Genomic DNA, 121,159 nt, shown 5'->3' with positions numbered 1-121,159 from the left:
GAGTTGGCAGGATGACTAGAGCGGATGAAGTTTTAAAGATAACGTGGCAAAACTATATCCATTGCCGGAATGTGTCCAGAGACCCCAGCAGAGATAGCCAGCAGACAAGCAACTCGATTTGGGGACATGGCCACCGCACAGTGACTCACGGGCAGCTGTTGCTGGACATGGTAATGGTGAATGGCCACCACCACTAGATGGATGCAGTAGGAGGAGGGGTCAGTGTCATATAAGAGCCTGATAAATTGCCGATTGAGGAGCGTGAGAGCCTCTGAGAGGCATGTGTGTTATTAAATATAACAGTATAAACTGTCTCACGACTTATGCTCCTGCAAACTTACTTTCAGACACTGCACATGTACTATCTACCGGTACAGTTTGCATAGCATGCTTAGAGTTCTTTCTGGACTCTGCACAGCTATACTTGCGTCTTGGATAAAACGCTGCACGATGACAGACAAGTTTCATTGAACTTTGGCACTTATACCAGGTAACACCACCGCATGTCAGCGCTTGATATACATGGTGTCACAACCACTGCAACTCGGCTGCATTTAAATTGCACCTGAATACTGACATTTATTGCTTTGCCTGCTACTGACCAGAAGCTCTGCACTTACAAGTGATTGCTCTATTGAAGCTTGCATTAAATATCCATACCCTCTGCATGAACTTTGCATTTAATCAGGCCTATAAGGGATTGACTTGCTCATATGCTCTTTGAACTGCTGCAACATGATCACAAAGCAGGTCATTTCGACATACGCTCTTCCCCGTGTTGGGCGCCGCCATATACATAATATTATGTGTATAGCCGCGAAGCAGTGTAGTTTGGGTGCCGGCAATTGTCAGACCTTTCAAGTTACTAAGACTTGGAGGGGGGATAGTAATTAACGCCACGCCGGAATGTGTGCAGCAGCAGGGTGAGCTGTCATTCAGCTCACCCTGCGCCAAAATGGCGAGTATCCACGTACACACATGATCATGTGTTGGCATTGTCTCCTTCATCCAGCAGTGGCTGGATAGTGTACTGGTTAAGGGCTCTGCCTTTAACATGGGGGACCAGGGTTCAAATCCTAGCTAGGGTCAGTACCTATTCAGTAAGGAGTTCAAGGCAAGACTCCCTAACACTGCAGGGTGGCCTCTTGAGCGCGTCCCAGTGGCTGCAGCTCTTGAGAGCTTTGAGTCAGACAGGAGAAAAGCGCTATACAAATGTTCGGATTATTATAATTCATGAATGGTTATCTCTGCATTTTATGCATTGGACATCCATAATCCTTGCATGAACTTTGCATTCATCCAAATCCATCTAGGAGTGTGCTTATCAGTGATGGGCTCACGAGTACTTACGAGTGGCTGAGCACTCGAATTCGTGATTTAAATGAGGCTTAATTTCCTCACGTGTGCGGCGGGGAAATAAGGGGTTATTTACCCATAAGTCCGTGGTATATCGTGCGCTCCAAATAGCTTGCACGCGTCCTGTTGGACGAGTTGCAAACCTCACTATGCACACTTCCACCTTCAAGCCGGAAGGAGGAAGTGCGCAGTGGTGAGGCTTGCAAACGGACGCGTGCAAGCTGTTTGGAGCACACGATATACCACGGACTTATGGGTAAATAACTCCTTATTTCCCCGCCGCACACCTGAGGCAATTAAGCCTCATTTACATCAAGATATTCGAAGTGCTTAGCCACTCGGAAGTACTCAAGAGCCCATGCCTGGTGCTTATTTGCATGGACTTTTCTCCTCCACAGTTTATTAGCCTTGGACTTTGACTGATTTTTATGCTACACGAACATGTGAACTGTGTATGCACATTGATAAACTCCAGCTTAAATTCAACTACAGTGATTTGATTGCCAGCAAACTGGATCTATGGTTGCAGAGAACAGGACAACTTAATCTGCATGGGAAGGCTGCTCACCTCATTAGGGACCAAAGGCTCTGGCCCCTTTAAAGCAGAGTTCACCAACCTTGTCCTCAAGGGGGGGAGGGGGGGTAATTAGTGTCTCAGCAGAGCTGATTAACTACCTCTGTGGATTTCCACAAAACATGCACTGTTGGTGGGCCCTGAGCATAGGGTTGCGGAACACTGCTTTAACCACTTGCCGACCGCGCACTCATACCGCGCGTCGGCAAAGTGGCAGCTGCAGGACCAGCGACGCAGTATTGCGTCGCCAGCTGCAGGCTGATTAATCAGGAAGCAGCCGCTCGCGCGAGCGGCTGCTTCCTGTCAATTCACAGCGGGGGGCTCCGTGAATAGCCTGCGGGCCGCCGATCGCGGCTCGCAGGCTAAATGTAAACACAAGCGGAAATAATCCGCTTTGTTTACATTGTACGGCGCTGCTGCGCAGCAGCGCCGTAAGTCAGATCGGCGATCCCCGGCCAATCAGCGGCCGGGGATCGCCGCCATGTGACAGGGGACAGCCTGTCACTGGCTGCACAGGACGGATAGCATCCTGTGCAGCCCCGATCACCGGGGATGAGCAGATAGGAGAGGGAAGGGGGAATTTCGCCGCGGAGGGGGGCTTTGAGGTGCCCTCCCCCCCCCGCAACAAGCCTGCCCACCAGAGCGATCAGACCCCCCCTGCACATCATCCCCATAGGGGGGAAAAAAGGGGGGGCGATCTGATCGCTCTGTGTGCCAGCTGATCTGTGCTGGGGGCTGCAGAGCCCACCCAGCACAGATCACAAAAAATAATGCTGGTCCTTAAGGGGGGGTAAAGGGTGGGTCCTCAAGTGGTTAAAGGGAACCCGAGGTGAGAGGGGTATAGAGGCTGCCATATTTATTTCCTTTTAAAGGGGAACTGAAGTAAGAGGTATACAGAGGCTGCCATATTTATTTCCTTTTAATCAATACCAGTTGCCTGGCAGCCCTGCTGATCCTCTGCCTCTAATACTATTAGCCATAGCCCCTGAACAAGCATGCAGCAGATCAGGCGTTTCCGACTTTAAAGTCAGATCTGACAAGACTAGCTGCATGCTTGTTTCTGGTGTTATTCAGATACTACTGCAGAGAAAAAGACCAGCAGGGCTGCCAGGCAACTGGTATTGATTAAAAGTAAATAAATATGGCAGCCTCCGTATACCTCTTACTTCAGTTCCCCTTTAAGCCTCTTTACACTACTGTACGCTGATAAACTGATGCATTTTAACTTTTTATGGCAGTGCATTGTGAAAAAGCATTCAGTTAAAATGTGTATAATATGAACGGAGCCATAGGGAGACATGGACATTACTTGTGACATCAGTTGTCCGTTCATTTATGACTGTCAGCCACTGATTTTGTGTAAAAGGACTCCCATACTTCTACCCCCACATCTAGCACAAGTGACCAACAAAGGTATATACAGTGGTTTGCAGAAGTATTCGGCTCCCTTGAATTTTTCCACATTTTGTCACATTACTGCCACAAACATGAATCAACTTTATTGGAGTTCCATGTGAAAGACCAATACAAAGTGGTGTACACGTGAGAAGCGGAACGAAAATCATACAGGATTCCAAACATTTTTTACAAATCAATAACTGCAAAGTGGTGTGTGCGTAATTATTCAGCCCCCTGAGTCAATACTTTGTAGAACCACCTTTTGCTGCAATTACAGCTGCCATTCTTTTAGGGTATGTCTCTACCAGCTTTGCACATCTACAGACTGAAATCCTTGCCCATTCTTCTTTGAAAACCAGCTCCAGCTAAGATGTGTTTTGATTTAAACCATTCCATTGTTGCCCTGGCTTTATGTTTAGGGTCATTGTCCTGCTGGAAGTTGAACCTCCGCCCCAGTCTCAAGTCTTTTGCAGACTCCAAGAGGTTTTCTTCCAAGATTGCCCTGTATTTGGCTCCATCCATCTTCCCATCAACTCTGACCAGCTTCCCTGGTCCCTGCTGAAGAGAAGCACCCCCCGAGCATGATGCTGCCACCACATTTGACAGTGGGGATGGTGTGTTCTGAGTGATGTGCAGTGTTAGTTTTCCACTACACATAGCATTTTGGCCAAAAAGTTCCATTTTGGTCTCATCTGACCAGAGCACCTTCTTCCACGTTTGCTGTGTCCCCCACATGGCTTGTGGCAAATTGCAAACGGGACTTCTTATGCTTTTCTGTTAATGGCTTTCTTCTTGCCACTCTTCCATAAAGGCCAACTTTGTGCAGTGCACGACTAATAGTTGTCCTATGGACAGATTCCCCCACCTGAGCTGTAGATCTCTGCAGCTCATCCAGAGTCACCATGGGCCTCTTGACTGCATTTCTGATCAGCGCTCTCCTTGTTCGGCCTGTGAGTTTAGGTGGACGGCCTTGTCTTGGTAGCTTTACAATTGTGCCATACTCCTTCCATTTCTGAATGATCGCTTGAACAGTGCTCCGTGGGATGTTCAAGGCTTTGGAAATCTTTTTGTAGCCTAATCCTGCTTTAAATTTCTCAATAACTTTATCCCTGACCTGTCTGGTGTGTTCTTTTGACTTCATGGTGTTGTTGCTCCCAATATTCTCATTGGCCTAGTGCACACCAAAAACCGCTAGCAGATCCGCAAAATGCTAGCAGATTTTGAAACGCTTTTTCTTATTTTTCTGTAGCGTTTCAGCTAGCATTTTGCGGTTTTGTGAAGCGTTTTTGGTGTAGTAGATTTCATGTACTGTTACAGTAAAGCTGTTACTGAACAGCTACTGTAACAAAAAACGCCTGGCAAACCGCTCTGAAGTGTCGTTTTTCAGAGCGGTTTCCGTTTTTCCTATACTTAACATTGAGGCAGAAACGCCTCCGCAATCCAAAATCTGCAGCAGCCCGGGAGTATGCGTTTCTGCAAAACGCCTCCCGCTCTGGTGTGCACCAGCCCATTGAAATACATTACCCAAGCGTATCCGCAGCCGCAAGCGAATCGCAAAATGCAGCCGAACCGCTATGGTGTGCACTAGGCCTCATGCTACGTACACACATGCGACAACGATCGTTCGTTGTCAACGACGAACGATCTTTTAATTGACGAAAGAACGACCGAAGTAAAGTTAGTTGTAAAAAGTATGTAACGATCACATCGTTAGAACGAACGTTACACCACGTAAAAGCACTTAATGCGCCTGCGCATAAAATTGTAAAGTTCCTTGGAGAAAAAGTGAAATGCGCATGTCCAGCCTGGTACGAACGATCGTTTCCAACGATGTGCCACTTTTGCTAACGATCGTCGGTGGTAAAAATCCGCCAAGACAGAACTTTGTTTTGTAGCGATTTGCCTCGTTCGTCGTTTGCCTTAATAGTCGTTGGTTCGTTTTTTGTAACGATCGTCGTTGGTAAAGATCGGGGAACGATCGTTACAAACGACTATAGTCGCATGTGTGTACGCACCTTTAGACAACCTCTGAGGCCGTCACAGAGCAGCTGTATTTGTACTGACATTAGATTACATGCAGGTGCACTCTATTAAGTCATTAGCACTCATCAGACAAGGTCTATGGGCAACTGACTGCACTCAGACCAAAGGGGGCTGAATCATTATGCACACCCCACTTTGCAGTTATTGTTTTGTAAAAAATGTTTGGAATCGTATGATTTTCGTTCCACTTCTCACGTGTACACCACTTTGTACTGGTCTTTCACGTGGAACTCCAATAAAATTGATGCATGTTTGTGGCAGTAATATGACAAAATGTGGAAAATTTCAATACTTTTGCAGACCACTGTATGTATGTAAAAATCTATTAACCCTTCGCACACTCACATGCAAATGTTCACACAATTGCATTCACAGATTCACTCATCCAGGCACAACTGTTATCCCTACAGCTAAATTAAAAGCCAGGGTTTTAGTTCACAGAAGAATGCATTCTTATGCTTAATCACCTATACTGCGCAGAAGTACCCAGGTAAACATAGGTGTCCTAACTCTGGCCCTGTAACATGCATAGTGCAGACATGCAAACACATTCATTGCATCAAACCTATCAATGGATTAGGAGCACACATCCTAACTTCCTCTCCTGGGAAAGACAGTGCATCTTACCAATCGCACAAGGGAGCTAATGTTATGTGTCCATGTGCACAATGCGCATACACCAGCATAAGCTGTCTGCATGCTGACAAACATACAGGGGAAGGGGGAGTGCACCGAATTGGACCCTAGCCACAGGGGTCAATGATAAGAATAAACATACATATATCCAGGCACATCGCCTCTAGTTAGGACATTAAATAAATTATTAGGGAAAGGGAGGTGCTGAAGGGGGTGTGGCTAGAAAACAGCAAAAATCTATTAACCCTTCGCACACTCACATGCAAATGTTCACACAATTGCATTCACAGATTCACTCATCCAGGCACAACTGTTATCCCTACAGCTAAATTAAAAGCCAGGGTTTTAGTTCACAGAAGAATGCATTCTTATGCTTAATCACCTATACTGCGCAGAAGTACCCAGGTAAACATAGGTGTCCTAACTCTGGCCCTGTAACATGCATAGTGCAGACATGCAAACACATTCATTGCATCAAACCTATCAATGGATTAGGAGCACACATCCTAACTTCCTCTCCTGGGAAAGACAGTGCATCTTACCAATCGCACAAGGGAGCTAATGTTATGTGTCCATGTGCACAATGCGCATACACCAGCATAAGCTGTCTGCATGCTGACAAACATACAGGGGAAGGGGGAGTGCACCGAATTGGACCCTAGCCACAGGGGTCAATGATAAGAATAAACATACATATATCCAGGCACATCGCCTCTAGTTAGGACATTAAATAAATTATTAGGGAAAGGGAGGTGCTGAAGGGGGTGTGGCTAGAAAACAGCAAAAATCTATTAACCCTTTGCACACTCATTTATTTAATGTCCTAACTAGAGGCGATGTGCCTGGATATATGTATGTTTATTCTTATCATTGACCCCTGTGGCTAGGGTCCAATTCGGTGCACTCCCCCTTCCCCTGTATGTTTGTCAGCATGCAGACAGCTTATGCTGGTGTATGCGCATTGTGCACATGGACACATAACATTAGCTCCCTTGTGCGATTGGTAAGATGCACTGTCTTTCCCAGGAGAGGAAGTTAGGATGTGTGCTCCTAATCCATTGATAGGTTTGATGCAATGAATGTGTTTGCATGTCTGCACTATGCATGTTACAGGGCCAGAGTTAGGACACCTATGTTTACCTGGGTACTTCTGCGCAGTATAGGTGATTAAGCATAAGAATGCATTCTTCTGTGAACTAAAACCCTGGCTTTTAATTTAGCTGTAGGGATAACAGTTGTGCCTGGATGAGTGAATCTGTGAATGCAATTGTGTGAACATTTGCATGTGAGTGTGCGAAGGGTTAATAGATTTTTGCTGTTTTCTAGCCACACCCCCTTCAGCACCTCCCTTTCCCTAATAATTTATTTAATGTCCTAACTAGAGGCGATGTGCCTGGATATATGTATGTTTATTCTTATCATTGACCCCTGTGGCTAGGGTCCAATTCGGTGCACTCCCCCTTCCCCTGTATGTTTGTCAGCATGCAGACAGCTTATGCTGGTGTATGCGCATTGTGCACATGGACACATAACATTAGCTCCCTTGTGCGATTGGTAAGATGCACTGTCTTTCCCAGGAGAGGAAGTTAGGATGTGTGCTCCTAATCCATTGATAGGTTTGATGCAATGAATGTGTTTGCATGTCTGCACTATGCATGTTACAGGGCCAGAGTTAGGACACCTATGTTTACCTGGGTACTTCTGCGCAGTATAGGTGATTAAGCATAAGAATGCATTCTTCTGTGAACTAAAACCCTGGCTTTTAATTTAGCTGTAGGGATAACAGTTGTGCCTGGATGAGTGAATCTGTGAATGCAATTGTGTGAACATTTGCATGTGAGTGTGCGAAGGGTTAATAGATTTTTGCTGTTTTCTAGCCACACCCCCTTCAGCACCTCCCTTTCCCTAATAATTTATTTAATGTCCTAACTAGAGGCGATGTGCCTGGATATATGTATGTTTATTCTTATCATTGACCCCTGTGGCTAGGGTCCAATTCGGTGCACTCCCCCTTCCCCTGTATGTTTGTCAGCATGCAGACAGCTTATGCTGGTGTATGCGCATTGTGCACATGGACACATAACATTAGCTCCCTTGTGCGATTGGTAAGATGCACTGTCTTTCCCAGGAGAGGAAGTTAGGATGTGTGCTCCTAATCCATTGATAGGTTTGATGCAATGAATGTGTTTGCATGTCTGCACTATGCATGTTACAGGGCCAGAGTTAGGACACCTATGTTTACCTGGGTACTTCTGCGCAGTATAGGTGATTAAGCATAAGAATGCATTCTTCTGTGAACTAAAACCCTGGCTTTTAATTTAGCTGTAGGGATAACAGTTGTGCCTGGATGAGTGAATCTGTGAATGCAATTGTGTGAACATTTGCATGTGAGTGTGCGAAGGGTTAATAGATTTTTGCTGTTTTCTAGCCACACCCCCTTCAGCACCTCCCTTTCCCTAATAATTTATTTAATGTCCTAACTAGAGGCGATGTGCCTGGATATATGTATGTTTATTCTTATCATTGACCCCTGTGGCTAGGGTCCAATTCGGTGCACTCCCCCTTCCCCTGTATGTTTGTCAGCATGCAGACAGCTTATGCTGGTGTATGCGCATTGTGCACATGGACACATAACATTAGCTCCCTTGTGCGATTGGTAAGATGCACTGTCTTTCCCAGGAGAGGAAGTTAGGATGTGTGCTCCTAATCCATTGATAGGTTTGATGCAATGAATGTGTTTGCATGTCTGCACTATGCATGTTACAGGGCCAGAGTTAGGACACCTATGTTTACCTGGGTACTTCTGCGCAGTATAGGTGATTAAGCATAAGAATGCATTCTTCTGTGAACTAAAACCCTGGCTTTTAATTTAGCTGTAGGGATAACAGTTGTGCCTGGATGAGTGAATCTGTGAATGCAATTGTGTGAACATTTGCATGTGAGTGTGCGAAGGGTTAATAGATTTTTGCTGTTTTCTAGCCACACCCCCTTCAGCACCTCCCTTTCCCTAATAATTTATTTAATGTCCTAACTAGAGGCGATGTGCCTGGATATATGTATGTTTACTGTATGTATGTATGTACAATTTTTTTCATACATACACCCCATTCATTCATACTTAAATATAATATTGTATGGCGGAGCTAATCATTGATGAAACCATTCATTAAATATTGTAAATCAACAAAAAATAATGTAAATAAATGGGTGAATTTATGAATTAAAATAAGTAAATTGATAAATGCATAAATTCAGTTGATGGGGTTTTGAAAAATAGGGTACATATGTGCAAGTAACAATAACATTTAATTAGTTTATCTAAGTGATTATACTACAGGTCTAATTGTTGTTATAGTACCATATCAGAAAATGTATACTTTGAAAATTTTCTATACACATACCTCCCAACTTTTAGAGATAAGAAAGGACACTAAAGCCACACCCCTAATCACGCCCTTGGCACACCCCTAGTGCACATTACCATGAAGATTTCATAAGAAAAGTATGTTTTCTAATTTAAATCACACTGGGCTTTTCTTCTCTGGTTCATTATCCTTCAAATTAACATTTGAAAATAAGAAATATATTGATTTAAAGGATGGGAATAGCATTTAGAGTGAATTAAATATATTTTACATGAGAAAAATACATATATTTACACAGATCTGTACAAAGAAAGACTGGGTTCCCAAAGAGGGACTGTCCCTCCAAAAGAGGGACAGCTGGGAGCTATGGCTATACATAGTCAAAGTAGAACTTGAGAAACAATTGCGTCTCTTAATTGGTGTATTGACACCTGTTATTTTGTGGTGCATGTGTATATAAAATTGGTATGGAGTGCGACCTGGGCTGGATGTACAATCTGTGGAGGGATGGGAAATAGGCGTGGTAAAGTAGCCATACATCTAGTGATGTATGGGCAGATTCGACCGAGAGACAAATCTCTCTTATTGGCCCTGTGCGCCCCCGTGCCCCTCTAATGTAATCTCCCCTGTTCCAAAGTGTATACATTACTTCTCTGTGGCCTCCGCTTGTCCCCGCCGACTTCCGGGATTCCTCTTCCACATAAACGTGCGACCCACGTGGTTTCCTAGTAAGGGCACGCATGTGTGACGTCAAACGCCGCACCCTTACCAGGAAACCACATGGGGCGTGCGTGTATGCGGAAGAGGAGAATGCGCCTGGAGCAGCAGGGAACAAGCAGAGGCCGCTGACAGGTAATGTATACCTTACACGGGGCACCGAGGGGACATTGACATTAGGGGGGCACAGCGGCAAGGCGACGGATGGTTTTGTGATCATCGGGAAATTGCACACCATTCCTGCCGCGCACCTAACCAACTTTGGCCCGACATCTTGCAGCATGCGCTATTGACAATGCGACCAATTTCTGTCCCGAAATTGGTTGCTTTGTCGGTCCAGCATGCACTTGGCGGCACCGATTTTCATCCAATAATCAAATTGGTCGATCAGCCGCCAAGTCGCCTGATGTATGACCACCTTAAAGGAAACCTTAACTGAGAAGGATGTGCATTTTTTCCCTTTAAAATAATACCAGTTGCCTGACTCTCCGGCTGATCCTGTGCCTCTAATAGTTTTAGCCACAGCCCGTCAACAAGCATGCAGATCAGGTGCTCTGACTGAAGTCAGACTGGATTAGCTGCATGCTTGTTTCAAGTGTGATTCAGCCATTACTGCAACCAAAGATCAGCAGGACTGCCAAGCAACTGGTATTGTTTAAAAGGAAACATTCAAAGCCATCTCGGTTAAGGTATCCTTTAAAAGAAACAAAGCATGCATACCACAACAAAAAAACTCAAACAATAACAATCATATACCGTTACAGATTAAAAATGATGCAAATATATAAAAACTAGCAAGTTGTATACTCTATATTGAAATTAAAAGAGGCAACTGACAAAAGTGTGAGATCAAATACACAAAAAGGCATAAAATATCTGTAGAACAGAGACAACCTGAATAACTAATTCAGTAAAGCTTTTGTCCATGTTGTAATACTGCTGGGGAAAAATAGTTGAGCATCTGCACAATTGCTGTTGGGAGTGAAAAAATACTTCTGTTTCAGAGTTACCAGTTTAGGGAACTGAAGTAAGAGGTATACGGAGGCTGCCATATTTATTTACTTTTAATCAATACCAGTTGCCTGGCAGCCCTGCTGGTCTATTTATCTGCAGTAGCATCTGAATAACACCAGAAACAAGCATGCAGCTAGTCTTGTCAGATCTGACTTTAAAGTCGGAAACACCTGATCTGCTGCATTCTTGTTCAGGGGCTATGGCTAATAGCATTAGAGGCAGAGGATCAGCAGGACTGCCAGGCAACTGGTATTGATTAAAAGGAAATAAATATGGCAGCCTCTGTATACCTCTTACTTCAGTTCCCCTTTAAAGGTGTGAGGGTGGAAATGTGGAGGTGAGTTCAAAGGGATGGAAAAAACAAAAGTGTGGGGTGAAAGCATGGAGGAGAAATAAAAGGGTGGGGTGCAAGTATGGAAAGGAGATTGATACTTCATACTTTTCCCCAACACCTTGAATCTCCTCCTCCCCTCCAGGTTTGCACACCTAGACACCAGAAGTGTGAGGGACATGGAGGCTGCCTGGCTGTCCTGCTTTTGCCTGTAATACATGCAGCCATAGACCCTGAACGAGCGCATGCAGATCAGAGGTTTCTGACTGGACTTAGATGCATGCTTGTTTCAGGTGTGTGATTCGCAGACTACTGATACCTAAAGGTATCAGCAGAACACCAGGTAACTGGTATTAATATGACAGCCTCCACATTGCTTTCACTTCCGGTGTCCTTTAACCTCTTCAGGACCCTAGGCTTAAACCCCCCTAGTGACGGGCCATTTTTTTTTTTACAAAAAAGGCCACTGCAGCTTTAAGGTCCGCACAACTCAGCACACAAGTGATTCCCCCCTTTTCTTCCCACCTCTGTTGGTGGGGTCTGATCGCTCCTCCAATGTTTTTTTTTATCTCATTATAAATATTTATTTTATAATTTTATAAATACATTTTGCAGTTTTTTGTTTTTTTATACTATTTATTCCCCAGCCCTCCCTCCCCCCGCCAATCACAGTGATCAGCTGTCATAGACTTCAGCCTATGACAGGCGATCACTGCAGTGCCTTCCAGGGGGACAGCTGTGTCACACGGCTGTCCCTAGTGCAGTACTTCCTTAGATTGCAGCGCTGTACTAAGTAAATAGACGTCTAACAGTCTCCAAGTGGCGATCGCCGCTGGGAGGCTGATGGCGGAGCGGAGCTCCTTCATTCATGCAGCATGCGGGATCTCTTTCAAATCCACGCCCCAGGACTTGACGCCAATTGGTGTTAGGCGGTCCTGGGGCTGTCGTGCGGTCGTAGGGGGGTTAACCTCCCTGGCGGTAACCCCAAGCTACGCTCGGGCTAGCCGCTGGGTGCTCAATGCAGAGCAATGGCATGCAGCAGGCGTTTTTACTCCCCTCCCGGGGGATCCAGACTCTGGTAACCATTCTTCTTCTTGTCCTCAGAGGCTCTGAATCACTCTGGTGAGATCGCCGTCTGTGATCTCACTACCGAGTTACAGTGCCACCCAGAGGACGGAGGGAAAATTGCAGCGTTGGATTCCAGGGAGGTAAGTGCTGGGGCCGCTGCAGGCATTCCGGCAGCATGACTTTTTCCTGATTTTGGGATCTGTAACGACCCTAAAATCTGGAAATAATCATACCGCCAGGGAAATTAAACTCCTCTCACCTCCATACCTAAATCTCCACACCTTTTATCTCCCCTGCATACTATCACCCTCAAACCTTTAATCATTAGCCCGAATTCAGGAATTCCAACGATCCCCAATACTCACTATGCATGACTCTGATATGTGTATTAGTCTACATATACTTAATTCTGATGCAACTGTACTGTCTTGATGTTGATGAATGAAAGATTGGTTTTCAACCCCAAAAAGAAAACAGATACATACTATGTGTTTTTATGCAGCTGAGTGCGAGGTGAGAAGGCATGAGAAGGTATGGACTGGTGTTACCAGCTAAAATAGTTTACAGAGTGATCTCTGACCTGACAGTTTGTTTTATAGATAGAACTATTGGGACTTGCTGCAACATTTTTTCCTGGCATCTTTCCACTTATTTATATATAAAGAAATGATACATAAATACGGTACATGCTTGGAGTGCTTGGATGACAGTTAAAGCGGACCTGAACTCAAAACTTCCTCTGTGCTCTAAAGATAAGCAACAGCATAATAACATTTAGGTCGCATTCACAGTAGGACGTTGCGGTTTAATGCAACGTTAAAGTCGCAACATGTCTGCGTTAAGAGGTAGCGCACTGCAAGTTTCCACAACGCAACATTTTTCAACGCGACTTTAACGGCGCACTGTGAACGGCCCATAGGATTAACATTGCAGTGCTGTAAGCTGCGTTATAAGACTTCATAACGCAGCTCCGCAATGTGGCACTGTAAATGCGACCTTAAACAAAAACATTTCTTTTGTTACAGCTTACAGAACTCCTGAACTAAATCTGTAGTGTGTCTACTCCCTGCTTTCATGGAAGCAGACAAAGGGTTAACATCCTGTGTTTACATATACATATTAGCTATGTTTTCTGAGGACTGATGAATTTCTGTGCTGACAGATCAAATTACACTTGTGATTACTTATGGATGAGGGGGAATTAGACAGGCTTTTTTCTCTAAAAACCCATAGGGTGCATTTCTCTTTGCTTTCCGTGTGTCCTGTGCAAAAGTTCAGGTCCACTTTAAAGTGAACCTGAAGGGGAAAAAAAGTGCCCCTTGGGGGTACTTACCTCAGGAGTGGGAAGCCTCTGGAACCTTAAGAGGCTTTTACTCGTCCTCAGCAGAGGTGATCCAGCAATGGGACTCCAAGAAAGTCCACTTGTTGGTGCTCATCACTATTGTATATAGGCGGACTAGTGGTTTACCATTTGGGCTCCGGCGTAAATAGCCAGGCTTGCGAATACGCTGTAGAGTGGACCTGAATGGACTCTGCTATTTCCAGCAGAGCCTGGGCGGAAAGCCACTATAGTGCGCCTGCATGCAGTGGTGATTAGTACCAACAAGCGGACTTTCGAGGGTCCCTGCACATTGTGTGGTTATAACATACACGCCCCAGTATGAAATCAGTGGCTACAGATTTCTACACAACAGTTTTTAAAAAGAAAAATGTGCACGCAGTCATCTCATGTATGGACAGTTTTGTCTTTTATTTTTTTAATGAAATAATAAAAATGAAGGCACCCACCCCCATGTCTTCCTGGTACGGGAAGGTGGGGCAGTACTTATTGCCTGCTCCCCAGCTGTAAAATAATATCATATATTTTATCTGTATTTATAAACTTGTGCATATCATGTTCCTTCTCCACTGAAATAAAAAAGAACAATTATATAAAACATTAAAAAAAAAAAAAAAGAAAAAAAAAAAGATTTCACCCCAATTTCCACGCAAAAGGAAAAAAAAAATCTGACTGAAAACCAATCACCAGCTTTAAATAGAATGGAAGTTGTAATATTCCCTGGAACCTGTATACATAATATAGCACACCACCAACTACCTGAAGGCGATGGAAGAGTCAGGAAATGAAGTTAGATTACCGTTAACGGATAAAAGACAGATGGCGCTCTGTAAAAACACAAAGTTTTTTTGGGAGACTTGAGGTCCTTTTTCTGCCATATAAAACAACATGTGACTTAAAAAAAAAAAAATGTTGGTGTGGTTTTTAAAACCATATAAAAAGTAGAGTGAAGCAGAACCCCACAGCCTGGGTACTGGAGGACACAGGAGAGCATCCAAATTGGCAGTCGACGAGTCTGATGCTGATAATGGGTCATGTGGACCATCTATGGGTCCAAAAGTTCTAGTTTCTCTCTTTTTCATACAGATATTTCATATGTAGTTCCTCCAACACCTGACACAGTTTTTACCCCACCTGGGCGTGAAGGACTAACTGGAGGAGAGACAGTTGTTTGGCCATTGCTGCGAGAATGTGCCGACTTGGAAGAGTCATCCCTGCAAAGACAAAAAAACAGCACAAGATACATGATATGTTTATTGTTCATGAATGAAAGAGAGAGTCCGTGGCTTAGAGGCTCCACCACAAAATATCTTTCAACATGGTTAGTGCTAATGCTTAACATTGTCTACACACACAGGATGATGGTTTATGACCCAGTTTTTAATGTTCAGACTGGAGGACAGTCTAGATTTGGCATATCTAGGCTCTGCCTACCTAATACATTGTGGATTTTCACAAGCTAATCACTAATGTATTTCCCTGTGATGAGTTGCCATCAGAAATGTTCTGCCTATCGGTCCCTCTGCCCTTCCCCGATCGTACAGGGAACATGCTAAGTGACTGATAGTTCCTGTCTGTACAAAGCTACTGCTTAGGAGAAGAAACTATGGCTAGGATCACCTATGCATCCCCCACCTTCACCTCTTATCTCTAGTGGTTTAAAATGTAAGGACAGTTTCATGCGTCCATCTTTGTTGTGTGAAAGCACAAAGACGGAAAGGGGGCCACTGAGGTTATGGGGGCACCAAAGAACCCTCAGGTATGGCCAGCTCTTATAGTCATTCATTTTTCAGAAAACTTGAATTTAGGAGTTCCCTGCAGTCTCCAATCCTTCAGATATTTGATTGTTTATAAAGGCATAGCTCCCAACTGTCCCTCTTTCGGAGGAACCGTCCCTTTTTGGGAGCCCTGTCCCTCTGTCCTTCATATTTGTCCCTCTTTCAGGACTTTGTCCCTCTTTCTCTTTAAATATATATATTTCTATGCTAAAAATGTGTTTGAGTGACTCTAAACTTTATTCCTATCCTTTAGAGGGATATATTACTAATTTTAAAATGTTACTATGAAGGAAAATGAGCCAGGATAGAAAGGACCAGTGTGGTTTGAATTATAAAACAACATAGATTTCTTCTGAAATTTTTATGGTATGCGTGACTAGAGGTGTGACAGGGGTGTGGTGGGGATGTGACCAGGGGTGTGCCATGGGCGTGGCTTCAGTGCCCCTTTTTCTCATCTCAAAAAGTTGGGAGGTAAGAGAAAGGTCTATCCACAAACACTTAGCTTACACCCTAAGGTCTTACACCCTACAGCGCTCACAGCAAAGATTTGTGTTTTCTGGTAATCGCCTGCAAACCAAAAGCTCTTCACCAATGTAAAAAAACCTTTGGTGGCAATTCCAAAAGAGCTATTTTTGGAGTGATTTGAATCAAGGAATGTAAGGCCCTAAATCATTCCGGGGTTGTTGTTTTTTTTTTTTTTTTTTTTTAGTGTTAAAGGGTTACTGTAATGGGCAAAGGGGCAAAAGAGAAAAAAAAAAAGAGTTGAACTTACCTGGGGCTTTTAATGGTCCCCCGCAGATGTTCTGTGCCCGCGCAGCCACTTGCTGATGCTCTGGTCCCCGCCACCAGTTACTTTACTTTAAAGTCGCAAAACCACTGCACCTTACTGTGCAGCCTTCTCTTCCCTCCCCCAGACACCACCGGGAGCGTACTACACAGACGCTCCCGTGACGTCAGCAGGAGTGAGGATTAGCGGCACCCAGGCTATGCATATATATTGGTTAGAATTTAGTTAGTGTTAGGCCCCTCCCATGGAGGATTGACTTCTTCGCAGTGGGAGGGACGAGTACTTAATAGGTTGCATGCAAGCTGTTAAAGGAAACCAACATCCTCCTCTAGTGGTAGACAGGTCATGTGTATGCTCGGTGTGTGTTCGACCCCACGAGTGGGGCTTGCACTCTTTTGCAGGTAGGCACTAGTCTGTTTTTAAGTAGCGCTGCTCATTTCCTTGCTATGTACTAATGTAATTAGTTTTTGGTCAGCTGCTCCCACTTAACAGCCATGCTTTTGGTGTATATGCAGAGCTTCTGTTTGGGTTCAAGGTGCGTTTGTAGTTCCTGGGGGGGCTCAGCGCATCTCTGATGGAGGCCATTCGGAGGCGGCCTGGTGTTGCGCTGATCCACCTTTTGCGCAATTTTCAATTTTATTTGATTAGCCGCACCCAGGCTATGCATATACATAGGTTAGGATTTAGTTAGTGTTAGGCCCCTCCCATGGAGGATTGACTTCTTCGCAGTGGGAGGGACGAGTACTTAATAGGTTGCATGCAAGCTGTTAATGGAAACCAACATCCTCCTCTAGTGGTAGACAGGTCATGTGTATGCTCGGTGTGTATTCGACCCCACAAGTGGGGCTTGCACTCTTTTGCAGGTAGGCACTAATCTGTTTTTAAGTAGCGCTGCTCATTTGCTTGCTATGTAGGAGTGAGGAGAAGGCCACGCGGGCGCAGTGGCAAACTTCGAAAGTGAACCAGCGGCAGAGACTGGAGCATCAGCGAGTAGCTGCACGGGCACAGGATGTCTGCGGGGGACCATTAGAAGCCCCAGGTATGTTCAACTCTTTTTTCCCCCTACCCCCTACAGTAATCATTTAAGATTGCTCTCAAAGCAAACTGCAATTTCTAATAGGTCCCAGCCCTAACATGCACACTACTGGTATGCATGAACACATATACAAACTATACAGAATATTTATCCTCACCTCTAACAAATACTTGAAATACTTTTAGTGCCATTAGTTTAACATAAACTAACATAACCTCAAACAGGATTTAGTAAAGGGTACACGGTGTGCGATGTAACGTGATGAGACTAAAGTGAATGGGAAGTCCCAATCCTGTTTAAAATACCATTTATTGTGCTGTGTTAACCATCAGTAAAAACAAGTTTTGAATCATGATGATACCATTTCTTGTCGAAATTAAAGTAAACCTGTGAAAATGAAGAACTCATACATACCTGGGGTTTCCTCCAGCCCCCTTCGGCCTGATTATTCCCTCACCGCCGTCCTCCGCTGCGGCTCCTGGTAACTTCGAGAGTCAAGGCTTACTACGCATGCGTTGCCCATCGTGCTCCCGTAGCTTAAAGTGCATGCGCAGAACACTCCTGGCCACGGAACCAGACGCAGTGCGGCCACGCGCGCTCCCCCGCCTTTGCCGACTGGCCAGAGTTACTGGGAGGATTGCGGATCACCCAAGAGGTGGAGGACAGCGGTGAGGGAGCAATCAGGACGAAGGGGGCTGGAGGAAGCCCCAGGTATTAATTAATTTTTCCTCTTATTTCATCTCAGGTACACTTTAAAAGAAAAAGAGTAAACTTTCAGCTAATAAGCCTTATTCAGACTATATTACCGTATGCTGACTAGATTTTAGAATAGACCGCTGATATACATCTAACATCAGGAGGTACAGAGACTTTTTTTTTTGCAAATCTAAATAAATGTCAAATGCCCTAATTACAAAATCAGAAGGGTCTTGGAAGGAACAAATTTATAACAAAAAGTTTTTCTGCCAGAATACAACTTCTGAGCTCAGAGGAGAGAGATAGAAAGGTCAATAGTTTATGTATTTCTAAGTCTGGGACACTAAGGGCTCGTTTCCACTATCGCGAATCCGCATGCGTCCAACGCATGCGGATTCGCACATGGTATGCAAGTGGATGGGCCTGTTTCCACTGTAGCGTTGGTGATGTGCGTTTTTTTGAGCGGTGAAAAAACGCACAAAAGAGCCAATGAATTCGCCTGAGAGTGGAATGCATGCGAATCGCATGCGTTTTCCCCATGCGGTTTTTGCCGCAAATTCGCATAGGTCCCGATGTAAATTCACACAGGCAGTGACATGGTTAAAATCGCATATACCCTCACCTATGCGAATTCACGGCAAAAAACGCATGGGGAATCGCATCCGCATGCGATTTCATCAGCGGTGGAATCCAGGCGATTCCGCACCGCAACAGTGGAAACAAGCCCTTAATAGGTTGTCACTGATTAGAAACAGTAAAGGGCCCATTCACACTAGAGCGTTTTGCCGGCGATTTCGGCAAAACGCTCAAGCGCTAGCGCTTTTGAAAGCGCTAGTGCTATAATACCCTATGGGTACGTTCTTACTTGGGCGATTTGCGTTAATCACCAGTGATTTGCGCAAATCGCTAAAAGCAAACGTGTAGCCTGCACCATTTTTAGGCGATTGCGTTTCAGTGCTATAGAAGCGCTAAACGTGATCGCGGGAAAATCGCTGCAGTGTCCAGTGATTTTTTTCCACATGAAATCACGGAAAAATCCCGCATTTGTGCTTTTAATTGTGAATGGGGCCTTAAGGCGCGTACACACGGCTGATTCCTTCAAACAACAGGTTGTCAGATCTGCCCATGGGGCGGCCATTCTGGCGACAGTATCCTCGTGTGTACAGTCTGTCGGCAGGCTGATCAGGCTGGTTTTGACCGATCCGCCGAGCCTCATCAGCCTGCCGACGGATTGTACATACGAGGATACTGTCGTCAGAACGACCGCCCCGCGGGCAGGTCTGACGACCCGTCGTTTGAAGGAATCAGGCATGTGTATGCGCCTTTAAACATTCAACCTACTTTGTAATTGTTTACATATAAAAGTAAACCCTGGGATAACATCTTGTCAGCACACAGGAATACAGTCTGAAGGTTTATTAGCCGAAAGCTTACTCTTTTTAGTAATTATCCACATTCAAAACGTCTTGTTGAGCCAATCACGTAAATCATGGTTTTTAAAAGGCAAGGAAGGCTCTGGTACAGAGCAATTCTTTTTACTGTCATATAACTGTGAATATTAACAGCTTTGTAAACTGTTTTTAACTTAAGATACAAATTAAGACTAGGAATCCAAGAAAGTCCAATTTAGTGTTAAGGTGGCCATACACTGATAGATTTGCAGCAGATTTGACCATCAGATAGATTTGTCACTTGCCTGTCAAGTCGAATCTGACAGGAATCTATCTGATGTGTGCCACACACTAGGAACAGATTTCCAATAGATTTCAGAATGAAATCTAATGGAAATTGACCTAAATGCATTATTGGACAATTAGATCCAATGCAACTCTATGGGCCATCGATCTGCTCGACCTAGATTTTCCATTCTGTCAGATCAAATCCATCGAAATTGGCTGCAAATCGATTGATAGATTTGACAGAATAGATTTCTGATCTATTCTATAGACTCGATTGATGGCTTAAATCCACCAGTGTATGGGCCCCTTATGACTATAGATACAATTGTTTATCTCATCAGTTTATTTGCACTTTACATCTGCCTTGAACATCCTGGAAGAAAAGTATTGCAATGGAGGGGGAAAGTTGCATTGTGCGTCCTGTGTGCAATCTAACACACACAGTACATAAAAATATGCTTACACCACAACTGTAAAAAACGCATGTTGTCTGGTAATGTTGTATGTATGCCTACAAATTCTGCCACTCTGCACAGCTAATGTACAGAAGAAGGCTCTGGGTCCTAATGAGCCTTCCCTCTCCTCTCCCGGAGCCCTCGGTGCAGCGCTGGCTCCCCAGTTTGAATCCCCCACTGCGGGGGACTTCAGAAGTCTTCGGGAGCCGAGTCCTCCCAAAGACAGGCGGCTCCACACTGCGCACGCGGGAGTGCGCGAGAGAGGGCACTCGTACATGCGCAGTATGGAGTAGCCCATCTTTGGGAGGACTCGGCTCCAGCAAACTCCCTTTAGTGGTGGAGAGAGGAGTATTTAACTAATTTAGTCAAATACTGCTACGGGGGAGCCAGTGCTGGAACGGGCACCTGGAGAGGAGAGGGAAGGCTCTATAGCAGGGGTGCCCAGTAGATTGCAAAGGACTTCATGGTAGATCCCGACCTCACTACATTTTCCATTCTGTATATATAAGTGTGCTCCTAAAATTGCACATAGGTAGATCATTTTGACTTGCTAATTTTTTAAAATAGCTCACAATCCAAAAAAGTGTGGACACCTCTGCTCTATAGTAACCAGAGCCTTCCCTCTCCCTAGGTAAGTATCTGTCTTTTTTTTTTTTTAGGTTTCCATTGACTTTAACCATGGTCTCACAATTTGAACTCTGTGGGAATTCAAAAAATGTCATGGTTCTTTAAGCATCAGGGCATTTTTTTTCTGGAAATACCAGTCCTACTGGATAGCGTACAGGAAAGGCTAAACTGAACAGGCAGATTACAGGCTAAATTGAAGGGAAAAAAAACGAGTTCAACTTACCTGGGGCTTCTACCAGCCCCCTGCAGCCGCACAGTGCCTGCGCAGTCACTGAGCGATCTTCCAGTCCCCCGCTGTGACCCTCTTCCAGCCAGCCGACTCTGCAAGTCGACTGCCACGTCGCATGCCCGACCGTGGCCGCGCGTCCTTGAGCATGCTCCCGTCACTGGGAGCGTCCTGCACATGCGCAGTAGAGATTTTTTCATACTGCAACATGCACAAATCGCTATTGTCCACGGGAGCGCAATCAAGGGGCATGTGGACCAGGGCCGCGCATCCAAGTGACAGAGGGTTGCTGTGGATGACCAGAGGGTCGCTTTGTCAGGGCGGGGGCACAGGGTGGCTGGTAGAGGCCCCAGGTAAGTAAAACTCTTTTTCCCCCTTCAGTTTAGGTTCATTTTACAATTTTCATCCTATAATTGCTGTAAACATGTTTTGTCTTCCACAGTAGATTCACCTAATCTTTGAAAATGAAATGAAAGTTTTTAAACTTACTTTAGTGTCAACAAAGGTAAAGCCGCAGCATCTGACTCTCCTGTGGCTCGGTGGTGAGAGATTCGTGGTTTGCCATATCGAGGAGCAATCGGAGGAGGACAGGCTGGTCGGAGTCTCTCCCTAGCTGATAGATAGGGTGAGGAGTAGCCAGCTGTTTCTGGTTCTGTCTCATCAGAGGGGCTCAACAGGCTCTGGTAAGAGAGACTTCCATTCTGTGTCTGGTTTAGGCTTTTGTAAGAGGTTGAGGTTGTTCCTTCAGACGGGAGTGAAGGGAGTGGGGCGGGAGTCAATGTGGCAGAGCGTAAGCTGCAGGAACGAGCTGGTGGTGCATGACAAGACTCCGCTTCTAGGCTGGGCTCTGAGCGAGAACTGGGAGGGCGAGACAGGTCTGAGGTTGGCATCGGTGAATCCTGGAGACTGTCCACACGAGAAAGCTGTATGGCATAGGACAAAAGCAAACTAAGTTGACATGCTAAAAAACACAATGGATTGTTTAAAGTGTTCTAGCCACTTATTGTGGAATTTACTCAAACCACACTGACTGTACAGCAAACAGTTCCAGAATCATCATATTGTTAAGTACTTGTTACAGCAAAATTCCAACTTAAGCAGAACTGGTGAAACATTTCTCTCCCATTCAGATGTATGTAAGCAGCTGACACCCTGATTCAATCTCCCTCTAAAAATGATATTTTGCCATGAGTAACTCATCAATGTGTTTATGCAGGGTCTTTTTTCCACAGTTATATTAACTGGGCCACTGTGGGTAGTGTTGATCTTTCTGGTATCAGAAGTGTCCAATTCACACCCCTGAAACAAGCATGCTGCAAATCTAGTCAGACTTGAGTCAGAGAAGCAGATCTTGTTTAGGGTAAAAGTATTAAGGTGGCCATACACCTATAGATTTGCAGCAGATTCGACCATCAGATAGATTTCTGGCAGATGTCTGTCAAGTCCAATCAGACAGGAATCTATCTGATGTGTGCCACACACTAGGAACAGATTTCCAATAGATTTCAGAATTAAATCTATTGGAAATCGATCTAAATGCATTATTAGACCATTAGATCCAATGCAACTCTATGGGCCATCGATCGGCTGGCAGCCACAGATCGACCTAGATTTTCCATCCTGTCCGATAGATCAAATCGATTGAAATCGGCCGCAAATCGATTGAATAGGGAATTTGATAGAGTCGATTTCCGATCGATCAATCGATTCAATAGAATCGATCAATCGATCGATGGCTGAAATTGACCAGTGTATGGGCCCCTTTAGAGACACACTGGATCAGGTCAGCCAGGCAATTTGCATTGTTTAAAAGGAAATAAATAGATCAGCCTCCATATCGCTCTCCCCTCAAGTTCATTTTAGAGAACAAATGTAGTGAGGAGAAGGGCAGCTGAAGGGTAATGATAACAGTTCCCAGGTAGGGACTGCCATATACTTATTTGCCAAAGGCCAAAAATAACTTTGTATAAGCAGTTCAACTGATAACTGGACTTTGTCCAATTAAAGAACTACTATTGCAAAAAAAAAAAAAAAAAACAATTGTTAAATATAAAATACATGTGTACACATACTTATAAGGACTACATTTATCTTAGTTTCAAATGCACTACAAATTACTTTTCTCCTATGTTGCTGTTGCTTACTGTATTGTACTGTAATCAAAAATTGGTCCACCTTCGGGTACATGATGCAAACATTAAATGTATTAACCTCTTGCCGACCGCGTCATGCCGATGGGCGTGGTCGTGGCGGCAGCCCCTGGACCGCCTAACGCCAATTGGCGTAAAGTCCTGGGGCTCTGTTTTGCAGGAGCATCTCCTGCTTGGGGGGCAGAGCTCCGTCCCGCCTTCAGTCTCCGTGCGGCTATTGCCGCTCGGGAGACTGTTAGACGGCGATTACGCCGTCTATTTACATGTAAAGCGCTGCGACCAGCAGCAGCGCTGCACTGGGGATAGCCGTGTGACACGGCTGTCCCCCTGGGGGACAAGAGAGCGATCGGCTCTCATAGGGTGAAGCCTATGAAAGCTGATCGCCATGATTGGCTGGCTGGGGGGAGGGAGGGTATTTAAAGAAACAGAGGTTTTTGAAAAGAAAAAAAAACAACACTAATATTTATTTTAAAAAAAAGAAACATGGGGGGAGCGATCAGACCCCGCCAACAGAGAGCTCTGTTGGTGGGGAGAAAGGGGGGGGGGGTGTCACTTGTGTGCTGTGTTGTGTGGCCCTGCAGCTTGGTCTTAAAGCTGCAGTGGCCTATTTTGCTAAAAATGGCCTGGTCACTAGGGGGGTTTAGCCCTGCAGTCCTAAAGAGGTTAATCTGTATATAGGATGTTCAAAAACTATGCCAAAGTCATCAATCCAGTGTTAGCATTGACAAGAAACAAACCACTTCAAATAAGTCAAGTTGCGACGCTGCGGGTCACTGTGACCCTTAGTCAAGCGAATACATTAATTATAACAATAATGAGGTGGCACTCTTGAAGAAGGCACCAACATGAATCTCAACTTTGTTGCTCACTGTAGGCAGTAAATATCTGACAGATTTTGGACTAGATTCAACACACACAAGCAATAGAACACAGCAGTACATGCATCCAGCTACATTTAAAAGTGGTCAGCAGGTGCTCGTCAGCCAATCAGGATGCACTGTCATACACCCTTTACCTGCCATACCACGGGGGTTCCGCTACCTCGTCGAATTTTAAAGTAGCTTGTGAGCCAAAAAAGTGTGGGCACCCCTGCTTTAGATGGTAAAGGAAACCCAGAGATTCCGCTATGATGAGATGGACTAGTCCATAACCTGTCAGTTCTGTCAGATTTCTACCACCTAGGGTAAGTGACAGCAAAAACAATTTATAATTTATTTTATTCTGGAACAAATGTACATTTTGCACATCATACATTTGTAGACAATTTTTCATGTTGTGTCGCTTACATACTGGTAAGTTACCTTTGAATTGGGTGGTGGACCGCCACTCCCACTACTAAAGCCTGGTCGATATCTGTACATAGTTGGTGTAGGAGGACTTTCTATGTTCAGTAATGAATCATCTGATTAAAAAAAAAACATTTTGTGTAAGAAAAAAAAAGACAGAAACACTTAACATTTACTTAACATTTAGCCATATGCGATATAAATTTCGTAAGTAGGATACCTACCATTATATGAAATATTTGAAAGATAATTTTACTTTTATGATGCCATGTGAACACAACTGTGTGGATGCAAAATCTGAAGTCTGTGATTAACAACTATGCTATGGCCAAAGCCAGAAATTGGCCAAAGCAGGAACTGGCCGGCCATTTCATTAAATGGTCAATTTAGTTGTACTATCACCAGCCAAAGTTCAACATTGTCCGCCAATGAGCAAAATGGCTTTCCTGTCATTTAACCATTTGCCTGGTGTGGTGCCACTTTCTTGGACATGACAGAATCTGTAAAGGTGGAACAGTTAGGGTTAGGCGGAATAGAGGAGCAGGGTTAGAGCTAGGCACAGAAGAGTGGAGGTTAATGTTAGGCACAGGGGAGGAGAGTAAAGATGTTAACACTGCAGGACAATAACTCGACTTAGATGGTAACTGAACCAACCAGGAGAAACAATCTGCTTGATTTGGTCTTTTATAATAGATTAGATATTGTGTTTAATGTGCATGTTAAAGGGACACTTGGTAAAGAGAGATGTCAATATGGTAACTTTTCACCTGGTACTTAACAGAATATTGAGCAGAGACAACGAAAAGGTAGTAATTTAGAAAAGCCAAGTTTAAAGTGAACCTCCAGTGTCTATCACACATTCAATTGTTCCTCTTTTCCTATCAAGTTGTAATCACCTGTCGGGTCTTCTACTAGTGAATCAGTCCCAGGGCTCCCTGTCCGTGGCCTGACAAAGGGATTCAGGTCTACCCTTAAAAAGGGTATGGATACTATAGATACTTTCTCAACTTTGAAGGGCATCCAAAGCTAGGAAGAGGATTTATGAGGTTGAACTTGATGGACAAGTCATTCTACAAACTAGATAACCATGTATGAAACCTGCAGTAAATGGGTAAGGGGTCTGATAAAATACCTTTTCACTCACTTGCTGGGTAACGATCTGCTTGCTTCAGAACTAGAGCATATAAAACCCTCACTCACCCTTTCTTCATTCCTCAACATGTCCAATGGGCCAGCTTGAGAGAGGAGCGCAGAGCCCCATACTAATCAGTATTGGGTGTGGTGATATCCAAAGAGGAAGGAGCTAGTTGAAGCTGGAGGGCAAATTCCCAAAATATCAGACCTCTTCCTGCTCACCACCATTACCCATTACTGGGGCAGGGCTAGTTGTGTATGTAATGGAGAGGTGGAAGTATATATCTTCTTTAAACATTTCCATTAAACAAAGTATTTCTGTGTGCTGAACATATGCTGCCAGGGTCATCACAAGTTCAGTATTATGGAGGGCCCCTGCTATGCAATACCTTATTAAGCTCCGATTACCACATTTATTTGCAATAAGAAAACTTTTGCTAGCAATCAATGAACTCAAACAGAATTAAGTGATTCCAGGTGTTATTTGGAAAGGAAGCAATAGGAGGAGAGTTAAATATACGTCAACCAATCTCCAAAGTCTGTAGATGAAACAGAGCAAACCATCTTACCCTCCCTCTTCCCCAGGCTCATCTGGCCCCTCAGCCCTGGGTAGCGGCTCAGATCAGGCTTTGGTGGGGGTGGAGGTTCTGCATCTGCTGACTGAGATTCTGTTAGCTCCAAACTGCTGTGAGACTGCAAAACAAAAACATCATTAACATGTAGAACTGCTGTAAAAGAAAGACTGTCTACAAGCAATTGGTACATTTACTAGAAGACAGGATAACAATAATCTGTAAATGCCCCCAAAACAAAAAATATATTTGAGAATCAAATCCAAAAGCAGTTGTGCCAAATTATCCTCAAAGGGGGAATTCCAAAAAAAGTCTGCTACTAACATTTATAACATAGCACACTAAAGGCTGGTACACACATACAATTTTGATTGGCTAATGACTGGCCAGTTTTACGAACGTCATGTAATAAGAGAGCGTACCTACATAATCTGTTCATCGTATTTAAAATTATGTTGGCCATCATACTACATGGAGGTGGTAAAATTGGCCAATCAAAATTGAATGTGTATGCCAGGCTTAATAAGAGATTCAGTAGTTTGACGGCTGCCACTCTGGTATTTGAGGAATACACACACACACACACACACACACACACACACACACACACACACACACACACACACACACACACACACACACACACACACACACACACACACACACACACACACACACACACACACGTATGAGTGCTTGTGTGTGCAATGCACAGTGCCTAGCAGTGTACAGGGTGTGAGAGTAAAAAGAAACAAACGGTGCAAAGCTGAAAATATGGTGAAAACTAAAAAGTTTAAACTACCTTCCACTTAACTAGAAATGTAAGGTTTCTGGAGTACATTATGCATATTTCCTACTGAGGTCACACGACTTGTTTCCACCCCACCGATTCCTCAACCCCAGTACTTCAGCATGTCTTGGATGTTAAAATCAACTTACCTGATAGTGTTGAAGTGGACTCTGAATACCATTATCAAGTATTTTAAGAGCTATTTCACTATCCGAAATCTCAGGACGTAAAAATGGAGGGTTTACTGACAGAACCTGTTGATTATGACTGCGCTTTAAATACCTGAGAAAATAAAAAAAAAACAGAAAAAAGGTTAAATTTTCACTATCAAGTTATATTGCCTTAATAATAGTCAGAAAAAAATCTACAGTAACTAAAATTCATCCTCCAACAGCCAAAAGCACAATCAAACCCCCCAAAAAAACAAATTTACCAGGTTAGCCAAGAGGAAATATCTGGGTATAAAATCATGCAATACAATGAAACTATAATAGCTTGTAATGTTTGTCTAAAATGTTGTATGGTGCTAGCACTGCTGGGTAGATCTTCAGCAATATTTGCATGAAAGCTAAAGTAAAATGGAGCTTACCATATATCCTCGAATAGAAGTCGACCTCATGTATAAGTCGACTCCAATATTTGACCCTCTTAAAGGGGTTCTGTGTGTGTGTGTGCAGTAAGCTCCTGATGAAACTCATAGAAATGGAATGGTGAAGAGTACTGTAGCCATCTTTGCAGATGATACAAAATTATGCAGAATTATCAACACTAAGATGCCTAGTGACATATTACAACAGGATCTTGATAACATAGCCATAGGGGCAGGCACATGGCAGATGAAATTTAATGTTGATAAATGTAAAGCCTTGTACTTTGGAGGTTCCAAGGGTAAAGCGCCACAATTGTGTAAGAAAGAGTTTAATAGTGTCAATTTGCCTAAAGGTATCAGGGCAGTCTTCCACTACAAAAACTCAAATTACAAATGTAGGCATTTGCTTCCTGGTCTGGTTCTATGCGTTTTGGCCTTTCATTTGCTGACCCCACAAAAATACACTAATGCAAATGCACGAAAATGCAGAATGCAGTACTTGCAGAAAAGCGGATCACACTAGTGGTAATTGAGCACTGTGATGTACATTGTAAAATAAGTGTCTTTGCGATTTGCAAAACGCATGCGTTCTGAAAACTGGATCATGTAGTAGAAATAACAACACACTAGGGTGAGCAAAACAGGCGGGGTCCCAGGTGCTCTCACCCACGATCTGCAAACTACACCGCCAAATGGGTGTAATAGCAACGCAGAAAGCTCTCCAAGATGCTCTCACCCCCTGGGGGATTATCCATTACCACCACCACCATCTAGTGGAAATAGGTCACAAGTCACAACTTGGCAAATACTGTAGCAAACCATACTAATAACATACCTGGGTGGGGGTGAGCTACACAACACATGGCTCACATTTTGACAGCATCCATTACTAAATGGATTCACTCCACCGCGGAACTTCCCAGTGACCTTTGGGAGGTAAAATAAATACAAATGAATCACGGCCATTCCAAAGCTAATACATAAACATTAAAGGACAGTGGGCAGAAAGTTGCAAATAGTTCCTTTACATCCTATGGTTAGCTGCACTACCCAGAAGCACTGGAAAATAGCAGAAGAGGAAGCTTTCATTTTACAAAACAATGAAATACAACTTGCACGGGAGTAAAAAAAAAATTAAAAAGGCGTGGTATTGCCCAGTGTTCCTTGATTTATTATTTTATTTTTTTTTGGTGGGAGTAGTTACATAGAAATATAATACTTTGTAGTAAGCTTAGTAGAGAGTTTTTGGCTCCTTTAACTGAATCTTATTGGTTCTACCACATGCTGCTTGGTATGGTATATACATTGCCCACTATTACCTCATAGAAAACCTGTCAGAAGCAGAAATATGGGCGTTGTATTTTTAGATTTTTTTTTTAAAGATACTATCCACAGAGTGGATGCAGCCCAGAAGCTCTTTGAGTCTGCCAGGACAAACATGCAATATACATTTTCTATGTCCTGTCTCATTTTTTGTCAAGTAACCACTCCCTCTTTGTACACCTCTAGTGGAGAAAGTTTTGTTTTATTTATACTAGCAAGCATCCAAACTGTATTGTCCTGCCACAGTATTAAACCATATTGATGTAACATAACCAAATGGCCACGGCTATTGTATGAATGACTGTGGCCGAGTCTGCTGACAAAGCTTCTCAAGGACAATGATTGAACAAGCTGATTTCTATGGAGTGTGCTGACAAATTCTAAACCATCACTATCAAGCTACATAAATCAGAAACAAATAAATCATACAACAGAACAGTTTGCAATGATAGACAGACCTGCTCATTTGTAGTGCGGCCTCGAGAGACTAGAACAATGTGAAATCCAGTGAGTCCTGCCACAGGAAAGAAAAACAGCCCTGCTACGCACATCACCGAAATACTGAGGCACAGTTAAGGTAAACAAATGGTAGATCTGAATTCACACTTTTCTGTAGAAAGAAGATACTTGCTCAGTTTTGCATTTACTAGTGAGATGCCCAAATCTACTTTCCCCTCGCATTATATCAACATTTCACTGAATTACCATTTATCTTCTCTGGTAAACAGACTCTCTTAGCACAAGATCATTGTTAACATAGTAAATTCAACACTTAAATACATAATGTATAAAAACATATAAGACACACATTAAAAGACAAAGATTAAAATACGCTATAAATCACATCTTAAGTACAGGTAGTTCCGGGTTACGAACAAGATAAAGACTGTAGGCTCGTTCTTAAGTCAGAACACTGGTTCCATCTCTGACCACTGTGCCTCCTTTGTGTCCCCCTTCACCTCTAGTGCCCCCCATGCCTCTATGACCCCCTCTGTGCCTTTTTGTCCCCCCCTGTGCGGTCTGTCCCTACTTGTCAGTGCCGCATTGTCCCCCAGTCTTGTAGAGATTCCACCGCAGCAGTGCTTAACTCACCTTCCAGCCGGAGTCAAGTGCAGGCAGCCCTGGACAATAGAGGGAGCAGAAGGCGGAGTGGATAGATGGACAGTCTATCCACTCCGCCTCCTGCTACCTCTAGTGTACGGCACTGTGTCCTGTATGTCACGTGACATATAGATAGAAATGCCATGCACAAGAGCAAACAGGTGGCAAAGAGAGGAGGACAGACGGCAACGGACTTGGTTCGGAGGTAAGTTCAGCACTACTGCAATACGTGATGAGCGCTGTACACAGGGGAAGTTTGGAGCTGCACCTTAAACCGCTCCCCCACGTGGAAAAGACTTCATCGCGGCAGATCTGGGCCAATCGTATGTAAAGCTTTTGTAACACAAATTGGTGCTACTGGGTGGGAAATAGAGCAGCACTGTGAAATGACATACAGTGGCTTGCAAAAGTATTCGGCCCCCTTGCCGTTTTCCACATTTTGTCACATTACTGCCACAAACATGAATCAATTTTATTGGAATTCCATGTGAAAGACCAATACAAAGTGGTGTACACGTGAGAAGTGGAACGAAAATCATACATGATTCCAAACATTTTTTACAAATAAATAACTGCAAAGTGGGGTGTGCGTATTCAGCCCCCTTTGGTCTGAGTGCAGTCAGTTGCCCATAGACATTGCCTGATGAGTGCTAATGACTAAATAGAGTGCACCTGTGTGTAATTTAATGTCAGTACAAATACAGGTGCTCTGTGACGCTCTCAGAGGTTGGGGGTCTGGAACGAGCTCAGCGCCTCAGTCGGTGCTGAGCTCGTTCCAGACCCCCAACTGCTTGTGCTCCTGTTTGATTGCCTGAGGAAGCGGGATAATCCCGTGAAACGCGTAGCACCTGGGAGTACCAATAAATTGCTGATTTTTTTGACCAAACGTGTTTTATATTGGTTCTTGGTCTGTTGGATGGGTGGTGAGTACGTCTCCCCCCAATTTTTAATCTTATCATTGTTTTTACTCTTTTTGGCGCCTCTGGTCCTTATCCTTATCACCACTTTGTATTGGTCTTTCCCGTGGAATTCCAATAAAATTGATGCATGTTTGTGGCAGTAATGTGACAAAATGTGGAAAACTTCAAGGGGGCCGAATACTTTTGCAAGCCACTGTATCCTTTTTAAAGCCCAATGAACTGCAAATACTTTAAATATACATTCTCTGCTTTCTAACAATTCTGTATCCTTATTATTATTAATTGTAAATAATAGCTGATTAATCCAATGTTCAATCGGTTGTATTACACATATAACCAAACACACCATTCATATCACAGAAGGGCCCTCCTGAAAACTGACTTGCCAGCAAAAAGATGTTTTCCACTCCACAGTAAAGATTTAAAAACAATTAAAAAGTAATTGATAGATAGATATGGATAGAATCTCCTTCTTAATGTCTCTTTTGTCTGGTACACACCATGCAATTTTCCATCAGATTGCCGGGTCGAATAGATAATTTACGACAGTCCGATCTGATTTTAGATCGTTTTTCTGATCGATTTTCCAATCACTTCTTTACAAAATCGATCAGAAAGAGTATGATCGGACCTGTCGAGAATTATCTATACAACCATTTATCTGACTGGAAATTGCATGGTGTGTACCAAGCATAACACTGTACTTTATATTTCCTTATTAGGAGATACAACTTTCCACCCATGGTGTCAGCATGGATCCAGACCTTCTCTGCCTGAATAGCTCTTCTTAATCGACCAGACTCTGTACCAGGCTTAGAGGATAACTGAAGCAAAGGCAAGAAGCTCTGTTTAACCTACCTGGGGCTGCCCCTGCAGTCTATCCTCGATTGTACCTCCATGGCCCAGAGCGTTCTACGCATGCGCAGTTTACATTTTTTCGAACTTCACATGCACAGAATGTTCCAGCCCATGGGGATGCAATTGAGGAGGCAGCTGGCCTAGGCAGCACATGCTGCGCAACTTGCAGATCTATCGGAGGGGGGCAGCAGCACACTGAAGTGGATCAAAACTACAGGGACAGACGTGATAAGACTAGGGGGAGCTGGAAGAAGCCTCAGGTATGTTAAACAGAACTTCTTGCCCTTGCCTCGGGTAGTCTTTAAAAGTATGAACAGACATTTGTGATTACACTACACATATAGTACACAGAATGTATGGTGCTTTGTCACATTAACATTAGTAACAAAAAAATGGTGAATCACAACAAAGGATACGTAGCAATGGCTGGGATGTCTCGGAGCTGATCAGGATGCCCTAGTGTGTAAAAAAGGCCACAGATGAACACACTCTTTATGTGCAACGTCAAGGACACCAGGAACAGGAAGAAGTAGCGGTAATTTCTGCGTCCAATGCAGTTATTCACCCAAGGACAGTGATGATCAAACTCCTGTACAGAGCAGAAAATAAACAGTGGTTAAGAAATTGTCAAAAGAATTAAAAAGGAAGTTACCACCAAAGCTGAAGTATTTTTAACAAATGTTGACAGACTAAATCATCCAATAGTGAATTCTAAAGGTGAGTTCTCCTGATCAAATGTCATGACTTCGGTCTTACATACATACATACATACATACATATCGTATATAGTTCAAGTAAAAGAAAAGGTTTGGGGATAAAAAAAATAGGCCCAAAAGGGGTGGGTTTCGGCTTACACTCGTGTCATAACACCCCCACTGACCTGCCACATGTAAAGTGCAGCAATGACATCTATGACACTCCCCCCCCCCTCCCCCCAAGCAAAGCAGTACATGTATTTTCCATCTGTGTGTCCCACAACACTGCGCACTTAAATTCCACCAGCACCATAGTTATACCGGCATATGGCAGAGGTGGCACTTAGGGGGGGGGGGGCAATCAGTAACACCAGTGGAAGTATGACTCCCCTCCCCACCGCCAAAAAAACCCCACACACCTGTCTAAAAGTTTCACACAAAGTGATGTGCAGAACGTGACAGGGTGGTGCTGATGATCCTAAGCGTTTTTTTCCTGACAAGCTGGCTCTGGAACTCTGTGAATTTGTATACATGCACATCAGAAAGGAGCTTGGAGGTGTAAAAGATCCGAAATTGGAGATGTACAAAGCATAGCTGCTGGATTTCCTACTACCCCACAACCCCCCTGCCCCCCCATACTCGGGTCAATCATTTTTTCCTGTTGGTTTTTTTTTTTAAAGTAAAGTTGGGAGGACAGCCTATACGCCAGTATATACGGTACTACTTGCCAAATACAGTAATACCCCAGTAACTCCTCTAGTCCAGCATGAATAATTACTGTATCTGCAGAAACTGGAAGCGTGGCATGTCTGGATTAATCAACAAACCAACACACTCATCAGTCATTGCACTGACCTGAAGTTTCTAGAGTGGAGGGTATTTTTTTTATCTCTTCTCATAAATAAACATAAGGAATATGGAATAAGTCTTGACAAAATCCTCTAACAACAAAAGTAGACTATAACTACTAAAATTCTAAAGGCCCCTTCACATATATTTGTTGTGCTAGTGCACAAGTTTAGTTCAACTACATACTAGTCTCTGTTGTGGGTCTGGTGTGTAGGCATGAAGTCATTTGATTCATGGCAACACATTCCACTGTCAGAAAAAAATGTGCATTCCTGCATTGTAATCGCAGAAGACAATAATACCGCATGCATCAGAAAATTCACATAGGCAAGTACTGTGTATCAGTTTCAGTTATCTGCTGCATTTTAACACAATGCACCAGAAACAGTGTGAAGGCGCCCTTAAAGGTGAACATTTTGTGGCCCGATCGACCATCAGATTTGATCATTTAATCAAATCGGATAAAAATCAGTGTGGCAACAAGCATGCCTATTCACTGATATCTCTGATTGCAACAAGCATGTCCATTTAAAGGGACTCCGAGCAGTGCAGAAACTATGGAAAGATGCATATCATTTTAAAGCTCTCTTTCTCCTCTTTCCAATGATATATAAACCGCCGCCCTACGCCTTTTAGTTTTCCGATTGAAATTGCCGCGGCCGCGATTTCAATCGCGAAAATAGAGAAAACTAAAAGGCGTAGGGCGACGATTTAGGTGTCGCCAGAAAGAGGGGAAAGAGAGCTTTAAAATGATATCCATCTTTCCATAGTTACATTGTATTACACAGGGCGACTTTTTCCTAAAGTCAGCAGCTTCATTCTGCTGAATGGAGCTGCTGACACTGGGGAAAGTGTTGTCCTGTGTTAAAGGTGGCCATACACTGGTCGATGTGCCATTAGATCGACCAGCTGACAGATCCCTATCTGATCGAATCTGATCAGAGAGGGATCGTATGGCTGCCTTTACTGCAAACAGATTGTGAATCGATTTCAGCCTGAAACCGATTCACCATCTGCTGAGCTGCTCCTGCCGCCTGTCCCCCCCCCGTATACATTACCTGATGCTGGCTCCCGGGCATCTTCTCCGCATTGCACGGCTCTGTTCCGGCTCCATCCCGGCGCTTCCTGTGTTACTCCGTGACCAGGAAGTTCAAATAGAGGGCGAGAGCGCCCTCTATTTGAACTTCCTGGTCACTGCAGTGACACAGGAAGCGCAGGGATGGATGGAGCCGGAACAGAGCCGTGCAGCGCGGAGAAGACGCCCGGGAGCCAGCCTCAGGTAATGTATACTTGATCGGATCGGCCGCCGCTAGCGACACGCACTTTACCCGCGGGCGATCGAGGGTAATTTCCCGCACGGCGCGATCGACGGACCGATCCGATTTTGGGAGGAAATCGGATCGGCGGCTGCGTTTACCGCGAACGATTGGCAGCAGATTCGATCCCAGGATCGAATCTGCTGTCGAAACGGCCGCGAATCGAGCCAGTGTATGGCCTGCTTAATACAAGTAACTATGGAAAGATGGATATCATTTTAAAGCTCTCTTTCTCCTCTTTCTGCCGACACCTAAATCGTCGCCCTACGCCTTTTTCATTTTCTCTATTTTCGCGATTGAAATCGCGGCCGTGGCAATTTCAATCACGAAAATAGCGAAAGCTAAAAGGCGTAGGGCGGCGGTTTATATATCATTGGAAAGAGGAGAAAGAGAGCTTTAAAATGATATGCATCTTTCCATAGTTTCTGCACTGCTCGGAGTCCCTTTAATGATATGACCGATGTAGTTAATTGGTGTGCAGTGTAAACAGCGTCCAATATCGGGATGAGCGTATGTGAAAAGTGTGACATAGCACAGGTGCTACACCCAGAAGTTACGTGGGGCACAGCAGCTTAACATAGCTTACCGCTCGGACTCCGCCAAAAATAGCCAAGGCCAATCAGGTCTGCTCTTCAGTACATGCGCAGCAACTGCGCAGTAGAGTGGACTCGATCCGGCTCAGTTATTTCCGGTGGAGTTTGAGCTGGAAGCCGCTAGTGCGCCTGCATGACGCGCCACTGGATTATTATTGTTCTGAAACCAGAAGACTACTGCGCCTGCAGAAGACGCCGACAAGCCCTTGTTGACGGACTTTCGGGGTCCCAACGCTGGAACAGGGCTGCAAAGGAGGATGAAGGAAGCATCTTAAGGAACTAGAGGCTTCTCACTCTCAAGGTACAGCTGTGCTCATAAGTTTTCACACTCTTGCAGAATTTATGATTTCTTAACCATTTTTCATAGAATATGAATGATAACACAAAAAAACCTTTATGTCACTCATGGTTAGTGGTTGGCTGAAGCCATTTATTGCCAAACAACGGTGTTTACTCTTTTTAAATTCTAACAACTTAACGAAATGACTTGATCAAAAGTTCACATACCCTGGTTATTTGACCTGATAACATGCACACACATGGGTTTTAATAGCTAATAAAGGTAATAATTTTCACCTGTGTGTTTTGCTTTAAATTAGTGGGTGTGTATAAAAGGTCAATGAGTATCTGGACTCCTGACAAACCCTTGCATCTTTCATCCAGTGCTGCACTGGTGTTTTTGGATTCTAAGTCATGGGGAAAGCAAAAGAAATGTCAAAGGATCAGCGGGAAAAGGTAATTGAACTCTATAAAGCAAGAAAGGGATATAAGAAAATATTCAAGGAATTGAGAATGCCAATGAGCAGTGTTCAAACTCTGTTGAAATCAACCCACGATCACGTAGAGCAACTGAAACTTCAGCAACAACCGGCAGAAAAATTGTTTGGGATGCAAGGAAAAACCCACAAATAACTTCAGACAATATAAAGGACTGAAAAAATCTGATGTGGCAGTTTCAAGATGATCATTAAGAACGCACTTGAAGAAAGATGGGCTGCATGGTAGAGTTGCCAGAAGAAAGCCATTACTACGTAAATGTCACAAAGTGTCCTGCTTACAGCACAGAGACAAGTCTCAAACCTTCTGGCACACATTAATTCGGAGTGATGAGACTAAAATCGATATTTTTCTGGCCACAATCATAAAAGTTACATTTGGAGAGGAGCCAACAAAGCCTATGAAGAAAGCTACATTCATTAAGTTAATTAAACGTGGTGGATTGCCGATGTTTTGGAGATGTGTGCGCTACAAAGGCACAGGAAATGTGGTTAGAATTGATGGTAATATGGATGCAGTGAGTTATCAAAAATACTGTAGGAAAATTTGCACTCTTCAGCCAGAAAGCAGAGCATGAGAAGTACTTGCACATTCCAACATGACAATGAGCCAAACACAAGGCCCTGTCGAACTGGCTACAGCAACATAAAGTGAAGGTTCTGGAGTGGCCACCTCAGTCTCCTGACCTCAGTATCATTGAGCCACTCTGGGGAGACCTCAAACGTGCAGTTCATGTAAGAGAGTCCAATAATTTATAGGAACTGGAGGCTTTTTGCCATGATGAATTGCCCGCTTTACCATCTGAGAAGATAAAGAGCCTCACCCACACCTACCACAAAAGACTTCAGACTGTCATTAATGTTAAAGGGGGAGATACACGGTATTAAGAACTGGGGTATGCAAACTTTTGATCAGGGTCACTTGGGTAGTTTGTGTAGCGATTATGATTTAAAAAGCGTAAACACCGTTATTTGACAATAAATGGCTTCAGCCAACCACTAACCATGAGTAAAAGAAAAGTTTTTGTGCCATCATTCATATTCTATGACAAATGGTTAAGAAATTACTAATTCTGCCAAGGCGTGTAAACTTATGAGCACAACTGTAAGTCCCCCATAGGGGCACTTTTATGTCTTCAGGTATTCTGTAACGACTTAACGACCGTCTAATGCTGATAGGCGGTGGCTGGTCGCAGTGGTGTTTCCATGGAACAGCCTGGTCTCCGTGAACAGCCTGCGAGCCTCCAATCGCGGCTCGCAGGCGAAATGTAAACATGCGGGGAAGAAATCCCCTGTATTTACATCGTACAGCGCTGCTGGTACAGAAGCGCCGTAAAGGAGATTGGCGATCCCCGGCCTCTGATTGGGAGAAGGGGAGGGAGGGGGGAATAGCGCTGCGGAGGGGGGCTTCGAGGAGCCCCCCCCCGCTAGGCACACGTGAGCGGCGGCGATCAGACCCCACCAGCAGGACATCCCCCTAGTGGGGAAAAAAGGGGGGGGGTCTGATTGCCCTGCCTGCTGATCTGTGCTGGGGGATGAAGAGCCCAGCCAGCACAGATCCTCCAAAACTCATGCGGTCCTTATGTGGTTAAAATTAGTGGATTTCCTATCCTCTTTGCTCCTATGAAAGCAACAAGCACTGTGCATAAATGACCTGATCACTAGCTGTGATCATATATGACATCCTATAGGTCTGGGGTGCCCAATAGGTCGATCCCACACTACCGGTAGATCGCGACCGCCTATTTGGTAGATCAAATTCTTCTGCAAGCCACTGGCCAATCGGCCAGGCAGGGGAGGAGAGAGGAGGCGTGGCTGAAGCAGAGAGGCAGTGACATCATCCAATGCATCCACACACGCTGCCTGCCGAAGCGTCCCTCAGTCGTCGCCGGCTCATCTGTCCTCCAGCCAGCCACGGCTGAAGGAGGGGAGACCAGGACGAGCCCCAGACATCGCCGCTGGAGGGAGGTAAGTGGCACCTACACCTAGCTATCTATACTGAAGGCACCTATACCTAACTATACTATACCTGGCTACCTATATTGAAGGTCCCTATACCTAGCTATCTATAGTGAAGGTACTTATACCTAGCTATACTATGCCTGGCTACCTATATCGAAGGCCACTATCCCTACTTTTACCAGTGATCTGCAAACTTGGCTCTCCAGCTGCTAAGGAACTTAGCACAATGCATTTGCCTTTAGCAATCATAACACTGGCTGACAAACTCCTGCAATGCATTGTGGGACTTTTAGTTCCTTAACAGCTGGAGAACCAAGTTTGCAGATCACTGACCTATACTGTAGGCACATATATCTGGCTACGTACACTGAAGGCACCTATTCCTAGCTACCTATACAGTAAATGTTGTTACAACTCCTGGACTCTGCAAATTTCAAAGTAGCTCACGAGCTGAAAAAGTGTGGGCACCGCTGCTGTAGGTGTTCAGCTATACTGCAAGAACTCACAGCAAACCCTGCAGCCTCACAATGGTAATTAAAGGAGGGCACTGCAGGTAAAAGGTCATCATAAAGATTTATCATAAGCTGTAAAGTTTAGCTCTAATCTTCAGCTAAACAGTTAAAACACACAATATAACTACAGCATACCTAAAGTATCCTAACTGCCAAATGATTTATAATTCTCTCCGGCTAGTCTTGTGCTTTTTATGGCAGATGACAGCACCTTCAGCGCTCATACCGACAGCGATGTCTCCTTATGTTAGGCTCCTATGCCTCACCACGGCAGCCCATCAAATCAACACCTGCAGTCACCAAGTGCTCAGAGACACATCACAGGTGACCACCACCACAAATAGGCAATAGAGTAGTGAGTGTACAAGAAGTAGATACAATATTTATTGGTAAAAGCAAGATGAGCAAAAGAAACGCGATACGCACATTGCGGGTCCATAAAAACAGTTATGCATATACTAGCACTAAAGAGAAATAGGCATGGTCAGAGTAAAGCCCACTCTTCCATTTGCTTGGCCCTTGTACAGACCATATACTGCACTCCAGTCATTGCAGATGGGTCAGAACATACTAATGAGCCTATGTACAGTGGCCAGGGCTGGGCTGAGGCAGAGGTTTAAGAGACACCAGCCTCTGTGTGAAGCATGAATCCCTTCCCACTCCCCTCAGTGCTCACTGTCCCCCTCCACCCATATTTGCAGTAATGGCAGAGTCCTGTCTGGGTAGGGGAGTGTGATAGAGTTTACTTGCCTTCTGGCACTGGGATATCTCTTCAGTAGAGATGTTGGCGAACGGTTCGGGAACCGTTCACCGGCGAACACCTCACCCTGTACTACTCCCGGGTCGCTATGACCCGGAGTAGTATGGCTGCTCTGGGCCGGAGGTGCGCGTCCTTGATCATACGCCTGTTGCCGGACACTTTCTGCGCATGTGCGTGATGTCAGAGTGACGTCACGCTCATGCGCAGAGAGTAGCCGGCAACAGGAGCGCAATCAAAGACACGCACCGCAGGCCCAGTGCAGCCGTACTACTCCGGGTCATAGCGACCCGGTAGTAGCGGCCCATAGGGGTTCGCCGGTGAACGGTTCGCCTACATCCCTACTCAGCTATGTTGCAGCATCCCCTTTTTATGAATATTCCAGTGGCATATCTCATTACATTGCATTGCTGGAGGAGTCAGAGAGAGGATGCTGCAATGTGGCTAAAATGAGATCCCAGTGCCAAGAGGTGAGTAAACTCTCTATCACATGCCACTTGGGAATCTACGTACGGGGGCATGTATTACTGGGGGCACACCTGTGATCACCTAACACTGAGTGCACTGTGCAAAGCTCAAAAGTCGGACAAGCACCATCAATAGCACTAAATAACATAAGGCTAATAAATATATCAATCAATACATGTGTGCAGAAAGGCCAAACAAATAGGAACACACAACCAAAAAGACAAGCGTATAGCCCTGCATAAACCGCACCACAATATGTAGAAAAGTACTAAAATAGCCTTTATTGAACCATACAAATAACAATAAAACCATTAAAACAAGCACAGTATAAATAATGCCCTCAAAATTGCACTGTATGTGCTAATGTCAATCATATGGATACATATGTGGAATGTAACCTGAACACAGCTACACACACCGGGAACAAAGAGGGAGGGGATGTGAATAGAGCAGGCCTGAGCATGCAAATGAGTGGCCTCTACTGATGAGGTGTATATCTAGTGAGAAAAAGAAAGATAGTGGAAGGTAATTCCATATGCTGAGGCCAGTGGGTGAAAAGTGTTGGCCAAAAGGACGAAAGGGGCAGTGAAAGCCCTGGTGAGAGAAAAGTCAAAGTGACTGGAGGCGTGCGTGCCGGGTGAAGGGCTTACCGAAGTGGAGCTGATGCCCGGAAGAAGCCGCTGTTTGCGGCGAATTGCGATGGCTTCCCGCACGCCTGCCCTCTGGTCCAGCTCCACTCCGGTATGCCCTTCACCCGGCACGCACGCCTCCAGTCACTTTGACTTTTCTCTCACCAGGGCTTTCACTGCCCCTTTCGTCCTTTTGGCCAACACTCTTCACCCACTGGCCTCAGCATATGGAATTACCTTCCACTATCTTTCTTTTTCTCACTAGATATACACCTCATCAGTAGAGGCCACTCATTTGCATGCTCAGGCCTGCTCTATTCACATCCCCTCCCTCTTTGTTCCCGGTGTGTGTAGCTGTGTTTAGGTTACATTCCACATATGTATCCATATGATTGACATTAGCACATACTGTGCAATTTTGAGGGCATTATTTATACTGTGCTTGTTTTTATGGTTTTATTTTTATTTGTATGGTTCAATAAAGGCTATTTTTGTACTTTCTACATATTGTGGTGCGGTTTATGCAGGGCTATACGCTTGTCTTTTTGGTTGTGTAACATTGAGTGCACATCTATCTATACGGAGGAGAGGGGGCTACATAATACTGGGGGAACATCTGGCTACCTATACAGGGATGGGGCAACTTATTTAATACTGGGAATCAGATCTGCTACCTATACTGGGGCAGGTACAATCCAGATGCCTGTCTCTGGTGCTGGAGAACCTTGCACTGGCAGTGACTTTATGTGCATTATGAGTATAAATGGAAAACAATTAGGGTGCCTGCATGCTGTACATTAAAAATTGAAAGTGGTCCTAAACTGTAAAGGTGCACCACGCCTCTTGATTATGTTGCCCGTCTGGGATCGGAAGCCAATCCCCTAGGGTGACATTACTAGCCGGACTGTACAGATGCGTGTCAGCTATGTAGGTGACAACACATTCTGTTGCTATGTGGGGTTTGTGTGCCGTCACACCATGGGCAGGGGAGCGGATCAGACAATGCAATTGGCGGTCCCGGGGGCGAGTTGATCCAGCGGGCAGATTGCTCGCAAGTTGGAGCTGCTGTACACACTCCTGACTATCGGCTGAGGTGGCCTTGTAATATGATGCCACAAATCCCATAGGCTTATCTCCTGAAGCTGACACAGCAAACGCACAAGCATGAGGTTTAAACATACAAAATGCCTAATGACTGCAAAAGCCAATGCATTATCTTGTTTCCTAACCTTTTTACTACAAACTGTCCATAGGATTTTTTACAACTTAGCTAAATGCTTCAATAAACTGTTTTACTGCACATTAACCTTAGTGCACAGTGTAAAAAAATCAGAAACCTAACGCATAATCAATGAACTTACCTCCACACAGTTGTCACAAACACTACAATGAGAACAGCGAGGTGGCCTATAAAAGCGACAAGTAGAACACCACTTCATTCGCACCTGGACACCTCTCACTTCCACTGTCTTATATAAGGGAGCCCGTAAATCATCATCTTTGTCTTCATCTTCTTCCGCTGGAGAAGGGAAAGGAAGAGAGATAAGTGAAGTCTAACATTTCTTTTTAATGAAAACCTGAGCTAAACTTTCTCAGGCCAGAGCCCATCTCTTGTCATATTCTATGAACCAAACATTTTTTTTTAAATAATTTAACTTCACTGTGCCCAACCACCTTACTCAGATATGCTGGAGCAGAACATCACGTGTAGTAAACTAAATGTCGAGGACCCTGCCAAGCACCATTGTAAGTATATGGAAGTAATTCCTGGTATAGTATATCTGGATATAATAGAACTTTGGTTGTAGTGCACCTGTTTTTTGGCCTCTGTGGTATTTTGTGTCCATAGAAATGCAAAACCTAGAGTTGTGCCAATAGTATAACGCAGCTGCCTATGGAGTACTGTAAAACTATAAAGTTAAATATATATGAAAAAAACTCCAGGCGAAATAAATTCAAATTTATTGAAGGACTTGAAACAGTAATTAGCCCATTATCATGCAAACAATACAACTTAATTGTATCTGTACACACACACACACACACACACACACACACACACACACACACACAAAATTCATTCTCTCACAGCAGTAAGTGCTGGTGAATAAGGGCTGGTTCACATTGGGGAGATTTTTCAGCGCTTTGCTAATCGCCCGCGATCAGCAAAACAATGCTACATGGATACATTCACACTGCAGCGGTAGCGATTTCAATTAATTGCAAACGAGCTGCATGCAGCGTTTTGAGGACGATTGCTATGTGATTCTCATTCTATTGAACGGGAATCACAAGCGCAAATCGCGGCAAATCACGAGATTTGGGCTGCTGAATCACGATAGCGGATGTAAACGCGATCGCGGTAAAGTATATATATAATATATTGCTCCCGCTGATGACACCAGGAGCATACCATACCCAGTATGGTCTGTGCCTGCGCAGTATGCTCCTGGTGACATTAGCGGGAGCGAGGACACGGCAATGAAGGCGCAGTGGTTTTCAGACTTTAAAGTCTGAAATTCCAGAAGTGAACCGGAGGCGGGGCCGGAGCATCGGTGAGTGGCTGTGCAGGCACAGGATGTCTGCGGGGACCATTAGAAGCCCCAGGTAAGTTCAACTCATTTTCCCCCGACCCCCTACAGTATTCCTTTAATAAAGAATTTGTCCCACAACTTTAGATTTTGGCTCCTTATGTTATTGAGTTTGACACCACTCCTTTAAGGTTTGGTAGTAGCAGTAGAGCATTGTACCATGTTAGCAGTCAGTGAAAGCAGGAATCACACTAATTTTAAACTTCTTGCTTTTGAAAGAAAGGGCAGCCTCATGCTAGAATTGCCTTTAACAACTACTTAGCTTCTACTGTACATGTTCCAGACTACATAAGAAATAGAGGAAAATCAGTTTGAAGTGGCACTATAGAGAGAGTTCAGCTTTCTATCAATCAGGAACATACAGTCGTACCTCGAGGGAAAATTCCAGGATCCATAAATGTGGCCATGCTGAAATTGGCCAACACAAATAGAAACATGACAGCGTTATAAGCTGGAAGCGCCGGAGATACCTCCACACTGAGCCATGGACATCTGTGGAGACACAAGGCAGACAGCAGTTAATAAAAATTCCATACAAGTACAATCAATAAGTGAGTTGCTATAGCTCATCCTTGCAAATTAAGTCAGAAGCTCTCCTTCAACCACATTCCTGTAAGATGTATATGGAGTACTGGAGCACATTACCATAACCACACCTTTGTGTAAAAACCCAGCTACCTGCACCTAACATCACCTTCGCCTTCCTAACCTCAAACCACTTTTAAACAGAACTAATGATAAAATATCCTCTCCTATAAATAACCAAACTATTACAATTGGCAAAAGAAAATCATTTTTAAAAAGTGCCTGAAAAGGTCAATTGTTTTACTTTCACTTTGTCCTGTGAACCCTATGGCCTGGAACCCACTGAAAACCGCAAACGCAAAACGCAACCGCTAGCGTTTTGTCTGAGCGGTTTGCAAGCGGATTCATGCGCGTTTTTGGTCGTGTTTTGCAACATTGTATTTTTTCCCCAACGGGTGCCTAGCGTTTTGCGTTTTGCGGTTTTATCCTGATTGGTCCTGTGAATTATTTTTCATTTTGTTACAGTGTGCTGAACCGCAAAACGCTAGCAAAACCGCTCAGTTTAGGTTTTGCTGAGCGTTTCTGCTAGCGTTTCAATACTTTACATTGAAGCGCTAACGCTCCCAAAATGCTGCAGGTCCTGCGTTTGCGTTTCTGGGAAACGCAAACGCTCCTGTGGAAGTTGCCCCATCCATTAACATTAGCCCAGCGTTTTGGCAAACTGCTAGCGTATCGCAGTGCTGCCAAAACGCTGCCAAAAGCGCTCCTGTGGGTTCCAGCCCTATGAGTGTGTACTGAGCTTTTTAGGCTGCTAGAGACCTTTCCTTTATTTCAAAGGCTGTCACGGACAACACATGATTTAAGGCAGAAAGCTTCTATATGCTAGCTACTCTAGAGTTAAAGGCAACCTAAACTGAGAAGGATATGGATTTTTCCTTTTAAAATAATACCAGTTGCCTGACTCTCCTGCTGATCCTGTGTCTCTAATACTTTCAGCCACAGCCCCTCAACAAGCATGCAGATCAGGTGCTCTGACTTAAGTCAGACTGGATTAGCGGCATGCTTGTTTAAGGTGTGTGATTCAGCCACTACTGCAGCCAAAGAGATCAGTAGGACTGCCAAGCAACTGGTATTGTTTAAAAGGAAAAATCCATATCCATCTCAGTTACGGTTCCCTTTCACTGTATTTTCTGGACTAAAAAGCTTACTGACCAAAACTTTCATATTATTATGCAAAACGGCTTTTTACAGTTTGCTAAGGCCTGGTTCACATTGGCGTTCGCCGTCAGGATTTTACGGACCGGATCCGGACCGTATACTGTACAAGCGGAACGGACGTTCGGCGATCCAATGTAACTCTATGGATCCGTACACATTCGTCCGTTCCTCACTGACCGGATCCGGACTCTGGGATACGGTCCGGATTTTTCCAACCTGCTCTATTTTTGCCGTACGCTTCATCCGGCCGCCGCACCCGGACCGGATCCTGACTACACCATCCGCACAGCAGAAACCAATTAGAAACTGAAATGACACAACACACTGGCTATAAAACCCGGCCTATGTACCCCACTTCCATAGCATTTTCTCTGGTGATAGCGGCCATTTTGGATGGTGACACATGGGCCCAGCATTTGAGGAGTGGAGCAGTAGTGAGTTCTTGCTGGAGCCATTTGGGACCATGTCATAAGAAGAGGTCAGGACTTTCACACCTGAAGACCTGATTCTACAGGTGCAGCAGCTACCTGCCCTGTGGGACAAGGGGCACCAAGACCACAGCAATGTCAGGCTGTGCAAAAGACTGTGGGAGCAGATAGCCAAGTCCTACGTCGAGGGGTTTCACGACCTGCCCGGCAAAGAGAAAACGGCACAGGGTATGTTGACTACAAGTGTTGTTTGGGGGAGGGGGGGGGGCTTGTGGCTTTTAATTTGTGTTTTGTTTGACCTCCCAGACCCCAGGAATTTATATAGTCTGTTATCTCTTTAAAAAATGGATCCGGATAGCAACCGGATCCGTAACGGATAAAAATCCGGATGCAAACGCACCAGATCCTGACCGAATCCGGACCGGATCCGGACATCTGGTCCGTTTTGGTAAAAAACGCAAATGTGAACCGGGTCTAACTGACTGGGGAGAGAAGTGAATTATGATTTTTACGAAGAGGACAGAGTTGAGTCAAAGGCAGGCAGAGTGTGTTCACTCTGATAAGGTCTTCTCTTGATTGTTGACTTTGACAAAAGCAGCAGGATGAATTCAGAAGTGTTTCGGGCAATATTATCTGCTCATACTCAGCCAAATGCTTCAGAACTCATTGGAAGGCGCTTCACAGTGCAGACAGACAATGACCTAAAGCATACTGCAAAAGCAACCAAAGAATTTTTGAAGGGAAAGAAGTGGAATGTTATGCAATGACCAAGTCAATCACCTGACCTGAATCCGATTGAGCATGCATTTCACCTGCTGAAGACAAAACTGAAGGGAAAATGCCTCAAGAACAAGCAGGGACAGTTGCAGTAGAGGTCTGGCAGAGCATCACCAGAGATGAAACCATCTGGTGATGAATATGTGTTCCAGACTTTAGGCTGTCATTGACTGCAAAGTATTGGTAACCAAGTATTAAAAAGTGGCTGTGTATAGAGTCAAAAATTGTGTCAATGTCCCAATATTTATGGACTTGACTGTACCTTTTGCTCATTCATACAACCAGTCTGTGATAACTGTGACTGGCTTACAGTGATCACCTGGTAATGAGCCAATGAAACGGGCTCCATACCGATAGGAAGAAGCGTGGCTGTCATATGACAGCTGAGCCCGCAGTCGTGGCTAGCAGCATCACGGGAAGCTTATATATACTAAGTAACATCTATGCAGTAAGAATAAAGCCTGATGTGTAGCTGTGTCACTAATAGAGATGGTCAATGAGATGGAAATAATTCTGCATAGATGCTGGTTTATGCAAATGTATGCACTCCCTTTGCTCATGAAATCAAAAAATTTTATGTTGTTAAAATTTGGTTTGGTGACTACAAATTAAAGGGTACCTGAGACGGATGAAAAGAAAAGTTTTATACTTACCTGGGGCTTCCTCCAGCCCCCTTCAGGCTAATCCAGTCCCTCGCTGTCCTCCTCCGCCACATGGATCTTCTGCTAGGAGTCCCGGTAATTCAGCCAGTCAGCGCAGTCCGGCCGTGTGCCGCTTCCACAGCCAGGAGCGTTCTTCATCTGTGCAATAGTGCTGCGCAGGTGTAGTATGCTCCCGGCAGCGGAGGGTGTGCATGCGCACTACGCCGGACTGGCTCAAGTACCTGGACTCATAGCAGAAGATCCAGGTGGCGGAGGAGGACAGCAAGGGACTGATTAGCCTGCAGGAGGCTGGAGGAAGCCCCAGGTATGTATAAAACTTTAATTTCATCCGTCTCAGGTTTACTTTGTTACACAGTAGTACTATATTCTACATATGCACTTCCCACAGAGCTGAAAGTAATCCACTGAGAATGTGGTGCACATTGAACACAGAGGTGTTGTCTATCACCCATAAACCTGGTTGTTAAGCTTGGAGGTGTAATCTCCACAGTCAGCATACAACACATAAGCTGACGTGAAGGAGGTACACACACCAGCACAAGGGATCAGGATATCCCCAGTTTAGTGGAGGAGAGGACTGACTCCAATAGGAGATTGTGGCGCACAGAGCCGGTGCAGATCCGAACAGCCACAAACAACACTTTCGTAATAACGTCTCAGCGCAAAGTAGCGCTGAGCGCAAAAACCAGGACTGAGGAGATCAGAATAAGTAGACAGAATGAACGCTTGCTAGCTAGCGGCTACTTAGCGACAGCAAGCGTCCAAAACCAGACAGACTGGAATGAGGCAGCCAATGCGTTGCGGCGATGGCGTGCCTCACAAAGACAGGACAGGATAGTCAGAAAATAGCAGGATCGAGACAGATGAACGTAACACAGATAAAATACACAATAAGTATGTTTTCCTAGCGTATTACAATTACAGCTATCAATGAAACTATTCGTAACGTCTGACTAACATATGTATATATCGGCAATGAACCGATATATGACATAAGCAGGAACTCTGACTAAGACTGGAGTAATACAGGGAACAGGACTCAGAAGGATTCGTTATCTCTTCGCAGAGATGAACGCAATCCACAAACAGGACCAGGAACAGGATAACTAGCTCAGCACGGGTGTTCACGGTACGCGCAAACTACCAAAACGTGCTGGAAAACTGACTAACTGAACACAGGAAATAAACAGTTCGTGTACGTATATATCAGCGACACTGATATATCAACGTAACACAAATACAAGGAAAATAACAAAATGCGCAAGTATGCGTATATATTGGCGATGAACCAATATATGACACAAGACAAGCAAGTAGCAACTTCTAGAACAAGAGCAGAACTAGGAGGACTCGCTGACCCCTTCGCAGGAGTCAGCGCAGTCCACACGGACCAGGAACGAGGTGGGGCACGAGCAGAGTAACAGATAGAGTCTGAAACTATGGTAGCCCATGAGACATTGCAGGAAGCAGTTCTTTATACTGAGGTCATCCAATGGGAGCAGACCTGCAGATTCCCACACAAGTGAATGGTAATTAATCACAGGCTGATAGCAGGAAAAGGCAGACAATGATATGCAGCCTGCAGGAAAGGGACTGCCCCTCCACTGCAGCAGACAATGTTTGTTTACACAAGAGCATGTCAAACTGTCATTAATTTCAGAGTGACTGCAGATGGAATCAGCAACTAGTTCAAGTGCAAACCAAACTATGCAAGAAAATGCATGTAATGACATCAGAACTGCTTGGATTACAATACCACTGCAGCCAGCAATAAACGCTGCAGACATGATCATAACATTACCCCCCCCCTTAAAAGCGGATACCAGACGCTTTTTGAAACTGAAATTCCCAACAAAACAATCTGACTGATAATTCATGATGACCGGGACAGCCCGGCAAGACCAAATTCCAGAATCAGTCCCCACAAGACTGGACCCGTCAGAACCAGAACCTACAGAACCATGCCCGTCAGCACCACAAGCCTCAGTGTGATACCCATCAGAAACACGACTTCCAGAGAAAAGCCCCCAGAAACTCTCTGAGCGATACCCACCGCCTTCTCGGGACTGTCCAAAAACGCCAAAGCCTTTGCAATGCCCACCGGAACTGTCCCCACCAACACAAAACCCACCGTTGAACCAGTCCAAGGTACCAGGACAAGTTTCCTCAGAGATCTCCCAGAACACTTGGAAGCTCCAAAGAGATCCCCACAGGTCAGAACGCCCCTTAGGTTCACATGGAGAACCATCAAGAACCCCTATGGAACCCAGGGCAACTCTAGAGTCAGGGTCACAAGGACAAACATCAAGATCAGGGTTTTTAGGGACCAGAACCATCTCCGGGCATGCAGGCCAACCGGCAACATCAGAACATGTCTCCACTAGGGAAGCGTGTGAGCACGCCAACACAGACACACTTGGGCACTCTGGCATACGAAGCACATCTGGGCACACTGGCACAAGAGAGACTTCTGGGCATGTCAAGGAACTGCAAACCTCAAAGTCAGTCAAGGTAGGACCGAAACCAGGACTGGGCAAAAAAAAATCATCATGACTAGACTTCACAGTTACTGGATTGTCACTAAAAAATGCAGGATTAGACTTAGATGTCTCTGATTCCAGCAAAGTTATTAACAAATCATGTTCAGGGGCATTTACAAGACAGGACAAATCTTCTGATGTATGCACCGAACTAGACAGGGTTCCCATAACTTCTTCTGGACTAGACAGAGACTCATTAAATACACTGGATTGGAGCTCATGAAGGGCTGCAAAACAAGTCAGTAGTGCAGCAATCCCCACTGAACTAGGCAAAACTGAGTAACTCACTGGACAGGAAGGGGACTCAGGAACTTCTGCCACACCGGCCAGAGAACCAGAATTTTCCAGGATACAGGGCTGGGTTTCAGAAACACTCATTAACCCGGACTGAAATTCTGAGATTTCTATTATTTTTTCCAGCGAGTCAGAATTATCCATGTTACAGGGCAAGACTTTTGAAACATTCAGAGGACAGGGCTGGAGTTCCTCGGCTGTTACAACACTGGAGAGGGACTCAACAACATTGGTTAAATCAGACTGTGTACAGGGCAAGGTATCTGACACACTTGCTGACGAGGACAATATTTCAATGGCTTCTGCTTCGCTGGGCAGAAATTCATCAAGTTTTATTAGAGCCGACTGTAATTCCAAAACAGCTGCTAGACAAGTGAATATTACTGTAACACCAACTGAGGTAAGCAGTGCCTCAGACTGTTCTGCTAGAGGGTTTGAAGTATCCCAAGTACTGGGTGAAGCATAAGACTCTGTGACCACAGCTTCACTGGACAGGATCACCGAACAGTCCACACTGCAGGGCAAAACCATGGAAGCACCTGCTGGACAGCATAATGATTCTGTGACCTGAGTTTCATTGGAGAGATCTACTGCACAATTCATGGTACAGGGCAAGTTCACTGGAACATTTTCTGAACACGGTAATAATTCTGCGATTTCGGATTCACATAGCAGACGCTGTGAGTTATTCATGAGACTAGAGTGAGGTGTAGAAACAGGAAGATCAAAACACAATGTTTGCGCATCTAAATCACCATTCAATTGTGAAATTGGAAAATTCAGATGCTGGGGTTCTGAGATTTCTGGACAGGATTGCTGGGACTCAGAAACTGATGTAGTGCATCTATTGGCATCTGCTGGATCAGACAGGAGTTGAACTTTATTAACACAGGTAATTTCTGCAGAAGTGTTTGCAGAGACAGGCAAGATTTTTCTGGTGTCTGTTTCACTGAACAAAGACTCATGAGTACTGGCTAAGCTGGACTCAGAAGTCAGCAGGACCTCTGGGTCCTCTGCTGAGAAATTTGTGCATGGCAAGATTAAGGAAGTATTAGTAATTTCTGTCTTACTGGGAAGTAACACTGAGTTATCCATGGTACAGGGTGGAATTACAGGAACTTCAATTTTACACAAAAGGAGCTCTGAATCACTCGCTGAATCAGCCAAAGGTGCTGAAGCAGGCGAGTCCTCAGGAACTGAGGAAGTGGAACAATCTCCACTAGACAGTGTGTCTTCCCTGGTATCAACTGATTGAATCGCATAAAAATCGTCCAGAATCATTCTCCACACATCGATCAATGGAGCCACAAAGTCATACCCACACACACCGGTCTTTATTAGGTTATAGGCAGACTTAATGCATGCATTCAATACTAATTCACTCTTTGCACTGTAAAACTGACAAAATGAACTTGCATCTTTCTTCCATTCATAGACCAGAGCTTCCATCTCTCCTTTCTCAAATGGAGGATCCCATGCATATTTAACAGCTGAGCATTCCGGCTGATCATAGTTTGCAAATGTGTTAGTGGCAGAAACATACATTGGGTTATTTAGCAGGTGATTGGCCGATTTCTTATTCCTAAGGATCTCCAATACCTGTAGCAAGTGTTGAACTGTAGTGTATGCAAATTTCCCTTGCTGCACGAATAAATTGATCTGTTCAATACTCTGTAATATATCTTCATAATCATATTCAGATAATTCATTTAAACAAGAACTTTTATTTTCCCCGGCTAGCAATGAAAGTTCATTAGTAGTTTCATAGGTCCATTTGACTCCCCTGAATGGTGACTGAATTTCATTATCTGCTACTGGCGGAGTCTCATTACAGATCTGATGCGCAGTCGCCAAGGGCAACGACTCCGCTGATTGTAACGCTTTTCTTTTGGAGCGTTTACGTTTGGCTTTAGACCCTGCTGCCTTAGCAGAAGAAAAGTTATCAGAACAATTATCTGCTTGCTGATTATTTTTGTAGGCAGTAGAAGGAGCAGCTGATTGACAAGCTGCCAGGAGCTTATCAACAGGGCTAGGCAAATCGGTTTTGCGCAGCCAGTTATGGATCACAAACGCTAGAAATTCCAGTGGTCTTTCTTTTAAATTGGTATGATCCAAGACATCGTAGGCCCACTGAAACAATCTTCCCTTAAATAAAACATAAACTAGCTGGGGGGCCCACGTTGAAACAGGAGTAGCCTGGAGCTCAGGATTGGCCAGGAACCTGGCACATTCAGAAAAAAACTCATTTTCTGTTTCAGAATTGAGCTTCTCAAATTTCTTAAAGGAACAGGAACCATAACAAACAGTGTCATTTTTGCTGGGAACCCCCCCCACAATGGGGATTGGTAATGGGGCTACCATAATGTTAAGCTTGGAGGTGTAATCTCCACAGTCAGCATACAACACATAAGCTGACGTGAAGGAGGTACACACACCAGCACAAGGGATCAGGATATCCCCAGTTTAGTGGAGGAGAGGACTGACTCCAATAGGAGATTGTGGCGCACAGAGCCGGTGCAGATCCGAACAGCCACAAACAACACTTTCGTTATAACGTCTCAGCGCAAAGTAGCGCTGAGCGCAAAAACCAGGACTGAGGAGATCAGAATAAGTAGACAGAATGAACGCTTGCTAGCTAGCGGCTACTTAGCGACAGCAAGCGTCCAAAACCAGACAGACTGGAATGAGGCAGCCAATGCGTTGCGGCGATGGCGTGCCTCACAAAGACAGGACAGGATAGTCAGAAAATAGCAGGATCGAGACAGATGAACGTAACACAGATAAAATACACAATAAGTATGTTTTCCTAGCGTATTACAATTACAGCTATCAATGAAACTATTCGTAACGTCTGACTAACATATGTATATATCGGCAATGAACCGATATATGACATAAGCAGGAACTCTGACTAAGACTGGAGTAATACAGGGAACAGGACTCAGAAGGATTCGTTATCTCTTCGCAGAGATGAACGCAATCCACAAACAGGACCAGGAACAGGATAACTAGCTCAGCACGGGTGCTCACGGTACGCGCAAACTACCAAAACGTGCTGGAAAACTGACTAACTGAACACAGGAAATAAACAGTTCGTGTACGTATATATCAGCGACACTGATATATCAACGTAACACAAATACAAGGAAAATAACAAAATGCGCAAGTATGCGTATATATTGGCGATGAACCAATATATGACACAAGACAAGCAAGTAGCAACTTCTAGAACAAGAGCAGAACTAGGAGGACTCGCTGACCCCTTCGCAGGAGTCAGCGCAGTCCACACGGACCAGGAACGAGGTGGGGCACGAGCAGAGTAACAGATAGAGTCTGAAACTATGGTAGCCCATGAGACATTGCAGGAAGCAGTTCTTTATACTGAGGTCATCCAATGGGAGCAGACCTGCAGATTCCCACACAAGTGAATGGTAATTAATCACAGGCTGATAGCAGGAAAAGGCAGACAATGATATGCAGCCTGCAGGAAAGGGACTGCCCCTCCACTGCAGCAGACAATGTTTGTTTACACAAGAGCATGTCAAACTGTCATTAATTTCAGAGTGACTGCAGATGGAATCAGCAACTAGTTCAAGTGCAAACCAAACTATGCAAGAAAATGCATGTAATGACATCAGAACTGCTTGGATTACAATACCACTGCAGCCAGCAATAAACGCTGCAGACATGATCATAACACTGGTTCAGATTGTGCATGAAGAATCTGTGTAATAGAGGAAGAATTTCCTCATTCTCCTGCAGAGTACCTGCACATCACTCTTACATGTACCCACAGTTACATTGCCTAGGGCCTGATAGATGTTCTTTGTTCCGGTCTGTACCTTCTACAAGTACTATTATCAAGGACTAGTTTTAGTCTATGACTAAAAGTATTAGAGGCATAAGATCTGCCAGATATCCAGGTAACTGGTATTGTTTAAAAAGGAATAAATATGGCAGCCTCCATATCCTTCTCACTTCAGCTGTTTTTTTAAATTCCTAAGCGCTGGCAGTTAAGAGATGAATATCATGTTACATACTTTCAATCAACAAGATTGTAATATGCAAAGAGTCGGAGTCGAGGAGTCGGTGGAATCCTAACCTGAGGAGTCGGTGGATTTTTGTACCGACTCCTCAGCCCTGTATTCAACAACGTGGTAACCCAACTTATTATACATGTGTGGCTCCCTAACCCTTTAGGCCTCTTTCAAACAGGCAGCAGACAGGCAGTGAAATCATTGCCTGTCAGCTGCTCTCCTGCACCAGCCGGGCTCTTGCTAGCACTTGGTGCCGGCGCTGTACAGACTGCCACACCTGTAGTCATATCTGAATGCGACCGCCGATGTACTGTGCGACATGTCGTTGTCCTCTGCTCTGGGTAACGTCACCGCATGTCAAGTGCCGACATGCGTGGTGTTACAACCGCTGCTGTTCTACTGCATTTAAACTGCACTCATAGATGGCAGATGGGAGGCTGAACTGCTCAGCAAGATGCAGTTCAGTCATCCATCTGAAAGAGGCTTTACATACAGTATGTAAATGTCAGAGGCTTAGGTGCTAACATTACGAAGCTGTTGGATATGCAAAGCATGGCCTGACTGGTAAAAATCAGTGTATGAAAAGTGGGCTTGGCCAGGCATACAGTTAGAGAGACTCTGTAATATACAAAAACGTCCCCTGGGAGGTACTTACCTTGGGAGGGGGAAGCCTCAGGGTCCCAATGAGGTTTCCGCAGGCAATCCAGCGCTGGCTCCCCCGAAGCCTCCTGTAATCCTCCCCCGACAAGCAGAGATTTATTTACCTCTCCAGGATCTAGCGCAGACGCAGTAGCCGCACTTCCTTCGGGTAAGGCGAAAATAGCTGAACCCGATCGTATCCGCTCTACTGTGCAGGCGCAAAAGGACTCGTGCCTGCGCAGTAGAGCGGATCGATTGGGTTCGGCATTTCCGCCTTACCCGAATGAAAAGCCGCTAGTACGCCTACGCTGGATCGCAGAGAAGTAAATATTTACATCTCCGCACCTCGGGGGACCCGGGCAGGCTAAAGGAGCAACGGAGGAGGAAGGGGGAGGCCTCGTTAGGATCCAGCAGCTACCAAGGCAAGTATCCCCCAGAGGGGTATATTTTTATCACATGATTTCTTTAAAGCAAGTCTGAAGCGTTTTTTAAAAATAAAACAAAGAGATACTCACCTAAAGAGAGGGGAATATCTCTGGGTCCCATACAGCCTTCCTGTTCTCCTGCCGGTCTCCTCATTCTACAGCCGGCTCCTCCGTTTGAATCTCACGCCACGGGAGACTTTGACAGTCTTCGGAAGCACTTGGGCTCCCGAAGACTGGCGGCTCTGTACTGCCCACACGCGCGCAAGAGAGAGAGAGGGCAATCATGTGCGCAGTACGGAGCGTCCGTCTTCGGAGACTGCCAAAGCCTACACAACGTGGAAGAGAGCAGTCTACCACCGAACGGTTGTGGATTGCTAACAGTGGAGCCTACAGGGACCGAGAGGAGAATGGTAAGGTTCCATAGGACCAAGAGCCTTCACTCTCCGTATCTGTTTTTTATTTTTTTTAAATCTCTTCAGAATCCCTTTAAAGAGAGACTGAAGCCACAGTCCTTTCTAGTATTAATGCCCTACCTGAAACACTGCATCCCTGCGGCTTAACACTAAATTAATCCCCCCCGAAATCCCCTGGGGAAAATGCAGGAATCACTTCCGCATAGAAGCAGAGCTTTGAGCAGTAGCTCTGCCTCTACTCTGTCAATCTGTGCGGATCTCCGCCTCTCCCCATCCCTCTCAGTCTTCTTTCACTGAGAGGGGTGGAGAGAGGCGGGGATCAGCACAGATTGATTGGACTGGAGGCCGAGCTACAGCCCAAAGCTCTGCCTCCCCCGGGCAGCAAAATCCACGACTTACAAATCCGTGGATTTTTGCCCTGGGAGTTTGAAGGGGGGGGGGGGTATGCAGTGTTTCAGGAAGGGCATTAATACTAAACAGCACTGTGAAGTAAAAATGTTTTTTTTGCGAGGCTTCAGAGTCTCTTTAAATTAGTAGGGATGGTCAGAATTGCCAAATTCCAAACCCAACTGAATTCTGTTTTGCAATTCTGAATTCCGAGCAGAAATTCAGCAGAATTGTGCAGTCAATACTGCAGATTTTGGCAGTTAATTGCGCAGCCCCATATATGCTTCTGTCAACAAATTTCCTGGGTATGTTAGGGAGAATAGTGGGAACACGTCACAAAACTGCTCAAAAAGACCTTGTAGTTTTTGAGAAAATCGATTTTAAATAGTTAAAAGAAAATGTTTTTTTTTTAAAACTCGGGAAAATGACATTTTGCTGCAAGTCTGACCTAGCAATCAATGGGCTAGGTCACACTTGAAAGCAGATTTTGCTCGCAGAAAAGAACCCGGCATCTTGTGCATCTACCTTTCGTGTCCCCATCTCTCCCTCTAAATTGTAAGTCTTCGTGCAGGGTCCTCGTCCTTATGTCTCCTACCTGATCATGCACCTCCATTAATGTACACCGATCCCATTCCCATGGATCTGAGAGAACTCGACTTGCCTTATCTCCATGCTCCCATCCAGTGACTGACTAAGCATTACCTTGTACTCATACTGTGCTGCGTGATCTGGTTTGCATGTATTCATGTAATGTCTTATTGCTGAATGTCACCCCTAAATATTGTCTGTAACCTAAACTAATGTACAGAGCTGCATAATATTTTGACGCTTTACAAATAAATAAATAATACATTTGTCAGCTTTCTCTATAAATTACATTAGTTGCTGTGAGGCAGGGGTCACACCTGTCTTTCAGGTATCTGAAAAGTGTAGAAAACTGAAAGACAAGTGTGACCCCTGCCAACGTTTTAAAATCAATATTCTCAAAAACTACAAGGTCTATAAGAGGGTTGTTTTTAAACTTGTTTGCACTAATCTCCGTAACATACCCTGCAAACTGGTGAGCATAGCAAGTATGGGGGCTTGGCAAATAACAGCTTAAGTCAGTGATATCAACTATATTGTATTTTCACAGCATTTCGTGCTCTAATTTGGAATTCCAAGGAGTTTGATTGCTTTTCCCTATTAATTTCTATGGCAATGGGGATAGGTGATTAACCGGTGAAATCCAGCATCCCAGAGTGCTAGTCCCTTAAAAGGGAATCTGAAGTGAAAATAAAACTTATGATATAATGATTTGTATGTATAGTACATCTAAAAAATAAAACATTAGCAGCAGAGATACGAGTCTAATATTGTTTCTAGTACAGGAATAGTTAAGAAATCCCAGTTGTTATCTATGCAAAAGAGCTTATCTGAGCTTCACCACTTTCAGAGTTGCAGAGGAGTTCTGTCTTCTGAAGCTTATTATCTCAAGTGTCTGTCACTGTATTTTGTTTTTTCCCCGCAGAGTAAAGTTCAAAAGATCACTAGTCTGCTCTGTTAAATCATTTAGAATGCTGAGTGTAGTGTGTAAATTGCAAATATTAGAGAATGATGCAATGTTATAAAAAAAAAAAAAAAAACACTACATAACTGAAAAAATATGAGACTCTTCTTTGCTATTAATATTCTGTTAAAGTGAAACTCCGGACTAAAAATCGACTCAGCAGCAGTGAAAAGACTTTGTGTTTCTTTAACAGTTTCACAGCATCAGAACTTTGTTTCTCTTATACAAGCCTCATTTTTAGCTGCACAGAAGAAAACTGCCCGGGCTTTTTTCCCTGATGCTGTGCAAAGCATGATGGGATTTCTGATTTTGTTGTTCTCGTTCTGCTGTTTTGGTGCAATTTTTTACATTTTGAATTTGACATTTGAAGCCTAGCGTGGGCAGCTGGGAGGGGTAATCAGGACACAGGATAGTTGGAACTGTGTCTCCTGCTCCTTGTCACCTCCTTTCAACCAAAAAGATGGCTGCCCCCATGACAAAGATGGCAGCCCCCATGAATCACAAACATTTGCCTGTTCTTTTAAAACAGTATGGGTAAGAGATTATATTACCTATCTATTCTAATTAACATAACTAATGTAACTTGATGACAGTATGTTTGTTTAGGCTGAAGTTCCCCTTAATTATCCATACTACACATATAATTAATTATATCATAATTTTATCACTTCAGTGTCACTTTAAAGCAGGGGTCCCCAAACGTTTTGGGTCGAGGGCCGGGTCATACTTCAGACTGCTGGGGGGCCGAAATGTACATGAAATGATGTAGAAGTCTTTGCGGGCCAGAGAGTGAAGCATACCCGGGTGACAATGACAACCTGCAGTCCAATTGGACAGCAGTGTCACCTTATGTGAAAGGTGATTGGAAACCAGGAAATTACTGCTTTCTGGCCTCCATGTGGATGGGTGGTGCCAGCACTGCTATTCTATATGCGTACCACCAATATTTAAAGATGAAGCTGACCGCATCTATAAGTATTACATGTTGTGTGTGGGTTGCCTGTAAAAAAGCCTCAGGGGGCCGCATTCGGCCCGTGGGCCTTAGTTTGAGGACCACTGCTTTAAAGAGTACCTAATGTGAACAAAAAAAACCTCAGTTTAACTTACCTGGGGCTTCTTCCAGATACCACCCCCCCTCCCCCCCCCCCCCCCCCAGTCCAGTCAATCCACAATTCTCCAATAAGCCTGAAAGCTGGCCAGTCGTAGGCTACTGAGCATGCACAGCCTTCGGCTCACTTGGATGGGAGCGTTGTGCCCATGCACGGTAGACATTTTTAAGTAATGTGGCCCAGGGCCCTGCATACAGCTGCCAGTAGGCTGATACAGCTGACCAGAGGATCGTGGAATGACAACCCGGCACAGAAGGACTGCAAGAAGCCCCAGGTAAGTTAAACTTCTATTTTTCAGTTTAGGTTCTCTTTAAGTATATCAAGAACCAGAGGACTAAAATACTTCTACAGAGTGCATCTACCAGAGGCAGCAATCCTAAAATGTAGTTTTGTCTACTAAAGTGGAGCCATTCAACCAAGTATGAGAAAAAGGAGCTGCACATCACACATTAATTGAAGCAGGGTGCATTACATTTTTGGATGTACAAAAATACTTCCATTTCTGTTTAGAGGACAACTGTAACAAGAGGGATATATGGAGGATGCCATATTTATTTCCTTTTAAAGAGACACTGAAGCAAAAAAAAAAAAATGATGATATTATGATTTGTATGTGTAGTACAGGTAAGAAATAAAACATTAAGATCAGATACATCAGTCTAATTGTTTCCAGTACAGGAAGAGTTAAGAAACTCCAGTTGTTATCTCTATGCAAAAAAGCCATTAAGCTCTACGACTTTCAAAGTTGTGGAGAGGGCTGTTATCTGACTTTTATTATCTCAACTGTTTTCTTTTTCTCTGCCAGAGGAGAGGTCATTAGTGCGCAGACTGCTCTGAAAGAATAATTTTGAATGCTGAGTGTTGTGTAATCTGCACATATTAGAGAATGATGCAATGTTAGAAAAAACACTATATACCTGAAAATAAAAATATGAGAATATTTTCTTTGCTGCTAATCTTCTAGTAATTATTCATAGTATACAACCAATTCATTATATCATATTTTTTTTTCCGCTTCAGTGTCTCTTTAAGCAATACCAGTTGCCTGGCTGTCCTGCTGATCCTCTGCCTCTAATACTTTTAGCCACAGCCCCTGAACAAGCATGCAGCAGATTAGGCGTTTCTGACATCATTGTCAGATCTGTCAAGATTAGCTGCATGCTTGTTTCTGGTGTGATTCAGACACTGCTGCAACCAAATAGACCAGCAGGGCTGCCTGGCAACTGGTATTGTTTAAAAGGAAATAAATATGGCAGCCTCCATATACTACTCACTTCAGTTGTCCTTTAATAAATAAAATATTTAATCATTTATACTTATTTGGTACCCAATACTTTTTTGTGTCTTGTATTGTAATATTATAACTAATATATTTATTGGAAACATAGCATAAAAAAACATTGCTGGGCATACAGAAAAAAGAAGTTAATTTTGTTTCTATCATTAGCTTGGGATGTTTTACAAGTATACATGTGACTGGTGCAATAAATCCTTGTACTGCAAGTTTAATGGCTCCTTAAAGACACATACCACCCCATGACTCATTCTAGATATGACACATATTAACCTGGAAAGCTGTCAGATCAAACGAAATCGGGCACTGCTCAATTATGATGAAGAAGCAAAAACACCCACCCACCGCCAGCCAAGCATGTTGCCTTGTTACAAAACCAGGCTTAACAACCTACCTCTCAACTTATTTACCATAAAAACAAAAATGACACGAGTTTTGGAGTGCTCCATAAATTACACCACCCTAACAATCACTTTCACAAGTGTACATCAGATAAGGCTTAAATCACTGCAAGGAGGAACTTGAGATCATGATGAATACTAAACCTTGGCAAGTAGTTCACAGAACAAAATGCTGCTAAATGGCAGAACAGAGACACAGGATCTCTTCACTCCCAACTGATAATCTGCATTCCCATTACTTCCAAACTACTACAAATTCCAGCATGAGATCCAATGCTGGGCTTACACAGGCTTCTTGAGGGTTCATTCACACTAGGGGCGTTTTTGGCTTGTTTTCAAGCGCAGGCGATTTCTAAAATCGCCCCCAAAATGCTTGTGCAATAAATGTCTATGAGAAGGTTCATATCAGCGCGATTCGTGCGCTGTGTTCAGCAAAGCGGTGCCTGGACCATTTTTGGGGCGATTTTGCTAGAATGGAAGGTATAGGAAAAGCGCAAAACGCTCACAAAATCACTTTGTGCAGCAATTGCGTTGACGTTTTTACAAATAAATACATTGTATTTATTCTTTTCGGGGTCAAAGAGTTCACTTCCTGACTTGTATCAGGGAGCGAATTAAAAAAAAAAAACACTAGGGAAAAGCGCTTTTCACAAAAATGCAACACCCACCCAAGCACTGGGAATCTAAAAAAAAAATGGAGTCAGAAAAAGCCCAATGCGAACGCTCACACGATCGGAAAGCAATGTGAATGAGCCCTTAATGCTAATCACAGTCAGTTATAGATTACTCCAAATACCATGTGTACAGTCCTGGCAAGAGTGTCAAAAGGGAGCGCTACCTTCCTGGTGCAACGTGTCCCCTGTGGAGGGACAGACACACACATACATTTATATTGTGACAACGCTGGGGGCGAGGCACTACTCATTTTGGCTTTTTGGGTGGTAGATGACGTTTTTAACAACTAGAATTCAACACTTCGTTGCTGTGGTTCTGCATTAGCCAAGTCGTGGTCTAGGTTCTAGAGCTTACTGGGAGCAAAGCAGGTTAGGTGCTTCTGGTCTCCAAGGTCCAGAGTGGAAATATTCACTAAGCTTTATATCTATCGGCTAATCACACAGGTGCTGATGAACAGCAGACTAGTCTGCAGATGACAAGTGTGAGGAAAAATAAACTAATTTGTAAACTGCAAAAGTCAGTGCTAGAGCTAAAACTTTGGAGCCAGCGCGAATGATGTAGTTCTCACCATCACTAACCCCCAAGAATCACTGTCAAATTTAGCTGATATTCTGCTCACGTTTGAAGATATCTCCGGGCTAACTATAAACAGCCAGAAATCCAAGGCCCTCGACATTACCCTCCCGGCCTCGACACTCCAAGCCTTAAAAACCTCCTGTGATTTTTCTTGGGAACCTACTAAACTTAAATATTTAGGCATCTTCCTCACAAATTCATATCATACCATGTACAAAGCCAACTATCCTAAACTGATACAAGATATTACCCATCTTATGGAATGCTGGAAGAGATATTGTATTTCGTGGGTAGGCCGCATAGCGTCAGTAAAAATGACTATCTTGCCTAAACTACTATACGCATTTCGAGTCCTCCCCATCCACATCCCCGCCTCTACACTTAAGCACATACAATCTTTGATTTTCGCCTTCATCTGGGGTAAAACTAAGCCTCGGGTTCCGAGAAGCACCCTTTTCCGCCTTAAGCAAGATGGGGGGCTGGGGGTCCCTAATATAGCAGCTTATTACACTGCAGCACAAATTTCACAATTGCCAATGTGGCATGAAACCCTTCCCCCCCCCCCCCTTTGGGCGATAATAGAACGAGATACTTGCGCCCCTATCGCGCTTCATAATCTTCTATGGCTAACCCAGACCCAACGTAAGACTATCAAAGACCCCATTATCACCCACTCCCTCAGGACCTGGGCTAAAGTCAAATATAAAGCGGGCCTTATCTCCCAACATCTACCTCTCGCCTCCTTCCTAGGTCATCCTGACTTTATCCCGGGTCTTGATAATCCCCGCGCCTTTATTTGGTGGGTCTCACTTCCATATTTGATTTAGTAACTAATAACTCAATTAAGACCTTTGCCGCTCTTCGGGAGACAAAACAAATTCCTGCACTCGAAGGCTTCCGCTATCTGCAAATCTCCCACTTTATTGCTCAGATTACCAAACACCATGACTCACTACTATCGCGAACATGCTTTGAACATATTTGTGCTTCTGGTCCTGGTTCTGCGGGCCTGATCTCGTTATTATATAAATGTATAATTTCTCCTGCTAAATTCCCTAAACCATCATATATCTCGAAATGGGAACAAGAGCTCAATATCTCCCTTGACCCAGAAGACCTCACCGATATCTGGTCGCCCACACCTAAATGCTCAATCAGCGCATCTATAGTAGAAACACAATACAAGGTACTCTTGCGTTGGTACTTAACCCCCAACAGGATAGCAAAATTGGACCCCAAATCCAATGGACTATGCTTCAGAGGCTGTGGCCATATAGGTACTATGTCCCACATTTGGTGGCTTTGCCCTAGAGCCCGCAGGTTCTGGATCAGAATATATCAAATAATTTACTCATCCATCAAGTCACAGATCCCCAAACTCCCAGAAGTTGCCTTATTGGGCATCAGGCCCCCTGGTATCTCAATTCATCAATATAAACTACTGACCCACATATGCCTCGCTGGCAAACGAGTGATTGCCAGCTCATGGCGCTCCCCCGCCTTACCTATTGCCCACTTTAAAGCTAACTTAAATAACACACTTTGCTTCGATAAGATGAAAGCTATCTCTGAGGACTCACTTCGCAGCTTTGAAAAGGTTTGGCAACCATACATCTCACAATACCTGAGATGCCCCCCTAACCTAATCACCGAGGTGTAGTGAACTCAGAGAAGGACGTGTCTTATCAACGGGGCCATACGCATCTTGGGATCTTTAACTTAAATAGATCTCTATTACCCGGTGCGTGCGGCTGGAGAACCTACTCTCCCCTTCCCCGCTTCCCTTCCCTTCTTTCTTCTGCTGTATTTCTTTCCCTCCTCCCTCCCCTTCCTTGGGGGTCTCCCCCACACCATTCCACCTTTATCTACATCCATCCATGCAGGGGCGAGTGCCCATGGCACCCTCCCCCCTGTCTACATTCAGTCCTGATACCATAGGTATTCGAGGTCGCCCCCACTGAGGTCCACCCCCCTCTGCACACTGGACCCATTTTATGCACCCTCCCTTCGTACATCGGTATACCTCGATACCCCGGGAGTGTTGGTAAACGTTGCCCTTGGCTGCCAACACTCGCTTGATTAGCCTGTAACACTGGCCTCCATAGCGAGGCAGATTGCACTACCAGGGCTACTATGCTTCTATTTTTCCAAAGTCTTATGCATGATCTCTTTATAAAAGTTGAAATGTTTGTACTTTTACAATATCTTTCTCAATAAAAAATTTTTGTGAAAATAAAACTTTGGAGCCAGCAAGGTTGGCACTGCTGTATTTGGGATAAGTTTTAAGCCGATGACGACATGACGACATCTCGAAGCTGGTGGATTTTAGAGACCTTGCACTCTTCCATCTTCCATTTGATTATGTCTCACAGATGCTTGGCCAGTCCAGAACCTCACACTCAGTTTCTTTAGCAAGGCAGTGGTAGGCTTGGAAGTGTGTTTGGGGTTGTTATGTTGGAATATGGCCCTGCAGCCCAGTGTCCGAAGGAAGGGGTGAATGCTCTGCTCCATTATGCCCCACTACATGTTGGCATTCACGGTTGTCTCAATGAACTGTAGCTTCTCATTTTTTTCCCCCGGAAAATATGAGCAAGAACACAAACTTTTTTCTTTCAGTCATGGCTAGTGGTTGGCTGAAGCCATTTATTGTCAAACTGTGTTTACTCTTTTTAAAATCATAATTACTACACAAACTACCCAAATGACCCTGATCAAAAGTTTATATATCCTGGTGATTTGGTTTGATATAATAATGCACACAATTTGACGCAAATGGGTTTTAATGGCTGTTAAAAGTAACCATTTTCACCTGTGCTCTGTCTGCTTGTAAATTAGTGGTTGTATATATAAAAGGTCAATGAGTTTCTGGACTCCTGACAGACATTTCCATCTTTCTGCAGGAAAAGGTGGTTGAACTCTTTAAAACAGGAAAGAGTTATAAAAATATATATGTTTCTGTCTGTTTATTACTTTGTACAGCACCACGGAATATGTTGGCACTTTAAAAATAAATAATAATAATTAGGAAGTTTTGAGTCAGGATGATAACATTTATTGGCTAACTTAAAAGTATATATAAGAGCACTTTTAAGTTAGCCAATAAATTGTATCATCCTGACTCAAAACTTTTTGCTTTTACTAATGGCTAACAAGGTACAATATTCTACTGCTACTAATACATATTAGTTAAATTTTCACACATTATTTCCCATTGTGACAAAATTCTTGCGATTTCCAGAGGTGTGACCCTGCCTTAGTATTGGAATAAGAGTGAAAATGTCCAGACAGGCACAAAAAAAAAAGCAGGCACTAGGCCCTTAATTCCTAGTGACAAAAGAAGCTGGAGAAGCAGAGAATGGTCGACCATGGTAAAAGCCGAAAAGCATGAGTGTGGGAAAACTGGTCTTTGGAACCAGCAGGTACTTGCAATTTTAGTGAGGACTGTTTCAGTAGAATGGGGAGAGCAGAAACCAGATGGACGGGGTCTAAGGAGTAAGTACCGGTAGAGTAAAAGTCAGACAGTTCTGAATAGACATACTATTGCAGTTTAGAAGCAAGGGGAAGAAGTGAAACTGGACAGTAGTTAGGGTCAGGGAGGGCTGTAGGATCCAAAGGTTTTTTTAATTAGTGGTGTAACAACTACTTGTTAAATCCGGAATGAAGGAGTTGTTAAATCCGGAATGAAGACGTTCTAGAGCTAAGGGATGAGGTAAGAGGGAACAAAAGGATCAGAACACAGGTAGTGAGTTGTGCTTTAGAGGTTAGTAAAGAAAGGCATTGATCAGGGACGATTACTAAACCAGAAGAGGATATAGAGTGGGTAATGTAGAGGGGAGAGGAGTTTCTAGTAGGAAGCAAAAACAGGAGGTAGATGGAGGACGTGAGTTTACTGTTTAATACGGTTGAGTATTACATGAATCGTCAGTAAAGCATGCGTCAAAGTCATGTTAATCACAGCACCAGTGATTGGTGCAAACACCCCCAGGGTGTGGGGTCTAGGTGAACACGGATCTTCATCAGCGCACCCCTGAAGGGATGATGGGCCATCACCCCTAGTGGGTGACAGCTATTTTGTTGCCTGATATCCACTAGGTCACGACCCCAAGCGCTGCCCCAAGAATAGGAGGGATGAACCTTACAATAAGGAAGAGCAGACTAGAGGAACAGGCCGAACTGATGTGACAGGACAGGGCTGACCGATGATCGGCCTGACAGGTGAGAAAGCTGATTGAAGGCTGGACTGACAGGACTGGTTGATGGCAGGACTGAATGATACTGACAGGACTGACTGATGACGGGATTGACAAAGGACAGGAATGAACCGACAGGTCTGAATGGAGAGGAATGAACTGACTGGACAGGACTGAACTGGCAGGAAAGACCGGAATGCACTGTACTGACAGGTTTGACTGGACAGGACTCAACTGACAGAAGAGACTCAAATGGACTGTACTGCAAGACTGAGCTGACAGGACTGACTGCTGTGACCTAGAGTCACAAAACGGCGTGGCATATGCCGCAGCTGACCAGGCGGAACAGCACTGAGTAGCAATTGGCCAGGGTTTAAATACCCTGGCCTTCGTGCCAGTGTTGTAGCCCCCCAGTCGCGGTTGAGTTGAAGAGGTGTGCGCTCCACCGCAGCAGCTGGAAGACGGCGTCAATGTCGCTCCCGGAACTCCTGATAGGTCGGCGCTGGATCCCAGGACCGATAAGTGTAACAGTATAATGCACAATCTTCAGCTGTGGTTGGAGGAGTGAGTTAAAGGTTTTAAAAAGTATTTTAGAGTTATGAGACTGCGAGGAAATGAGTGAGGAAAAGTATGCCTGCATTGCAAGGAATGGGGCATCCCTGATCTGTTGCAGAGCTTTTGTGTAATGCTGGTAGATATAGAATTGGATTAGCCACAACTACTTCCTGTGGTAAGATTATGGTTGGACTTGATGAATGGTTGTCTTTTTTTAACCAAACTATGTAACCACTCTGACTATAACGAACCCTTTTCTACAAAAAAAAAAAACTTGTTTTCTCCATAGGTATATCGTGTCCCCTTTTCCTTTGTAGAAGCATAAGGACAAAAACTAAATCTGCCAAGATTTTTTTCTATCACCATCTGATGACTTTATACATGTTAATTAGCTCACCTCTAAGGCCCGGTTCACACTTGCGGTGGCCCTCCGGAATTGCCGTGCCGGAGCCGCACCGCCTGCAGAACGGACGGAACGGACGCACGGCATAGCAATTAAAGCCTATGCGTCCGTTCACATGGGTCCGTTCTGCAGAACCGGAGCCGGGCCGGATCCGGACTCCGGCCTCCGTTCCAACATGCGCTATTTTTTCATCCGGCCCCTCCGGCAGCCGTATCCGGGGCGGAGCCGGACTGCACCATCCGGCCAATACAAACAAATGGGAACCGGAGGCCGCACAACACACTGGCTGAGAAATCCGGATGTTCTACCCCACTTCCTATGCGGATTTTTGCGGCGATATTGGCTGGGGACACATGGGCAAGCATTTTGGAGTGGAGCAGCACGAGCTGGAGGTGTTGGCAGGATGTTGGCAGCATGTCGGAGGTGGAGGTGAGTGCTAAACAGCAGAGGGCCTGATTCCACAGGTCCCCCTTCTGCTGACCTCCCAGACCCCAACATTTTTTTTTTTTTTTACGTTAACTTTGCCAAACGGATCCGGATCGCATCCTGATTACCACCTGATGCAACCTGACCGGATCCGAATCGGATCCGGATCAGAACCGTACGGTTCCGATCCGGATCCGGTCCGGATCCGGTCAGGTCATCCGGTCCGTTTGGCAAACAACCGCTAATGTGAACCGGGCCTAAATAAGTCGTTTTTCCAGGCTAAATAAGCCCAGTTTCTCTAACCTTTCCTGGTTAGACCCTCCATTCTCTGACCAATATTGTGGCATATCTTGCACTTGTTCCAAAACTTTAACATCCCTCCTGTAATGCTGTGCCGGGATTTGCATTCCATGTTACAGATGCAGCCTTACTAGAGAGCTAAATGGGGCAGTATTATGCCATCATCCAGAGTTTGTATTTTCCTTTTTATCCATCCCAAAGTTATATTTGCTTTTGGTGCTCTGCTTGGCATTGAATACAATTATTGAATGAACAACCAGTACTCCAATGTTCTTAACGTTTGGTATCCCTATCTGTATTGTGTTTATTTTGTATGGTGCTAGATCATACACATTGCCAAGATGCACGACTTTACATTTTTCGACACTGAATTTCATCTGACAGTTTCTTGCCAACATAGTCATCCGATCAAGATCCTTGTGCAGTATGTCACCATTTTTCTGCATGTTTATAATTTTGCATAAACTTTAGTATCATATGCAAAAGTGAAAAATTACTTTCTATTTAACCCACTAGGTGATAAATTAAAGCGTACTTTACCAGGTAGCAACCCTTGTGGGATATTGCTGCTAATAGTCACTCACTTTGCATATGGTTTATTGGGCACAACACTATGCCTTCTGTCCATTAGCCCACAGGTGTCATACGAGGCCTAAAGGCCAAATGTGGCTCTCCTAGACATTTTATGTGGCCCGCAGGAGGTTCCCATGTCCATCATTGTAAGCAGCAAAAGAAAGGCAGCGCACTGTCTCCTTGTCTGGAGGAACACAACTGTGACAGTGTTTGTGATTGAAGACAAGACACAGAGCTCATTTGAAATTCACTTTTTCTCCTGAGGTGATATTTTCACACCTTGGGGCATATGCAATTCAATGTTTAACCTGAGTTATCTCCTAGGTGAAAATTTTAAACTCGTTAATAAAATGCCTTTTAAACTGTCAGCAAGCAAGAAAATACTGAAAATAATTTTGATAGTACTTTTTAACCTACTTTTTGGTACTTTTTTAGTTGATAAGTGCTGCAAACTTATTTTAAATTGAAGATGAAAACGTATCTCCTAGGAGAAAACTCAGGTGAAAAAGTGAATTGCATATGGGCCCTTGTCATAAAATCCCTTTCAAACCACCAGCAAGCAAGAAAATACTCAAAATAATTTGGATAGAACAAAACTTTTTAGGTACTTTTTAAAGTGTAAAATGCTTAAAGGTTATTATAAAGAGAATATGAAAATTATCTCCAAGGAGATAACTCAGAAGAAAGAGTTAATTGCATATGGGCCAGAACATTTATGTCATGCTTTCCTCCTGGCGGGCTCAAATCGCCAGAGCTGCAGCCACTAGGGCACGTTCAGTGGGCAGTAGCAGTGTTAGGGAGTTTTGCCCAAGGTCTCCCATATGGAAGAGCTAAGATTGGAACCCTGGTCTTCTGCGTCAGAGGCAGAGCAACACCCCGCTCCCCACCCCCCTTCAAAAAAAAAAAAATAATAAATTAGCATGTGGCTCCCTTCTTGGATCCAAACCCTGTCCCTTTCCCCAGTAACAGTGTGCGCAGTTCAAGTCCTCGTGAAAGTGCAGAGCGCTCCCAGCCACAGGACAGCAATCACAAGAGGCGAGCGGTGCATGCGCAGAAGAAACCTACCCAGCCACGGGTCGTAATCTTACAGAGGGCGCAGCAGCCTGGCGAGGAGTGTGGGAACTGATAGACTTCTAGTGGCTGGAAGAAGGGAGTAAAATCTTTCTTTATTTTCTTGCCTCATGTATCCCTTCAGTGTTTAATATTTAAATTGGAAGTCTAGGAAGCCTCTACATCTGTAATATGCAACAAAGAGGTCTCCCTTGTGAAGACAGGTGCAAGGCAAACATTCAATAGATCTTGGCCCAATACCACATCACACAGTGTTTCATGACAAGGTTGCCTGATCTGGCAAACCGTTACACGCCTGCATACAAACTTAATATTTTTGTATGTATGACATGAGTTAGAAGTCTCTCTATTGTGGACTAAGACCGCAAATATTTAACAGGGTAAGGAACAATTATAACATTTGCATGTGACTTTCTGGGATGCAGGACGCAACCGAAAATAAAAGAATATACATAAGTCTTTGAGCTCACAGTAATGGTGCCCATACATGGTACAAATGTTTTCATTTTTTTTTTTATTAGATAATTTAGTTCAATTATTGAATTGGATCGAAAATAAAGATTTTTCAAACATGTCAGATCGGACTTTTATTGAAAAAATAAAACAAAAAAAAAGGGATAATTGTTAGTTTTTCTTGATTAAAAAAAAATTCTTTTCAACTTTCATTCGATTTGATCGTTTTTATTGTACCATGTATGGGACCTGAGTTTGACTGCTGCAGGTCAACTATGAGTCAACTGCAATTTCCGTACTACACAGTTTTTTGTCTTCAGTTCATGTTTAGCTTAATAGCTTTAGTTCAGTTTCCCATTCACAGCAACCTTTACTGCATGTAAACAAAGTGAACTGAATTCAAAAGTCTGTGTACACTAGCTCTAGTTGTCACCACAGGCCCGGTTCACATCTGTAAACGTCAATGGTATGATAGAGGCGCCTCATGAAATATCAGCCGGTATTCTTTAACAGGGATAAACACTGCAGCCACTGTAGAGGTAAATCCTCGGCCTCCAATACAGCAGATCTATCAACAAATCCAGCAGCGCTGTGTAGTACACCCTTGAGTAAAGTAGTTCCACCTCCAGAGATCCCAATGAATGGTTCTTCCTCTCCTAGAAGTGCAACTCAGTGCACAAAAAAGGGAGATATGGAGTCTCTCAGTGGAATGATGAATTGCAAAATTTATTAGAATAAATGGATTTAAAACAGATAAGATAAAACTCACATGGAGAGGGTCCTACTCCAGTAGGAACCCCCCTGGCAACAAACGCTTCCCACTCCTTGTGGTACTACTAATGTCAGCGATCAGTGTAGCATTGCCCGCTCTCGTCCCGACTAGATTCGGCCTTCCCCTGATGACGGCGGAAGGCCGAAACTAGTCGGGACGAAAGCGGGCAATGCTACACTGATCGCTGACATTAGTAGTACCACAAGGAGTGGGAAGCGTTTGTTGCCAGGGGGGTTCCTACTGGAGTAGGACCCTCTCCATGTGAGTTTTATCTTATCTGTTTTAAATCCATTTATTCTAATAAATTTTGCAATTCATCATTCCACTGAGAGACTCCATATCTCCCTTTTTTGTGCACTGAGTTGCACTTCTAGGAGAGGAAGAACCATTCATTAGGATCTCTGGAGGTGGAACTACTTTACTCAAGGGTGTACTACACAGCGCTGCTGGATTTGTTGATAGATCGGTTCACATCTGTGTTTTTTTTTTTTTGCAACGTAAGCGGAACGTATACTGTACAAAGGGTACGGATGTGAATGGATCCAATGTTAACCTATGGATCCATTCACATGCGTCCGTTGGTACGGGTACATTCCGGCCGCCGGATCCAAAAAATGTCGCAGGCCCTAATTTTCCAGACAGTTCTGCCTGGCGGAACGGATCCGGAAAAAAAATACTGCAGCATTCACACTAGTGAAGAAACGGACTGTTCCACGGGGGATAGGGGCATGGGCCGACGTGATCCTGAGCGACAGAAGGGTGAGGGGAGGGTGCAGCAGCCAGGCCGGTGGGCGAGGGAGGCTTAATACATACCTGATCTTGTGCAGCAGCCGGCGGTAGAGGCTTCCGTCTTCTTCCGCGTCAGGTGACAACATGACGTGTCATGTGATTAGTCACATGACATGCTGTGTAATCACAGCGGAAAGAGAGGAAGCCTCTAACGCCGGCTACTGCACAAGATTAGGTATGTATTTGCTGAGTGAAAATGGATCCGATCAATCATTGATCAGATCCGTTTTCACTATGTGAACGGGCCACGGACTGAGCCACCCGGATTCGGTTAAGCGCTCACCGGATCCGTTTTGGCCAAAACCACAGATGTGAACCGGGCCTAAAAGAAAACAGAATTTTCCCAAAAGAAAAGCACATCTCAGGTGACCCTACTCTTCTCAGGAATATTTTCTTTATAAACCCTTTCATGCAACCCAGATGAGATCAAGGGTTGCATAGGGGTCACAACATTTAGTATATGATCTTTTGCATGCTGTATCAATCAATTAAACATTGTATGAAACTATGTAAACACAAGGACAGACACACACGTGACTAGAAAGCTTCATTAATCATAGCCAGGGCAGGAACAAAACATCTGTATGTAGATAATGCACCCACCAATCTGCATCTATTGACTAAAATTCTGTTGGAGATTTTAACTTTATGGGTTTGATGCCAGTGGACTCATTCAGACTCCAATTATTTTTCATATTTCTGGTTGTGCATGCAGTATCTTTCTAAAACTCTCTGCTGCAGGCAGAAGGAAATGAGAAACAATTAATTCATGCAGCAGGTATTTTTGCATGGCCGGATTTCAGGAAAAGCCACAAAGGCCATGGTCTAGGGCATCCGGAAGCAACAGGCGGGCAGCTGGCTGGCACACTCAAGCAATCAAGCCGCCAAACGTGAACTGCAGCAGTAGTAAGTGTCTGGGATTAAAGAGACACTGAAGCAAAAAAAAAATTATGATATAATGAATTGGTTGTGTAATACGGATAATTCCTAGAATTTTAGAAGCAAAGAAAATATTCTAATATTTTTATTTTCAGTTATATAGTGTTTTTTATACCATTGCATCATTCGCTAATATTTGCAGTTTAGACACTACTCAGCATTCTAAATGGGTTCAAAAGTTCACTAGCCTGCTCTGGAAAATATTCCCTGCAGAGGGAAAAAAAAGATACAAGTGTCTTTTAACCTCCTTAGCGGTATGGACGAGCTCAGCTCGTCCATTACCGCCGGAGGGCGCCGCTCAGGCCCCGGTGGGCTGATTTTGTTAATTTTTTTTTTAAATCATGCAGCTAGCACTTTGCTAGCTGTGTGGGGGATTGGATCGCCGCCGCTCGCCACCGATCCGCCGCTACCTGACGCGAAAGGAGCCCCCCCCGCATACCCCGTGCGCAGCCTGGCCAATCAGTGGCAGGCAGCGATGCGGGGTGGATCGGAACTCCGGATGACGTCATGACGTCATCACGATTGTCGCCATGGCGATGGGGGAAGCCCTAAAGGAAATCCCGTTCAGAACGGGATTTCCGGAGGGGCTAATGCGCCGGCGGCGATCGAAGGATAGGGAGGGACGCCGCAGGGAGGGAGGGGGGGGGGGAGGAAATCATGTAGCTAGCGCTAGGCTAGCTACAGGATTAAAAAAAAAAAAAAAAATAGTGCTGTGCTGCCACCCTGGCGATGTTGATAAAACGCTAGGGTGGTTAAAGCTTATTATCTCAAGTGTCTGGCAGAGTTCTCTGCAACTTTGAAAGTTGTGGAGCTCAATGGCTAATCTGCATAGATAACAACTGGAGTTTCTTAGCTCTTCCTTTACTGGAAACAATATTATGCTGGGCATACACGGGTCGATGTGCCCTTATTAATCAAGCCGCTGATGGCTCGATTGATAATTTCCGACAGGTCCGATGACCCGCCGGATCGATTCCCCGCTCGATCCCCGCGGGCAGAAGCGCCCGCGGGGACGAGCGGGAATCGATCCGGACGGCGGCGAGGACGTGGCGGGAGTGAATCCGGCGGCTAATCGAGCCGCTGGATCGACTCGTGTATTCCCAGCATTAGACTTGTGTCTCTGCTGCTAATGTTTGTTTTTCTTAGCTGTACTACACATACAAATCATTAGATCATATTTTTTTTTCGCTTCAGCGTCTCTTTGAGTGGATGAAGGGGGAGCAAACAGGTGGCAGCTTTTTGTCTGTGACTTCAGCTGTCACTCAACCTCACCGTCGGCTGCTCTTCGAGTCCAACTCTGCCCTCCACCCAGCTTCAATCTATCAAAGCTGTGGATAAGGAGGGGAGTTCATGACATCACATCAGTGATGCCTGGGGAGTCAGAGTAACCCCAGGGCACAAGTGCAGAGAGAGTGTCCTCCCTTACGAATAGAAAATTGGATTGGAGCCACCAGCAAGGTACGAGAGAAGAGGGACAACAAGGAATGCAAATTGTGTGTGTGCTATGCAATTTAAAAATAGTACCACCAAGGTCTTAAAGATACTCTGCAACATAAAAAGCGCCCCTGGGGGGTACATACCTTGGGAGGGGGAAGCCTCTGGATTCCCCTGTCCTTCTCCTTCCCACGGTGGTCTTGCTGTGCCCCTCTGAAAACTACAGCTGACAATTTGTCGTGCTGTGGCAATATTTACCTTCCCTAGCTCCAGCACAGGAGCGGCTCCCCGATGGGCTAAGGTGGAAATAGCCGATCCCAATCGGGTCCGCTTTTCCGCACAGGCGACTTTGTGCCTGCGCAGTAGAGCGGACCCGATTGTGATCAGCTATTTCCACCTTAGCCCGAGCTGAGAGCCGCTACTGCGGGAAGGTAAATAATTACATGCCCGCCATTCGGGGACATCTAGTGCTGCCACGGTGGGACGGAGGAGGATGGGGGAAGCCTCAATAGGATCCAGAGGCTTTCCCTTCCCAAGACCCCCAGGGGCACTTTTTAATGTCACAAGTTCTATTTAAAGTGTAAATATCGGGCATAAAATCAATTATTTATTTTTATCTGGTACATTTTTCGGACTATAAGACGCACCTAGGTTTAGAGGGCAAAAATCAGGAGAAAATAAACAAAAACTAAACCTAGATGCGTCTATGGTGCAGTAGCGTCTTATGGACCTTCCACCCAATTATTATGCCCCCCTTATTTATTCCTTGTGCCTCTTGTGCCCCCTGTGGTCCCCTCCCCCCCCTCCCGTGTCCTCTGGTGTCTCTGTGTCCGTTTTCCCCCTTCCTGTCTCCATGTCCTCCTGTGTCCTCTGTCCTAGTGTCCAATAACCTTTGCTCTGTCCCCCTTCCTCAGTCCTGTTTCCTCCTTGTCCAGGGTCTTTATCCCCATTGCCCCAGTGCCTGCTATCAATGCGTCCCAGGGTCTGCGTGTCTGCCTGTCCTATGCGCTAGTGTCTGCCTGTCTCCATGCACTCTGTGTCCCCGGCGTCCGCTTGTCCCAGTGTCTTAATCACATACATGCAGCTGCCCGGTGTCTGCGTATCCCCGTGTCATAAATACATACATGCAGCTGCCACTTACTAATCAGGGTGTCCCCCGTGTCTCAAATACATACCTCTCTTGCAGCTTTGATCATCACGCTGTCCCCCAGTACCGCTGCAGCTTGTATCATCAGGAAGTCCTAGACGTCTTTGCAGATAAATACACCATTCAGGCGGGGGGCCATCACTGCGCGCAGTGATTGGCCCAAATTACAGAGAAGTGGTCCCGCCCTCAAGACCATCGTGTCCTATCAACATAGGAGCAAGGAGAAGTGAGCAGCGTGATTGGCTGTTGGTGCCAGAACCCCCCTGCCTAATTGGTGCATTTATTTGCAAAGACATCCAGGACTTCCCAATGATACCAGCTGCGGCGGTACTGGAGGGCAGCGCGATGATCAAAGCTGCAAGAGAGCTACTCACACCCAATTAACTGTGTGTGAGTACTTTAGCTTTGGTTGGTATTAGTTTGCAGTTTGTTTAAATTCCAACTATAAAACACTTCCCTAGCAGAAGATGGCATCAGAGCAGGAAAGAGATAAAAAGGTTTAATAGTTCATAGATTTTAGCTCTGGCATACTTCAATGAATGCATCATTGAGCAAGAACAATTAAACAGGTAAAACTTAAAAAGTAGATTTAAACATAAAATCAACCGGTGGAATATCTGAAAAGTCATTTTTAGGAGAAGGAAGATAGATACAATCGTTTCATTTGTTTGTTTTCTCTTCAGGTGTCCTTTAAGGGCTCTGCCTCTGACATGGGATACCAGGGTTTAAATTTCGGCTCTTCCTGTTCAGTAAACGCCTATTCAGTAAGGAAACCTTGGTCAAGAGTCCCTAACACTGCTACTGCTCCTAGTGACGGCTGCTCACGCACTTTGAAAAGAAAAGTGTGATATAAATGTTCTCTGTCTTGTCTTGACCCAGAATTTAACTACAAGTAGAGCAAGCAGATCCCTAAAGGATGCCAATGGAAATTTTCGGTCAATACTGCTACACACACCCCACTATGTTGGTCTCTGTCTTCCAGGCATGTCAATTAGAATTCCATTAATTTTCTTTTACACTTCAGCACTTCTCTTGAAACCCAGCCTCTTGTCATTGCAGTGTTATGCTTGGTACACACAATGCAATTTTCCTGCAAGATCTACTGGAAATTTCTCATTGTTCGATAATTTCCAACATGTCAGAGCAGTGTCGGACTGGGAGGTGGAAAAACGGAGGAAATCCACCTGCTGGCCAAGCAGCAGAAACCCTGTGTTATCACTCCCAATAGAAACCTACAGCAAGTCTTCACAGTGAGCAGCAACACCTGATTACTGCTGCTTGGCCAGCAAGTGGATTTCCTCACCTTCTCCACCTCCCAGTCCGACAGGGTGTCTGATCTGCTTTGGATCGAGAAAGGGATCGTTTTTGTACATTGGTGATGACAAAATGGATCTCTCTCTAGAAGCAGAACGGACATGTTGGAAATTATTGTACGACATGCAAGTTCCCATTTATCTGACATAAAAATGGTATTGTGTGTATCAGGCCCTGGAGGTGGTGCTGAACAACTCAACAATTATGGTCGATGCAAATAATTCCAAGTTGATGCAGGATTATGCAAATTTATGCAGCTTGAAAATGGATCAATTGAAATCCACCTTGGTGGGATTTGGCTTGTCCATTTTCAAGCTGCATAAATTTGCAAACAAAAGAATCGCACATGACCTGCTTTTCTTTATCACCAATCCCCATATCACAATCCCTAACTTTTGCAGGAATTCTCATCATATGGCAAGCTGGCGGGCCTTAAGATCAATTATGAAAAATGTGAAGCATTGAATGTAGGCCTGAGCCCCCTTCAACAATCCCAATTAGAAAACAATTTTGCCTTTAGGTGGGCTTCTAAGGCCATTACATATTTAGGCACCAAAATCTCGAGCAACCCTTCGGAGCTTTTCTCCCTCAACTACGCCCCTTTATAATCTAAGATTAAATCGGACCTCAAGAGGTGGGATATGGCTAAATTTACATGGTTTGGCAGAGTCAACATCATTAAGATGAATGTGCTCCCCCGGCTCCTTTATGTTTTCCAGACTTCACCTATCCCGGCCCCTGCTTCCTTTTTAAAGAGAACCTGTACTGAGTAAAAATATTTAATATAAACACGAGGTAACTTCAAATGAAAATTACATAGTTACCTTGCCATCAGTTCCTCTCAGAAGCTCACCATTTTCTTCTGACAATAATCCCTTCCAGTTCTGACAATATTTTGTCAGATCTGAAATATATCAGTTGCCGTCAGTTATAGCTGAGAGGAAAACTGATGTACCAGGTAAATGTCCATGTTTCCCTATGGCTCAAGTGGGTGATGTTACAGTTTAACTGTGTGCTGACCAGAAAGCTGTTATGGGTAATGGCCATTTTCAAAATGGAGGACGGAAAATTCCCTTGATCACAGTGAACAAACAGGACGCAGGACAGAAGAAAGACACTGAGGAGCAGACTACATGGAAGGTAAGTATGACTTGTGTATGCTTATTTTGACTTTTAATTTTCAGTTCAGGTTTTCTTTAAGGAAATTAGATTGTACTTCAGGAGGTTCATATGGCGAGGCAAACCGCCTAGACTTAAATATGCCTTGATTACACAACCAAAGAGCATGGGCGGCATGGCGGGGCCAGACATGGCGCTATACCATGCTGCTGCTGTTTTGCTACGAATAGTGGACTGGCACCAACATGGCCTGTTCAAAAGGTGGGTCGAGATGGAGAGACTTGGCTGGTTCCCAACTACTGCATTTACCATGGGCAGGAAGACTTGCCTCTTCTCTGGGAACTTTACATCCCTTGATAGGTGACACACAAACTCTTTCATAAACTCAATAAGTCTCTCCAGCTCTCCCCATGGCCTTCTCCAATGGTCCCATTATTAGACAACCCTGGATTTCCCTTGGGAGTACGAAACGAGGCATACAGACATTGGAGGAGACCCCCCCCCCATTAAGGGCTTATCATTTGCTGGACAATTGTCAAGTGGAGGGACATTTCAGCCTTACGCACTCAATTACAGGCTCCGGTTCTGGACCACATATTTGCAATTTAAGCATTATCTTCTTAGTCTGGCCCCCAGAAGCTCCCTAGTCAGGAACCTTACTCAATTTGAAAGATTATGTAATGGTGAGGGTTTTGTATCTAAGGGAATTTCACAGCTGTGCTCTCTGCTTGTAGTTAACTCAGACCTGTTTGATACTTTGAAGCTCAACTGGGAGCAGGCACTACATAAAACTTTTTCTGAAGATTAGTTGCGTAAGATTCTTATATTATCGCAAAAATCCTCTATCTCAGCTAAACTACAAGAGTCTGGCTATAAGTTACTCATGCAATGGTATTACACACTATAGACTATATTACACACGATAGATTACAGAAAATGTTCCCATCTTCAAATCCTAAATGCTGGTGCTGTTTGGCTCACAGGGGCACCTTAGTACACATCTTTTGGGAATGCCCAAAATTGATCCCCTTTTGAGACAAGGTCAAATCTATAATCACAAAGGTCACAGGGGTAGATTCCACAGACGACCCCTCATACTACCTCTTGCACAATACCCCAAGACGGCTTGGAAAATATAAGAAATCTCACTCTAAGCATTTGATCAATGTGGCAAGGTTGCTTATCGCTCGTCACTGGAAATCGACCCAGACACCGCTTGTGCTGAGTGGATTATGGAGATCCAACATATTAAATTGATGGAAAATCTGACCCAAACAATGCATAAACGGGACAAACAATTTAGCCGTACCTGGGCGCCTTGGCATGAGTATGAGGAGTCTGATGAGTTTAAACAGCTGATGGCCTAGCCTGAATATGAGCAATGTAATGCTCCCCCCCCCCCCCCCGATGTGAGTGTAGTGAAGATATAACATATTGCACCATGGAGAGGATGTTTGTTTTCTCCATGTATTGGCAGCCTTTGTGCTTGGTTCCCTGTACGCCAGTTCCTGGTCTCTCTTTTCTTTCCTGTTCTCTTTACTTACTTTCTCTTTCTCTGTACTGTACTATTCTTTCCATCCTCTCTTTCTCCTATACCCTCTGTGGGTAAGGTATCTATATGATGTATCTAGGGCATTAGCAGTTCCCTAAGCTTACCTCAGATTAGGTTCTGTGTATTTGCCCCCAGATTGTACTATAACTTTTAAGTTGGGTTGGAACTCAGGGAAATGATCCCTCTGGGCCCTAAGTCTTCCTCTTTATCACTATCTTCATGAGCCACAGCCTGGTCATTAGTATAAAGGTTTAGCTTTATTATTTAAATTATTTAAGCATATCATTTTTTTCCGGTTAAAATGTTCAACATGATTCCCCATGATCTCGGTCATGGGTCTATGGCTATCACTGGTGTCCCCTAGGAACCGCTCTTTTTCCCTATAACCAGTTTTTTCTTCATAGATACGGACGTTCCTTCACGGCACTGCCTGGCCGTGTAAATTGCTTCTTTATTATTTGCTTCCCTTTCTTCTTCTTGTTCTATGGAACATTTGTAATGTATGTGGAGAGATACTGCGAATAACTACTATTGTGTTATTCTTTAAAAAAAAAAAATTAAAAAATAAAGAATCTTTAAAAAAAAAAAAAAAGAAAGAATCACACATCAACATGGAATTATTTACATCTTAGTGACCATCCCTACAACTCGACACAGCATCACATATGTTGTGAGAGCGTATTGTATGGTACTGGGGCATTTCCAACACAAAGGTTGTGATCTACTAAAACGACCCATGCAGACAGGTGAGTTTTTCTCGTGCACAGTCAAAATAATCAGAAATTATTGTTTAAACCATGAAAACTTAGTCATCTGTACATAGTCTAAGGCTGGGCACACACTTGAGCTATGCAAAAATATGAAAGTTTGTATTTTCTTGTGCATTTAACCAAGTGTATTTGACTGTGCTTTAACACATATGCGTTTTTGTGAATTCTTCCTGGATACCGGGTGCCTTTATAAGCATTTCTTGTTCCTATGGGTTTTTGTGATGAGAAATAGGTATTTGTGGTTATTGCATTTCTTAGCGGAAATTGAGTTTTTGTTGAATTTGGAGGAGATACTTCTGGCTGGACGGCTTAGCTGATATTGGTATGCAACTCCAAGAGGCCTATCTTAAAGAGAATCTGTATTGTTAAAATCGCACAAAAGTAAACATACCAGTGCGTTAGGGGACATCTCCTATTACCCTCTGACACAATTTCGCCGCTCCTCTGCGCATTAAAAGTGGTTAAAAACAGTTTTAAAAAGTTTGTTTATAAACAAACAAAATGGCCACCAAAACAGGAAGTGGGTTGATGTACAGTATGTCCACACATAGAAAATACATCCATACACAAGCAGCCTGTATACAGCCTTCCTTTTGAATCTCAAGAGATCATTTGTGTGTTTCTTTCACTCTGTTCTCATGCACTGAAGTTTCAGGCTGCTCGTTTCTTCCTGCAAACAGCTTTGCCCTTGCCTGTAATTCCTCAGTATGTGAAAGCCCAGCCAGCTCAGAGGACGATTTATCCAGCTTGTAAAAGATAAGAGAGAAGCTGCTCTAATCCTAAATAACACACAGGCAGTGGGCAGAGAGGGGCCTCGAGGGGGGAGATGCATCACAGAACCACAACACTGAAGAACTTGGCAGCCTTCCAGACACAGCCTGACAAGTCTGACAAGAGAGAGATAAGTTGATTTATTACAGAGATAGTGATAGTAGAACGTGCTGCAGTAAGCCAGAACACATTAGAATAGCTTTTTGAACTTGTAGGCTGATAAAAAACAGGATGCAATTTTTGTTACGGCGTCTCTTTAAGGCATTTGTTAGTTCACACCTTTATAAGTGGACTCTGAAAGGTCAGTCTACAACTATCAGGACTGGTTTGGGCATCCTGACAAGTTCTATGCATACACCTGGATGTGCATTTATGTGCACCTAGCTGCATGGGACACTAGAGGAAGCAAGCCAGAGCAATGACAGGTAGCTTTATCTTCTGCAGCAGGCTCCGTGGCACACTCTGCAGCTGTTGGGACACACAATGGCATGGTGTGTGCGTGTGTGTGGGAGGCGCAGACTTGGGCGCAGCCAGCGCCACCATAGGCTATAGCAGCGCACAGGGAGCAACTTCGGCGCCGTCAGAAGACAGAGCTGAAGTTACTTTTAAAACACTATAATTCGGCCTCCAGTAATTGCTGGAAGCCAAATTATTTCACTCCCCACCATCCATGGCGGCCTGGAGGGGGAATAGTATTTAGCACGACCGGGACTTGTACAGCAGCAGGATCAGCCATACCGGCTGAATCCTGCACTCAAGTCTCCCGTGCCGATATCTCTTGTATGCGAGGGAGGGGGGGGTTTGGGTGGTGTATTGAGCACAGCAGCGCTTGGCCTTCCACAGGGGTGTACTCACTTTTGTTGTCAAAAGTTCTGACATTAATAGCTGTGTGAGCTATGTTGATGGAACACCACTGTTATACAAGCTATCCACTGACTACTGACTACTTTATCATGGTGTTGTCCCATGAAAAGATGTAATAAAATATTTACAAAAATGTGAGATGGGTACTCACTTTTGCGAGATATTGTGCATCAAGACAGAGCATGCTAGAGTGACAGGATACAAGGAGACATAAATTGCAGTTACCTTTCTCTTTTTAGACTTTATTAGAATTAATTCCTATTGAGGGGGGGGGGGGGCGTCTTCTGTAGATCTGTGTAAGAGGCACCTTCTTGATATATGTGCAAGGATATGACTGCATCTTTATTATCAAATTTTTCACAGCAAATGTGGACATCATGTTGAAAAAGATGCTATAAAATTCAAAGTAATCAGTATTTCATTATTTAAAAAAATAAATAAAATCAGTGGTGCTCGGTTGCCTTTACCTCTACCGTAGCAGTATACAACAATATATAGCTATAGGAAGTACTGCATTCTACTATATGTCACTAAAGTGCCTCTAACTGAAGACCGTTTGCAATATTTAAGCCACCGACCAACTAGAGCTTTCTCTGGTATTTTTTTTTCAACGTTCTAGCAATAAACTGTCCCCTTATTACTGAAACACGACTGTATGTGACGCTTCATTTTATTGTGAAGTAGGTAAACACTGGCAGGATATATCATGAGGTTCAGACTACTGTAATCTCTTTAGATGGTTTGTATATACTAAGTAATCCTGCAAACTGGGACAGAATTAAAAGGACAGATGGGGTGTCAGACAGACACAGAACGGTCTGCAGATACAGTGACAGGCATGAAATGAAACAGGTAAGAGAGAGCAGAAAAACACCATCTGTAATAAATTCATATTTATAACCTAAAACCAAGCAACCACTATAAACCCCTTCATTAGGGATCTACAGACAAAATCTACTGAAGTAAAAAAAACTGATCCCAACCTCAGTGATGAGATCTGATCTACAAGCTCTGGCCTAGCTTTGCCATCTCCGCTGATTTTATTTTTTTCAGTGATTTTGCAGTACAAACAAAGCTGCACGAGTTAGACTCCATGTCACTTTAGGGTAGAATAATGCTTTAAAGTGGAACTAAACTCAGCACATCAGCTCTGCTCTAAATGATAAGCTACAGCATGATAACCTTTAGGGCAAAATATTTATTTGTTACAAGTTATAGAAATCCTAAAAAAACAAATAAAACTAAAGTGGTAACTTCCTGCGCATTCCTGGAAGCACAGAAAGGGTTAACCTTCAGTGTTTACCTATCATCACAGAACCACAGCACAGCTCAGGCACAACTCACAGCCCTGATTCACACTTGCGGATAACAGGTAATTAGACAGGCTGATCTCCCTAAACATATACAGAGCAAATTTATTAGCAAAGATTTGTTTTCATTGTGTGCTGTGCAAGAGTTTGGGTCCCCTTTAATAACTGTAGATACTTTCCTTGTGCTCATATACAGTACAGCATTTAACTTATTTGTCTATCATGCACATCTCTTCATACATGGAAAGGAAAAACAAACAAAGAAAAGAAAAAAACAACTTTTCATCTTTATCTTTTAGTCTGCAGTCAACTATGATTTTCTAGCCATGACAAATGATTAACCTTCCTGGCGGTAAGCCCGAGCTGCGCTCGGGCTATGCCGCGCAGGAAGATATCTCAGCCCCTGGTGGGGCGATTTTCTTCATTTAAAATGCTGTACGCGCAGCTAGCACTTTGCTAGCTGCGCGTACAGCTTGATCGCCGCCGCTCTGCGGCGATCGCCCGCACGCAGCGGCGCAAGAGGGCCCCCGCCAAAGCCCTGCGCTGCCCGGACCAATGAGTTCTGGGCAGCGCTATGGGCTGGATCGGAGGCGTCTGACGTCAGGACGTCGGCTAACATCCATGACGTCATTCCGATCGTCGCCGTGGCGACAGGAGAAGCCAAACAGCGGAACGCGTTATATACGTGTTCCCCTGTTTGCTATTGATGCCGGCAACGATCGCACTAGAGGGACACATGCGCCCTCTAGTGGTGTTTCATGTAGCTACCACTCTGGTAGCTTTACATGAAACAAAAAAAAAAAATTTAAAAAAAAAAAGGATTTTTGCCTTTTTGGCAAAAACAATTAACCGCCAGGAGGGTGTTAAAGATACATTTACTTGCAGCCAGGACAGCAGCACATTGCTTGGTGAATGGCACACCCCATTTCACATAGTTATTCACGTGCAAAATCACGAAGCCACCAGTTTCATTTAGTTTCAAATTCGCCTAAGCTACCTCATATAGCAACTTTTCACACGTCTTCCTTATGGGGAGTCAAATTACATAAATACAAGATATATAGTAAACTAGAAGTAAAATACAAGAAACAATACAAGATATCAACTCCTGCACAGCTCCTGCTGATGAAGCAATCCTCAGAGGTCGTCACTAGGGGAAGCCGCATGGGATGAGAGGTCTGTTGATCACTGCTGGAACTGTGAATTAGGTGAGTTGTGCTGCTGCTAATTCTATTTACACACGGGGAGCGGAGGAGACGTGGGCAGGAGGATAGAAGGAGGCGCACAAAGGCTACACAGGGAGACCAAGGAGGACAGATCGGGACAGAAGGGGACAAAGGAGGACACATGGGGGAGCAAAGGAGGACACAATTGGGGAAGAACATCTTTAAGATGCCCCTGGACCATGGATGCACCAGGTTTAGTATGTTTTTCCCCTCTAAAACTAAGTGCGTCTTATAGTCTGGAGCGTCTTATAGCCCGAAAAATACAGCAGAATTCCACCAAGTGTCACTGGACTTGGAACTGACTAGGGATAAACTTTGTAGTTTGCATAATATTTTCATACTTCAAAACCTCTGAATAGTGATAATCTTTAGTCTACATTCAGTCTAAAATGTGTGTAGACGTGCTAAATGAAGCTTGGCTGGGATTGCCTTCTGTGGCCATCTCAGACAAGAATGGAGCGTATACAGGTGTCCACTGTTCTTGTTTAACGATTCAGAAAGCCAAATCTTTAGAGGCCAAGAGATGAAGTAATGTAAAGCTTTGACACTTACCTTGGGCTTCCTCCTTCCCCATTAACACATCTAAGTCCCACGCCATCCTCCCGCAGTCTGCCATTCAGCCGCGGGGAGCCCCGGTCACAGGCTCAGTCAATGACAGCCTGGATCTACTGTGCACGTGCAGACCTCCCGCGCATGTGCAGTAGACCCAGACTGACGTCACAGAGCCTGTTACCGGGGGCTCACCATGGCTGAACGGCAGACCGCACAAGGACAGCGTGGGACATAGACATGTTTATGAGGCGGGTGGAAGGCCCGGGTAAGTACCAAAGCTTTACATTACTTCATCTCGGAGTTATTTTAAACAACCCCCGAATGCATAGCTTCCCTACAGACTCCGGCTGCCAAAAGCCACTCTGATGTGCACCTTGTCATCATCCCTTCTCCCCTTACCGTGGAAAGTAATCATTCTGCAATAGCAAAGTGAGGCAGCTATATCCCCAGGAGCCCGAGGGAAAGCTTGTACTGTGTCTGCACAGGAGAGCAGATAGGTAAATATTGCCACACGTTGTTCCGGGGCTGTCAGCGCTGGATCCCCTGAGGCTAAAGAGGTAGAGGAAGCCTCATTAGGATGCAGAGGCTTCCCCCTCTCAAGGTAAGGGTCACCCAGGGGCACTTTTTTCCTTACAGGATTACTTTAAGTAGAGAACCAATATGGTCGTGGGCCACTGTCATTTAAAGGATAACTGAAGTGAGAAGAATATGGAGGCTGCCATATTTATTTCCTGTTAAACAATACCAGTTGCCTGGCAGCCCTGCTAATCTATTTGGCTGCAGTAGTGTCTGAATAACTTCAGAAACAAGCATGCCGCTTATCTTGGCAGATCTGACAAGGTCAGAAAGCCTGATATGCTGAATGCTTGTTCATGGTTAAAAGTATTAGAGGCAGAGGATCAGCAGGGTAGCCAAGCAACTTATATTGCGTAAAAGGAAATAAATATGGCAGCCTCCATATCCCTCTCGCTTTAGCTGCCCTTAAAAAGTCCAGCATAATGGATTATTAATTGTGTACCCGAGTTCAGCCCTTAAGAGAGGGAAGCCTCAGGATCCTATTGAGGCTTACCTCACTATTCCCTGGTCCTGGGTTGTTGAGTGCGATCCCCTGGAAGATTAGCGACATCGGGCCGCACAGCTCCTATTCCTGGTTCAAGTGCGCGCAAAAGCCAACTGAGCCGCGGGCTCCTTGCTACTGCACAGGCAGGCTTGCGTGGCCATTGCATGCATTTTAACCAAGAAGAGGAGCAGCGCGGCCCCGCCGCCAGCCCCGGTCTAACGCGGCATCTCATCCACCTGCAGCTACAGGGCCGTGCACGTGCCCACTTCCGCACGCATCATCAGAAGCTTACTGTGCAGGCGTAATACGCAGTAAGCTCTCGATGACGCGAGTAAGTCTTTTTAGAGAAATAATTGCCCGGTGCCGGAAGATGTGTGATCGGAGGAGGGACGGCACGGGACATGACAGCAGGGGGCTGATAGATATACAGGGGGCTGACAGATGCCCCAGGTAAGTGTCAGATTTTATTTTCACCCCCCCCCCCCCCCCCAGAGAACCCCTTTAAGAGCTCACAGAAGAAGTTCTTTTAGTTGCTGACTGTTATTTTGACAGCTATAGAACTCTTAACCGTAATATGAAGGATCAACTAAAATATCCATTCAAAGTATATTCGCTCAGTTTATCCTTCTACTACATAGATTTGGTAATATTGTACACAAAGATTGCATCATTTGTGGGCGCCTTAATATCTGGCACAAATGACGCAATTCCCAATCAGATTGAGGGGTCAAATCGATACTTTCCTGCATGTCTTAACTGCTCCTGATCGAGGACGTGATCCATTTTCAGATCACTATTGCACAAAATCGACCCAGTTATTGATCAGGAACAGAATGGACATGCCGGAAATGAACAATTCAATGTGCAGATCTGATGGGGAACAGCACTGTTTGTACTAGGCATTAGGGTGCATACACACCCAATTTTGATTGGACAATATGAACAGATTGTGTAGGTAAGCACTCATACTACATGGAAGATTTACATTTGGCCAATCAAAATTGGATGTGTATACATACTTTTAAAGGGAACCAGTATGCTGTGCCTCTTATACTTGAAGTCGCTGGCCCAGAATGAGCATGCAGATCAGATACTTTGACTCTGGTCTGACTCATGCTTGGTGCAGGTGTGTAACAAACAACTAAAGCCAAAAGATCATGACTGGCATCGTTTATAATGGGATGATGATGGAAGCCTCCGTATTCCTCTCACTTTGGGCTCCCTTTAAGCCTTGTTCACACGTACAAGGCATGTCACCCAACAGGGACCAAACTTGAACCCTCTGCAACATTGCAGGGCATAGGCCGTCTAGATGGGTTGCTAGTCTGCAGGCTAGTGAAGCATTCTGTTGCTATGGGGGGGGGGGGGGGGGGTAGGAAAGCCACGCGTGAGGAACGCGTCACAATGGGAGGGGTGAGTGGGGAAAACAAAACTCTAGGCCAACACTCGGCCAAATCAGTCTACCAGGCGAGATTTGGCACTATGGACACGCTAGATTCTCAGCAGACATTATATCGGCTGCCTTGGCCGGGTTTCATCTAGCATGTGTACACAGCATTAGTAAAGAACCTAATTGGCCATGCGCTTCCTAATGCAAATGAGCCTTAAATAAATTACTAAGCGTGTCATGAAATAACTTAGCTTAGAGTGAAACATTGTGTGCAATAAGTTCACTATAGCATATGACAACTGTATAGTCTTTGTGGCCAAAGTCATGACACAGCTCTGTAGGAGGTTACCAGGTAACAAACATACAGAAAAAATCTGAAAACTATCTTTTCAATTTTTTACAAGAAATGAGCAATTACACCACAAGTGTCTGTACGTTTATTCATTAAAATCCACTACTCCAATCATTAGGCACTATTAGGGAAAAACAGTTAAAAAGCCTACTTGTGGAATAATTTACCCTAACATTGAGGAAGATGCCCAGTCAGTTAAACGATAAAGAAAAATGGAACAGACAGAACAACCTTATTGGTCAGGGATAACCATTAAAACAACTTAAGAGTGATCCTGGTGCCCAGATTGTACACACTGGCCTGTGAGACTTACGTGAAAGTGAAGAAGAGTGTCGTTGAGCCCACCAGGAAGACAGTTGCTGCGGTCACAGGGATATACTTGCTGGGTTTGAAAGATTTGACAGTTCCTGCAGGCATCGTGGAGATGGGAAAAGGAACCTAGGGGGTACAGCATATCCCCAAGCAGCACTTTCAGGCAATGAGAGAAATGTATAAAAAAGGACTTTGTGATGAAATGTGGGAGACAGGCAGCTCTATGTTAGCTATGAAATAAGTCCTCACATGATAAATCAAAGGGGCTTGAAGGCAGCTGCTAATAATTCGGGGGGCTGTTGAGGGTGAAAAGCCTCCCCTCCTCCAAATCTCCAGAGCGAGGGGAGCATACAATATCATACAGCTCTTTGCCCCCTCCCCTTATTAGTCCATCTCCCTCCTTGCGCAAATCCTCTGGTAATCCATGTGGCTGAAGACACTGGGGCGGGGGTTACGGCCGTGGGCTGGAGCTGCACTCCTGGATTAATTCACAACCTATGAAAAAACAAGATCACAACAGTCACAACGTGGAAGAGCATGCAATAAAAACAGCAAAGCACAAAACTGAAATGACACACACATTTCATAGCTGCAGGTATAAAAAAAAAAAAAAAAAAAAAAAAAAAAAAAAAAAGGGAAATGCGAGTTTCTACTATTTACACAGCCCGATTTGATCCACACTTTACTACATTACAGGCAACTATAAAAGGCAAAATATCTTTCTGCAGTTTCCTACAACACTACATCTGAAAAGCGCTTTTTCCCTCTAGGACCCGAAACCCAATATCCTTATGTAAAACTAGGGATGCAGTCAGATTCAAAAAATAAGATAATATACTGATTTCCGGTATTCTGAATCAAAATTCAAGTACGTAGTTGCAGACACTGAAAGGACATTTCAAGATGTTTTGCTCTAGTTTAGTGTAGCAAGCGCAAGTTGCAGGAGCGATGTGTGCATTGGAAATCTTCAATAAGGGTCCACAGGATACTGGCGTGGGATAATTTCCGAGGATATTGGTGTGGAATTATTAAAGGGAAGTATTTATAGTTGATTAAGATTAAAATCTCTCTCAGTGCATTTATATTTCATTTTTTTTTAACTCTTTGTGGAAATGGGTAAGTGGTGACAGCATCAGGTTTCCCCTTAATAAAAGGCGATTCCCAAATGCCACTATGAACCACCCCTGCCCCCCTCTCCGCCCAAATAAAGGCTTAGGGCGGCGGTATTGACTTCAACGTAAAAGACGGATATTCTGCGAAATGTCATTTTACTGAATGCTCCTCCTCCAGCACGAGTGTGGCAGTGCTACACCTGCGTGACCACTAGTGGCATCAGCTTACTGCGCTGGCACAGCCGTACTGCAGGAGTACGCGCTTGGCAACGGGGGACTGGAGGACAGTGTGGGAAGCCTCTATAGGATCCACAGGTTTCCCTCTTCAGGGTTCTCCCCAGAAATGTTTTGTAGTCGGGTGGCATGAAAAAGTAGCTGGGTGGAGCGGGACCTGGGAAATCTGGTACTGGAGAGTATTAAACTATACAAACTGTGGAAACAAATAGGGGCCCGGTGCCTGCTGTGAAATAGGCACTGTCACAAGAGCCCCACTGGCCGTGAACACGCAAAACCGTCCGATCCGATTCTAGCACACAGATTGAGAGCTATGGACGCAATCTGCGTAGAATTGGCGGAGTTTGAGCGTCACGACGCAGTAGGGAGCCTGTGAGGTTACGAAAATACACTTTTACTCCAACCCAGGGGTAGATTTGCCACCATCTCTGTTTTCTATCAGCCCAGAGATAACTGCTAACTGGCTATAGACCTGTGAAACAAACAACCGGTTAAAACTGTGCAATTCCTATCTATCTATCTATCAAAACAGTAGCGTCCCTTCGGAAGTTTAGGTCTCGTCTGTGTATACTGAATAGAAGGTTTTACTGAGAGGTAAAGACCTTTTAAAAAGCCTTTATTTGTTACAATATAAATAATTAATATATACAGACAATCGTGAACAATTAAACGATGAGAGACAGTGATAACACAGTACATAAAAGAAAAAGGGATAAAAAGAACGAATACTTATGATTCTGTGGAAAGTCCGTTCGGGAAAAGACAAAGTTCCTTTGTTGCAGTTAGTTCGCAATATGGCCGAACCACATGGCCGTTGCTCCGCCTGCAAGATGGCCACTGCTATTTCCCCAAGCAGTGGCAGTCTTTTCGGTATGATGGAAAGTGGGGGAATTGGCTGGGAGTCCTCATGCAATCAGTTTTGAGCACTGACATTTCTGGGCGGAGTCTCAAGCTCAGCCCAGGGGCGTGTCAGGCAGTGAGTTCTCAGGGGAGGAACTTCCAACCATCCACAAAATATGTCCAATTTCATATCCCGCCGGGGTTTTGTCGCACATGCAAACCGATTTCATATTCAGATTGGGCTGAGAATACACGTTCATAGGACATCAAACTTGCAATATTTGGGGCGCACGGGGACCCCATTATTCATATCTCAGCCCCTGCTCGGGTTACCTGGCTATGTCTAGTATCACCATATTCTACAGAATTAGGGAAACAAAATTACGTAATTTTCATATTCCTCCTATGGATGGTATTTGCAAAATGTGACAAGTTATCAACACCATGCATTCCATATTCAGTCTAGTCGGTGCCGTCAAGACTGGGAGGAATGTAGGTGTCAATAGACCTCATGCTGTGCTAGCTTCCCCTGTTGAATAGACTCTGTTGGTATTTCAGCTCTGCCCAATTAGCACATTAGTGTCACCAGAGCTTTTCCGGGAGCCTTAAAAGGATTTCTTGCTAAACCAGGTTGCTTTAGCCATATGCTAACGCAGGCCCATTCAGCCCTCATGGCAAAAAGGGGGGGAAGGCAGGAAGGAAAAACTTCTATTTAAAAATAAAGAATGTCAGTTTTCCGATCACGGTTGCGATCGGACAATCGGCCGCGAATCCTCGGACGACTGGGCGTCGCCCGGCGTCACAGGCACTAATAACTTTTGGGGATGAGGGGGGGGGGGGGGGGGGGGGCTTACTGAAGGTGCTGGGGGGGGGGGGTGGATGGAGAGACAGAAGGTTACTGGGTGGTGGCTGGGAAGGAGGGAGGAGTTACTGAGGGTGCTAAGGGGTGCAGAGGGCCAGGTCTGCATGATGCAGGCGAGTGAGAAGACAGTGATATACTTACGGTATCCTGTCTGGTGGGGCAGGGCTAAACGTGGAGCAGCATCTCCATCCTTTCCCTTTTCTGTCATGCGGTTCTGAAAAATCACAGCACATGGCTGTGGGCCCAATTTGAGAGCGGAGCTAAATGTCTGCACCCAATGTAAAGGCCGGCCCGAATGCGCACCCGGTCCTCTCTGCCTGCGTCTTCCCACACTGTAGTACCCCCTACCACCCCTATTAGGTACTCACTGCTGCTGTTCCCTGACATGGTTGCCACGGTGAGCACACCAGCCTGCTTGTCTGCCCTAATGCTCTTCACAGCCTTCTCAGATATACCCTAATGAGTGCAGATGCCCCCCAAGTGGCCATAACACCCCCCCCTTCCCCCCGCAAAGGAAAGGGTCCCTAACCTATTGGGAATTTCATCCAAGTACGAAGATATTCCACACTGCACACCAGGAAAGGGGAGCATAGCAGGGAGCGCCCACTTAAAGGGGGGGGTTGAACTGCAAATAGAAAACTCTTGTACCTATTGCCAGGCACAAGAATAGTTAGCATAAGATATTTCCCCCATTTTCATTTTTAAAATAGATAGATTTATACATTATGCTTTACCCTGAGGTGCCAGTATTACGGATGGAGGTGTTGAACTGCAGAAAGCCAGCATCAGGTTAATGGTCATTCCTCGCTGCCTAGATCTGGACCAGGGCATCACTGAGCTCCTGGACAGTCTAAGGTGTAACTTGGAGGCATTGGATAGGTTGAGACATAGGGCCATATGCAAATCCCTCTTTCACCCGAGTCTTCTCCTAGGTGATATTTTCACAATTTGCACAACCAACAGTAAGCAAACAAATACTCAAAATAATTTTGACAGTACTTCACCTACTTTTTGTACTTTTTCCATTGTTAAGTACTAAAAAGTTATTTTAAATAGAAGATGAAAAATTATCTCCTAGGAGAAAACTAGTGAATTGCATAAGGCCCATATTGTTTCAGATGTGTTCGATTTTATTTTAGGTCAGGTAAACGTGAGGGCCAGTCAATGTTATCAATCCCTTTTTTTGGGGTACTTGCGTATTATCCCGTCTGGAAAGTTTGGCAGCTTTTTGTTAAAGTTCCGTTTGCTCTCCCAGGAAGATCTGACCATTTTTGGGAATCTGAAAGTCCCGGCTTTCTGTTGCACCGGGTTCCGAGTCGGTATGATGCTCTATTCCTAAGTTATGGGGTTTTGGAGGAGGGGTGTCCCCTGAACTCAGATGCAGAAAGTGCAATTGCAGAAGTACGAGACGAACCCAACATGATGATAAGCAGCACGCCAGGTAGGTCGTCTTCTTCCTTCGCAGCATAAATCTGTGTCTTCAAAACTTATGTCAAGTGCCCTGGGTCTCATTATAGATGAAGGAGAAGCACAGCTATGCACCCTCGTCTCCGCTCTGTCTTACTGGCATGGGTAGGAGACTCAATCCCACTGTGCTCTCTGCAGCAAAGTGTAGGGGACACCCCCCCCCCCCCCCACTTGGAAATGAGGCATCGCATTGACTCGGGACCCAGTGCAAAGGAAAGCGGGACTTTCAGCTTTCCAAAAATGGTTAGATCTGGCTAGGGGATCAAACAGAACTTTAACAAAAAGCTGCCAAACTTACCAGATGTGATAATAATACGCAAGTAACTTTTTTTTAAATCCAGGAACTATCTGCATACTCTTGCCATGAGGAGGCTGGACATCGTTGTGCACCAGGAGGAACTCAGGACTAGGGATGATCAATGATATGCAAATACTTTGGAGTTTATGCAAATGTATGTATTGGGCCAATCAATTTAAACCTGGGTGGGACTTGATTGGTCCATTTTCAAGATGCATATATTTGCATAAAAGTTTACATACATTTGCATAAACTCCTAAGTATTTGCATACGATTGATCATCCCTACTAAGGAACTAATGCACCATCATGGCACATGACAGTGAGTCCAAGGATTTCATCCTGATGCGCAATGACAGGCAAAGTACTGTTGTCTAGCTTATAGATGTCTGTGCATCCCTTCATCATCAAAACGGTCACGCTGAACAATGTTAAAAGTAGCATAACATTCTCCAGACTCCTTCAGACCCTTTCCCATCTGTCACATGCTCAGGGTGAGCCTGCTCGTCTGTGAATAGCACAAGGTGCCAGCCACACACCTGTCAATTATAGGATTCTATTGCAAATCAAGCTCTGCTGACCGGGCAATGGGCCCATTAAAACATGTCAGGCTTTAAGAACACCTTTAAAAGAAGTCTGTTTCTGATTGTTTGGTCAGAGACATTCACACCAGTGGCCTGCTGGATGTCATAATATAGGGCTCTGACAGTGCTCATCCTGTTTCTCCTTGGTCAAAGGAGCAGATATCAATCCTCAGGGCTGTGGAGTTGGAGTCAAAGCAATGTTTGGGTACCTGGAGTTTTGAGTCGGTGGTTAGATAAACTGAGGAGTCGGATGATTTTTGTACCCACTCCATAGCCCTGCAAGGGCTGTGGAGTCGGGGAACCGGAGCAATGTTTGGGTACCTGGAGTCGGAGGTTTCATAAACTGTAGAGTTGGATGATTTGTGTACCGACTCCACAGCCCTGGTCCTGCTGGCAATGGCATGTACAGATGTACTATCCTGAAGGAGTTGAACTACCTGTGCAACCTCTACAGGGTTCAGGTACTTCCACAAAACTATGAGGGAAAAATGCAAGTGGCCTCCACCTATGAGTCCATTCCTCTTTTGGTGGATGTCTCATTACTGCCACTTTGGTACACCAGCTACTTTCATTAATACCAAAGCAGCTCAAACTGATTAACAATCATTTGTCCTAGTTATCTGACCATATCAATATCCAAGAAGTTTCACTGACTTGAGCAGTTTACAAGCTATAACAACCTGACAGAAGGAAACTGAGTTTACCTTTGCACTGTGTTTCACTGGTCACCAGTACCAACTAAGACCTCTTTTGTTACACGGTTGTTTATTTTAGATTTTTGGCAACACCACAATAAAGCACCCAATCCGTTTGTGAAGCCCTGAGCCCGTCAATACCTTGCACAAGCTCTCCGCTTGAAGTTAACTCCTCAGGCCATAAAGAAAAATAAAAAAACAAAACACCACATTATGACCCCTTGAGTTATGACACAAGCAATAAAGGGAAGACTGCTAGGCAAATGATAACACAACCGCATAAAATACAGATGGGTTATCTATCTTGCTAGCTTACCAAGTTAAACTGCCAGAAACCTTGGCCCAAGCATGAGGACGAAAAAGGCTCAGCAGCTTTGCATCAGCACTGGAGGCCAGAAGATTTGCAGAGGGGACTTCACACTTCCCCACATCAACTTGTCCACGTTGACATTCTGAACATACACTTGGCAGATTATAAAAATCTTTCACCACTTCAGGACCAAAGGTTTATGCTGGGCACACACGGCTCGTTTTTGCCGCTCGATTCCGCAGTCAATTCTCTTCCGCTCGTTTTTCTTACCTTTTTCTATTCACTGCAATCCGGAATCGACCGGCGAAACGATTGCGCAAAAGATTGGATGTCGGAAATTATCAATCGAGTCATCTTTCTGGCTCAAAAACGAGTCGTGTATGCCCAGCACTACACTCCCCTAGTGACCAGGCCATTTTTTACAATTTAGTGCTCTGCAGCTAATAAATAATTAATACCTCACTGCAGAGCCATACAACTTAGTACACATGTGAACCCCCCCCCCTTCTTTTCTTCCCACCAACAAACCTTTCTGTTGGTGGGCTCTGATCGCTGGTGCCATGTTTTCTTTTATTTTTATTAACTTGTATTTTTTTTTAAATAAAAATATTAATTTTTATATTTATTTATTCTTCCCCCCTGCCAGCCAATCACGGTGATCCTCTCTCATAGCTATGAACCTATGAGACTGGATCGCGATCTAAGCCTGTCTGGGGTACAGCCAAGTGACACGGTTGACCCCAGTACAGCGCTGCAGTAGATCGCATCGCTGTACAATGTAAACAGACAGCGATTTCGCCATCTAACAGTCACCTTAACAGCCAAAAAAAAAATAAAAAAAGGCTCACATATCTCCAGTCCCCAATGAACTCTGCTGCTCATCTTGCACACTAGGCTGCGGTATACCGCGGATTGATTGTGCATGGTAATCTTTTTTTTTACTGGCTTTGGGCTGTAATCCGCATAACGGCGCACTACAGAGGTGCAGGGGTGGACATACTGCGGACAACAGCAAAAAGCCCATACAGTAGAGTATAATAGTTTATAGTAGTAAAGTAACAGTTTAAATCAGGCCTGAAATCAGAATGTCCTCTCTGCTCTAAAAGATCCACAACAGCATAACCACCTTTAAACAAAAAAACTGTATTTGTTGCAGCTGAGCAGAGCCATATCTCTGCCATGCACTGATGAGGACCAAAAGTCTGAAACAGGCTGTCAGCATGTGGTGTTGATGTGGCTCTGTAAGATTTAAAGCTATATGCTTGCTATACACCAGAAGTTCTGGATGCAAGCCTGGCTTAAGGAGCATAAAGAGATATTTTGCATATTCAGTAGCGGTGCATTAAGGGTAAACCACAGATGTTCAATTGAAGCTGAATTATTGCAAGTACCTCCTGTTTTAAGAAGGCAAATCACACCATGCAATGCTTTTTAGTAGGAGGGTTATTTGGTCTCTTTTAGTCCCCTATATATTCCTAGTGGTTTTAGAGGTTGGTTCCGCCATTAGCGGAAATCGCAAATGTGTTTTGCCGCAATTCTTAAGCGATCACGGTACAGTGCTTAACAAAGCGCTGATCGCAATCGTGAGGATGTCCAGTGATTTTACTGCGCTAATCGCGGTAAAAATCACCTGCACAAAACAGTAGCGCTAACGTTTTGCTACTTTATAGTGAAAACGGGCCCTAATGCTGGATACACACGATGCGTTTTTTCAATCGATTTTCCATTCGATCGATTTCCGGGTTGGTTCTGTTATCTTTTATTTCCATTCACTTCTATGAGAAAAAACGATCAAAAATAAGATCGGACATGTCGGAAATTATCTATTGAACCATCTATCTAACACAAAATTGTATGGTGTGTACCTAGCATTAGAGGACATGTCACTCTTGACAGATTGCCTAACAGTAAATTTATGGACAGAGAAAGTGATTTGTGCCCCCTTTGTGAGTTCAGTAACTTCTTAATTAAAGAGGAGCTGTCAGCCATACTATCTCAGAAAAAAAAAAAAACATATACAGTTGTGTTCAAAATTATTCAAAATTGAAATTGAGTGTTTTGGCCAGTTTGACATTGATTTTGATCATTTCAGTCATCTTGTTTACAATTAAATCAAAGAGGCACTTGTAAGTTAGACAAATATAACAACATTTATAATGAAATAACCACAAATGTCTTTTCTGTGCTCACATCATAATTAGTTGTATTCAACCCCCAAATGACATTCATTTTTAGTACTTAGTACAACATCCTTTTCCAGCTTTTAAACGTGAAGCATAGCTTGACACAAGTGTCTTGCAGCGATCCACGGGTATCTTAGCCCATTCTTCATGGGCAAAAGCCTCAAGTTCAGTCACATTCTTAGGCGTACGCGCTGCAACTGTATTCATTAAGTCCCACCAGAGGATCTCAATCGGATTTAAGTCTGGTGACTACGATGGCCACTCCAAAATGTTCCAGCCTTTAATCTGCAACCATGCTCTAGTGGACTTGGAGGCATGCTTGGGATCATTGTCCTGTTGAAAGGTCCAACGTCTCCCAAGCCTCAGGTTTGTGACGGACTGCATCACATTTTCATCCAATATCTCCTCGTACTGAAGAGAATTCATGGTACCTTGCACACCCCTGTACCTGCAGAAGCAAAACAGCCCCAAAGAACCAAACAGTTCTAATTTTGTTTCATCAGTCCACAGAACACTATCCCCAAACTTTTGTGGTTTGTCCACATGACTTTTGGCATACTGCAGTCGACTCTTTATTCTTTGGAGACAGCAAGGGGGGGCGCCTTGGAGTTCTGGCATGGAGGCCTTCATTACGCAGTGTGCGCCTTATTGCCTGAGCTGAAACTTCAGTACCCGCATCTGACAAATCTTTTTTCTGTTCCTCAGCAGTCACAAGGGGACTTTTCTCCACTTTGCGCTTCAGGTAGCGCACAGCAATCGAAGTCAGCATCTTCTTTCCGCCACGACCGGTAGCGTTTCAACAGTGCCCTTTGCCTTGAATTTGCGAATTATGCTTCCTATGGTGTCTCTTGGTATGCAGGGCTGTAGAGTCTGTACAAAAATCCACCGACTCAGACTCCGACTCCTCAGTTTAGGATTCCACCGACTTCGACTCCTCTAATTTGCATATTAAAATCTTGATGATTGAAAGTATGTAACATGAAATTCATCTCTTAACTGCCAACGCATAGGAATGTTAAAAGACAACTGAAGTGAGAAGGATATGGAGACTGCCATATTTATTCCCTTTAGTCATAGACTAAAACTAGTCCTTGGTAAGAGTACTTGTAAAAGGTACAGACCGGAACAAAGAACATCTATCAGGCCATAGGCAATGTAACTGTGGGTACATGTAAGAGTGATGTGCAGGTACTCTGCAGGGGAATGAGGAGATTCTTCCTCTATTACACATTCTTCATGCACAATCTGAACCAGGTTTATGGGTGATAGACAACACCTCTGTGTTCAATGTGCACAACATTCTCAGTGGATTCCCTGCAGCTCTGTGGGGAGTGCATATGTAGAGTATAGTACTACTGTGTAACAAAGTAAACCTGAGAGTTTTATACATACCTGGGGCTTCCTCCAGCCCCCTTCAGGCTAATCAGTCCCTCGCTGTCCTCCTCCGCCACCTGGATCTTCTGGGGAATCCGGAAGCGGCCGCTCATAAGGTAACATGAGTGGCGGCCGCTGGGGGGGGGGCAAGATGAAAGACCCGCCGCGGCCCAGCTGAAAACTGCCAACGAACCGGCAGTGGGCCGCGGCCCGGTGGTTGGGGACCCCTGCTGTACAGTATTACAAAAACAAGTGATGTCATTTTAGTTGCATTTGGTTCTTTAAGAAGTCCTTGTAAAATTTAATTCTGAACACAATTACAAATGTACACTAAATTCCCTAAAACCCTTTACAGCAGTGGGGGTTGAATAATTTTGTACACAACTGTAAGTAGAAAAATACTTGATCTGCTTACATAACACTGTTTTAGTTTTGATTTTAGTGATTTTTCTACAGTAAGAAAAAAAGAAAAGAAAAAAAAAAAAAAAAAAAAAAGAAAATCCTTCTAACCATTTCCCATTTTAACGGTGGCTATTTTGAAGCCGATACTGATGTAATTTCCTCCCTTACTCTCCTCTGCCTGATTTGCCCGCCCTTCACTATAAAAAGTGCATCGTCTCAGCATGAGAAATATTGGCCAGAGAGGAACAGAGGTGTGGGAAGGGAAAACAGGAGGGAAAGAGGCTTCAGCCAATCAGTCTGCATTAAGTCTGAAGGGAAATAGAAAAGCAAAAAAGGACAACCCAACATGCCCTGCAACTTCCTTTTTGTGTACCAAATTGTGTGTGTACCAAATAAAAGTCAGGTAAACTGGGGAATGATCATTTATCAACAAGAAAAGTAATAGTGAGTTTAGCTTTTGAATTGCCTGATTAGCATCCTTATTACTTGTTTACTAGATAAAAAACAATTGATTTTTGATTTTATGTCAGACAGTTACACTTTAAGGTCAAGTCTAACTCCTTAGTCTAATGCTTACCAGGGCTGTGGATTTTGTACAAAATTAACTCAAGGTACCAAAAATTGCTTCGACTCCTCGACTCCGACTCCACAGCCCCAGTATAATGCATCTATCTTTGTCTAGGGTAGGCCTGAACAATTTTAGGAAAAAATTGAATTGAGTGATTTCTGTCCGAAATCAGGGTTTCAATTTGATTCACGATTTTCTTCAAATCAAGCTTTGCTCCCCCTCTATGTCTCTCTGCCCCCCTCTCTTTGTGCCCCCTTTGTCTCTCTCTGTTCCCTGTCTCTCTCTTTGTGCCCCCTTTGTCTCTCTCTGTTCCCTGTGTCTCTCTTTGTGCCCCCTTTGCCTGTGTCTCTCTTTGCCCCCTCTGTGTCTCTCTCTGTGCTTGCTCTGTCTCCCTCTGTGCCCCCATGCTGCAGCAGTACTGGACATACCTTCCAGCACTAGTCCAGCGATGCCCATCTATCCACTTCTCCTCCTGCAGGCTCAGATACACGGCATACTTCCTGTATGTCACATGACATACAGGAAGTATGCCGTGCATATGAGCCGATAGAGGACAGATGGCGTTGGACTCGTGAGGAAGGTATGTCCAACGTTGCCGATGCTGCATGCGACAAGATTTGGGGGACGTTTGAAGCTGCTTCTCTAAACTTTCCCCGTGCAGAAATGACGTAACTGCAGAAATTGCCACTTTGACAATTCTAGAATTGTGATCTTGCTGATCGCGATTTCGGTTTAAATTCAATTTACCTTTCAGGCCTAGTCTAGGGCCAGTTTTAGGATGTTTTAGGATGCAGGAGGAAACCCAGAGACATGGGGAGAACATACAAACTCCTTGCAGGTAGTGCCCTGGTTGGGATTCCAACTGGGGGTCAAGAGATTTATTTACCGCAATTCCCCTCCACTGCGGCTCACCAGGACCCTCGTCTTTCTTTGCATTTGTGCCCCACCATGTCAAAGCGTGGCTGCATGGAGGAAAAAGCCATGTAGGAGCGTCTCCAGGCTACTGTGCAGGCGGTACTTGCACCTACGGAGTGCTGCTCCACACACACATGGACTGAAGTCCGGTCGTAAGAAAATGTTTTCAGAGGGTCCCAGCAAAGGAACAACAAAGATGAGTAGGCAGATGGGAGAAGCAGCTGAATTATCCACAGACTTCCCTCTACTGGTCAAAGTATCTATTTTTTCTCACAGTTACATCTTAAAAAAAAACATTTTTTCTACTCCATTTGAAATATTTTTTTAAATAAACGCATTAAATTTTATAAAATTTGTACTCAAAACAAGGTTCCTCGATTTGTTTCTTCACTAGTATGTAAATTAGCGTTAGGCTTAGACAGTGTTAGGTTACCATATCTAGGCTTAGCTAACGGAAGGTCAGAGTACGTGAGGAGGTGGCTGGTAGGCTTGTATAGTGGTAGGTTAATGTTAGGAGTAGAGGAACAGTTAGGCCTCTTTTACATTATTAGCTAAAAAACTAATGCGTTTTAACTTTCCATAGCAGTGCATTGTGAAAAAGCTTTAAGTTAAAATGTGAAGAGCCATAGGAAAACATGGAAAATACCCTGCACAACAGTTGTTATAACTGACAGCAACTGATGTAGTGTAGAGCAGGGGTCCCCAACCACCGGGCCGCGGCCCACTGCCGGTCCGTGGGCAGTTGCCAGCTCGGCCGCGGCGGGTCTGGCCTCTCGCCCCTCCTCCCCCCGCGGCCGCCGCTCCTGTCATCTTATGAGCTGGCGGCCGCTTCCTGTCACTGATTCCGCGTAGCTGCTGTCCTCCGTATAGCATCTCCTATTACAGCAGCGCTTCCTGTGCGGCTGCTGTAAGGAGGGAAGGAGGCGGGGCGGCGGCTTCCTGTAGCGGCGTTCGCCGTTACCATGGGAACCGCTGCCCGCCTCCTTCCCTCCTTACAGCAGCCGTGCGACGCGCTGCTGTAAATAGAAGATGCTGTACGGAGGAGAGCGGCTACGGGTATCTGTGACAGGAAGCGGCCGCCAGCTCATAAGGTAACAGGAGCGGCGGCCGCGGGGGGGAGGGTGGCCTACACTGGGGCACATGGGGCACTATACTGGGGCACATGGGGCGCTACACTGGGGCACATGGGGCACTATTCTAGCTATACTGGGGCACTATTCTAGCTATACTGGGGCACATGGGGCACTATTTTAGCTATACTGGGGCACATGGGGCACTATTCTAACTATACTGGGGCACTATTCTAGCTATACTGGGGCACATGGGGCACTATTCTAGCTATACTGGGCACTATACTAGCTATCCTGGGGCACTATACTAGCTATCCTGGGGCACTATACTAGCTATCCTGGGGCACTATACTAGCTATCCTGGGGCACTATACTAGCTATCCTGGGGCACTATACTAGCTATCCTGGGGCACTATTCTAGCTATACTGGGGCACTATACTAGCTATACTGGGGCACTATACTAGCTATACTGGGGCACTATACTAGCTATACTGGGGCACACTGGGCACTATATTAGCTATACTGGGTCTCTATACTAGCTCCCTATACTGGGGCAACTGTGCTTGCTGTGCCGCCGCGAATATCCCGAACCCGAAAATTTTGGACGGTTACCGGTCCCTGGGCCGAAAAAGGTTGGGGACCCCTGGTGTAGAGGGACCATTATGCCCCATTTACACTTAATCCGTTGGTGCACTTTTTTTTTTTCTTCTCCATAGCAGTGCATTATGAAAAATCTTTCAGTTAAAATGTGTATAGTGTGAACTGAGCCATTGGGAAACATGGGCATGACTTTGAAAATCAGTTGTCCTTTCAGTTATAACTGAGAGCAACTAATTAAGTGTAAATGGGGCCTTAGGGTCGAATCAGTTGCTCTCAATTCTAACTGAAATTCAGTTTCCAACTGATTTTCAAAGTAATGCCCATGTTTTCATGTGGCTCAGTTCCCACTAGATGTGTTCTAACAGAAAACTTTATCACAACGCACTGCTATGGAAAGTTAAAACGCAGTTTTTCAGTGTATAGTGAAAAAATAATATTTTACCTTTACTGTAATGCACACATTTAATAGTAACACACTGCATGCAGTATGCAACACATTGTACTGCACTGTGAACATTACATAGATGATGCATTGCGGTAAGCCGTGTTACAAAGTGGCCATCACACCGCACTGCTGTGAATTGGGCTTAAAGGGACTGAGCACCTCTCGTGAGCATGCCTTTAACCAATTGAGGACCGTGGGCTTTACCCCCCTTAAGGACCAGGCACTTTTTTTCCATTCAGACCACTGCAGCTTTCACAGTTTATTGCTCGCTCATACAACCTACCACCTAAATGAATTTGGCTCCTTTTCTTGTCACTAAGAAAGCTTTCTTTTGGTGCTATTTGATTGCTGCTGCGATTTTTACTTTTTATTATATTCATCAAAAAAGACATGAATTTTGTCAAAAAAATGTTTTTTTTTAACTTTCTGTGCTGACATTTTTCAAATAAAGTAAAATTTCTGTATACATGCAGCACGAAAAATGTGGACAAACATGTTTTTGATAAAAAAAAAAAAAAAACCATTAAGCCTATATTTATTGGTTTGGGTAAAAGTTATAGCGTTTACAAACTATGGTGCAAAAAGTGAATTTTCCCATTTTCCAGCATCCCTGACTTTTCTGACCACCTGACATGTTTCATGAGGGGCTAGAATTCCAGGATAGTATAAATACCCCCCAAATGACCCCATTTTGGAAAGAAGACATCCCAAAGTATTCACTGAGAGGCATAGTGAGTTCATAGAAGATATTATTTTTTTGTCACAAGTAAGCGGAAAATGACACTTTGTGAAAAAACAAACAATTAAAATCAATTTCCGCTAACTTGCGACAAAAAAATTCATTTTTTTTGTCGCAAGTTAGAAGAAATGGAAACTTTTTTTTTTTTTTGTCACAAAGTTTCCATTTCTTCTAACTTGCGACAAAAAAAAAATGAAATCTGCCACGGACTCACCATGCCCCTCTCTGAATACCTTGAAGTGTCTACTTTCCAAAATGGGGTCATTTGTGGGGTGTGTTTACTGTCCTGACATTTTGGGGGGTGCTAAATTGTAAGCACCCCTGTAAAGCCTAAAGGTGCTCATTGGACTTTGGGCCCCTTAGCGCAGTTAGGCTGCAAAAAAGTGCCACACGTGGTATTGCCGTACTCGGGAGAAGTAGTTTAATGTGTTTTGGGGTGTATTTTTACACATACCCATGCTGGGTGGGAGAAATATCTCTGTAAATGACAATTGTTTGATTTTTTTTTTTTACACACAATTGTCCATTTACAGAGAAATTTCTCCCACTCAGCATGGGTATGTGTAAAAATACACCCCATAACACATTATACTACTTCTCCTGAGTACGGCGATACCACGTGTGGCACTTTTTTGCACCCTAACTGCGCTAAGGGGCCCAAAGTCTAATGAGTACCTTTAGGATTTCACAGGTCATTTTTGTTTCAAGACTACTCCTCACGGTTTAGGGCCCCTAAAATGCCAGGGCAGTATAGGAACCCCACTAATGACCCCATTTTAGAAAGAAGACACCCCAAGGTATTCCGTTAGGAGTATGGCGAGTTCATATAAGATTTTATTTTTTGTCGCAAGTTAGCGGAAATTGATTTTAATTGGTTTTTTTCACAAAGTGTCATTTTCCGCTAATTTGTGACAAAAAATAAAATCTTCTATGAACTCACCATACTCCTAACGGAATACCTTTGGGTGTCTTCTTTCTAGAATGGGGTCATTTGTGGGGTTCCTATACTGCCCTGGCATTTTAGGGGCCCTAAACCGTGAGGAGTAGTCTTGAAACCAAATGTCGCAAAATGACCTGTGAAATCCTAAAGGTACTCATTGGACTTTGGGCCCCTTAGCGTACTTAGGGTGTAAAAAAGTGCCACAAATGTGGTACCGCCGTACTCAGGAGAAGTAGTATAATGTGTTTTGGGGTGTATTTCTACACATACCCATGCTGGGTGGGAAAAATATCTCTGTAAATGACAATTGTTTGTTTGTTTGTTTTTTGTTTTTTTACACACAATTGTCCATTTACAGAGAGATTTCTCCCAACCAGCATGGGTATGTGTAAAAATACACCCCAAAACACATTATACTACTTTTCCAGAGTACGGCGGTACCACATGTGTGACACTTTTTTGCAGCCTAGGTGTGCTAAGGGGCCCAACTTCCTATTCACAGGTCATTTTGAGGCATTTGTTTTCTAGACTACTCCTCACGATTTAGGGCCCCTAAAATGCCAGGGCAGTATAGGAACCCCACTAATGACCCCATTTTAGAAAGAAGACACCCCAAGGTATTCCGTTAGGAGTATGGCGAGTTCATAGAAGATTTTATTTTTTGTCACAAGTTAGTGAAAAATGACACTTTGTGAAAAAAAAAACAATAAAAATCAATTTCCGCTAACTTTTGACAAAAAATAAAATCTTCTATGAACTTGTCATACACCTAACAGAATACCTTGGGGTGTCTTTTTTTCTAAAATGGGGTCACTTGTGGAGTTCCTATACCGCCCTGGCATTTTACGGGCCCAAAACCGTGAGTAGTCTGGAAACCAAATGTCTCAAAATGACTGTTCAGGGGTATAAGCATCTGCAAATTTTGATGACAGGTGGTCTATGAGGGGGTGAATTTTGTGGAACCGGTCATAAGCAGGGTGGCCTTTTAGATGACAGGTTGTATTGGGCCTGATCTGATGGATAGGAGTGCTTGGGGGGGGTAGGGGGGGGGTGAAAGGAGGTAATTGATGGGTGTCTCAGGGGGTGGTTAGAGGGGAAAATAGATGCAATTATGCACTGGGGAGGTGATCAGAAGGGGGTCTGAGGGGGATCTGAGGGTTTGGCCGAGTGATCAGGAGCCCACACGGGGCAAATTAGGGCCTGATCTGATGGGTAGGTGTGCTAGGGGGTGACAGGAGGTGATTGATGGGTGTCTCAAGGTGTGATTAGAGGGGGGAAATAGATGCAAGCAATGCACTGGCGAGGTGATCAGGGCTGGGGTCTGAGGGCGTTCTGAGGGCGTGTGATTGAGTGCCCTAGGGGCAGATAGGGGTCTAATCTGATAGGTAGCAGTGACAGGGGGTGATTGATGGGTAATTAATGGGTGTTTAGGGTAGAGAACAGATGTAAACACTGCACTTGGGAGGTGATCGGACGTCGGATCTGCGGGCGATCTATTGGTGTGGGTGATCAGATTGCCCGCAAGGGGCAGGTTAGGGGATGATTGATGGGTGGCAGTGACAGGAGGTGATTGATAAGTGGCAGTGACAGGGGGTGATTGATGGGTGATTGACAGGTGATCAGTGGGTTATTACAGGGAAGAACAGATGTAAATATTGCACTGGCGAATTGATAAGGGGGGGTCTGAGGGCAATCTGAGCGTGTAGGCGGGTGATTGGGTGCCCGCAAGGGGCAGATTAGGGTCTGATCTGATGGGTAACAGTGACAGGTGGTGATAGGGGGTGATTGATGGGTAATTAGTGGGTGTTTAGGGTAGAGAACAGATGTAAACACTGCACTTGGGAGGTGATCTGACGTCGGATCTGCGGGCGATCTATTGGTGTGGGTGGGTGATCAGATTGCCCGCAAGGGGCAGGTTAGGGGCTGATTGATGGGTGGCAGTGACAGGGGGTGATTGATGGATTGATGGGTGATTGACAGGTGATCAGGGGGATAGATGCATACAGTACACAGGGGGGGGGGGGGGGGTCTGGGGAGAATCTGAGGGGTGGGGTGATCAGGAGGGAGCAGGGGGCAGTTTAGGGAATAAAAAAAAAATAGCGTTGACAGATAGTGACAGGGAGTGATTGATTAGTGATTAGGGGGGGTGATTGGGTGCAAACTGTGGTCTGGGGTCTGAGGGGTGCTGTGGGCGATCAGGGGGCAGGGGGGGGGGGGGAAATCAGTGTGCTTGAGTGCAGACTAGGGTGGCTGCAGCCTGCCCTGGTGGTCCCTCGGACACTGGGACCACCAGGGCAGGAGGCAGCCTGTATAATACACTTTGTATACATTACAAAGTGTATTATACACTTTGTATGCAGCGATCCGGGTGCTAGTAACCCGCCGGCGCTTCCGAACGGCCGGCGGGTTACAGCGCGAGGGGGCGGAGCCAGTCCCCGGCAGAGGATCGCATCACGGATGAAGCGATCGCTCCGCCCATGCCCCTACAAGGACCGCCGCCTCTGGGCATGAGCTGGTCCTTGCGGGATCCACTTTCTGGCCGCCCCTGTGCAGTGGGCGGTCGGTAAGTGGTTAAGACAGACGACTTCCAACAAAGTCGTGCTATGACCCCTCTGGAGGAGCCTCTTGCAATGGCCATGCATGTCACTTCTTCTTCTTCTTGCTTCATTCAGTGATGCACTTCCCTAACAGAGAAGATGAGGGTGACCCGGAAGTTATAACATAGCCAGGATGGCAGACGCGATTTTTAAATTGAAATCAAACGAAAACTATTTGGTGTAGAATGGCGATCCAGGCATCAAATGAAAGAGGATAGCAACCTACAGAATGGTATGCAACTTTAAGTACTTTGCAGTTCTGGTCGGAGTCTTAAAGGCATACCCATGGGAGATGCTCGGAGTCCCTTTAAGAGGAAGGTAAGGTAAAGCGATAAAGGGCCTAATAGTGAAATATTGGCAGCATTGCCCATATTCAACCAGCATCCAAATTTCCCTGGCGCCTTTTATGTACTGCAAAGGTATATAGGTCTGAGCTCCCTACTTCAGTGGTGATGACAGATTTCAGCTGATCAACGACTCTTTAGAAACAAACTAGATAATTCTGATTTCAATGCAAATATTACAGAAATATTATAATTTCTGTAAAATTTGCATTCAAGCCAGAATGATCTTGTTCATTTCTAAAGGGACGTTGGTAGAGAAAACCTGGGCCAATTGAAACAGTTAGTAAGCCCAATTTCAAAGTGCGCACAATTTGCAAGCAAGGCAAAATTATTAGTATCTTACTGACAATTTCTAGTTCTTTTCATAGTCTAAAGGACAATTTTGGGGGAGCACCAATGTAACTTAACAGTGCATTCTTTGGGGAACATGGGGGAAAAAACAGGACTGCTCTGTGGAATCCCTCACAAACACATGGAGAACACACAAAAAATCCACACAAACTTTGTACAGGGTTAAGATTCAGTAGTAAACAAAAGTTAATCTTCTCCTAAATCTAAATTAACATTGTGCAACGACAAACTCCAATCATTTCAACAAATCTCAGGAATAAAAAAAAAACAGGTAAGATGTTATATAGAAAGGAGAATATATATATAGAGGGAGAGAGACACACACTGCTGTACTGCATATATACACTGCTATGTGCAGCGAGGAGCTGGCTGCAGTGCACACCAGTGATTCAGGGCAAGCATGAAATGGATGACATATAGGATGACATATGTGTGCACAATAACACTGGAGGCCAGCAGGAAGCTGGGAGGTGAGCTGTGCAGACAGCAGTGTGTGATGGTGTCAGTGCCCCCCTCATTGTGTATCTCCACAGCGCCCCTCCCTCTCCTCTCACCTGCCTCCAGCTACAGGGCGGCTTCCCCGCGAGCTGCTGCTATAAATCCCGATCACTCGCGCCTCCCCACTTCCCCCGGCCTCGCTCTCCGGTTCATTCCGCTTACACCGGTACGGACTCGGTCCTGTAGGAGACTCTCGTGACGTAACCGGAAGTCAGCGCATACGCCCATAGCGCCTGCTTGCGTCTCGCCGCCGCGTCAGCGGTCACGTGTGGCGCCGGGCATCGTCATGACGACCAGGGCCTACTAGGCCTGGGAAAACCTAACCTGGGACAGATCTCAGCACAGAGAAAAGGGAAAATAGCCTCAAAATCGTGACTGATGAAAGGCTGGTGCACACTAGGGTGCTTTTTAGCAGCGTTTTCAGGGCTTTCAGCAAAGCATTGCAAGGCTGAGTTCACACCAGGGTGCTTTTTGCCCGCGATTAGCGCTTTGCTGATTAATGGCAATCAGCAAAGCTCTGCTGCACAAGGAATAATAAAGGCCCATTCACACTTTTAGGCCCCATTCACACGATTACCGCTAGCGCTTTGCGGGAGTGATTTTTTTTAACGTGATTAATGTGCAAAAATCACTGGACACTGCAGCGTTTTGGGAGTGATCGCGAATCGGCAGCAAAATGCTGCATGTTACGCGTTTGCGGCTAACGCGGCAGTGAGAACACTGCCATAGACTTACATGGGCTAGCGGTTTTTAAAAACCGCTAGCGTTTTGCACTGAGCGGGGATCACGCGATTCCTGCTCAAGTGTGAATGGGCCCTTAAATGCAAAAAAGGTTACTGTGATTAGCGTGGTAATATCACTGTACACTCATGATTCCCGATTGCGATCAGTGCTTTTTTAAGCACTGTATCACAATCACTACAGAATCACTGCAAAATGCTGCAAGCAAGCAACGTGTTTAGCAATTGCTACTAATCACCCGCGATCATCGGCAATGGCAGCAGTGAGATCACTGCCATAAGGTTTGTATTGCACTAGCGCTTTAAAAAGCTCTAGCACTTCGGTAATTACCGGGAATCGCCAGAGTGAGAATGGGCCCTTTCCAACAATTGCAAACATGCTACATTGGCTATCATTCATGAACAGGCTGTCGGTAAAGAGAATCAGTGCGTGAAAACACCGCTGGCGGATTTTTAGACTTCTGGGTGGGCATTCATAAAAAAGTATCCATGTGCGGAAGCAGTGCGGAGATTCCCCGAACTAAGCTGGCGGTAGGCAGGCGGTAGGCTTGCGGAGACACGGAAGCTGCCGAGTTGATACATTTCTCCGTGTTCCGCTCTGCTGCAGCTGCCTGGGAGGTCTGTGTGTCTCCATTCACTTACATTGGTATCGCCACATCAGAGGGAGCGGTACTTCCCGACCTCACACCGATAGCGGTGATCTTTATGAATGAACATTTTGCTACATTTGTACCGATAATCACCGCACAAGGCGGTGATTTATCACTCTGCTCGGTAGTGTCATTTTTCCATGCGGAAAGAGGCTTTATGAATGCTGACTTTGCTTAGTGGTCGGTAAAGTCAGCTGTTTTAAGCATTTCCGCATGCGGAAATGCTTTATGAATGATAGCCATTGTTGCATTTGTTTTACATCTGGTGAGTGTGGGATAATGTGCTCTCCATTTTAATCTTAAACACTGTTTTGTGTTATGATTGTAATGAATAGAATTTATATTTTATGCTAATTTGGGATTTTTACACATTCTTTGAGAAGATAGTAACAATATGTTTTTTCTTTCCCCTTATTTTTTTGTTTTGAGTCTAATGGTTCTAGGCCTTAGGGAAACTCATGTAATCAGATCAGTTACTGACCTTTGTTTTTTTTTTATTGCCCTAGGATATATTTATATATGTTAATTAGAGTTTTCAGACAGAATAATTTCAGACTTTGTATCTTTGTATTATCAATTTAGCCAGGATGCCTGGGAAAGCCTCCTGGAGTAACGGTTGAGGGGACCATACATTAGCCGACCAACCAACCAACCATCCAATTTGATTATTATAATCGAATTGGATGAAAATTGGTGCTGCCAAGTGCATGCCCGACCGACAAATGAACAAAGAAAATACCGCTCCACTCACAGGACAGAGACAGTGCTGGAACCAGGGCTGCCCAGCCCGGACACAGTATCAAGTAAAGGAGGTCCGCACAGTGTCTCGACAATCCACAAATTTATTCAGGACGTATCCCAATCACATAAAAAAGTACTCCGACTGACATGTTTAGAACCTACATGGTTCTTAACCATAGCCATTTTTATGGCTCCCATCTACAAGGTTTTATTGAGGATGGTGGGCAAAACCAGGGGGAGTGACAGACTGGCCACACCCAAAGTGGGTAGTGACCAAAGCCTGCATCCTCTATACTGGTTGCCACATCAGCCCTTACAATATTATGCATGCCAATTTAAAACATTTGTTAAAAACAAAACCAAAAGATGAATAAAAAAGCCAAACAAAGCAAACGCACTCGAAGATAAGGACACAACTACATGTTACTAGATGGTTAATAAGTATACATTCGAATGACTCCAAAAGGACCCAAAAGTCAACCAGATGACAAACTTAAATGCAATGAGGAGTGTCTATCCGGTCACCAAAGCTAAATCCCACCTGGCATTTAAACCCAGGGGAGCCCTGGTCCCCAATAGGAAAATCCACAAGGCCTCTCTCTTCCGGATCATAGCCAATAGGTCTCCCACTCTCTTTGGCAGGAATACCCTCTCAATGCCCTGAAAACGAAAACTGGACATGTTACCCCCATGAACCATACGAAAATGTTTTGCCACGTCTGAGATACTATTTGTAAGCCAGCCGGCCCCCAAATAATGTTCGGCAATACAAGCCTTAAGGGGCCTGGTGGTACATCCCACATACTGGACAGAACAAATATCACAAGTAATCAAATAAATGACGTTTTTAGTATCACAATTGATAAAATGTTTAATGGGGGAAACATGTCCATTAGAGAGGGAGACTATAGTACGAGTCTTTGTGTGCACAAACCAATAGTGACAAGAAGCCACCCCACATCTAAAGGATCCCTTAACATTCAACCAGGTTGGAGGTCTCGAAGGGGATTTAAATAAGCTAGGTGACAAAAGACTTCCCAAAGTGGGCGCCCTTCTACTTGCAAAGCTAACTCCCTCTCGAAGAAATGGCTGTAAATCCCCATCCCCCTCCAAAATGGGCAAGTATTTTTTCACAATATTCGTTACCTGGTGAAATTCTACACTATAAGTAGTGACAAAGACCGTTTTTTCATTAGCCTTCCTCTTATTGGATCTACCCTGTCTAATGAATTGTTCCCTAGGGGTGGCATTAGCTCTAGCTCTTGCCTTATTTATGTTCCATTTTGGATACCCCCTAGTCAATAAACGTTGTTCTACTATATCAAATTCTGAGTTTAGACTGTCTACATCCGAGCAATTCCGCCGGGCCCGAATAAATTCACCGACTGGAATCGCTCGGACCGTATGGGTAGGGTGACAACTATTGGCCCGCAAGATGGAATAACATTGGTGTTATCTTGCAAACTCTTTATGGCCAAAGATTCTGCTTTAGTTAAATTGTGTCTCACTTTATGATCTCTCTGCTCCGCTAGCCTAACTAATTCCTTTTCCACTAAATCTTGAAATGTATCAACAGACGAGGTTCGAGCTGTAAAGGGGTAGAAGTCAGGATTTCTGATCCTCACAGGCTGTACATCATTCATGGAAACTACCCCTGTGCTCTCAGACATCAAGGAATCAAGTGTCGATCTGGCACATACATCTTGGAAGTTTCCAATGTCAGGTAAAGCAGCCTCGGATTGCAGAAACTTTTCACCCTGATTCTCCCCAGAAGTTTTAAGGTGGCCATACACTGGCCCGATTCCCGGCCGTTTCGACAGCAGATTCGATCCTGGGATCGAATCTGCTGCCAATCGTTCGCGGTAAACGCCGACGACGATCCGATTTCCTCCCGAAATCGGATCGGTCCGTCGATCGCGCCGTGCGGGAAATTACCCTCGATCGCCCGCGGTTAAGTGCGCGTCGCTAGCGGCGGCCGATCCGATGAAAAATACATTACCTGATGCGGGCTCCCGGGCGTCTTCTCTGCATCTTCTCAGCGCTGCACCCGCTCCATCCCGGCGCTTCCTGGTTCACTGCAGTGACCCAGGAAGTTCAAATAGAGGGCGCTCTATTTGAACTTCCTGGTCACGGAGTGACACAGGAAGCGCCGGGATGGAGCGGGTGCAGCGCTGAGAAGATGCAGAGAAGACGCCCGGGAGCCCGCATCAGGTAATGTATACGGGGGGGGGGGGGGGACAGGCGGCAGGAGCAGCTGAACAGATTGTGATCGGTTTCAGGCTGAAATCGATTCACAATCTGTTTGCAGTAAAGGCAGCCATACGATCCCTATCTGATCAGATTCGATCAGATAGGGATCTGTCAGCTGGTCGATCTGATGGCACATCGACCAGTGTATGGCTGCCTTTAAAGTGTTTTCTTAACAGTAATGATCTAATGAATTTATTAGTGTCTAAAAGAGTATCAAAGATATAGAAATGGTGGACCGGGGAGAAAGACAGACCCTTAGCCAATACACCAAGTTCTGCTTCTGGAAGGGCATAATCGGATAAATTGACTACATTAGTGGGTACTGAAGCTCCAAGAGGACCTGAACTGGAACTATGCTTATATTTAATATTGTGTCTTAACCCTGCCCTACGGGTCCTCCTCCTCTGCCCCCTCTCTTGGGATGCCTCTTGAATTTCCGGTGATGCGTTGGGGGGTTCTGTATGTTTTTTGGAAAAGAATTATGCATTAAACTAGACTGTGCATGTGTGCAGGGAACTCGCTGGGTGGTTTCTAGGGGAAAGAATTATGTCCTGATTGTAAAGCACTATCTTCAACATCCACTGCAACCCCAGAGTTAATGGGACGGGAGTCCTCTGGAAAACTAACTTTTCTTCTATTCCTCGAACGTGACCTCCTAGACACCTAACCAGGCGATCTCGATGTACTTTGCCATCGTCCCCACTCATAAACCATATTAAGTTTATAATCTTCAGTATCCCGCAGATACTTAACTCTTTTGTTCTCTGTAATCATAGCCTCTAATTGTGCTACATTTGCACACATTTTGTTATGCAACTCATCATATTGTTGAAGTGTGTTAGACTTTGCAATATTCAAATTTAATTCTGTGATTTTTAACTTAATGTCTACCAACTTTTTTTCTTCATACTTAAAGGAATACTTAAGGGAAAAAAAAAATGACATTTACTCACCCGGGGCATCCCTCAGCCCCCTGAAGCTGGATGGTGCCCTCGCAGCCCCGCTCCGATCGTCCTGTCCCCGCCGGCGGCTACTTCCGGGTTCGGCGACAGCCGCCAACAGGCCGGGAACGCGGCTGATTTTCCGCGTTCCCACTCGCTATATGCTGCTATAGCGTATATAGCTACGCTATAGCAGCATATAGCGAGTGGGAACGCGGAAAATCAGCCGCGTTCCCAGCCTGTCGGCGGCTGTCGCCGAACCCGGAAGTAGCCGCCGGCGGGGACAGGACGATCGGAGCGGAGCTGCGAGGGCACCATCCAGCTTCAGGGGGCTGAGGGATGCCCCGGGTGAGTAAATGTCATTTTTTTTTTCCCTTAAGTATTCCTTTAATGATCAGTCTCATAAGACTAAGAGAACAATCCATGAGTATAGCATTCCTCTCCACAACAAATTCTTCGCTATATACTGTTGTTGGAATCTTTTTAATTCTTAAGCCACGTGGAATTATATTTTCTGCCACATACTGCTTAAGGGTCGATAAGTCCCACCAAACCCTAACTTCTTTACCCAACAGGTCCTCTAATTGTACAAAGGCAGTCCTCAGACCCACATCAGACCTAACCATATCTGTATTCAATTTCTTCGAAAAGACTGCTGCAAATGTATCGTATCGATCTGGACTAGAGTTCAAATCTTTCATGGGAATAATATGCCCCTCGTACTGATGTTGACCATCTTGGAGGACTTGTATGGCTTCCTCTAAAGGATTACAGTCTGACCCCCTTCTAGGACTAAAATCCAGATTAATGGAATCAGTGGGATTGTTAAGCCATTCTCATGCACAAAAGTCCTCGCCAGCAGTAGCAGTCTGTTCAAAAGCAGGACTAGAACCCAATTTACTCAGATGATTAAAGGGAAGGTTCAGGGAGGAGAGTAAAAAAATAAAAATCAATTTCCACTTACCTGGGGCTTCCTCCAGCCCGTGGCAGGCAGGAGGTGCCCTCGCCGCCGCTCGCAGGCTCCCGGTGGTCTCCGGTGGGACGCAGAAGTGCCAGGCCTTGGAGCGCGGAAGAGCCCGACCTGGCAGCCGGCCTGGCCAGGTCGGGTCGGCCACCGGAGACCACCGGGAGCCTGCGGAGCGGCGGCGAGGGCACCTCCTGCCTGCCACGGGCTGGAGGAAGCCCCAGGTAAGTGGAAATTGATTTTTATTTTTTTACTCCCCTCCCTGAACCTTCCATTTAAGGTCAGAGATAGTATGACATGTGTCAGAGGCAGAGATCGCGAAGTGCATGAAAAGTCACGGACACTGTGCGGAAGCTGCTACAGGACAGGTAATGTATAAATGCACTACACTGCATATATTTATACATTTTGGGGGCAGCAGCGGGGCGGACGCGGCAGCTCAGCCCATTCCCCTGATGATTTCATGCTGAAATCGGACGGGAATCGGCCTGTAGTGTATGGGCAGATTTGACTAGAGACAAATTTATCTCTTATCAGATTCGATTAGAGATAAATTTGTCTCTTGGTCGAATCTGCCCATAATCGTTCTAATGTATGGCCACCTTTAAGGCATATAATAACATTTATTTAACATTTTTGCAGACAGATGTTGACCCATAAAAATGTTCAAGTTGGAAAAGAATTGATACAGGTTAAAAGTTTTATTACTTGTCAAACCGAATGTGTAGTTTATGTTATGTTTTGTCAATGCGGCAGGTTTTACATTGGGCAGACGACTAGACCCATGAGAATAAGAATACATGAACATATAGGGCCTGATTCACAAAGCGGTGCAAAGTGTTTGCACGCCTGTGAAAAGCCAAAATGAAACTCGCGCGGTGTAGTGCGCGCAGTGCGCCCGTTAAACCCTATGGACACCGCGCGGAATTGCGCGATTGCGCGCGCAAAACTTTGCGCGCGGGACTTTGCGCGCGATAAAGAGCACAAATCGGTGCTAACTCAGTGGTGCAAAGCTTATCATGCCTAAAGTCTTTTAGGCGTGATAACTGAGTTATCACCGCTTTGTGAATCAGGCCCATAGCCTCTATCAAGACTGGGAAAGGTTGTACACATTTTATTAATCAGATTAGAGAGGTGCATGCCTCTAGGGGTAGAGGAATAAAATTTGCTGGTCTGGAAAAAGTTGAAACCCCATGTAGAGGTGGAGATCGGGACAATTTGTTGTTGAGAAGAGAGACTAAACTGATTCTACTTACTGACGCTATGGGCCCCTTAGGCCTGAATGACAAAGTGGAAATGGCAAGCACTTTAGATCCATAATGTAAATTTGGTTTCACAGGTACATCTTTGATAGCTAGCAGCACTATCAGAGAAATTTAAGATACGGTAGTTTTTGCTTTATAACTTTGCAAAGTTTGCCGCCCTTTCCACTTCAGTTTGTGGATTAGATGAACTATTTCGAAATGTAGATCGTCCTATTTTCCACTTGATTATGTATGTAAATGTTATTAGTGTCGCCCTCTCCTATTTAACAGCTAACGGAGTTTCCCAATTTTAATTTTTGTATATCACGTTTGAATACACTATAAATTATATCACTGTCACTTTATTAATTTAAATTAATATGCGAGTGATGACTGGAAATGTGACGTCAGTTTGTCCTATACATTAAGCGCATCATTAAGGGCTCAATTCCTATTGGTTGGGCTATACGCTATCCCCCTCCGGACCCTCCGGATACCGCCTACCCAGATGTTTCTCACTGAGAATTGGCGGAGACTGAGAATGCGGATTAGTATTTGCTAAGGCTCTGGGGTAATGTAGTACACGCTCATGCGTCCGTATGGACGCATGTACTTGGTGATTGACTTATGACGTCACTTTTTCCCAGCCATCCCTCCTGCTCCAATCACATGGCGGGCGGCGACACTGGAAGGGGCGGGGCTTGGCCCCTCTTATACCAGATGTTGCCAGCCCGCTCTCTTCAGGTGGAAAGCAGCGTGACCAAGTGTCAGTTTGACACAAAACGGCCGTCGCTTCTCCCCCGTTACTACCCGCCACCCACCTCCTTCACCACGGCCACTATATAGGCCAGTATATGCCTATGGCCATGCTGTAATGTATTCTTCATTTTGGATGTGATCCACTGCTAATAAACACTACAAGCAACGGACGGAAGGTGCACATGCTTTTTCTCTTTACATGTACCATTTATTTATGTTTGCTAAAGAATGTTTTTCCTCTGTATGCCAGTATATACAAGCTGTGTTTTTCACATTTTGTCAGGAACCAAGTCCGACGTAGGCTTGTTATAAGCCGAAAGCTTACTGTTTATTCATCTCTAAGCCAATAAAAGGTATCATCCTGATTCAAAACTCCTTGCTCAGACAGAATAATTAACTGAAATATTTTGGGGAATAGAAGTGAATATTTTACAAAGCAATGAGTCCTCTGTGATTGCGACAATGATCTGTGCACATGGATAAGGAACTGGCTAATGAATAGAAGGCAGAAGGTAAAGTGTTGAGGTCAATGGATCGTTTTTAAAATGTATGAGTGTTCGGGGGCGTGGCCGAACTGGACATGTGAGCGGACGTGCGACTCCTGAGCTCCTCTCCCCAGCTGTCTTTATCCGCCTTCATCCTACTTACTCTGCCCGGTGGTTTGCACAACTTATACCTCACCTTGTTGCCGAAAGATTGCTGATCCGACTGCTACCAAAATGGGTCCCAAAAAAGACAAGGAGAAGGAGAGGGGAGCGACTATAGGCCCGCTGGACAAGTACCGGCAAGCAGCACAAGATGGCCCCCAAGATGGCGTCAGCCACGAGGAAGGGGAACCGGCTGATAATCCGGAGACTGTTCGTATCCTGGAGGCCATAACTACTTTGCAGGCAACCTTCACTGACTCTCTCACGGCTAAAGTGGAGGAGGTCCGCACCGAAATCCAACTGCTGCGTGCGGACATGGGCAACCTACGAGAGCGTGTTACGGCGGCTGAGCAGCGCATCTCACAGCTTGAAGACGACACCAAGCACATCCCCCGCGAGATGTCCACCATGAAAAATCAGATACGTTCTGTGATAACAAGACAGGAGGACACTGAGAACCGCCTACGCCGTAATAATATCAGGTTAGTGGGCCTCCCTGAGAATATAGAGGGGGATCAACCTGAACTCTTTCTAGAAAGGCTCCTAATCGACCAGTATGGCAGAGAGGCCTTCACTAGCACGTTTTCCGTAGAAAGAGCCCATCGTCTGCCTACACGCAATAAGCTACCCGGCGCCCCTCCACGTACCTTTATCGCTAGGATGCTCCACTACAGGGACCGGGACACCGCCCTTCGTTTAGCGAGAGAGAAAGGGAATATACAAGTCGAGAATGCCTCTATTTCACTGTTCCCTGACTTTGGACTGGAAACCCAGAAACAGCGTGCCAGTTTTCAGGATGTGAAGAAGAAGCTAAAAAATCTTGATTTGCAATATGCCATGTTGTTTCCCGCCCGGCTGCGAGTGGTCTCAGACGGCAAGACCTATTTCTTTGATACGCCACGGGAGGTAATCGACTGGCTGGAAATAAGATCTGCCAAAACCAGGACCTGAGCGGACCTAACTTGTTTACTACGCATTAATATGCAGTTTTTTCCGAAATGACAGCCTTTTCTCCTTCACAAGATAATGGCTTAATCGGATTCTCTTTTACTGAACTGCCTACTTTATTCCTTAAAATGTGATGCAGTGCAATGCCAGCACCAGGAAACTTGGGAACGTAATAGCCTTACTCCTATTATAACTTCAGGTTAACCTGTAGCTATTACTAAAAGCGTTATAGATGATCTATATGAGCTGCTCCGCAGTTTGCACTACTATAGACTGTATATGCAACTTTAATGTTTCACGTACTTTATTCCCTGCTGACAGAGCACTGTATACTCTATCCCTCTTCTCCCCTCTCCTTCCCTCCCCGCAATTTGTTATATGTTCCCGTTTTGTGTTGAATAGAGGGTGTGATGTTTGACAACATATGGGCCCTTTGAATATGACTGGTATTGCAGCAGTTTAAAAGCTGGGGGGAGGGTTCTCGCCCTCCGCCTACAATGTTCCTAAGGTTACCTTATTACCCCCTCTGACACCTAGTTGGCTGTTCATCATATTCTCTGTGAGAGTTATCTCCCACCACTATGCGTGGACTCGAGCTACGTGTCAGAAGTGTTAAAGTGAGAAAGCCCTGGCCTAGTTTTAAAGGCAAAGAGCTATTTGTATATAGTTATCCTTACAACTCAGCTATGTTGTTTAATCCTCTATGCCTATGCAGATTGTGCGCGTTAGAGATCCTCCGCCAGCTACATTACATTGTATTTCCCCCATGATGAGCACCCAGAAAGTCTCCTTCCTCACTTGGAACGTCAGGGGGATTAGGGATAAAGTTAAGAGAACAGCAATCCTAGACCATCTCAAGAGGATAGATGTGGATATCTTTGCACTGCAGGAAACGCACCTTGATGAATCCCTTCGCCGATCCATATACAGACCCTGGATTGGGTGGTGCTATCAGTCCTTTTTCAATTCTCAATCTCGTGGAGTGGCTCTGGCCATTTCTAGACGAGTACACTTTCAAATTATACAAAGCACAATAGATCCCGAGGGCCGATACATTTTCTTACATTGTTTAATATTTAATACACCTACGTTAATAATAGCATTATATATTCCTCCACCCTTTCAGTATGAGATAATTAACAAAGCCCTAGCTTTCACTGCTACCTATCCACATCTGCCCTCTATTTGGCTCGGTGACTTTAATTACATGTTTTTTCCCCACCTAGATAAGTTTCCAATGACGCAGCAATCACAATTCCCCTCTAAGTTGGTGCGTATACTTGACTTGGTTTCTGTGATTGATGTATGGCACAGTAAATACCCTAGTACCTAGGTTCTCAACATGCGGTACGCGTACCCCAGGGGGTACTTCTGATGGGTCCAGGGGGTACTCGGGCTTGATATACTTAACCAAGAATAACAAATTTAGAGATTTAGAAAATTATAATTCTTATTTAAACAACACCAAATTAGTATTTTAGCTAATTAAAAGCAATAATAAATGCTTGCACATTGTTTAGAACCAATTATCATGTACTACGATTAAATATATATTTGTCAAGGGGTACTTGTGATCATGTTTACTATGCTAGGGGGTACTCGATGCGTACAGGGTTTTAAAAGGGGTACACACTAATAAAATGTTGAGAAACCCTGCCCTAGTACACCAGCATATGCGTGCTACTCTGCCACGCATCACACCAGGTCAAGGATTGATTATGTATTGGTCAGTGAAATCTTGCTGCCTAACTGCACTGAGGTTGAATACCGTGTACCTGCTTTATCAGATCATGCGCCCTGTAAAGTAACTTTCAGATGGATCTTCCCACCCAGGGCAGATTTATGGAAACTTAGTCCATACTGGTTAAACAGCGTCTCACAGGAGGCGCATGTCCTACAATCTATACATAGATTTATTGAGCAGCAATGTGAATCTGTACAATTTACATCCACTTGGAGCGTCACTAAGATGTTTCTTAAAGACCTTTACCGAAAGGAAATCAAACGTATTAAATCTAATAATGCAGCATCAGTGCAGTGGGCAGAAAAGAAATACCGAACTGCATAATTGGAATACTCCCGATCTCCTAATTCTGTAACAGAGATGGAATTTAGGGCTAGATTGCGCGAATACGAGAATTTGCTAAAGGAAAAGGCTAACAGGAAAATATTATATGCACGTCAGGTCTGGTACGAGATGGGTGATCAATGTGGCGCACTTCTCGCCAAAATAGCTAGACAGCGCGAAGCCCCCCAAGTAATTGCCTCAATACTAGATATTAATGGGCAAGAAACAACTGACCCGTCTGCTATACTGTCCAGGTTCTTAGGGTTTTACGAGAATTTATATACTAAACAAACGTCAAAAACTACCCAGGAGATCACAGAATATCTGGCCAATGTCCCTACCCCCCAACTCAATGAGTCACAGGCACAATTGCTCGATGCTCCAATCTCGATTGACGAGATATGCGATGCTATCTCCTCCTTCCCTTCCTCGAAAACCCCCGGATCTGATGGCCTACCCATAGAATTATATAAGTTATACTCCAAAGACTTAGCACCCTACCTCCAGCGCTTATACCAATCTGCGCTTAACCAAGAAATACTACCATACACCATGAGAGAGGCAGTAATCTCACTTATACTCAAACCTGGGAAAAATCCCGCTGAGTGCGGTTCTTACCGCCCGATATCTCTTATTCAGAATGACACTAAAATCCTTGCGAAAATTCTGGCCCGCAGACTAAACACAGTCCTGCAAATCCTAATACACCGGGATCAGACAGGTTTTGTCCCTGGCCGTTCAACGGCATTAAACCTCAGGCGCCTGTATCTCAACCTGCAGGCTGAACACTCCAATATCGGTACACGAGTGCTTATATCTTTAGATGCTGAAAAAGCATTTGATACTGTGGAGTGGGACTTTCTGTTGGCGGTCTTGAGACGCCTGGGGTTTGGGGAATCCTATATTAAATGGGTTCAACTATTATACACTAAACCGGTGGCCAGAATTAAGGTTAATGGGTGGCTCTCCTCTACCTTTGAATTACACAGGGGTACCCGTCAAGGGTGTCCCCTCTCCCCACTTCTTTTTGATCTCGCTCTAGAGCCACTAGCCACCTTGATCAGATCACATCCCGGGATCAGAGGATGGGAAAAAGGAATCTTACATGAAAAAATCAGTTTGTACGCGGACGACATGCTGCTATATCTGTCCGATCCTGGTGACTCATTGAGCAATGTCCTCTCCACTATCACGGATTTTGGCCATTTTGCCGGTCTTAAGATCAACTGGAACAAATCCTACCTAATGCCCATAGATTTATTCCCCCCTACATTAGAACAAACTAAATCTCCACTGCAGTGGGTCAGTTCCTTTAAATATCTAGGAATTTTAATCTCGAGGTCTCCCTCAGACTTCCTCAAGATTAATCTAGAGCCATTACTGGGTGCGGTTTGTGGAAGGCTGAGGGCATGGGAAAAGCTTCCTCTTACTGTAGTGGGCAGGGCCAATCTGTTTAAAATGATGATACTCCCCAAGGTTCTCTATGTAACATGGCATTCCCCCATATTTCTCCCACCTGCTGCCTTCATCAAACTTAACTCTACTTTAACTCAGTTTATTTGGGCCAAACAGCGGCATCGGTTGGCAATATCTACCTTGCAATGTCCAAAAGATGTAGGCGGGATAGCCCTCCCTAATTGTTATCTATATTACCTTGCAGCGCAGTTATCGCATCTGTATACTGGCTTCCGGGAGGACAAGTCACTAGTACAACAATTGTTGTTTACCAGCCTACCCTTTGTAAATGCGGATCCTTTATATAATCTGCTTAAGGGTACATCTGGTATACCTAATTTTAGATCCCTACCGGTCACTCTGAAGCAAATGTTCTATGTTTGGGAACGCTCACATAAACTTCTTAAACTAGACGACAAACCTAATCAGATTCCAATATGGGAGAATGCCAACTTTAGAGAATTTATGAAACTGCCAGACTTTAAGTACTGGGTAAATAAAGGAATTGTATACATACACCAAATTATAGCTAGTGGTAGAATGAAATCCTTCCCACAGCTTTCCATGGACTTTGACTTACCGCAATCTGCTTTTTATAAGTATCTACAGTTAAGACATGCTTTCTATGCCCAATTAAAAGACATACCACCCCCTCCAGTAAACTCGGATATACTAGAAATTGTTACTGGCCCCTCCTCTAAACAATTGATCTCCTTATTGTATCACTCTCTAATTCTACCCACTGCACAATGTAAACTCAACACTAAACGCATAGCATGGACAAATGATATAGGTGAAATTGAAGAAGAAGAATGGGAGGAAACTCTCGAGAAGGTTTTAAAGGTCTCGCCACACAAACCAGATAGGCTGCAGTATTTATATATCTTGCATCGTGCATACCTCACACCAATTCGCTTAGCCAAATTCAAACCAGGAACGTCTACATACAATAATACAATACAATACAATAACATTTCTATAGCGCTTTTCTCCCATAGGACTCAAAGCGCTTGGGCTCTCTCAGATTCAGTAATTGGTAGTAGGATGAAGTATTCACACAACAAAAGTTATAATTCTGCAAATGCCAGACTGAACAGGTGGGTTTTCAGTCTGGATTTAAACACGTCCAGGGATGGGGCTGTCCTGATCTGTTGAGGTAAGGAGTTCCAAAATGTAGGCGCAGCATGACAGAAGGCTCTGGGACCAAAAGTTTCTAAGTGGACTCTGGGTATGACTAGATTATTAGAACCTGTGGATCTGAGAATGCGGGGATTGCTACGCAGCTGTAACATTTCTTTCATGTATCCAGGGCCTAGCTTATTCAGGGATTTAAATGTCAGTAGGCCGATCTTGAATAGGACCCTCCATTCTATAGGTAGCCAGTGAAGGGAATGCAGGACTGGCGTTATGTGGCAGTGACGGGGTTGGTTGGTTAGCAGTCTGGCAGCAGTATTCTGTATCAGCTGTAGGCGGTACAAGACCTTTTTTGGAAGGCCAGTGTAGAGAGCATTGCAGTAGTCCAGTCGGGATGTGATGAAGGCATGGACTAAGGTTGGCAGATCTTCTGGGGGGATGAGGTGCTTGATTTTTGCAATGTTCTTCAGGTGAAAATAGGATGATTTCACCACAGCAGAGATTTGAGTTCTGAAGTTTAAATCCCCATCAATTAGAACTCCCAGGCTACGCACATGATCAGAGCTGCGTAGATCCGTGCCTCCTATTCCCAGTGGAGAAG

General features: G+C 44.6%; 1 protein-coding gene across 1 annotated transcript; it reads right to left on the bottom strand.

The window, feature by feature from the left end:
* Positions 1-14,233: 14,233 nt before the first annotated feature.
* ZDHHC5 (zinc finger DHHC-type palmitoyltransferase 5) lies at positions 14,234-106,243 on the bottom strand. Its single transcript, XM_068255545.1, has 12 exons — positions 106,074-106,243; positions 86,591-87,084; positions 43,367-43,488; positions 41,767-41,924; positions 32,265-32,437; positions 29,428-29,530; positions 28,482-28,573; positions 27,207-27,339; positions 26,265-26,388; positions 24,577-24,677; positions 21,615-22,048; positions 14,234-15,055 (listed from the first exon to the last, which is right to left on the bottom strand). Exons 2-12 carry the CDS (start codon positions 86,692-86,694, stop codon positions 14,920-14,922), a joined length of 1,680 nt encoding a protein of 559 aa, XP_068111646.1. The 5' UTR covers positions 86,695-87,084; positions 106,074-106,243; the 3' UTR covers positions 14,234-14,919.
* Positions 106,244-121,159: the final 14,916 nt, after the last annotated feature.

Source organism: Hyperolius riggenbachi, chromosome 10 (genome assembly GCF_040937935.1).
Source record: "Hyperolius riggenbachi isolate aHypRig1 chromosome 10, aHypRig1.pri, whole genome shotgun sequence".
Lineage (NCBI taxonomy): Eukaryota > Metazoa > Chordata > Amphibia > Anura > Hyperoliidae > Hyperolius > Hyperolius riggenbachi.
The sequence above is the reverse complement of the archived record's forward strand: the minus strand, read 5'-3'. Positions and strand labels throughout refer to the sequence as shown.

Bases quoted from the DNA above. Each gene is read 5' to 3' on its own strand.
- ZDHHC5 (XM_068255545.1), bottom strand. From the start codon at position 86,694: ATGCCTGCAGGAACTGTCAAATCTTTCAAACCCAGCAAGTATATCCCT. The intron at 32,438-41,766 runs GTAAGTTCATTG...TGCTCTGTACAG, and splicing joins TTTGTGACAACTGTGTGGAG to GAGTTTGATCATCACTGTCC. The intron at 26,389-27,206 runs GTAAGTTGATTT...TTTGTTTTGCAG, and splicing joins GTCCACTTCAACACTATCAG to TCTCACAGCAGTTTGGAGCT.